Source organism: Thalassophryne amazonica, chromosome 3, assembly GCF_902500255.1.
Source record: "Thalassophryne amazonica chromosome 3, fThaAma1.1, whole genome shotgun sequence".
Classification (NCBI taxonomy): domain Eukaryota; kingdom Metazoa; phylum Chordata; class Actinopteri; order Batrachoidiformes; family Batrachoididae; genus Thalassophryne; species Thalassophryne amazonica.
Window position 1 is genome coordinate 108,761,478 of NC_047105.1, and position 123,795 is coordinate 108,885,272.

The 123,795-nt window shown below is 41.2% G+C and overlaps 2 protein-coding genes and 1 long non-coding RNA gene across 4 annotated transcripts; all 3 read left to right on the forward strand.

The window, feature by feature from the left end:
- Positions 1-2,308: 2,308 nt before the first annotated feature.
- Positions 2,309-35,863, forward strand: cyldb (cylindromatosis (turban tumor syndrome), b). The gene is made up of 14 exons (XM_034167267.1): positions 2,309-2,388; positions 2,540-3,034; positions 6,061-6,190; positions 6,905-7,143; positions 7,238-7,406; positions 26,721-26,853; positions 27,021-27,125; positions 27,423-27,502; positions 31,559-31,625; positions 31,709-31,841; positions 31,950-32,058; positions 32,172-32,290; positions 32,368-32,572; positions 32,752-35,863. The coding sequence occupies exons 2-14, from the start codon at positions 2,606-2,608 to the stop codon at positions 32,937-32,939; spliced, it is 2,106 nt and encodes a 701-aa protein (XP_034023158.1). The 5' UTR covers positions 2,309-2,388; positions 2,540-2,605; the 3' UTR covers positions 32,940-35,863.
- Positions 11,551-26,535, forward strand: LOC117507406. Its single transcript, XR_004559709.1, has 3 exons — positions 11,551-11,563; positions 15,400-15,402; positions 24,770-26,535. It is a non-coding gene; the product is annotated as an uncharacterized LOC117507406 (long non-coding RNA).
- A 23,434-nt stretch (positions 35,864-59,297) lies between the features above and the next one.
- Positions 59,298-118,313, forward strand: top1l (DNA topoisomerase I, like). 2 transcript variants are annotated; one of them, XM_034167269.1, is made up of 22 exons: positions 59,298-59,447; positions 59,850-59,874; positions 71,918-72,014; positions 81,267-81,387; positions 83,339-83,388; positions 83,470-83,559; positions 85,635-85,638; positions 89,713-89,787; positions 89,969-90,051; positions 90,153-90,268; positions 92,135-92,256; positions 92,347-92,469; positions 102,445-102,632; positions 102,715-102,859; positions 105,976-106,119; positions 107,303-107,488; positions 107,571-107,639; positions 107,725-107,839; positions 114,079-114,206; positions 116,621-116,715; positions 116,799-116,948; positions 117,064-118,313. In XM_034167269.1, exons 1-22 carry the CDS (start codon positions 59,415-59,417, stop codon positions 117,164-117,166), a joined length of 2,262 nt encoding a protein of 753 aa, XP_034023160.1. In that variant the 5' UTR covers positions 59,298-59,414; the 3' UTR covers positions 117,167-118,313. The 2 variants fall into 2 exon arrangements, with proteins under 2 accessions (XP_034023160.1, XP_034023161.1); XM_034167270.1 differs by lacking the exon at positions 85,635-85,638 and having other exon boundaries at positions 89,709-89,787.
- The last annotated feature ends 5,482 nt before the right edge of the window (positions 118,314-123,795 follow it).

Consider the following 123,795-nt stretch of genomic DNA (forward strand, 5'->3'; position numbering starts at 1 on the left):
GATGATGATAGTAGAATGAGTGACAGCTGGTGCTGTTGATGAGTGACAGCTGCTCCGACGCCCTCTCGTGCTTGAAGCCCGCACTTCAAGCAGGGCGCCCTCTGGTGGTGGTGGGCCAGCAGTACCTCCTCTTCAGCGGCGCACACAGCAATCCTAGAATTATAGAGAATCGTAGACCTATCACTCTTAGAAACTCTGACTACAAACTTTTAACTTACATTTTTGCCCCTCGGCTGCAGTCAGGGCTTTCAAATATAATTGCAGACACACAATCTGGTTTCTTGAAAGGTAGGTCTATACATAACAATATAAGACTGGTCATGAACTTAATTGAATACCGTGAGTTAATTCAGGATGGTTTTATTTTCTTTCTGGACTTTTTTTAAAGCCTTTGATTCAGTAGAACACCCAGTCTTGCTGCACTTGAACTTTTTGGTTTTGGTCCTAAATTTAAAAATCTAATTTGTGGTCTATATAAAAACATAAATAGCTGTGTTCTCCTCTCTAAGGGTTCCACTCCAAGTTTTAATGTAAATGTTGGTATTCCTCAGGGGTGCCCAGTTTTGCCGTACTTATTCATCTTAGTCGCAGAATTGTTATCCACTCATATTAAAAATTGTAACAATATCCAAAGGCTTAATATCCATGAAACAGAAATTGTAATGAGCCAACTAGCTGACGATACAACCTTATTCTTAAAAGATGAAAAACAAATCCCAATAGCTATCCAGGACATTGAAAAATTCTCCAAAGCTTCAGGTCTACATTTAAATTTTAAAAAATGTGAAATTTTGGCTCTTCACAATACTTCACTAAAAGAAATATGTAATATACCTATTAAGTCAGAGATCAAATACCTAGGTGTTCAACTTAGTAAAGACAAAAACATATGCCAAACAGTTAATATAGAGCGCAAAATAAAAGAATGTAAAACACAACTGACCACATGGCTCCAAAGAGACTTATCAATTTTAGGTTGAATATATTTAACAAAAATGGAATAGATGCATTTATCCTCTTTATTCAAATCCCATTTCTTCTAATTTGACCAAATCAATAAATCAATTGAATTTCAATTTCATATGGCAAAACAAACCACACTATATGAAGAAAAATCATATGGTCAAAGATGCTGATGAAGGTGGTCTAAAAGCAATTGACTTAGAATGTCTGAATGGAACACTAAAAATAAATTGGCTAAAATCTTGGATCAAAAATTATAACTCCCTATGGTACTGTATCGCTAATTTAATTTTTTAAAAATTAGGGGGTCTAAACCTTCTGCTTGTTTGTGACTTTGACATTAATAAGCTTCCTATAACCTTGTCAGAGTTCCACAGACAAATTTTGCTCTACTGGAAAATGCTATATGTCTATAACCTTTCTCCACACCTGATAGTAATTTGGAATAACAGATATATACTGCATCGCAACAAATCCTTACTTTACAAAGACTGGTTTGAAAAAAATATTTGGTCAATTTATCATCTCATGGATGATGAAGGAAACCTCTTAGATTATGAACAAAGCAGATAGACGTTCTTTTTTGTATGAAAAAGTAAGTCTCTGTTATGGTAATTGGACTGTCTCCATGTACATGATCGATGTATTTTACAGTGATGCCTAAGCCTTACACGTCAGGGTTTTGTAGTACAAGACACGAGCCTTTGTTTTTTGTTTTTTTTTTGGGGGGGGGGGGGGGGGGTGCTAACATTTAGGCTGGGACTTCCACCAATACATTGATGATGTATCCACTAAAGTGTTTATCTCAGAAATTAAAAATTTACCTCAGCATTTAACTACAGTAAACATTAAACAAAATGCACTTATGTCTCTACAAGTTCATGCCAGCTCATACATTCAATGTAAATCCCAACACTTAAAAAAATACCCAGTGTAGATCCAGAGAGTCCTGTTCTAAATCAACAGACGTTATCCATCCAATGAGGTAATGTTGAATTATGTTTGGGGAGTACTTTCTGTACCAACCCAAATGTTTGGTGCACAGAAAGACCTCATCAGATCTTGAAATTTGTTCATCTGGAGTGACATTTTCATTCATGTTAGTTGTACTCTGTTGCCAGGTTGATTAATAAGTAATGTTTATTTGTCAAAGGAATAGCACCTGTGGCTTATTAAATTGTTAGTCAGCTGTGTCAGCCCTTCCCTTATTTGTGTTAATTGTTGTCGAGGAATTTTGGATGACAGTTGTGGGGTGGAGAAAGCGTACACTGCCAAGAAGGCATGCCGGTCACAGCCAGGTTAATATTTAACAGCCTCCGCACTTCATACCTTATCAGTAACTCTGTTTATGCTTCTGAGGAACGGCCTTCATGTCGACAACACTGGAATAACCGGTCACAGAGATACTATTCTCTGCAAAATCCTGTAAGTAAACCAGCTTTATTTATAGCCAGCTCTATTAAAGTAAGAAATTCACTAAATCAAAGTCTACCTTCGAATGAAATGTTGTCAGCTTTTGAAGTTGTTACATGAAGTCTTTGAAGAACTGGTTTTCATGCATAATCTCCCTTGACAGGCCCCAAAGCTGATCTACAGACATTCTTCTTGTTGTTATTATTATTATTATCATTGGAAAGTTTCGATGGAGACCAAACCTGTGGAGAAGGATAAGTTTTTCATCGTGATCAGAGGGAAGTCACGGAAAGGCTTCTGCCGTGGATGTATCGGCCGTGTGGAGGCAGAAACAAAGCACGGGGAGCTGATGGGACTGATGTACAATGGAGGCAGCAACCCAAAGAGCGGAGGAGGCCTGGTGAAGAGGGATGACACTTATCCCCTCAACAGACACCAGGCACAGCTTCTCCTCTTCGTACCGTCTGTCGGAAAGCGTCTGGAGCTGCTGTGCAACCCCCAGCTGTTCTCTGCCATTTGCCAGCTGGCACAGGGAGACCTGGTGGTGGTGAAGCATAAGAAGGGACACCTGCCGGGGCTGGTCAAGAACCTGATGCAGATCGGGAAGAAGGAGAACGAGGAGGACCTCCACATGGTTGGCTTTGAGGTGGAATTTGTGGTGGGTGAAAAATTGCACCTGTTATTGTGAAGATTTAAATAAGTGTAGGCTTTCAAAAAAATGTCAAAGGAGACATTTGATATTGTTAGACATGGGTTCTATTTTTTGATGATTTATGGTCACCTTCATACTGGGCCTACCCAATATGCTCAATACACAATTGTGTTGGGCCTTGCGACATGATTTATGTGGCTCATGAAATGAAACTGCTACTTTTTAGCAGCAGCCGCTATGAGGTCCATGTATGAGGACATCCACAACATGTTGTAATGTGATCTCAGGTTATTCAGAGACTTCTGCACTGTGGATTAGTGGTTAGCGCTGTGGCTCCACAGCGACAAGGACCCAGGTTTGCGTCCCACTTGGTCCTTTCTGTGTGGAGTTTGCATGTTCTCCTTGTGTTTGCATGGGCTCTCCTCTGGCTCACTTCCAAAGACATGCAGGTTAGGTGAACTGGTGACTCTAAACGGACCTTAGGTGTAAGTGAGAGTGTGGCTGAATTTGTTTATGTGTTGACCCTGTGACAGACTATGCCACCTCTCACCCAATGACTGCTGGGATACGCTCCAGCACCCCGCGGACCCCTAACTAGAAGAAGATGGATGGATTATTCAATATACAAATAATGAATGTTTATGGGTTCAATTGCACAAATCCATTCAATTGAAAGAATTAAAAACATTCATTATTTGTTTTATATAACGGCTAAAATAGATCCTTGTCATTTCATATTTTATGAATTTATAAACAACAGAAAAGGGACTTACATTTTGGTGTGCGTTGTTGGTGCTTAACAGTCCAACACAAACATAGGAGTCCAAAATTGTTCTCAGTCAACTTGCAAAAAACATGTAGTCTGTGACGCCGTGCACTGACTTCATGTACAGACTGCCGCCTGCTTTCCTCACTCCAGCAAAAAAAAATAATTGCAGCTCTTCATGTCTCCAGACAGCATATTGATGGATTTGTTTTTTTGTGTGTGTTAGAAGAATTAGCACTGTCAAGTCCATGTTTAGCTAAACACTGCTCCTGGTAGTGTGAGCATGCTTGGTGGTAGGGACATGCAATAGCACATTTCATATCGCACCAAAATTACACTCTAAAAAAGAACTATTGCATGGTCAGTGAAACTCAATAGCAAATGGTACGAATAATCCATGTAATGTGACATACAACCCACCAATCAAATGACAAGGATCCACTCAGCCATTATATAAAGGGAGAACAAATACAAGTAAATAGAAAAAGGACAGCGCTTGAATCCTAATTCTGTTTGATTTATTTACCAAACATTGTGGGCAGAGCCCTTCCTCAGCATACAAACCACTTCAGTGTAAATAGTCACAGGTGAGTGGAGCTTTCAATGAAACAAGTCTTGAATTCTCAACCAAATAATGTATGTATCTCTTTAATAAATCTGTGGTACACATTTTAATGACTTTTGAAAATTACTTTTATGGATGTTCATTTGACATTTAGGCTATAAAGTACTGTCTTGTATATTATTCACCCTCACTCCACTAGGGGGTGGGGTGTTGGAGACCGGGGGCAGGGTCAAAGTTGGCTGAGTCACCAAAAACATGAAATCTGCCACAGGTGTCACCGGCTCATTGTGTGTTTGTTAGCTGATTGCACTCATTTATAATTTTAATAGTTTCGAAATGTTTAGGACAGATGAAAGACTTTTTTAACCAGATTGGTTAGTAAAATAGTCACCAAGATGGCCATGACCATTATGAAAGAGTAAAATAGGCTTCAGTGGTTGTGACTGGAGAAACTGTACACGGTGTGACTTTTGCCTGTTGCACCACCATTTACAGTTTCCTGGTGTACTGTGTTTGTTTTTGGCTTATTTGTACTCTTATAAATGCTTCATATCTGTAACAGCTGTATTTGCCCCTGCCATTTGAAAAAGTAAGCATGGGAAGCAAAATAAGACATTTAGGTGACTGCATCCAGCTTTCTCCATGTAATGTGGTGTTACATCAGGAAGGTACAATGCTGGTAAGTGTCAGTAGCATGGCCCAAGCAGAGGGTCACCCCTTTAAGTCTAGTCTGCTTGAGGTTTCTTCCTCAAATCATCAGAGGGAGTTTCCTTATTACTGTCACCTTTGTGCTTGCTCTAGGGGTTGGTAAGGTTTAACCTTGCTTGTGTGAAGCGCCTTGAGGTAGTTTTATTGTGATTTGGTGCTATATAAATGAAATAAATTGAAAATGAAGGGCATCCGGTGTAAAACGTGCTAAATCAACATGCAGATCCACTTTGGATCTGCTGTGGTGACCCCGAGTGAAAACAATGGAGCAGCCGAAGGGACTTACTTGCCTGACTGTGTCCAACTAGTCATATCTTTCTATTGGAGCAGTCCTGACCTTTTATTATGGATCTTTCCTCTGTCAGCTGGTGTGTGTTTCTCACCTGTATTTTGTCCCGCTGCATCTCTCCCATATCCATCGACCCACAAACTTGCCTCACCCTCACTTGCTGTGACAGCGGCTACAGGGATAGCAGCGGGAAGATAAACGTTCCAACAGTCCAAAAAATGAATCCAGTGGCATCAAATTAAACCAGAAATTCTGGGCATCTGTCTGCTGTCATGTGCACACGATACATCAAAAAAGCATAATTAATGGCACAGTTGTTTTCTAATGAGGCTGTTGTGGTCTGTGGCTGTTTAATGACTATGGTTCACTTTAATGCACTGACCGCAAGTTTAGGAGTGATACATTTAGAGACCTTCAAGCCTCAAATTCAAGCACAATAATTGCAATGATTGGCTAATGTGAAGGCTACAAATCACAAGCTTCATCATCTTACCAAAATGTAAACAAGTAAAAACCTTTTTTTTTTTTCCCCATTCTGAAAATACACTTCAAATTAAGTGATGAAGATTTTTTTAAGAGTGTAGTAGTTCCGTTTCTCCTGGCTATGCCCTGGACTCAGAGAGATAGGAACTTTATCTGTGTACTGTATTTTACATCTGAGGTCATAGCTCAGTGTTTTTTTTTTTTTTTTAAATTCCTTTCAGGACAGTGAAAACAATCTGTCACCCAAGAAAGCTGCTCCTCTTCCGCTGGTCAACGCTGCAGACATCATCCAAGTGGTTCCGTCGTACTCTGTTCCCTTTGGACTCCAATGGAGAGACAGCAAATATAGGGGTCAGTAACGTGTGGGGGTCAAGAAGGTTTCATGGATGTTTTGATATCTTTATATCCCACAAAAAATGCAACAAAATACAACTTCTTCATGTATTCAAGTATATTTAGAAGGGCTTTTACTCTAAAATAAACCAACAACAAAGTAGAATGACAGTGCAAGACCAGCTATTTGTGACTCAGTGATACCACAGTATACAGTTCTGTGTGGTTTTAATGTTTAATAAATTCCGTCTAAAACTGAACCACTTCTTGTGTAACTAATGCACAAACCTTCCATATTTAATCCATATTGGCCACAAGCAGTTGGAGTTAAACAGCGTTGACCTTGAGTTTGACCTTTCAAGGTAAACTGGCTACCTACGATAAAAATTACAGACATCTCCATTCTTTGTAGGCGGGGAAACTTGCAAAATCGACAGTGGATCAAATAGTTATTTGCCCCACTGTAGATGTATAGTTGCCATGAGGCGAAACAGATCAGGCTACTGGAAAATCTGGTTATGCTACTCTGGAGTGTGTAACAGTAGATTAATCATAAGGTATCACATTTCGACACATTTTTCACCTTGACTTGTCCTCATATCTGATATGTCATTGTGACATGTTTCCTGGAGGATAATCTGAAGAAGCATGTGACAAAAGCTCAAAACACGTCTTATGACCTCCTAACCGTGAGTCTCCTTCTCAAAACACACCCCTGTTCCCTGTCTGCAGGCCAACATAACACTGTGTCACGCATCAGCTCCATGCCCAACATAGCCTCCTATGCACAACATGCAACAGAAAGTGACCATAATGTTGCTCAGAACCAAGATGCCGGCACATGCCATGTGCCTTTGGAGGTGGGGTCCATAGTGGAGGTGGTGTCCAACACAGGGGTGACAGTGTATGGAGTCATCCGGTGGTTGGGCATCCCTGGAGGAAAGACTGAAGAATGGGCTGGGATTGAATTGGTGAGTGGGTAGCTCTTTTTTTTTTCCAACAGTAAAATTTCTGTCAACTTCAGACACCTGAGATGCCTCACACATATTTTTGTTTCTGTTTCAGGACTATGAAGTGAATGGTTGCTCTGATGGGAAGTACAGAGACCAGCGATATTTCACCTGTACAACTGGCAGGGCTTTGTTTGTTCCTGTTACCAAGTGCAGTCCTGATGGTAGATTTGTCTCATCCTCTACACAAGCACAGAACCTTAAACCCATCGACACACCGCCAGGTTAGAATGGACACGTTAGTCACTTTAATCCTAAATGATGATTGGTCAGAGTTGGCTCATCTAAGGCCCCATGAAAAAAAAAAAAAAACATTAGTTTATCATCCTTGACGTCAGAAAAAAGTGGTGATGGCAGGCATATTTTTTTTTCTTAGAAACAGGCACATACGTCGTTTCAAACCTGAAAAATGACACATACAGCACCTGCATACCAAGTGAGGAACTGAAAATATCAGCCATTTTTAAAATAAATCTTCTTTCCATGTTGAATACAGTCAGTGTACTGCATGCTTGTTGTGTGATAACCATGCATACTGTGTGTGAGTGAGATGAAGCAACTGACTGTGTGGTTATCAGTGACAACAAATGGCAAGTTCTGGGCCCGGCTCAGTAAACTTCACCCATCTTTGGCCAAAGCATACTCAATACCAAGCAGATGTGCCAGTTCTTGCACCAGCTGTACCGCCGTCAATGAAATTCACCAAAAATAAAATAAAAATTAAAAAAAGAAATTGATGCGGGCCAATTTTGGCATGCAGGCGGGATGATAAACTAATGTTCTTTTTTTATGGGGCCTAATCTGTGTTGTATTGATAGTAATGTGGCACAGTGCGATTTTTGATATCAGAACATCTGTTCTCCTTTTCCAAAACAGATTTGATGTTTTTGTTGATGTTCATATTGTTTGCACCATATCTTCTCACAGATCTTTACTGTTAAGTTCCAGTGCCATTGTGGATACTGGGCACAGCTAACCAAAAAGCTTCAATAACTGCTCATCCGCTAAGTGAAAAGTTGACTGTGATAACACTAAATTGATGAGTTGCTTAAAAAAAAGGGTGAAGTGATATTGACAACTTTTGTTCTATGTATTTATGTGGAGTAGATCCATAATCAAACTCATTCAGATATGAGGACAATATGAGCAAGTGTCATACAGGAAACATTCACAGTTAAACATCACTTTAATAATTTAACAACAAGAAATTTGGCTACAATATTTAAAAGAAGCAGTCAGAGCATTTATTGTTTGTTGTCCATCCAAAAAAATAATTTAGGCAGCACAGAGAGAGAGAGAGAGAGAGAGAAGAGAGAGAGAGAGAGAGAGAGAGAGAGAGAGAGAGAGAGAGAACAGAAGGTTCCCAGTTGAAACCCCACCCCTGCCACATTTCTCCATGTAATGTGGAGTTCTGTCAGGAAGGGTATCCAGTGTAAAACTTGTGCCAAATCACCATGCAGATCCACTTTGGATCTGCTGTGGTGACCCCAAGTGAAAACAAAGGAACAGCCGAAGGGACTTGTTTTAGAGAGAGGAAGCAAAAATGAGGATGCTAGTGTAAAGCCCCAGTCATACGGCACAAACGAAGGACACTGAAGCCAAAATGAAACAAGAAATCTGGACTTACGTTGACTTTCGGAGACAGCGTTTAACCGTCGTCCAGCTTCATTCCTGTAGCTGACGCCTCATCAGAATTTTCAAACTGTGGAAAATGTGAACGAATCCCAATGACAACTTCAATTCGTCCGTATTCCGTTTTGCTTTTTGTGTTGACAGTTCCTCATTGTTTGCGTAGTTCCCGTACTGTCAGTGCTCCATCTGATTGTTGTCCAACTTCGTCCAACCTCCCAAATCTGACATCTTGCACAAACGTTGATGATATCTGAACAGATCAGTAACTAAAGCTCTGATGAGCTGAACATGACTCATTCATGTGTGGAACGAAAAGCAACATTTTCATACAGAAACAATAGCAGCAAGAATGTTTTATCAACTACTTTAACTATTTATGCACATTCCAGCCGTCTCTGGCTGGAGCGCGCAAGTAGGAGTGCGCGCATGCACGTTGCAGCCGTGAAGAAAAAAACCTGTTGTCAAGACAACCAGTTTTCACAGGTGCTGTGGAGAGCACAGACTCGCTGCAGACTTGACCACAGGCTGGCACTCAGTCTCATACCCACTGTCAAGTCACGTCATCATGAATGTTTCATTTTGATTTTGTTTAAAGCGTCAAGGTCGATGTTCGCTTTGTTTTTCTTTTGTTAGTTTTGGTTTTGTTTTGTTCGGCCTTTTATGCGCTCTGGACTTGCAGGCTTTTCGGTGTTCGAAAAAGTGCAGGCTCATTCATCCACCTTTTATTGACGATTTGTGACTTTGTGACTTTTTTCCTTTGCTCAGCGATCACTGTGTGCCGTGTGACCGGGCCTTAACAGAAGACCTGCACAGAACTTTACTGCATGTCTTTTCATCACAAATGCAAGCTCAACATTGAATAGTTTTCCATATCTATGCAGAAAAACGTATAGGACATCTGCATTATGATTATTAAACATGACTCACCCTGACAGTTGGAGATGCTAACAGGCTAGCACTGTAGGATGCACAGCTAACCGCTACAACAGGATGGGACTAGAAAGGACAACTTTATTCTGGCTTTCTGGGACCCAAATAATTTGAAAACGTTCCAGTCATTATGGTGTCTTTGTTGGCTGTGTTAACTGGAGTTGACCTTTAAAATTAACATTGTCTTTACATAAAGTTTTAAGTGTTGAAAGACCAGTACTTGATAAAACAGAATTAAAAAAAGTCACTAGCTGATTTTAGGATGTCAGCGAACTTTAGGAACAAAGTGTATGATTTAAATGCTCATCGTAACTCCTTATAACTTCTTAAATATACTTAACCTTGCCTATTTCGCTCTAATTTCTGTAGACAGCAAGAATTCTGAACACGTGTTGCTTCTAAAGCTGTCAGACACTGTGTTTTCATGCATCTGTTCACAGCTTAGTGAATGCAGGCAGAGACGGAACTATTCCCCACACACAAGGAATTATGGGCTCTGAAAGACTTCATATATATAAGGGCGCGGAGCTACTCACTTCAGTTAGCAATGTGACCGCCGGATTTCAGCTGCTGAAAAACAACCTTGTTACATACACTGCATAGCTTCAAATCTTATTACTGTTTCCACCATGTACAGTGTTAATACAACTATGTGGATACCCTCACCAGTGAGGCTAGGAATAGATAGGATTGTATTTTAATAAAATAAATAACATTGTTTAACCAGCCTCACATGATCAAATGGAATGCTGTATTATTTGTTGGCAGGTCTCTTGGAAGATATAATGAATGAAAACAAAAACTCACAATTGAGAGGGGATATTCGGGAAACAGGAGCAGTCAGAGATTTCTGACATCCGACATCCGGATACAAATCACCTCCAAATTTAATGGAGTCTTCCATGCCCTATTATCTATCTTGGTGCAAATTTTGAGAGAATCTGTGAAGTAGTTTTGAAGTAATCCTCCAAGCATATTGTAAAGAGAAATCGTTGATTCAGAATCTGTATTCAGATCCGGATCAACTCCAAAATTAATGGAGGTCTTTTATAGCCTAATATTTATCTGTGTTGAAAATCTTGTCAAAATCCGTGCAGTAGTTTTGACGTAATTCTGCTAACAGTAATCCATCAAAGCCTGGAGTAGTTTTTACGTAATCCTTCAAAGTGCACATAAAGTGACATCTTGATCCAGAATCTGGATTCGGATCCAGATCACCTCCAAAATTTAATGGAATCTTTCATGGCCTAATATGTATCCATGATGAAAATTTGGTGAAAATCCGTGAAGTAGTTTTGACATAATCCTTCAAAGATTATATAAAGTGAAACTTGATCCAGAATCTGGATCCGGATCCAGATCACCTTCAAAATTTAATGGAGTTTTCCATGGCCTAATATCTATCTGTGTTGAAAATTTCGTCAAAATCCATGCAGTAGTTTTGATGTAATCCTGCTAACAGTAATCCATCAAAGCCTATATAAATTGAAACTTGATTCAGAATCCGGATCTAGATTACCTCCAAAATTTAACAGTCTCTTCCATGGCCTAATATCTATCAGTAGTTTTGACGTAATCCTTCAAAGACTATATAAAGTGAAACATGATCCAGAATCCGGATCCAGATCCAGATCACCTTCAAAATTTAATGGAGTTTTCCAGGGCCTAATATCTATCTGTGTTGAAAATTTCGTCAAAATCCGTGCAGTAGTTTTGACGTAATTACAGACAGACAGACAGACAGACAAATAAACGCAGGTGATTTTATTACTTCCTTGGCGGACATAATAAAATGTTATTGTTATCATAAAACAGAAAGGTGTCTGCTTAACCTCAAAATCAATTTATTTTCAATTATATAGCACCAAATCACAACAAAGTTGCCTCAAGGCGCTTCACACAAGTAAGGTCTGACCTGTGTCATTATGCAGCCCCTCATACTCGTAATTTAAACAAAGCAAGATAATAAATCCCAGCCAGATCTGCATTTTCATTCACCCCATGTGGAGCTGTGGACTTCCAGCTGGTTTTGGCTGTGGTCTGTTGCTGTTTTAGGTACAATTACATTAAAATGCAGGGGTACCACTTTCACACATTATGCAAGTTCAGTTATTCAGTTAAATCACCAACCCTGTTTCAATACAATATTATAATGGCAACTGCTCAATTGTAATCACTTTGAAATAAAACCAAATCTGACCAGTGTAGGATAACAAGGTCCATACTGTAATGCATAAAAGTGACTCAACTTCCTCATCTGCTCTGATCACTCACTGCTCATAATGGGAACCACAACATGTTTTTGCCTCAAAAAGAGTAAAGATTTCATTCTTGTTGCTTTGTGTAAATTACTGGAGTAATTGCAATATTTCAACCGAATTGGAATTGCTTACAAATCTGTTGGAATTGAATTGAATTGAGAAAATGTATTTGCACCCGAGGCCAACCTTAGCCTGTTAGAAAATTTTATACAGGGTTTCTCAATTTTGTATTTTTTCCACACAAATTTTGTGAAGAATCCTGCTAAATGACAAAAAAAAAAAAAAAAAAAAAAAAAAAAAAAATCAAATGTGTGCACATACAGCTTGAAATCCAGAGCCACTTGTTAATTTATTTACAGATATTTGACAATATATTACATGCACACAAATTTATATATTTTTCAATACTATCCATGTCAAAAAAAACATTTCTGTTCCCTGCCTTCACCATTTTTTCTAGAATGTTTTATGCAACCAACATATTTTTAAGGCTGGCCTGTCTTGGAACTAACTGGCCTCATCTTGTTTCAAATAATTAATACAACAGATATCTGAAACACAGTTCATTCACAGTTGTTGGCTTCACCACTTGTCTTTCGTTCTTGTCTGTCGTTGTGTTGTTACGGTGGTCGCCCTCCTGATAGAATGTGTCGGTTGGCTTTGAGTAGGATGTTGCTGATTAGGGAAGGGCGGATGGGGGTTACACATGCACACCACGTTCACATCACGCACTACATACCTTCTGTCTTGCAGAATAAATTGCATATATGTGTATTAATGGACAATGGTTCTGGCCAGTGTGCATTTACCATACTATAATACAGACAGGGGAAAAAAAAAAAAAATCCAACTGGTCAAGCACCAGTTGTAAACTTGGTGATAAATAAGCTCTCTGAAATTAGAATATTTATCAATAAATGCCCCCTGTGACATTAGTCCAAATGATGTATAAGCTCCAAAATGCACAAACATTTATGATTTTTAGGGTGCCCATATTTGACTGCTAACCTTTATATACGAGGTCTGTTTAGAAAAGTAACAGAACCTTTTTATTTTTTTCAAAAACTATATGGATTTGATTCATAGTGTTTTATACGTCAGCCAAGCTTGACCGTCGTGCGCATGCGTGAGTGTTTCCATGCCTGTCAGTTGCGTCATTCACCTGTGGGCAGGCTTTGAGTGAGCACTGCTCCACCCCTCTCGTCCGTTTGTTTTCATTGCGAGGAAATGGCGGAATGTTTGGGCTTTTTTCCATCAGAATTTTTTCAGAAACTGTTAGAGACTGGCAGCTGGAAACCATTCGAAAAATGTATCTGGCTTTCGGTGAAAAATTACGGGCTTCACAGAGAATAAGGAGTGTTACTACAGCTTTAAGGACGGCTCCACAATGGCGCACGGTGCGCGCGCTCCGAGCCACCAGCGAGAGCAGAAACCACCACATCATTTCTAAAGGGATGGCTGTGTGGAGCCGGGAAACCGTCGTGTGCATTTCTCTGGTTATCACAAGAGCTGACATCAGCCATTTTCCGCAGATTTCACTTTAACAAGAGATTTTTGTCATGGAAAGCCGCCCGGCGGAGGCTTTGCGCATCACAACCGATTCGCTGATGAAGCGTGACAAAAGGAACACACTCCGTTCGGATGCCAGAGGACAAGTTGGGACATGCCCAGCTCTCCACAATTTCGCTTATACTCACTCAACTGGTAAGTACTGAAAGCCGAGATAGGCAAATAAGTATTTGATCCACTGTCAGTTTTGCAAGTTTTCCCACTTACAGGAATGGAGAGGTCTGTAATTGTTATCGTAGGTTAGACTTAAACTGTGAGAGACAGAATCTAAAAAAAAAAATCAGATTCACATTGTATGATTTTTAAATAATTAATTCCAGTTTATTGCATGAAATAGTATTTGATATAATATAAAAACAGATTTTAATATTTAGTACAGAAACCTTTGTTTGCAGTTCCAGAGGTTAGGCGTTTCCTGCAGTTCTTGACCAAGTTTGCACCTGCAGCAGAGATTTTGGTCCACTCCTCCCAGAAAGCTCTCCAGATCTTTCAGGTTTCGAGTTTCAGCTCCCTCCAAAGATGTTCTGTGAAGTTCCAGGTCTGGAGACTGGCCTTGGCCACTCCAGGACCTTGAAATGCTTCTTGCGGAGCCACTCCTTAGTTGCCCTGGTTACTGTTGTTTGGGTCATTTCATGCTGGAAGACCCAGTCATGACCCATATTCAGTGCTCTTACTGAGGGAAGGAGTGTGTTTGCCAAATCTCGCAATACATGACCCCATCCATCCGCCCTTCATACAGGTCAGAGTCGTCCGGTCCCCGTTGCAGAACAGCACCCCCAGAGTATGATGTTTCCACCCGCCATGCTTCATGGTTGGGACGGTGTTCCTTGAGATTGTTCTCAATGGAGAGAGGGAGTTGATACCAAAAAGCTCTATTTTGGTTTCCTCTGACCACATGACCTTCTGCCCATGCCTCCTCTGGATCATCCAGATGGTCACTGGTCAATGTCAGACAGGCCTGGCTATGTGTTGGCTTGAGCAGGGGGACCTTGCTGCCCTGCAGTACTTTAAACCATGACAACGTAGTGTGTTATTAATTTAATCTTTGTCACTGTGGTTCCACCTCTCTCCAGGTCCTCCTTTGTAGTTCTGGGCTTTCTCAGAATCATCCTTACCTCATGAGGTAAGATCTTGCATGGAGCCCCACAGTTGTTGTCTTCTACCAAGCTGCTTGCCTGTTGTCCCGTAGCTCATCCCAGCCTTGTGCAGGTCTATAATTTTGTCCCTGGTGTCCTTAGACAGCTCTTTGGTCTTGGCCATGGTGGACAGGTTGGAGTGTGATTGACTGAGTGTGTGAACAGGTGTCTTTTATACAGGTAACAAGTTCAAACAGGTGCAGTTAATACAGGTAAAGAGTGCAGAATAAGAGGGCTTCTTAAAGAAAAATTAACAGGTTTGTGAGAGCCAGAAGTCTTGCAGGTTGGTAGGGGATCAAATACTTATTTCATGCAAAAAAAAAAGTCAAATTAATTATTTAAAAATAATACAATGTGATTTTCAGGATATTTTTTAGATTCTGTCTCTCACAGTTGAAGTGTACCTCTCCATTCTTTGTAGGTGGAAAAACTTGCAAAATTGACAGTGGATCAAATACTTATTTGCCTCACTGTATATGTATATAAAACACACACACACTAAACAGATTTAAAGTTAGCAGAACTAAATTTAGTGAAAGCTAATGAGCTCGCTGACATTTTCATACTTGGCTGAAAAACTAAACCACTCATGAAAACGTTAGCTTCGATCATATAGCTCTGCCCCCCAGTTGCTTTACACTTGTGGAAAAAATATTGACACTTACTTCATTCTTTCTGTCATATCAAAGTGAGTTGATTTTAAACATTTTGTGCCCTCTAATATTAAAATTACAGTTTAAAAAAAAAATGTGGAGCCTTTTTAGCTTTGTAATATTTCTCAGAAATTTGCTGTGGGTTCATGCTCGGGTCGTTATGTGTGGGTTCCACTGTTTGAAAATCACAGACTCTCTAGAGAATGGCAGAGATTTTGAGGCCAGATACCAAATTATTTTAAATTTTTGAGGATATGTTTCCTTAATACTACTCACACCTCCTGACCCACAATACTGCACCTGCCAGCTAAAAGTAATATATTTGTGGTCACTTAAGAGCACAGTGGTGGTACCTTAAGAAGTCTAGTTGGGTTAGGTTGAAGGCATATTGCCCTGGATGGGAAGCGGCACAGAACTGGCTCCCACCAACTTCTTGCCCTCCTTTTTGCCAACTTACAGCTCAGTCCAGACTTGAAGTGTCACAGAGAAACTGCTTTTTGGGCATGAAGAAGAAGAAGATCATAGACCTTATATGGGCTCTGAGTCCCTTTGGTGTCCAGATTTCATAGCATGAAGTGGATGAGAGTCTATGACTACCTGTTTACAGCTGGGTGGACTGGGAGAATGCAGATGAAGTGTCTTGTCTTAGGACACAGACATGTAGGTTCACTGGGAATCAAACCCAGGTCTATATATTGGTTGTTCAATTCTGTCCTCCAATTTGACTTTTCATTCCACAATACATTGATCACTGAAAAGAGATAACATAATCCTGGTATCATATCATAAATACGAGGGCTGGTCCGTAAAGTATAGGTCCTTTTTATTTTTTTCAAAAACTATATGGATTTCATTCATATGTTTTTACGTCAGACATGCTTGAACCCTCGTGCGCATGCGTGAGTTTTTCCACGCCTGTCGGTGACGTCATTCGCCTGTGAGCACTCCTTGTGGGAGGAGTCGTCCAGCCCCTCGTCGGAATTCCTTTGTCTGAGAAGTTGCTGAGAGACTGGCGCTTTGTTTGATCAAAATTTTGTCTAAACCTGTGAGACACATCGAAGTGGACACGGTTCGAAAAATTAAGCTGGTTTTCAGTGAAAATTTTAACAGCTGATGAGAGATTTTGAGGTGATACCTTCGCTTTAAGGACTTCCCACGGTGCGAGACGTCGCGCAGCGCTCTCAGGCGCCGTCATCAGCCTGTTTCAAGCTTAAAACCTCCACATTTCAGGCTCTGTTGATCCAGGACGTCGTGAGAGAACAGAGAAGTTTCAGAAGAAGTCGGTTTCAGCATTTTATCCGGATATTCCACTGTTAAAGGAGATTTTTTTAATGAAAGACGTGCAGCCGCCGCGACGCTCCGCCACAGGAAAAACACCTCTGCTGGAAGCCTTAAGGACAAGTTGGAACATCTCCAGCTGATAAACAATTTCTCATATACTCACTTCACTGAAAGCCATCAAAAGCCGCCTGGATTTTAACAAATGGTTATCAACACGGAGGTGTTGTTGTGTGGGCCGCCAGAAGAGGAGGTACTGCTGGCCCACCACCAGAGGGCGCCCTGTCTGGAGTGTGGGCTCCAGGCACCAGAGGGCGCAGCCGCCTCACAGGAGCAGCCAGGGTGACAGCTGTCACGCATCACCTGCAACAGCTTTTACCAATCATCTGATCGGCAGGGGTACATCAGCAGGACGACGTCTCCACCTCTTTGCCGAGATATCGTTCTACCTGGAAGGTAACGTACTCAGCTGACTGTTTGACAGTGATCTTTTGTGACTTTTGTGCGACTCCTTTTCCAACGAGAGGTGGAGGTAGTTTTCCTGCCGTGCGGATTGCTGGGTGCAAACGCGCCCACATTTAATTGTTTTTTGTTCCTCGCCAGCAGTACCAGGTCCGACACGCGGAGGCAGTGGCCACCTGGGAGTTCGGGACTTGGCGGCTCCAGTATTCCCGGGGTCTGGTGGCGGAGGAAATCGTGTGGTTCCGGTTCTGCTTTGGACAGACGTCTCCTATCTTCGAGCCTGCCCACACGACACCTTTTGTGATTTGGCTTTTGTCTATTGTTGTAATCTGTTGTATTTGTTGTGCCCATTCACAACAGTAAAGTGTTGTTATTTGACCTCCTCCAATGTCCGTTCATTTGCGCCCCCTGTTGTGGGTCCGTGTACCTACACTTTCCCAACAGGATATCTCGGCCAACGTCATGGACCCCGAGGGGCGTCAACCGGCTGTTGAACGGCCAATGGAAGAGCAGGGCGCACAGGCGTCTGCAGGAGGAATGGTCAGTGAGTTGCAGTGAATCCTCACCGCTTTTACGGCTCGGCTGGATCTGATGACCGAGCAGAACGTCCTCCTTAACCGCAGGGTGGAGGCTCTCGCCGCGCAGGTGGAGGTGCGCCCTCAGGGCGCTGCTGCTGCTCCCCCTCCTGTCGATCCTGTGCGCAACAGTGACGTTCCACAGGTCGTTCAACGACCCCTCCCACCTTCCCCTGAAGCATACATAAGCCCTCCAGAGCCGTACGGGGGTTGTGTGGAGACATGCGCGGACTTTCTTATGCAGTGTTCGCTCGTCTTCGCACAACGTCCCGTCATGTACGCGACTGATGCTAGTAAGATAGCTTATGTGATTAATCTGCTTCGCGGCAAGGCACGCGCTTGGGCTACAGCGCTCTGGGAGCAAAATTCACGGCTCCTTCTGACATATGATGGGTTTGTGAGGGAGTTCAGAACAGTGTTCGATCACCCAAATAGAGGAGAGACCGCTTCAGCCGTGCTGCTGTCAATGAGACAGGGGCGCCGGAGCGCAGCTGCTTATGCAGTCGACTTCCGCATCGCGGCTGCGAGGTCCGGCTGGAATAACACTGCCCTCCGCGCCGCCTTCGTAAACGGACTGTCGTTGGTCCCGAAGGAGCTCCTGGTGGCCAAGGACGAACCGCGGGATTTAGACGGGCTTATTGATCTCGTTATACGATTAGACAATCGGTTAGAAGAACGCCGTCGGGAACGAGACGAAGGGCGTGGCCGGGCACGCGCCGTCCCTCTCCCTTCCGGTTCCGACCGAGTTCCGCCCTCCCCACGCTCCACGGCCTCTACGCTCCGTGTGGTGACAGCTCCCCCTGTTGACGAAGCTATGGACACGAGCAGGGCCACATTTAGGGCACCAGATAGACAGAGGAGGCTGGCCCGCAGAGCGTGCTTTGTTTGTGGCTCAATAGAGCATCAAGTAAGGGACTGCCCCGAGCGGTTAAAACACCAACGCCCGCCCCTAGACACTGGGTTAGGGGTGGGCCAAAACATTCACGTAGGACACACCCATATTGCCACACGACTCCCAGTGACAATCCTTTATGAGGATTTAACCCTGAAGGCCCCAGCACTGGTGGACACGGGCTCTGAAGGGAATCTGTTAGACAGCAGATGGGCCAGGGAGGTAGGGCTCCCTCTGGTGGTGCTTACCTCGCCTGTGCAGGTGCGGGCACTACATGGCTCCCTACTCCCTCTAATCACACATAAGACACCACCAGTAACTCTGGTGGTGTCAGGAAATCACCGGGAGGAGATCGAGTTTTTTGTGACTCCTGCCACCTCCCGCGTGATTCTAGGGTTCCCCTGGATGTTAAAACACAATCCCCGGATCGATTGGCCGTCCGGGGTAGTGGTTCAGTGGAGCGAGACCTGCCATCAGGTATGTTTAGTTTCCTCGGTTCCTCCCGGTTCCCAGGCTAAGGAGGAGGTCAGAGTCCCGCCCAATCTGGGGACGGTGCCAGTGGAGTACCATGACCTTGTGGATGTGTTCAGTAAGGATCTGGTGCTCACCCTTCCCCCCCACCGTCCGTACGATTGTGCCATTGATTTGGTTCCAGGCGTTGAGTTTCCGTCCAGCAGGCTGTACAACCTCTCACGACCTGAGCGTGAATCAATGGAGACCTACATCCGGGACTCTTTAGCCGCCGGGTTGATCCGGAATTCCACCTCCCCGATGGGTGCAGGTTTCTTTTTTGTGGGTAAAAAAGATGGCGGACTTCGTCCATGCATTGATTATAGGGGACTGAACGAAATCACGGTTCGTAATCGATACCCGTTGCCCTTGTTGGATTCAATGTTCACGCCCCTGCATGGAGCCTAAATATTCACAAAGCTAGATCTTAGAAATGCATATCACCTGGTTCGGATCCGGAAGGGAGACGAGTGGAAGACGGCATTTAACACCCCCTTAGGTCACTTTGAGTACCTGGTCATGCCGTTCGGCCTCACAAACGCCCCCGCGACGTTCCAAGCATTGGTTAATGATGTCTTGCGGGATTTCCTGCACCGATTCGTCTTCGTATATCTAGACGATATACTCATCTTTTCTCCGGATCCTGAGACTCATGTCCGGCATGTACGTCAGGTCCTGCAGCGGTTGTTGGAGAACCGGCTGTTTGTGAAGGGTGAGAAGTGCGAGTTTCACCGCACTTCTTTGTCCTTCCTGGGGTTTATCATCTCCCTCAACTCCGTCGCTCCTGATCCGGCCAAGGTTGCGGCGGTGAGAGACTGGCCCCAACCCACTAGCCGTAGGAAGCTGCAACAGTTCCTCGGCTTTGCAAATTTCTACAGGAGGTTCATTAAGGGCTACAGTCAGGTAGTTAGCCCCCTGACAGCCCTGACCTCACCAAAAGTCCCCTTCACCTGGTCGGATCGTTGCGATGCCGCGTTCAAGGAGTTGAAACGACGCTTCTCGTCTGCACCCGTTCTGGTGCAGCCCGATCCTAGTCGCCAGTTAGTGGTTGAAGTGGACGCCTCGGACTCAGGGATAGGAGCTGTGCTTTCCCAGAGCGGGAAGACCGATAAGGTCCTTCACCCGTGTGCCTATTTTTCCCGCAGGTTGACCCCGGCCGAACGGAACTATGACGTTGGCAATCGAGAACTCCTTGCGGTGAAAGAGGCTCTTGAAGAGTGGAGACATCTGTTGGAGGGAACGTCCGTGCCATTCACGGTTTTCACTGACCACCGGAACCTGGAGTATATCAGGACCGCCAAGCGGCTGAACCCCAGGCAAGCCCGCTGGTCACTGTTCTTCGGCCGTTTTGACTTCCGGATCACCTACCGTCCCGGGACCAAAAACCAGAGATCGGATGCCTTGTCCCGGGTACATGAAGATGAAGTCAAAGCGGAGTTGTCGGATCCACCGGAAACCATCATCCCGGAGTCCACTATCGTGGCCACCCTCACCTGGGACGTAGAGAGAACCGTCCAGGAGGCCCTGGCACGAAGCCCGGACCCCGGAACTGGGCCGAAGAACAAACTATACGTCCCACCAGAAGCTAGGGCTGCAGTCCTGGACTTCTGTCACGGCTCCAAGCTCTCCTGTCATCCAGGGGTGCGAAGAACCGTGGCAGTTGTCCGGCAGCGCTTCTGGTGGGCGTCCCTAGAGGCCGACGTCCGGGATTATATCCAGGCCTGCACCACCTGCGCCAGTGGCAAGGCTGACCATCGCAGGGCATCGGGACTACTCCAGCCGCTGCCTGTGCCTCATCGCCCCTGGTCCCACATCGGCCTGGATTTTGTCACGGGCCTCCCGCCGTCCCAGGGTAACACCACCATCCTCACGATAGTGGACCGATTCTCCAAGGCGGCCCACTTCGTGGCCCTCCCGAAGCTCCCAACAGCCCAGGAGACAGCGGATCTCCTGGTCCACCACGTCGTCCGGCTGCATGGGATTCCAACAGACATCGTCTCCGATCGCGGTCCCCAGTTCTCCTCGCAAGTCTGGAGGAGCTTCTGCCGGGAACTGGGGGCCACGGTGAGTCTCTCGTCCGGGTACCACCCTCAGACCAACGGGCAAGCAGAACGGGTAAACCAGGAGGTGGAACAGGCCTTGCGCTGCGTGACTGTCGCGCACCCGGCGGCCTGGAGTACCCATTTGGCCTGGATCGAGTATGCCCATAACAGCCAGGTGTCTTCAGCCACCGGCCTCTCCCCTTTTGAGGTGTGTCTGGGGTATCAGCCCCCGTTGTTTCCGGTGGTTGAGGGAGAGGTCGGTGTGCCCTCGGTCCAGGCCCACCTACGGAAGTGCCGTCGGGTGTGGCATGCCGCCCGTTCTGCTTTGCTAAAGGCCCGGACGAGGGCAAAAGCCCATGCAGACCGTCGGCGGACCCCGGCCCCTGCGTATCGGCCAGGGCAGGAGGTGTGGTTATCCACAAAGGACATTCCCCTCAAAGTGGACTCCCCCAAGCTACAGGACCGTTACATCGGCCCTTTCAAAATCCGTAAGGTCATCAGTCCAGCCGCAGTGAGGCTTCAGCTTCCAACCTCACTGCGGATCCATCCTGTGTTTCATGTGTCCCGAATCAAACCACATCACACCTCACCCCTCTGTACTCCGGGTCCGGCGCCGCCTCCTGCCCGGATCATTGATGGCAAGCCGGCTTGGACGGTACGCCGGCTCTTGGATGTCCGTAGGATGGGCCAGGGCTTCCAGTATTTGGTGGACTGGGAGGGGTACGGCCCCGAAGAACGCTCCTGGGTGAAGAGGAGCTTCATCCTGGACCCGGCCCTCCTGGCCAATTTCTACCGCCGCCACCCGGACAAGCCTGGAGGCGCCCGTTGAGGGGGGGGGGGTCCTGTTGTGTGGGCCGCCAGAAGAGGAGGTACTGCTGGCCCACCACCAAAGGGCGCCCTGTCTGGAGTGCGGGCTCCAGGCACCAGAGGGCGCAGCCGCCTCACAGGAGCAGCCAGGCTGACAGCTGTCACGCATCACCTGCAACAGCTGTTACCAATCATCTGATCGGCAGGGGTACATCAGCAGGACGACGTCTCCACCTCTTTGCCGAGATATCGTTCTACCTGGAAGGTAACGTACTCAGCTGACTGTTTGACAGTGATCTTTTGTGACTTTTGTGCGACTCCTTTTCCAACGAGAGGTGGAGGTAGTTTTCCTGCTGTGCGGATTGCTGGGTGCAAACGCACCCACATTTAATTGTTTTTTGTTCCTCGCCAGCAGTACCAGGTCCGACACGCGGAGGCAGTGGCCACCTGGGAGTTCGGGACTTGGCGGCTCCAGTATTCCCGGGGTCTGGTGGCGGAGGAAATCGTGTGGTTCCGGTTCTGCTTTGGACTGCCGTCTCCTATCTTCGAGCCTGCCCACACGACACCTTTTGTGATTTGGCTTTTGTCTATTGTTGTAATCTGTTGTATTTGTTGTGCCCATTCACAACAGTAAAGTGTTGTTATTTGACCTCCTCCATTGTCCGTTCATTTGCGCCCCCTGTTGTAGGTCTGTGTACCTACACTTTCCCAACAGGTGTTTTTCCTGTGCCGCCGCACCGCGTCGGCTGCGTCCCGACGCGCGGACCCGTCCGCACGTCTTTCATTAAAAAAATCTCCTTTAACAGTGGAATATCCGGATAAAATGCTGAAACCGACTTCTTCTGAAACTTCTCTGTTCTCTCACGACGTCCTGGATCAATAGAGCCTGAAATGTGGAGGTTTTAAGCTTGAAACAGGCTGATGACGCTGCCTGAGAGCGCTGAGCGACGTCTCGCACCGTGAAAAGTCCTTAAAGCGACAGTATCACCTCAAAATCTCTCATCAGCCGTTAAAATTTTCACTGAAAACCAGCTTAATTTTTCGAACCGTGTCCACTTCGATGTGTCTCACAGGTTTAGAAAAAATTTTGATCAAACAAAGCGCCAGTCTCTCAGCAACTTCTCAGACAAAGGAATTCCGACGAGGGGCTGGACGACTCCTCCCACAAGGAGTGCTCACAGGCGAATGACGTCACCGACAGGCGTGGAAAAACTCACGCATGCGCACGAGGGTTCAAGCATGTCTGACGTAAAAACATATGAATGAAATCCATATAGTTTTTGAAAAAAATAAAAAGGACCTATACTTTACGGACAGCCCTCGTATATTAGAGTTGGTGAAATTAACACAGTAACTGTCAGATGTGAACATTCTAATTTTACCAAAGCACTACCGTTCCCTGCTCAATAGAACTGGAAAAGCAGGACAGTAAAGAATAACAAGTCAGTACGAGTTAAGGCTTTAATTGTGAGAGTTAAAGCAGAGCTGTGAGATTCGTAGGTTAACAGCACATTTGTCCATTAAACTGTGTGCTGACAATCTCAGCGTTATCATTCTACACCAGTTGAACATGTAGCAGATAATACACTGTGATTGTGTTATCACATTAGTTTTCTCAGAATGAAAATGTCAAAATGAAGGCCCATGTCGTATGTCAAATATGTATTTTCATCCCATGATCAAAGCTAACATTTAGTTTCATGATGTATGTTCTCAGATGTCACAATGGAGGGTTCACATTAAATCTGAACTCGACTTTATCTATCTATCTATCTATCTATCTATCTATCTATCTATCTATCTATCTATCTATCTATCTATCTATCTATCTATCTATCTATCTATCTGAGTTTGAGTTTGCAACTAGCAACCACACTGTGACGTCACGGTGCAGCGCTACTCTGATTGGCTGTCACCCTTGCCACTCAAAAACTAAAGTAAACAGATTGAACGCTAACGCCTGTTATATGTCTTTTAAATCACTTCAGAGGTATTATTAGGTTCTAAAAACAGCGTTTTCAGATTTGGAACTGTATATTTCTCACTTGTATTTATTGTACATAATATAAGACAAAGAGGATATATTTACACACAAATGAAACAGTTTTGCAGCTTGCTATCAATCTGTGACGTCACCATGCTAAGGTCCACAAAATAAGTTCAGAGGTGTTATTAGGTTACAAAAATGGTGTTTTCAGTTTTATAAGTACAACCCCAGTTCCAATGAAGTTGGGACATTGTGTAAAATGTAAATAAAAACAGAATGCAATAATTTGCAAATCCTCTTCAACCTATATTCAACTGAATACACCACAAAGACAAGATATTTAATGTTCAAACTGATAAACTTTATTGTTTTTGTGCAAATATTTGCTCATTTAGAAATGGATGCCTGCAATACATTAACACGTTTCAAAAAAGCTGGGACGGTGGTATGTTTACCACTGTGTTACATCACCTTTCCTTCTAACAACACTCAATAAGAACTGAGGACACTAATTGTGAGTGTCATGAGTGGGTATAAAAGGAGCATCCCCAAAAGGCTCAGCTGTTCACAAGCAAAGATGGGGCGAGGATCACCACTTTGTCAACAAATGTGTGAAAATAGTCCAACAGTTTAACAATGTTAATCTGTGAAATGTGTTCTGTTTTTATTTACATTTCACACAACGTCCCAACTTGATTGGAATTGGGGTTGTATTTCTCGCTAGCTTTTCCACAATATATGAGAAGCATGTATATCAACACACAAAACGATGCGGTTTTGGAGACACCAGCCACTGTACAGCTCTACTCTGATTGGCTGTCATGTCTGCCACTCAAAAACAAAAATGGAACAGGTTTTTAACCTCTCAAAATACCTCTTAATATATGTCAACGTTAGCCATCTTTGAACTTGTCCGAGGTCTGTGTTCCAAGAATGTTCCCTGTGAATTTGAAGACTGTGGCAGTAAAACAACTGGACTTATGCTGAACACAGACAGACGGACAGACATACAGACGGACGCCAGGTCTTCACAATAGCCAATGGCCATATGGCCTCCGGTAAAAATGCTGTTAGAGTGAAACAAAGAAGGATCACATTAAGAAGAAGAGGTGAAATTTCAGGTCTAGTTTGTCAGATGTATCAGAGGACACTGGAGCCTAGATTTAATGTTTATGTTTTAAAAAGGTTCTTCTTTGTGCCACTTCAAACAAAGGTTGCCCTGTGTCCAGTTTCTCCAATCATATTGTAATGGCTGTTGCATAACTAGAGACACCTGAGCAGTAAGCAACAGAAGTGAAAAGTTCAAATGTTCTTTATTTACAGCTGGCTAAAGCTGTTACAGCATGTGAAGTACCCACCCATTCACATTAATGTTGGGGTAGAAACAGCTGTTGATGTGGTTTGTAATACAGGAGTGCATTTGGTACATAATTAATGAGTTTAAACAGCAACAATGTCCGTGAGGACAGCAGGAAAAGGAGAATCCAACGACGTTAGCAGACAATCGACACACAGTAATTAAACACACCAAGCAGGAAATCCATTAGACGGCAGGCTAAACTCGGAAGAAACAGGGAGGCAACAGAGATCGGCAACTGGAGATCAAACACTAGAAATAAAAACGAGAAAGCAGGTATAAGAACGAGACAATCTGGCATTGGAGTGAAGGATTTGTGACAATTTTACTGTAACTCAGTTAACTGGGAAATGAGTGTTCATGTGAAACCGGAATCCTGAATGCCCATGACGTGACGCAAACAACATGCACTAGGAGCAGAACTGTCCAAATAAAAGCACAAGGAGAATAGCAACACTAAGGAGCACAAAACACAAGATAGACACTAAAAATATAGCACGCAGGAGATAAAATTAGAAGAAATAGAAACGCAGAAGACCAGAACATGAACCATGACACATATCCACAGAACCTTGTGACTCCTAGGTCTTCATCAACCTCTAGAAGGTTCCCTCTCTCATCTGCATAGTTTACTATGACTCTGTATTTGATACTCTAAATAAAATCACACTACCGTACTGTTTTGATTTATTTCAGTAAACTCCAAGAGATATTCAGTGACTTGGAAATGTTCACGTATTTATCCCCTGACTGCTTGGGGGAGACACCCAGCTGTTAAAGTAATAATTTAGATGTTGCTTCTAAGTATTTGCACAGACTTTTTTGCAATGGTCTTGTGCTTTGTGATCTGTATTTTAGATATTGTCTTTCTAAATTATTTGTTTTCCATTGTTCATGAGAGGAAACAGTCTACTAGTTGACTTAGACATAATGTGATTATTAGGAGGTGATACAGTTTTGGATCACTTGACATTTAAGTGATATTGCACAGAGGTGTACTCACTTCTGTCGTATACTGAGTGCAGCGTATAACTCAACACAAAGGATAAGAACTGGGAAAAAAATCATTTATTTTCAAGATGATTTTTAAAAAGAGGCACTCTTTCCAATTTTCAAAACATCAAACAGAAACAAGCCGAGCAAGTGTGTTTTGGTTTGAAGGCTTGTGAGCGAGCGCCACTCCCTCCTGCAGATCGTGCACAGTCACTTTTCATGTATGTCTAAATTCATGCTTTCAGAACAACACAATGGGGCAGTTATAAAGATGCTCACCTTGAAGGAAGAGGAAGTCACAGTTTGATGAAATAATGGCTTCTAAATGGCTTTGGTTTTTCCTGTTCTAACGTGTGTGTTGGGGGGGGGGTTAAAAGTTAACAGTTTTGCCCTTTTGGACAGAGAAATGTTACAGAGAGATTTAGCATTTAAGTGTTTTGATTGATTTCTTCAGATATTCCATTTGAGGATACAGGGGAGAATGCCCCGCCCATCCCGGAATCAGAAGCCTTGTCTTTGTTGGTGGGAAGAATGAGAGGGATTCAAGGTCACATCAACTCCTGTTATCTTGATGCTACACTGTTCAGGTAAAACCAGTTCACTGCCCCACTGGGTAATTTGCACTCAAATTGCACACTGTTCCCAGTTCAGCTCAGATTTACTGTTATGTCACAGTGATGGTCATTTTTATTGAAGGAGGTCATGTGAACTCTTGGAAAGGTTGAAAAAAGTAAATATAGTTTTCTGTTTTCAGTTTGTTCAGCTCATCCATGACCCTGGATAATGTCTGTCACGCGCATGCTGACGCTGAACAACCCACAACGTGCACTTTGAGAAAAATAGTCAATCATCTACGCAGGTATTAACACTGCTTGACTCAATGTTTTTGTTTTGTTTTGTGTTTTTTTTTACCGCTCGACTTTATATTATCACCTATTTTGCAGAACAAAGACGTGATGAGATTTACACAATGTCATTTTGAAGCACACTTTATTTTCTGTCTTAGTGATATGAATAGAGTAACGGTCTAATTTTCAAAGTGCTCTCAGAAAAAATATGAAAGTGGCGTGACTTTCATATCTATTCGTGAGCGTTTTGGTATGTGCAATGTGTGACTTCTTATGTTTACTTACTGATAGCTGATGGTTCTTTGCAGGCAAGGCTTCGTTCCTGCAGAGAGTGTGATGAACTTTCGCAAACAGCTTGGATGTGACACCTTCAGTACAGAAGAAAAGGGTATGCAACAACTGTCTTGTAAACAATCCTCTCCAGTTTAACATGATAACTCAAAAAATCATACACATTATTATCTTATAACTCACCAAATTAAAAGGACATATAATAAGGACCAACTCATTAAAATCTGGTGATCCTTGATGCGCCAGTTAATCCATAATGCAACTTGGTCTTGCCTATGTAGTATCCAGTAGATATGTCTGCCACCTGTTATTTTGATAGTGTATGCTAAATGTATGACATGAAGTTCAGAGGAGATATACAGTGCATCCGGAAAGGATTCATAGAACTTCACTTTTTCCACATTTTGTTATGTTACAGCCTTATTCCAAAATGGAGTAAATTCATTTTTTTTCCTTCAAAATTCTACTCACAACACCCCATAATGACAACATGAAACAAGATTTTTTTTTAATTTTCACAAATTTATTTAAAAAAAAACAACTAAGAAATCACATGTATGTAAGGATTCACACCCTTTGCTCAATACTTTTTTGATGCATCTTTGGCAGCAATTACAGCCTCAAGTCTTCTTCAATATGATGCCACAAGCTTGGTGCACCTATCTTTGGGCAGTTTTGCCCATTCCGCTTTGCAGCACCTCTCAAGCTCCATCAGGTGGATGGGGAGCGTCAGTGTACAGCCATTTTCAGATCTCTCCCGGCTGGGACACTCAAGGACATTCACAGAGTTGTCCTGAAGAAACTCCTTTGATATCTTGGCTGGGTGCTTAGGGTCATGGTGCTCCTGAAAGATAATCCATCACCCCAGTCTGAGGTCAAGAGCGCTCTGGATCAGGTTTTCATCCAGGATGTCTCTGTACATTACTGCATTCATCTTTCCCTCAATCCTGACTAGTCTCCCAGTTCCTGCTGCTGAAAAACATCCCCACAGCATGACGCTGCCACCACCATGCTTCACTGTAGGGATGGTGCCTGGTTTTCTCCAAACATGACCTGGCATTCACACCAAAGAATTTAATCTTTGTCTCATCAGACCAGAGAATTTAGTTTCTGATGGTCTGAGAGTTCTTCATGTGCCTTTTGGCAAACTCTAGGTGGGCTTCCATGTGACTTTAACTAAGGAGTGGCTTCTGTCTGTCCACTCTACCATACAGGCCTGATTGATGGATTGCTGCAGATATGGTTGTCTTTTTGAAAGGTTCTACTCTCGCCACAGAGGAATGCTGGAGCTCTGACAGAGTGACCATTGGGTTCTTGGTCACCTCCCTGACTAAGACCCTTCACCCCGATCGCTCTTTTTAGACAGGCGTCCAGCTCTAGGAAGAGTGCTGGTGGAGCCAAACCTTTTCCATTTATGTATGATGGAGGCCACTGTGCTCATTGGAACCTTCAAAGCAGCAGAAATGATTCTGTACTCTTACCCAGATTTGCGCCTCAAGAAAATCCTGTCTTGGAGGTTTACAGAAAATTCCTCTGACTTTATGCTTGCTTTGTGCTCTAACGTGCACTGTCAACTGCAGGACCTTATATGTCGACAGGTGTGTGCCTTTCCAAATCAAATCCAGTCAACTGATTTTACCCGAGGTGAACTCCAATTAATCTGTAGAAACATCTCAAGGATGATCAGTGGAAACAGGATGCACCTGAGCTCAATTTTGAGCTTCGTGGCAAAGGATCTGGTTTCAAGAGAAACCACCGTTGTGCAAAAACAAAATGAAAACAAAATAAAAATTTCTTAATTTGTTTTTTATGAATTTGCAAAAAAAAATTAAAAAAATCACATTGTCATTATGGGGTATTGTGTGTAGAACTTTGAGGGAAAAAAATTTATTTCAACCACTTTGGAATAAGGCTGTGACATAAAAAAATGTGGAAAAACTGAAGCGCTGTGAATACTTTCCGGATACACTGTAGTTGTCAGTGAGAGACAGACCGATTCCGTATAGAAATGTACTAAATAACAGAAGTAAACTGTTACTTGTTGATTGTTTCACAGCAGTTGTGTCCTAAAACTCAAACAACAGTCATACTGCCAGATAAACACTGTGAAAATAATTTGGATGAGTTGAAAGAAAGTACAGGTTGCCTCCAATGCAGCTGTAGTCTGCATGTGCCTGGTAACAGCAGCTGGGGGACCCCCTGCTGGTGCCGGTGCAGGGGCCTCAACCCTGGGGGATGACGAGGCAATGCCTGGGTGTGTTGTTGATCTGCAACCTGGTAGACTGTTGTGGGAAGGGCATTGTCCAACTGTCTCTGTGGTTTCACATCCTGTGTGGCTTTGGGAGTTGGCGCCTGTGCCCTATAACCAGTGCTTGTGGATCTGTTTTGCTTTCACCTGCAGGGTGCATGTCCTCTCCTGTAAGGGCAGGGCTGCTCTGTGCTTTTGTGCTTGCCTTAGCTGCAGGCCCTGTGCATGCCCATTGTGCCACACCTGCAGTTTGAAGAATGTGGCACTGGTGCAACTCATAATCATTTCCATTATCACACATCTCATTAGATCTGTTACTCTTTACACATAGATTTACAGCTTTCCTGCACAGATATGCTCATGTATATTCATGCATTTCATGCTTCTGTATATTACTGTCATTGTTGGCCTAATTATTCTTCTATGTATGGCCCCTTAATTCATGGAGGGTGAAAGGGGGGGCAATTGTTGCTGCAATGTTAAAATTGTGTCTATTTTTAATTGTCTAGACAGAATTCATGAAAAGTGGCTTTATAAAAGGTTAACCAGCATTTTTGAGTTAAAGCAGATCAGCATTGTTTTTAACTTGTTCAAATGGTCAAGTTCATGGAAAAATAGGATACCAAGCTAACATGTGTAGTTTTAACTTCTAAATGGACAAGAAACGTACACGGTAGATAAATGAAAAATTTTAAGTAAAGTGTTCAACATTTTAATGTATTTTCCTGAATAACACACACACACACACACACACACACACACACACACACACACACACACACACACACACACACACACACACACACACACATTCACACACACCTTCAACCGCTTAGTCCAATTAAGGGTCACGGGGGGCTGGAGCCCATCCCAGCAGTCATGGAGCGCGAGGCGGGGCACACGCTGGGCAGGACGCCAGTCTGTCGCGGGGCCACATATAGACAAACAAACAGTCACACCCACACACACACCTACAGACAATTTAAAGATTCCAATCTACCTACCTACAATCTTTAGACGTGGGAGGAAACCGGAGCACCTGGGGGAAATCCACGCAAACTTGGGGAGAACATGCAAACTCCACACAGAAAGGCCACAGTCGGGAATTGAACCCATGAAAATTCAGTAAGGCATGTCTTCTATAATACATTACAGTTCTAAGGTAAAACTCTACTAGTGTATACTAAGGTATATCTAAATATCTAAAAAAAAAAAAGGAAGAGTAGAGTAGGGCCACTTAGGTGCCTGGTCTTGAGAACTAGGGATGGTAGGTTTGAAAAGCTTTTTTAACCCATGGGAACTCTCCCTACCCACCTAAGCAGTGAATTTTACCTATGTAGGGATGGATTTATAAGTACTTTTTTTTGAGCTTGTATCCATGTTTCCAAGATTCAGGAGAGTTTATTCCATCCATAAAGAGTGGGTACCAACTTCTACTCAAAAATGCCGCTTCCTGAAAAAATGGTGGAAAGTGGTCTAGTCTATAAGAGTACAAGCCAGCTATGATTCATACTACGGTGAAATATACATACAAGGAGAGGGGGAATAACAGATACATACAGCCATGCAGAAAGGATTGTGAATGAATCGAAGCAAAGCAGACAGGTCTTCTCTGTGTGTGTGTGTGTGTGTGTGTGTGTGTGTGTGTGTGTGTGTGTGTGTGTGTGTGTGTGTGTGTGTGTGTGTGTGTGTGTGTGTGTGTGTGTGTGTGTCCCGCTGACTCTCTGAACATATGTGTGGCTTTGAAGTGACAGGAAGCTTGACATGAGATTGTCACTTGCTTTTATTTCCGAAGCCTAGATCTGGTGGTCAACAAGGTCACTGCTGCTTGTGTTTAAAGGATGAACATAGAAATGTTTGTCACGTGATGTGATAAAGAGTTATGTGTGCTTTGCCTCACTGCAGACCCGGAGGAGTTCATCACGTTGCTCTTTCAGAAGGTCCTCTGCATGGAGCCACTGCTGAAACTCCGGTACACATGGCGAGGACTAAGCACAACCTCTTCTTTTTCATTATGCAAAAGCACAGTTGCTCAAGTTGTGTTTTCCTCCTCAGGTCAAGACGAGAAAGAGCTCATGGCGCCTACACATTCCAGATCTTTCTGGAAAAAGAGCAAGTGGGACAGATGCCCACTGTTCAGCAGCTGATGGACACATCATGTCTGTCATGTGACCTCAAGTTTGAAGAGGTAAGTGCTCATTAAAGCAGAAAGGAACTCGATGATGTGAAGGATATGATGTGAATAAAGGTTCTACTGTCTGTAACCCAAATGTGGCTTTGATTGTGTTTCCCGCAGATCCCGTCCTGTCTAATTGTGCAGATGCCAAGATTCGGAAACAAGTACAAGATGTTTCCTCACATCATTCCCTCCCTGGAGCTGGACATTACAGATCTCCTATACAATTGTGAGGGACTGTTTTTCAGACTGTATCTTCAAATACATTTTAAATCAACGTGGACTAGCATTGTGAACATCCATAAGCATACTTGCTCATGGATTACCTGCTTTATCTAACAGCTCCTCGGGAGTGCTTCATCTGTGGCCGTGTGGGAGAGTACGAATGTCTCCAGTGTCTGCCTGATCGAAAGCTGCAGCCGGGAAGAATCAAACAATATTGTGTAACCTGTAACACGCAGGTAAGACTGGCAGACAAACACTCCAGTTATGCTTTTATTTGAGATAGATCTTTCAACATCCTTCCTCTATTCTGCAGGTGCACAGTCATCCCACCAGGGAGGGTCACGCCCCCAAAGCTCTAGCAGTGCCGACAGACGTACCTGTTGAAACTCCTGTTTCCAGGCACACAGTGGAGTTGTTTGCTGTGCTCTGCATTCACACCAGCCACTATGTGTCCTTTGTAAAATATGGCTCGGATCCCCGCTCGTGGCTGTTCTTTGACAGCATGGCAGACAGATGCGGTGAGATATGTTCAGGAAACTCATTTTCCTCGAATGTTCGTGCAAGCACCAACTTGTTCTCTGAAGCGGTTACTCAAACTGATAACAGTCTTGATTATTTCAGATAAGAGCACTCTGACGCACGACATGAGTATTTATCATGTCTTGAGCTGATGATCTTATGGCTGCTTACTTCTCAGGTGATGACCAAAATGGGTACAACATTCCAGAGATCAGAGCTTGTCCAGAGTTGGGCGACTTCCTGTCTCAGTCAGAGGAGCAGCTGGCCCGGTCTGACCCCGCCCGGGCTCCTGAGCTCGTGAGCAGGCTACTGTGCGACTCCTACATGTGTCTATACCAAAACCCTGTGGAGCCACTTTCAAAGTAAACACATCCAGAGCCTTATAAGTGTGTAACAGCGAGGACAGTACAGTTCATGACCTTATATCTCTGCTGAACTAGCAAGGTTTTATGAGCATTGTTATGTGCACACAGCAGGACTTTACACTGATGCATCATGAAAGACAAAACATCTTTCAAGAGAAACCACTGTTGTGCAAAAACAAAATGAAATGATTGTTCTCATGTGTCTTATACTGTTTATTTATGCAAACATTTGTGATGGTGTGTGTGTGTGTGTGTATGTGTGTGTGTGTGATTTGATGACTTCATGCTTGACTGATTCTTTGCCTGTTATTTGGTAAATTAAAGGTCTGCTCAAGCAGTTTTTTATGTTTGTGTGTGCGTTTAAAGCAGAATAGAAACCCTCTTTGTTACCCTGCATATGATCATGCAAGCAGGTGTGTGTGTGTGTTTGTGTGTGTGTGTTTGTGAAGAAACTAATTTTCACCAGAGTTGGAGGGAATATTAGAATATTACTTGGGTTAGTCATCATGTTTTCATTACACTTCTAAGAACATAATTTAAAATGTGAACTAAAAAAATATATGTTCACATGAGGCGGTTTTTCAGACAATTCCACAAAGCAGTATTTTGTAAAGTTGAAATGGAAGCACATTTGTCACATTTAGGTCAAAAGTCAAAAGACATTCCTCCAAATAGGACACGGTGCTTGTGGACGGATGAATACATGGGGCCATTTAAATTACAGCCATATTTCATCAAAAACAACAAAGGAATGACAGCTTTTATAAAGAACTTAAAAGAGATATGAGGGAGATTGAAATGATGAGCTGCAATATCGTGAGATGAGAAAAGATGAGAAAAACGAGCTTCATTCGCCTAACATTCCACAATGGAAACAAACTATTCATATTTGTGCTTTGTCAACTTCTTAAATATATCACTTTTGTTTTGCATGTAGCTGCAGTGGATACCTGACTAGTCTCCAGCTGATTGACATTTAGAACTGATTGGTGGAAGAAGATGCAAAACATAGCCCAAAAATCATGTTTACCATAAAATCTCTGCTTCAAGTGAGATTTAAACTAAAACTTATATCAGCCAATAAAATATTTGTGGTTGGTTGATTGATATGTGAATTTATGATGAAGTAAGAAAAATAATTTATAACAAGAAGCCATATATAATTTTAAAAAAGATAATTATATAAATGTGGGAGTTGATGGTCTAGTGGTTAAAGAGGTGGACTTAACACCAGAGGGTCCTCAGATCAAATCCCCTTAGTGAGTGAGCAGCAAGTTGCTCCTGGTGTGCAGTCGAGTGCATTTCATGGCAGCTCAGTAACATCGTTGTGTGGGGGAATGTGAGGCATCATTGTAAAGCCATTTGAGCATCAGCATTATACTTCAGATGGAAAAGCACTGTAGTGCATGATGTTAAAAAGACAAAAAAAAATTTTAAAAAGCCTCGCTAATCTCCCCCGCACACAGCGAATGTGCACCTCTGCACGATTGCTTTCAGCTCTGGTCACTGAAGTTGCTCTGCTCCAAAAATAGACAGTCTGCATTAAATTTTAATTAGAGAATTTAACTGGTGCTTGGCATCAAAATAACTAAGCAGCCAAATTCACATTCAAGCAGAAATTATTTCAAGATGCACTAATGAAATAAAAACCAAAGTAGTCTGTATAACTGAAGTAAAAGATACACATATTACCTTCTACCTGTACAAACTACATCTGATTATTCACTTTGTGGATCACAATGTGTCCCAAATTTTGTGAACAATTTACACACACTCCAGCTTCATCTGCTTGAATGTCAGTCGCTTTTTATGAATCAAATGGTATTTTTCTTTTTTAACTAACTGCTGTCAGTGTGTTAGCGTCAGTAACACTCTCTCGAAGGTGAGAACCATCAGCACAGGTGCTCCACACGGCTGTGTTAGCTCACCAGTTCTCTTCACACAGTACACAAACAAATGCTCACACATTCATCCAGGAAAATATGTTTTTATATTTTCAGATGACACAGCCATCCTGAGCCTATTGCACAAAGACACGTGTACATCAGCTTATCGCTCAGAAATCGAGAACTTTGTTCAGTGTTGTGACACCAACCATCTCATCTTAAATGTCTCTAAGGAGATGGTCTTGGCCCCTAGGTCTGTAGGGGACCACAGTCCGGTGGTCATACATAGCACACACATAAGCCAGATTTGCTCATACAAGTACGAGTACTTAGGAATTCATTTTGATAATACTTTTAGCTGGAAGGTCCATGTTGACAGTCTGTGTACTCGAATCCAGCAGAGACCGTACTTTTTACGCAGACTCAGACTTTTTGGTGTGGACCAGAGGATCATGTTTATATTCTACCAAACTGTCCTGGAGAGTCTGATAAGGTTCAGAGTGTCAGTGTGGTATGGTAACCTCACTGTGCAACTAAAAACCAAACTCAAGTCATCTGATCCACACTGCTATGAAGATGATGGGACGGAAGGAGTACCAGGGTCTACAGTCTTTAAATGATCAGTCTGTCCTTAGGCAAGATCACAGGGTACTGACTGACTCGTCTCAGATCCTTTATAAAGAATATGAACTTTTGCCTTCGGGTAGGCGCTATAGAGTTCCAAAATTTAAGATGAACCGTTTTAAAAAGTCATTTGTGCCTACATCTATCAGACTTTTAAATAAGACTGCATAAGGCGGCAGGAACTGTGTGATGGCTCCGTGGTACTTATATGGTTATGGGATGTGTGAAAAATGGGGGGGATTGTCTGTTATATTGTTAGTTTTTTGTGTTTTTATATTCATATTTATGCAGGGTGGATTATATTGGATGTGGTTTTTATTGATTTTATTGTTTTTAATGTGCATTATATGCAGTATATGAGTCCAAGATGAATTTCCCTTTTTTGGGATAATAAAGTATATCGTATTGTATCGTATCATATTGTGTCGTATGTTCAAAACCTTCCCAATTGGTCACAATGTTCTATAACAATTCAGTTTATTTATATAGTGTCAAGTCACAACACAAGTCACCCCTGGCACTTCACAAGAGTAAGGTGTAACCTTACCAACCCCTCTAAGCAAGCACATGGGCGTTTTTTGATTGCTGGAAGGAACCTCAAAGACCACACTCGGAGGGATAGCCATCTGCTTTTGCAATGTTAGAAAAATTTAAATAAACAAAGCATAACAAAGAATTGTCAAACATGCAAGCAAGATGATTGAATTAAACATCCAGAAACTTACATATTCCAGTGATTATAGTGACTCCTATTCCACAGTGAGTGGTAGAGTTCATGGACCCATGAAATAGGATCATCATAGTCACAAAACCCCGGCAACAGTCACAAATCCCCACTACTATCACCACAGATTACACACATTTTCATGATCCAGTTGGGTATCCGATTGTTGTTTTGTGCCAAAAAGTACACAATCAGGCGTCAGAAATCTGCAATGGGACACCGGCATTAGTCTCCAAAGTAAACAGGCATATGAGGATAAAGTGATTCAAACTGGATTAACTTTACACCAGATCAACAGGAAACTGCAAGTTTGTTTTGCTGAAGTGCCTGGACACATCTGGGCATGTTGCAGGGATCATCTTTTCACATGCATAATGGAAATTGGGAGCAGGTGCTGGTTCTGTCTTAACAAGTGTGGTTTGTAACATGAAGCTTGAAATGTCCTTTTTCTTTAAAATTTCTTTCATTTCCAAAGACTTGCCATCACCAAGGCCACTGCTCACTGTTCACCGCTTGCTAAAACTGCACTTGCTCCCTTCTCTCATTAACCAGTAGTGTCAAATGCATACATCACTGTCCCACGGTGGCTCAGTTTTCAGTCCATCGTTATAGGAAAAACAAGTGCTGATACCTAGATCTTTGCGGTATCACAAGTCAGGGTGGAATAAAATTCAAAATTCATGAACATCATAGCAATGTCACAAAGCCAGTTCTTGAAATACGGCAAACGACATAAAAGGAAAAGAAACAAAGTTTTTGCCTCCCTTAAAATGTAATCAACATTTACTGACTAAATTTAACTGAAATTTGGCCTTTGCATTTTCAGTTGTGCAATTACGGTGACCCCACCATATGCAATACAATACAATGGAACTTTTCTTGGCATTATACATATGTACATACAATGAAATTTGCCCTCTGCATTTAACCCATCCTAATTACAGTTAGACACAATCCAACCACTAGGAGCAGTGGGCAGCCACAGTCCGGCGCCTGGACTGTACAGGAACAGGTGCGATCACATAACCTCTACTGGTGTTGGTTGGCAGGTTATGAATGCATTTTGATGAACTGTGAGAGTTTGCAGAGGTCTGAGAGTGGCCACAGCCATCCTGTTTGGTAATGACACGAACTGCAATGCCCCCTTGTGGGTGAAAAAGGGCCTGCTTCAAATAAGATTATCCCTCATGCATGAATGAAAAAACAATAACTATTAATTCTGTTTTTGCTTTTTTACAATCTGTTATACTATATAAATGCTTTCATATTCTAGTTGCTAATGTATGTACCACTAAAATTACACCACTTATACATTTTCCCCCATTATCTTTGAAATGGTAAGTGCTGGTGCCACGGCTAGACTGGTCCCTCAGCAAGAAGATCCATCCCACCATTAAAAAGTACATTAGGCTGTTTCTCCTTGTAACAGTAACTTTCTTTCACCAATAAGTGGTCAGTATCCACATTCTGCTATGACAAGGTCAGCTTCACTGGACTGGTAAAGTAAGGATAATATTAGATAAATGTTTTCCGAAACAGTTGTTCTTTGGTAAACTACAAGGTATAACACGCACTCACGGGGGTCAGACAGAGTGCTACAAAGTCTACATGAAGCTGTAAACCTTGCAACTGGGAAGACCTCGCCAAGGATGCACCATAATAAAACAGGGTGTCATATCCTACAAAACTGGCCCTATAAGCCATGTTACACAAAAAATGGCAAAGCATAAACTGAGAGCCTTTTCCACAGACATATCATCAAGAGCTAACCTGGCCAGAATGCAGTACCCCTGGAATAACTTTGTATCAAACCAGCAGTTACTTACAGATATTATGAGGAATATCACTTTACATTGTGAGGACACATCAGCTTTGACATTTTGGCCATATGGTGCATTTCTCTATACGTGATCCAGCGCACAGATTCCTGAGTGTTGATTACCCCAGTGGCTGGAGAAAGCCAAGGAGACAGGGATGGACCAGTTGTCTTCCTGGGTGGTTGTCATCCAGAACCCAAAATGGTTAAGTGGTGTTATGGATGCTGTGAAGTGTGACAACAGGGCAAGCTTCCAGACTTGACGTGTTCCTTTGCATGGATTGTACTTGTCAACCGGCTACACACCCAGAAACCCAACCATCAGATCATCAGACCATCAGATCATGCACAACTCTGAGATGAGAATGGTCTTTGACATTGAAGGACAAACAACAAACTGAAATTTTGTTTATTATGGCACTTTCAGGGCACAAGATTTTAAAGTGCTATACACAGTAAAAACATCAAAACACAACATATGAACAGATTGGGAGTCAGATCATACAGTAGTGTTCAGAATAATAGTAGTGCTATGTGACTAATTTCAGTTCAATTTCAATTTCAATTTATTTTCATTAATATAGCACCAAATCACAACAGAGTTGCCTCAAAGTGCTTCACACAGGCAAGGTCTAACCTTACCAACCCCCAGAGCAACAGTGGTAAGGAAAAACTCCCTCTGAGGAAGAAACCTCAAACAGACCGGACTCAAAGGGGTGAACCTCTGCTTGGGCCATGCTACAAACATAATTTGCAGAACAATTCTCGGACAAATATACAAGAAATTCTATTGGCGCACAGGACAGGAGGATCACCAACACAAATACAACTCCCATCTCTGGATGGAGCTGCACCTTAAACAGAGAGAAAAAAAACAGAATCAGGCATCAGAAAGACAAAAAATACTGTATAATTTGCCAACATTAAACAACAAGAAAAACAGAGAAATACTAAGGTGATCGCTGGCCACTAGCCCTAAACTTCACTAAAAGACCCAGAATTTAGGTAAAGTTGAGGCCACAGCCCGCTCCAATTACTAATAAATTAATTAAAAGAGGGAAAAGCGTAAAACAAAACTGTACCAGTATGCTAGCCATATGAAAAGGAAAATAAGTGCGTCTTAAGTCTGGACTTGAAAATCTCCACAGAATCTGACTGTTTTATTGACGCAGGGAGACCATTCCACAGAACAGGGGCACAATAAGAGAAAGCTCTGTGACCCGCAGACTTCTTATTCATCTTAGGGACACAAAGTAGTCCTGCACCCTGAGAACGTAAAGCCCAGGCCGGTACGTAAGGTTTAATTAGGTCAGCTAGGTAGGGAGGTGCCAGTCCATGAATAATTTCATAGGTTAGTAGCAGAACCTTAAAATCTGATCTCACTGGGACAGGAAGCCAGTGAAGGGATGCCAAAATGGGTGTAATGTGGTTGTACTTTCTGCTTCATGTCAAAAGTCTGGCTGCAGCATTTTGAACCAATTGGAGAGCCCTAATGCTGGACTGCGGTAAACCAGAAAACAGAACATTGTAGTAGTTCAGTCTAGAAGAGATAAACGCATGGATCAGGTTCTCAGCATCAGCCATAGACAGGATGGGACGAATCTTCGCTATATTTCGCAGGTGGAAGAAAGCAGTCCTAGTAATATTTCTAATGTGGAGGCCAAAGGACAACGAAGGATCAAAACAAGGTTCCTCACTTTGTCAGTGTGATGTATGACACACGAGCCGAGGCTGAGCGTTAACTGGTCAAATTGATGCCGATGTCTCACTGGACCAAGAACCATCATTTCAGTCTTATCAGAGTTTAAAAGTAGGAAGACTAAAAAGATTAATCCAGGTTTTGAGTATATTTCTTATTGTTACATGGGAAACAAGGTACCAGTAGATTCAGTAGATTCTCACAAATCCAACAAGACCAAGCATTCATGATATACACACTCTTAAGGCTATGAAATTGGGTTATTAGTAAAAAAAAAAAAAAAGTAGAAAAGGGGGTGTTCACAATAATAGTAGTGTGGCATTCAGTCAGTGAGTTCGTCAGTTTTGTGGAACAAACAGGTGTGAATCAGGTGTCCCCTATTTAAAGATGAAGCCAGCACCTGTTGAACATGCTTTTCTCTTTGAAAGCCTGAGGAAAATGGGACGTTCAAGACATTGTTCAGATGAACAGCGTAGTTTGATTAAAAAGTTGATTGGAGAGGAGAGAACTTATACGCAGGTGCAAAAAAATTATAGGCTGTTCATCTACAAAGATCTCCAATGCTTTAAAATGGATAAAGGAATAACCAGAATGGCAAAGGCTCACCCATTGATCAGCTCCAGGATGATCAAAGACAGTCTGGAGTTACCTGTAAGTGCTGTGACAGTTAGAAGACGCCTGTGTGAAGCTAATTTATTTGCAAGAATCCCCCGCAAAGTCATCTGTTAAATAAAAGACATGTGCAGAAGAGGTTACAATTTGCCAAAGAACACATCAACTGGCCTAAAGCGAAATGGAGGAATATTTTGTGGACTGATGAGAGTAAAATTGTTCTTTTTGGGTCCAAGGGCCGCAGACAGTTTGTGAGACGACCCCCAAACTCTGAATTTAAGCCACAGTTCACATTGAAGACAGTGAAGCATGGTGGTGCAAGCATCATGATATGGGCATGTTTCTCCTACTATGGTGTTGAGCCTATATATTGCATACCAGGTATCATGGATCAGTTTGGATATGTCAAAAAACTTGAAGAGATCATGTTGCCATATGCTGAAGAGGACATGCCCTTGAAATGGGTGTTTCAACAAGACAATGACCCCAAGCACACTAATAAACGAGCAAAATCTTGGTCCCAAACCAACAAAATTAATGCCTCGCAGATGTGAATAAATCATGAAAAACTAAATACTAAATACTAGTTTAGTGATGCACAGGATTGCTAAAAAAGCAGTTTGAACATAACAGTTTTGAGTTTGTAGCATCAACAGCAGATGCTATTATTATTGTGAACACCCCTTTTTGTACTTTTTTTTTTTTTTTACTAATAGCCCAATTTCATAGCCTTAAGAGTGTGCATATCATGAATGTTTGGTCTTGTTGGATTTGTGAGAATCTACTGAATCGACTGGTACCTTGTTTCCCATGTGACAATAAGAAATATACTCAAAACCTGGATTAACCTTTTTAGTCACATAGCACTACTATTATTCTGAACACTACTGTATATACCAAACAAACCAACAACATTTAGTTGAAATAAAAGTCACATGTTCATCATAAGTAATAGAAATGTTCTCAATCTCAATCAGCTCTCAATCATCTGAAGACATCTCATAGTCTGAGAAGTGATAAACCATCAGTGCGCGCGCGCGTGTGTAGCAGCCGGTCTGCTCTGTGTCAACCTGATCCCATCAGATCTCAGAAGCTAAGCAGTGCTGGATTTGGTTAGTACTTGGATGGGAGACCTCTTTGGAACACCAGCGGCTGTGTCTGTTTCTCCAGGTAACACTGGAGGTGCGTCAGGAAGGGCATCCGGCATAAAATGTGTGCCAAATACAAGTGCGGATCTGGCTGTATCAGCTGTGGCGATCCCTAACAAAAAACGGGAGCAGCCAAAAGAACAACTATATATATATATATATATATATATATATATATATATATATATATATATATATATAACATATGCAGTTACTAAAGAGCTGAAATTGATTTTTAACACCATTGCTTTTGAAAGCATCAAAAGCGGTAAAAGACCTAAAGAATAAGCACAAATGTTTGACTATGCTGCCCCCTGCACAAAGCAGCACAGACAAATCCTGAAAGCATCCAAGAAATCAACTATTTACTAATCATAATTTACTTTTTGTTTTTTTTTTCCTCAACATCCTGCCCCTGCTGGAAGCACTTGTTTAACACAGCCACACAGAAGTGCATCAAGACCCAGCATAAAAACCAAGTTTTTTTTCAATTTCAACACTCCGGTCAGGCGGAGGTCTTGAAAAATAAAGTCATACTAACTTATGTTTTTTTTAAATACTGATAGAATAACTCCATTAATGTCAATTCTGTCATTTGTACAAAGTTAAAATATAACATATATCTTTTAATGTTGAATAAGGCACTAATTCTGAGGTTTTGTAACAAACACAGACCGCAAAGCATTCTGGGTAAAAGTGCTAAACAGTGATTGGTTCAGTAATCCCTTATGTAAACCAACACGTTAATGTGACGTGTGTCGTGTGTTGGTTTAAAGATAAATGTGCTTTTGTAAAATATTCCATTTTTATTTGTAAAAACAGGCATTTTTACGGAGCCCTGGAAGTGTCATCGCAATTGCATGTTTTAAAACTTTTATGATGTTGTAAAATGTGCACTCAATATTAGTAAGTACCCAGACGTTTAATACTGCCATGAACACTCCTGGCCAGTAGATGGCAGTAGCGGCCTTGAAAAAAAATGTCAAACAAAATTCCAGATAATCCTTGTCTGCTACATTTAAGATGCGTGGAATTTAACAAACGCAAATACACTAAGGTCTATAAACCCAGAGAATATATTCACGAGAGTTTTAGGCACTAGAGTTTAATGCTGTTATCTGTGGACACTGAAAAGAGTGTCTGAAATGCATTTGTCCTGTCATGAACATCTGAGATTACCTTATGCTACCCATAATGCATTGTTGCCTGGCACAGCATGTGCTCACAAGGAAAACATATATCTGATATTTTCACTTTATAAACTTCAGACATGACAATAATTTTAAATAACTTGTCTAAAATGAGTGGTTAAAATTTGAACCATAAGTTAAACATGTATGCCTCTGGATGACTTGGTGACATTGCGATTGTATTAGTGTGGTGTTAAAGCAAATAATTTTGTTTCGTTTCGTTACCTTACCAGTTCTCCTTTGCTTCCAGACAATACAGTGGTTTCTGTTTGCAGAGGATAGAACAACATGCCTATTAGGAAACTTTTAACAGATAGATCTCAATAGCTTTAACAGTTTTAAAAATGTTTTTTATTGTTCAGCTTAGTTTAGTAAGTTATCGTAATTAATACGATGATGGTTTTTAAATTTATCTAAAAAGATAATCTAATAATGAAAACATTATCTTTGATAATTATCTATTATCGGATTATCGGAAGTGTGCCCACCACTGTTTATTTGTATGTTACTGCTGCAAATACGTATTTGAACAACTGTGAAAATCAGTGTTAATATTTGGTACAGTAGCCTTTGTTTGCAATTACAGAGGTCAAACGTTTCCTGTAGTTCTTGACCAAGTTTTCACACACTGCAGCAGGGATTTTGGTCCACTCCTCCATACAGATCTTCTCCAAATCTTCCAGGTTTGGAGTTTCAGCTCCCTCCAAAGATTTTCTATTGAGTTCAGGTCTGGAGACTGGCCAGGCCACTCCAGGACCTTGAAATGCTTCTTACGGAGCCCCTCCTTAGTTGCCCTGGCTGTGTGTTTGGGGTCATTGTCATGCTGGAAGACCCAGCCATGACCCATCTTCAATGCTCTTACTGAGGGAAGGAGGTTGTTTGCCAAAATCTCGCAGTACATGACCCCATCCATCCTCCCTTCAATATGGTGCAGTCGTCTTGTCCCCTTTGCAGAAGTGCACCCCCAGAGTATGATGTTTCCACCCCCATGCTTCATGGTTGGGATGGTTTTCTTGGGGTTGGTCTCATCCTCTAAACATGGTAAGTGGAGTTGATTCCAAAAAGCTCTATTCTGGTCTCATCTGACCACATGACCTTCTAACATGCCTCCTCTGGATCATCCAGATGGTCACTGGTGAACTTCAAACAGGCCTGGACATGTGCTGGCTTGAGCAGGGGGACCTTGCTGCCCTGCAGGATTTTAAACCATGACCGCATCATGTGTTACTAATGTAATCTTTGTGACTGTGGTCCCAGCTCTCTTCAGTTCATTGACCAGGTCCTCCTGTGTAGTTCTGAGCTTTCTTACCCCACAAAGTGAGATCTTGCATGGAATCCCAGACCGAGGGAGATTGACAGTCATCTTGTGCTTCTTCCACTTTCTAATAAATAATCATAACAGTTGTTGTCTTCTACCAAGCTGCTTGCCTGTTGTCCTGTAGTCCATCCCAGCCTTGTGCAGGTCTACAGTTTTGCCCTGGTGTCCTTAGACAGCTCTTTAGTCTTGGCTATGGTGGACAGGTTGGAGTGTGATTGATTGAGTGTGTGAACAGGTGTCTTTTATACAGGTAAGAAGTTCAAACAGGTGCAATTAATACAGGTAAAGAGTGCAGGATAAGAGGGCTTCTTAAAGAAAAATTAACAGGTCTGTGTGAACCAGAATTCTTGCTGGTTGGTAGGTGTTGAAATACTTATTTGCAGCAGTAACATACAAATAAATTATTTAAAAAAAAAAATCATACATTGTGATGTCCGGATTTTTTTTTTTTTAGATTATGTCTCTCACAGTGGACATGCACCTAAGATGAAAATTTCAGACCCCTCCATGATTTCCTCACTGTATATATTATATATATATATATGCATACATACACATACTCATAATAGCTAATGGCAAGTACAAACAGTATAAATTAATCAATGACCAGACAAACAATAGTGCACAATCCCCAAAAACAATAACAAAATAAATAAAGTAATTATATTGTTCTTATAGAGCAGTGGTCTCCAAACTATTCCAGAAAGGGCCGAGAGGGTGCAGGTTTTCTTTGCAGCCACTGACTTCAGCAGGTGGTTTCACTGATGAACTCATCCCACCTGTTCAAAGTGATGTTAATCAGTGAAATCACCTGCTGAAGTCAGTGGCTGCAAAGAAAACCTGCACCCTCTCGGCCCTTTCTGGAATAGTTTGGAGATCACTGTTATAGAGCCTTTTAAAGCCAACTAAGGTACCAGATGATTTGATGTTATCAGGACAGGACAGTTATTCCAAATGTTGACACTTTTAACAGAAATGCAGTGATTTTTTTTACAGTAGTTTGAATCTTCAACTGCAATACTAACATTCCTCTCAAATTGTAACTGGTGTCCCAGGGGCGTGCTGGGAACATTTTTCAGTCCGGGATGGCATATCCAACCGGCCCAAAAACCGCCAGCGCACAGCGATAATAAGAGTTCTGCTGTGGCATTTCAATCCAGCACTTAATCGTGCGTCCTGCGTCGTGCAGTCTACATGGAGTAACGAGCTGCGTGTAACATCTCACGACCACCTCCCGATGGGGAATCATATGGTCGGATGAATATCAACCCTGTTCGATATTTTGGTCGGCCGTCATGACTCGTGAGGGTTCCGCGCTGCTGAAGCAGTGCTACAAGCGTCTACGTGCTGATTACATCGCGCACTGTGCGTGTGCAAACACCGGAGAGAGCAAACAGTGATCTCATGTAAAGTCTTGTGTTTTTTTTTTTATTGCGTTCCCTCGCAATAACCTAATATCATATTAAAGTTCATGCCTATCAGCGCGCACAGTGAGTGGAATCAGGTGGGGGGGAGACTGAACATATATGCACGCGCGCGTGCACACACACACACACACAGCAGACAACAACAGGATTCACGACAGATGAGGGAATAAGTTGCTACACCTTGCGCAGCTGTATGACTCCGTATGAAATATAGTTTATTTATACAACAGTGTAAGTAGCAACACCTGTTATGAATGTTTATGTTTTCTTTTTTGTTCGATTTAGCAAGGAGGTGGCAAAGGCTAAATCCATGTACAGTTCACGTCTGCAGCAAAGGTTCTCTGCCAACGACTCGGCCTCTGTGTGGAGGGGGTTGAAAGAGATCACCAACTACAAGCCCAAAGCACCTCGTTCTATTGACGACCTCAAGCTGGCCAACGACCTGAACGTCTTCTATTCACGCTTTGAAGACAAGGACTCACACCTCCCCACCCCCCACACAACTGGATATTCAAACCTCCCCCCTCTCACTGCTGCCCTCCCCACTCCCCCCTGTTGCCCTCTCGGTCCAAGAGGAGGACGTGAGGAGACATTTCAAAAGGCTGAATCCACGTAAGGCCCTGGGCCCAGACTGTGTCTCTCCTGCCACCCTGAGACACTGCGCTGATGAGCTGGCCCCAGTCTTCATGGGGATCTTCAACACCTCCCTGGAGTCATGCCATGTTCCAGTCTGTTTCAAGTCCTCAATCATAGTTCCAGTCCCCAAGAAACCACACGTCATTGGACTTAATGACTACAGGCCTGTGGCTCTCACGTCTGTAGTCATGAAGACCTTCGAACGCCTGGTTTTATCCCACCTGAAGTCCATCACCGACCCCCTCCTGGACCCCCTGCAGTTTGCCTACAGAGCCAACAGGTCTGTAGATGACGCCATAAACCTGGCCCTGCACTCCATCCTGCAGCACCTGGACTCCCCAGGAACCTACGCTAGGATCCTGTTTGTGGACTTCAGTTCTGCATTCAACACCATCCTTCCAGCTTTGCTCCAGGACAAGCTTTCTCTGCTCCACGTGCCCAACTCCACCTGCAGGTGGATCACAGACTTCCTGATGGACCGGAGTCAGCGTGTGAGGCTGGGAAAAAATGTCTCGAACACTGGGGCTCTCAGCACAGGATCTCCACAGGGCTGTGTCCTTTCCTCTCTGCTCTTCTCCCTCTACACTAATTGCTGCACCTCCAGCCACGACTCTGTAAAGCTCATCAAGTTTGCGGACGACACCACCCTCATCGGACTCATTTCGGATGGGGATGAGTCTGCCTACAGGAGGGAGGTGGACCGGCTGGTGACCTGGTGCAGCAGCAACAACTTGGAGCTCAACGCCCAGAAAACAGTGGAGATGATCGTGGACTTCAGGAAAGCCACAGCCCCCCCGCCCTCCCTCGCCCTCACCAACAGCCCCATCACCACTGTGGTCTGTCACCGCTTCCTCGGCACCACCATCACCCAGGACCTCAAATGGGAGTCAACCATCAGCTCCCTCATCAAGAAGGCCCAGCAGAGGATGTACTTCCTGCGGCAGCTGAAGAAGGCCAAGCTGCCTGTCCAGCTGATGGTGCAGTTCTATACGGCCATCATCAAGTCCATCCTCTGCTCCTCCATCACGGTGTGGTACGCCGGGGCCACAGCCAGGGACAGACACAGACTGCAGCGCATTGTGGCCTCTGCTGAGAAGTTCATCAGCTGTAGCCTTCCATCTCTCCACGACCTGCACATCTCCAGGACTCTGGGCCGAGCAGGTCGGATCACAGCTGACCCTTCTCACCCTGCACACAGTCTGTTCAAACCACTCCCCTCGGGCAGGAGGCTACGGTCCATCCGGACCAGAACCTCCCGCCATAAGAACAGTTTCTTCCCCTCTGCCGTTAGACTCATGAACACCTCATAACTCAGTGACCTTAAGCTTAACTCTGTCACTTTATCATTTTATCACGGGTCACTTTAGACAATGTACTTTGGTTTTTAATTGCACTCCTCCCACTTCACTGTTTTTTCTGTTTCTCTGTTTTTCTGTTGCACACAGCCTTTCATATTTCTTTTTTTTAACTTATATTTTATCTTATTTTGACACATATGTTACATTTTATCTTAGCATTTTATCTCTTCTTAATGTTGCACCATTGTACCGAAGCAAATTCCTAGTCTGTGAATCCTGTTCACTGGCAATGGCAAGAAACTTCTTCTGATTCTGATTCTGATTCTGATGAATCACGTTGGTGTCAGCTGTGTGTGTGTGCGCGCATATGCGCTCAGTCTCCACCCACCTGATTTCACTCACTGGGCCTCATGTATCAACGTTGCGTACGGCGATATTTGAGTGTATATGGGGTGTACGCCAAAACGGCTGCGCTACTTGGCATTTATCAATGTGGTCGTTGGCGTACGCTGCGCTGAAAATATACACCAGGTCGAGAGGTGGCGTAAATTATACACCAAAATGAACCAGCGCTGGAATCCACATAAAAATGAAGATGATCAACATGATAAACAGTGCCATTATACAAATCAATGCATATGTTACACAAATAACACTTTCCTGATTATACTACATAATTATCAATACAAATCCCGCCTTTGCGGGATTGTTATGGAGCACGATCCGTGGTCACAGCACTGACTGCAAAGAAAGCGCTGCTCGCCTTTTTCTCCAGACTTCGAGCCTGGAGCCAGAGCAGCACTGAGCTTAACTTCATGTGGTGTGATCGTTGTAGACTATGAAATTGATAATAACAACTGTAGTTTCGTCATTCCCTTAATTCGCCCGTGCTGCAACCAGGTTTTCTCGTCTCCATTCGGTTGTCACAATAAAATAAATACAGAAATACATTTAAAAAATAAAGAAATCTGACAGATTAGGCGTGTCTTATTAATTGAGCGAGCAAATATCCACATGTCAAGAATTATTGACATGTGAAAAGAGAATACAGTGGTCCCTCGCTATAACGCCGTTCACCTGTCGTGGCCTCGGAGTCTCGCGGAGTATTTAGTCCAATTTTGCATGCCATTTTTTTTTTTACAGTGTTCTGTGTTCTGCGTATCTGTTTATAAGAATCTTGTTTCCCAGAAGAGAAAAGAGCGGCAACAACTACTCATAACTGTGTTTGTCAACACGGAAACAGACACCTGCTGCAGCGAGATGTGAGTGGAAAAAGGCGCAGCGTCAGGACACAGAGGCCCAATCTGTGACATACTGGTGAGTCACTATTAATAATTTCTTATGTGTCCGACCTCGTTCGTTGATCGTTAAAATTAATTTGTTAGTTCTAAATGCCATCATAATTATTTATAGGAAAACGTTCTATTTTTATTTCTCAAACAAATGTTTGGGCCTGAAAACAGTTTGGTATTATTTTCCTACTAAGGTTTGAACTTTGAGAGTGTTTACACACGAGAGAAAAGTGAGAAAATGTTCATGCTTGATTGAGAAAGTGTATAAACTGTGTAGTGAGGGGTTTTACAGTTTTGAAACGTCTATAATAATTGTAAAAAATAACGCTGACTACGTCGCGGTTTCGCGTATTACGGGCTATTTTTTTAGAACGTAACTCCAGCAATTAATGAGGGACCACTGTAACACTTTATTGATTATATACTACAAAACAATTGATACGACAGCTGCTTTTGACGCTCTATTGGCACGCGTCGTGATTGGTGAAGTTCTTTTTCATTGCCGTCTTCCATGTCGTAAAATGAGGGTGTGTCTGAAGCAGAGTCTGAATATTTATGGGCGTGTTTATTATAATTACGATCGTTTCCACCCGCCGCATTTATCAAGATCACATCAGGCGTACGCCAGAAATGGGCAGGTGCACACTGCTTGATACATGTCACGGCGACTTTGGTGTATTTCAAGTTTACGCCGTAAATTTACGCCACAAGTGCGCAACATTGATACATGAGGCCCAGTGTGAGAACATGAATCGTGCGCTCTGAACTTTTAAACCCTGCGGTTTTGTCGCACAGTTTGAGCTGGAGCCGAGTACAACGATTGAAAATATCGTACAGTGTCTGCCCAGCCAAGTCAGTGTCTTTCTTTTTCTTAATCTAGCTTTTTCAGCTCCACCTGGCTTTTTTCTGTCCATCTTTTCACTCCCGGGCCACTCCTCCTGTACTTGCTAGTAGCGCAAGTCCCATCTGAGCGCACAGGGCCTGATTGGACTGAACTGACTGTAATGAATGCATAGGAGTGTTAAACGTGTAATGGGATGTCCCTACCTCGGGCTTTGGAAAAGATAACGTTGCAAAAGAAGCAGTCTTAAGTTATTTTCTTGTGAATTTTCATGATTGTAAGACATTTATAACACTTAATGTCTTCTCTTTAAGATACAGCAGCCCAAGTGTCTTGCTGTGTAGCCTAACAGTGGTGGTCATACGAGGTCTATTAGAAAAGTATCCAACCTTATTATTTTTTTCAAAAACCATATGGATTTGAATCACGTGTGATTACATCAGACATGCTTGTACCCTCGTGGGCATGCAAGAGTTTTTTCACGCCTGTCGGTTACGTCATTTGCCTGTGGGCAGTCTTTGAGTGAGGAGTAGCCCACCCTCTCGTCGTTTTTTCATTGTTTAGGAATGGCTCAGAGACTGCTGCTTTGTTTGATCAAAATTTTTTCAAAACTGTAAGGCACAACTGAGTGGACACCATTCGATAAATTCAGCTGGTTTTCGGTAAAAATTTTAACGGCTGATGAGAGATTTTGGTCTGGTAGTGTCGCCGTAAGGACGGCCCACGGCGCCTGACGGCGATCTGCGCTTCGAGGCGGCAGCGTCTCACCGTTTCAAGTTGAAAACTTCCACATTTCAGGCTCTGTTGACCCAGTAAGTCGTCAGAGAACAGAGAACTTTCAGAAGAAGTCGGCATGAGGAGTTTATTCGTACATTCCATTGTTAACGGACATTTTGTAATGAAAGAACGTGCGGGCAGAGTCGCATGTCGGGCCGGACCCGACCGCGGGGGGTCGCGATAGGAAAAACACCTCCGTTGGAAACCTTAACGGGCAAGTTGGAACATGCCCAAGCTGTTAAACAATTTCTCAGTTACTCACTTGTTGAAAGCCATCAAAAGCCGCCTGAATTTTACAAATGGTTTTCAACACTGAGGTGTTTTTCCTGTCACGGCGCACACAGATTTGCCGAGTCGTCACGGAAACGACTCGGCGAATTTGCGTGCACGTCTTTCATTAAAAAATGTCCTTAAACAGTGGAATGTCCACATAAAGTCCTCATGCCGGCCTCTTCTGAATGTTCTCTGTTCTCTCATGACGTCCTGGGTGAATTAAGCCTTAAATTAGGATGTTTCAGGTTGAAACAGGCCGACGACGGCGCCTGGAAGCGCTGCACGACATCCTGCTCTGTGGGAAGTCCTTACAGCGACAGAAACACCCCATAATCTCTCATCAGCCGTTAAACTTTTCACCGAAAACCAGCTAAAATTCTCGAATAGTGTCCACTTGGATATTCCTCACTGGTCCAGAAAAAATGTTGATAAAGCAACGCGCGCCGTCTCGAGCAGCGTGTGAAACAAAGGAATTCAGCCGAGAGGACGGGACCACATCTCACTCAAGGCCTGCCCACAGGGAAATGACGTCACCGACACGCGTGAAAAAACTCACGCATGCGCACGAGGGTTCAAGCATGATTGGTGTAATCGCACGTCATTCAAATCCATATAGTTAAAAAAAAAATAAAAGGGTTGGTTTATTATCTAATAGACCTCGTATATGTATGTATATATTAACACCCCCTCACAACGGCTCCAGGTTGGACCAGCCCACCGGGAAAACTCCCGACTCTCCCGATTACCCAGCACACGTTAGGGTCTCCCTCATTTTAAACAGATCCTGGACATGTTGAGGAAAAAAAATTGTTTTTGACTTTATACAGTTGTATGCAAACGTTTGGGCACTCCTGATCATTTTCATGATTTTCCTTTATAAATCAATGGTTGTCTGGATTAGAAATTTCAGTTAAATACAGTATATCATATAGCAGATGAACACACTGATATTTGAGAAGTGAAATGAAGTTTATAGTATTTACAGAAAGTGTGCAATAATTATTTAAACAAATTGGGCAAGTGCATAAATTTGGGCACCCAAATTGTATTGATTTGAATACATTTAGCACTAATTGTTGGAACACAAATTTGGTTTGGTAAGCTCATTGACCCTTGATCTCCTTACACAGGTGAATCCAATCATAAGAAAGGGTATTTAAGGTGGCCATTTGCAAATGTTTCTCCTCTTTGCATTTCTTTTAATGAATGGCAACGTGGGAGCCTCTAAACAACTCTCAAATGACCTGAAAACAAAGATTATTCAACATCATGGTTTAGGGAAAGGATATAAAAAGCTATCTGAGAGATTTCAGCTGTCAGTTTCCACTGTGAAGAACATAGTGAGGAAAATGGAAGACCACAGGCACAGTACTAGTTAAGGCCCGAAGTGGCAGGCCAAAAAAAAAAATCTCAGATAAGCTGAAGCGAAGGATGGTGAGAACAGTCATAGTCAACCCACAGACCTGATCCAAAGACCTACAACATGATCTTGCTGCAGATAATGTCTCTGTGCATCGTTCAACTATACAGCGTACTTTGCACAAACAGATGCTGTATGATGCTGTAAGGCAGAGGAAGCCTGTTCTGCGTACACGCCACAAACAGAGTTGCTTGAGGTATGCTAAAGCACATTTAGACAAACCAGCTTCATTTTGGAATAAGGTGCTGTGGACTGATGAAACTAAAACTGAGTTATTTGGACATAACAAGGGGCGGTATGCATGGCTGAAAAAGAACACAGCATTCCAAGAAAAACACTTACTACCTACAGTAAAATTTGGAGGTGGTTCCATCATGCTGTGGGGCTGTATGGCTAGTGCAGGTACTGGGAATCTTGTTAAAGTTGAGGGTCACATGGTTTCCAGTCAATACCAGCAGATTCTTGAGAACAATGTTCATGAATCAGTGACAAAGTTGAAGTTGCACCGGGGCTGGATCTTTCAACAAGACAACGACCCTAAACACTGCTCAAAATCTACTAAGGCATTCATGCAGAGGAACAAGTACAACGTTCTGGAATGGTCATCTCAGTCCCCAGACCTGAATATTATTGAAAATCTGTGGTGTGATATTAAGCAGGCTGTCCATGCTCGGAAACCAACAAACCTGACTGAACTGGAGATGTTTTGTAAATAAGAATGGTTCAAAATACCTTCAACCAGAATCCAGATGCTCATTGGAAGCTATAGGAAGTGTTTAGAGGCTGTTATTTCTGCAAAAGGAGGATCTGCTAAATATTGATGTATTTTTTCTGTTGGGGTGCCCAAACTTATGCAAATGCCTAATTTTGTTTAAAGAATTATTGCACACTTTCTGTAAATCCTATAAACTTCTTTTCACTTCTCAAGTATCACTGTGTTTGTCTGCTACCTGAAATTGCTGATCCAAACAACCAATGATTTATAAAGGAAAATCATGGAAATCATCAGGGATGCTCAAACTTTTGCATACAACTGTACATGATTTGAATTGTGGTGTTCTCTAGGGGTCAGTATTGGGTCCAATTCTGTTTAGTCATTATATAAATGATATATTTGATGTATCTCAATCATTCAAACTAATGCTGATGACACTAACATTTTCTACAGTAGCGATTACAGTGTGTTAATGAATATTGTGAATGTGGAACTGAACAAATTAAAAAAATGGTTGGATATGAACAGATTACGATTAAATTTTAATAAAACAAAAGTAATGACTTTTGGTGACTGCAAAAGCATTCCAGATTTTCAGATTATCATTGATGGTGTACCAGTTGAAAATGTATCTGAGAATCAATTTGTAGGTATTATTATGGATAGTAAATTATCCTTGAAAGCCCACATCAGGCATATAAAAACTAAAATAGCTAAGAGCCTCTCAATTATAAATAAAGTTAAAACAATATCTTGATTATAATGCACTTCATATTTTATATTGTTCATTGATTCTCCCCTATTTCACATATTGTGTTGAAGTATGGGGAAATAACTTTAAATGTTCAACAAACCCATTATTATTATTACTGCAAAAAAGGGTGGTGTGGATCATTAAAGTTGGCTTCTTAAATCATACAATCTTTTCATTCAGTCCAAATTATTAAAATTTCATGACCTGGTAAAATATTATTCAGTAATTATGTTATTCAAAGCATTTAATAATCAACTACCTAAAACATGCAAACATTTTTTACTCATAAAGAGAACATTTATGATTTGAGAGGGTATGGAAATTTTATATTAACTAATGTTCGAACTATTTGTAAAACTTTGTGTGTGACAGTATGTAGGGTTAAAATGTGGAATGCTCTGGATTTACAGCAGACGCTATGCCAAAATATTCATAAATTTAAGTTCTTATATAAAGATACTGTTTGGTTTGAATATAGAGAGAGTAGAGTTTAGATGTATTGTTGTATTGCATCTTTCGGTATTAGCTTTGTGTTTGGTACTTGATGATTCCTTACCATTTTGGTATGTGTTACGTTTCACCATTGTGTGGCCATTTCTATATGTGTTAGTGATGTATATTTTGAATGAGAATGGAATTGTTCCTTGATTTTGCTTTTTGTTTTGCCTTTCAAGTGTACTGATAAGGAAGTTGAAATAAGAATTTCAGTTATGTTAAAACGGAAAATAGGGGTGGGATTTAATAAGTTTTCTTCTTCCCACTCATTTTCGAGCTAAAAGAGTGTATTGACTGTACATACATATTGGATACATGTATTTCTTTTCCTCTTGTGATTATTTCCTCAGAATGAATAAATAAATGAATGAATGAAATGAATGAATTGTTGTGTAATCAACCAAGTCCCAGAATTTTAAAATATGAATAAAAAACTGACAAATAATGGGTTTGTTGGCTCGCGGTAGGGAAAAAGAAGGTAAATGGCCAAAATTGAAGGTCAAACAAAATCACTGAATAGCCTTAAAAATGGCAGTTTTCCACAATAACTTTGAAACTAAGAGAGCCAGAAGAATGATTTCAAGTGCATATGAATCGGCAAACACAATACCATCTGCTGATCTATAAGCCTGCTTTGGTCAGTTTGTCTGATGTTTGATATGTGTTCATACGCGTCTCTGTTTTCCAGCTCTCTGTTTCCATATTTCTGCACGTGCATTCTCATCACCTGATAAAGATGTTGACTTAAAATGCTCACAGACTTTCTTAGTATTTAGATTTGAAATATTCTAACTGTCCCTGACTACCCAAAAATAAAACAATAAACAATACTTTAAATAAACAAATAAAATCCAAATGCAATATTTTTGGTTGAATTATATCAAAGTATCATGTGCATTTGAATTTCATAAATAATACAAAATCTTATTAAATATAGTATTTTGGATGTTCATTTAGTTGTCCCATAGTCAAACAGTTTCAGAATAAGCATTAAAAACACAACACATAATTAAGAGGACCATTAGGGACATTGTGGAACTAAAGTTGATGAATAAAATTTCACAATATCAAATGTGCTTTTTGGTAAATTACTATTTTTATCCATGACACCACCTTTTGGTGTTTTTATCACACACAGGTGGATCTGACATGCTGCCTTTCAGCTCCTTTGAGGTCGACCTGTTTACTGACACGGCTATCTGCTGGATGACACCACTTTTTGAAATGACAGCCCACATCAGCCCAAAGTCCTGAAGACGGACTAATAACCATCTGTACTGGATCATCACTCTCATTCTCAATAAAAACACAGCTTTGGGCCCCTTCACACATAGTACGAATGTGGTCAAATTGTGCATGAATTGCGCATGAAGTAGTTACGCATCGCGCAGCTGCTCAATTTCAATTTATTTTCATTTATATAGCGCCAAATTACAACAAAGTTGCCTCATGGCGCTTCACACAAGTAAGGTCTAACCTTACCAACCCCCTGCACTGTGTTCCCGCTGTGATGGTGTCGTGCATACTCGTGCACAACACCATCGCAGCGGCATTGTTCACCCCTGCCCGTTGGCTCGATGTTTTTTCATGATTCGCACATACGAGCTGTTCCGCCATGATTTGCCCTGATTTCTATTTATTCGTACTGAAAGTTCGAGCTGAAAAGTTACAGTATTTAGCAACAAATGGGTTATTTCCCTGTTTTAAATTTTTATTTTATTTTATTTTTTACAAAGAAATAGAACTTTCTTACAAATACCTAAATATAAACAGAGTACTGAACAGTTCAAATTCAAAACACAAAACAAAACAATGAAAACAAGTGTTTACAGTACTGTACTTTTTATGGTACAGTAAAATCAGAATGATATTGCACTTGACAGTACCATCCACTGTGTGATGTCTGAGGTTTGGGTGGACCCTTTGTCCACACTCTAAAAAATGAACTGCGGTCTCAATGAAAAAACATGATGTAACAATTTGTATAGATTTTCTTAAGTTATTTTTACTGTAACTTCACTACGTAAAGTTATTTCAACTTACGTAACTAGAGAAGTCTTGTGGCATTATGAAATAACTACTGTAAATTTAAGTAACAAAAGAAAAAATATATGCAAATTGCAACATCAATTTTTCTCACTGAGACAGCACCTTTTTTAGAGTGCAGCTTCCCTCAGTGTGAGACCGTGGTTCATCACATGGTCCACCAAGGTTGCTTTAATTTAATCTGAAACATTCCTCCTTCTTTGTCTTTGTCCTTGTCCATGTGTCTCTGTTTTCCTGGTCCTCTGCCTCCATGATTGCAGATTTGACTAAATGTTTTACCTGAGCTCTATTTGTAGTGCCAAATGTCACACTGATTGGTGATGAGTTTTCTGTGTGAGTGTTTTCAGATGTGTGCAGAAGTTTTTCCAATGGCCAGATGTGTTTTGCATTTTTATTAAAAGTGTGTTCCCAATGATAACAAGGCATTTTATCTTTGAATTCAGTGTCTAATGTAGGAAACTGTGTGTAATGTTCTGCAACAACTGTGTTGAAGAACTGCGAGCAAAGTGCAAAGCAGAAAATGTGTTTAAGGTATTGTCACATTGTGTTTTAGCTATAGTTACAAGAAGCTTTGGATTTGAAGTTTTAGTCTAAGCATTCATTTTGTGGGTGTAACCAGGTGACAACATCTGTAATATACATGTACAGACCCTGTGCTGAGGGTAGTCTCTAAATATTAAATTCATAATTGAACTGAATTTGGACCGTGTTCAGCGTGTCTTTTGCTTTTCAGAGACATGGGTGTTACAAAGTTTCTAAATGTTGTAAAACAGTATTTCAAGATTGCCATCATGAATGTGCAGGACTGATTAAAGGTTTTTGTATCTTCCCTAGCCACAGGATCTACACAAAGTCTTTAACTCTAGTTTTACGCTCCCATTCTGCTGTGTACACTTATCCTGTGTGTCGGCAAAACGGTACGCGCGGTGTGTTCCCTGGCGTGTTCACTGGCGTGTTCACTGGTGTGTTCACTGGCATGTCTCTGTGGGCCTGCCTGCTTTGTTCACATTCAATCTGTTTATGAAGTGAGCCTACCCTAAACAAAATTACATGTGGCGATGGGTATTTTTTTTCACTTGTGTGTGTGTGTGTGTGTGTGTGTGGACTAGATAACTCAAAAATGGCTGGATGTATTTCCTTTAAACCTGGTGGGAATATTACTTGGATAGATATCTAGAGGTGATTAAATTGTGAAGTAATTTGGGGAAAGGTCAAAGGTCAAGATCAAGGAAAACTTGGTCTGAAAAAGACCTTTTCTTTTAAAGCTTAACAAACAGGAAGCTTAAATGGATCAAACTTGGTGAGAATGTTGCTTGGATAAACATCTAGAGGCGATTAGATTGTTGAGTAGTTCAGGCAAAGATCAAGAGCAAGGAAAATGGTAAAAAAAACAAAAACAAAAAAAATCCAGCTTTTGGTTTAGTATTTTGCACCAGCCAAGAAGCCTAAATGGGTGATCTAAAGCATTACTGATGAACAAAATACTTGTGGTTCATTGGTATGGATGACGTCACATCAAATCAAATAAAATCAAATCATATTAAATCACTTTGTTTCAAAATGAGCCAGCTGAGGTGGTTTGACATCTTGTGAGGATGTCCCCTGGTCGTCTCACTGGTGAGATTGTTATATTATACATGTTGTACATTATACATTTATGTTGTGGCGTGTAGAGCCTGCAGGGTATGCATCATTCCTCTGATGACTTTCATTTGGACTTTTTTTTTTGGCCATGTCGTAGGTATCATGTTTCTTCTCATGGTTGCTAACTTAGTGGGGGCCACATCCAGCAGGTGGCAGACATGTATATGGGATATTACACAGGAAAAACAATGTGGCTTTTATTGATTAGTGTGACCTTGTGTGTGACCAACCAGGTCATGTGACCTTGTTGGTCACATGACCTTTTTATCTTGGGCAACTTTGAGAGGTAATAACCTTAACTCAAACAGTTTGGAACCAATATGGATTAGGCATGACAAAAAGGTTGTGTGTTCGACAAGGATATAGTTGTTGAGTTTGGGACAGTCACAGAACTACATGGATGTAAAGACCCCCAGAACCTTATGGCCCGGTCTCACTGGGGAGAGGATTAATTGCGCATGAATTGAGTATACAAAGTACGGGCGTTCGTTGTCGTCCTCAACAAAAATGGCCAAAAATGACAAATGTCCCAGTATGAATTACGGATATATTAATAATGTATAGCGAATATATGATGAACAATCACGGTTGTATAATGCATGTAGTGAGGAAACGGATCAGACGCATTGCGATAATCACAGCAGTATTACGGAGGTATTATGATGCATCGCGCACAAAGTTAAATCTGTTATAAACACAGGAATAAATACTGTAACAGCTGCTGAAAAGAAGGAAAAAACACGCAACTGTTTTATCAAGCCTTGACAATGTAAACAAGTCAAATAATTACCTTTTTAGACAGCTCAAAATGCTTTCTGCAGCGGTGTGCGTGAACGGCTCCAGCTTCGTGGCCAATCTGTATGCAGTTGCTACAACTTATTTTAGTCCGTGATGTGGACATGGTGGGCATGCAAAATATCCGTTTTACACACTGTCCCAGTCTGCTGCCAAGCCGCAAATCCCTGTCAGTTGCGGATATCAGAAGATGACGGCGAATATACAGTACATAGATTATGTATTGAGTATGTATGGAGTATTAAGGCGGATGTCATCCGCAGCCAAAATTTTGTGCAGCTCAGAAATCCTGGTAACGGAAAAATGTGCCTCTGCGGATAATTGCAGACGTGTGCGTGTGTCGGCCGACTCATACAAGCATGTTTCACACATATTGCAGATGTTATGCGAATATGAGCCAATTTTGTGCGCAATCCATACGCAAATCCTCCTAAACGTCAGTGGGACAGGGCCCTTATGTTAGCGTAACAAGAGCAGGCAAAGGTGTTGCACTCTCTGAGTGCCCCTTCTTGCTTTGTTTGATGAAGTTACTGTCAAGTCATTCTCAAGTCATCAATCTTCAAGTCCCAAATCAAGTTTCAAGTCATAATGTCCACCAATTGTTTGCAAGCTGACTTGAGACTTGACTTGGGACTTGCAGATTGATGACTTGAGAATGACTTGACAGTAATTTCGTCCCACCTCTGTAGTAGTTCATCAAGAATTCCTGCTCTTGGTTCCATCGTTGAATGTACACTGAATGTGTTAAACAGCAAAATTATGGACTGATACCAACACTGAGTTGAAACACTCACTTTTCAAAATAACATGTAAATAAAAAGAGCCAGAAAGCCCGTGATCTTTCTTCTCACTTAAAAGATTAGTTGTCACATTTGTTCAGTTGCAAACACGCCGTTCTGCGCCTTTAAATTTTGGCGCATGCGCATTAGGGTGCAGTCGGTACTTCGCTCTTGCACAATTGGCTCTTTGCTTCATTTTGTCATCTCTTCGCCGGTGTAACACGGCTCACATTTTTAGCTTTTTATCAGTCATACGGTGTTTAGGAAATGAGTGGTGACCATTCCCACAACGACAGCCAGGTAATATTAAATGTCACGTCAGCATGTTGGTAAAGTAGCACATTTTCTGTCGACTCTCATTTTCTTTGATTTGACAGGGTAACGCGGCTAACGCACAGTGCAAGTCTGTTCGTTTAGATTTTAAAGTTCGTCTTGACACGTTTCGCCATATTTTCTTACTGAATGTTAAACAAACGTGCTACCTAGTTAGCTTTGTTCTTGATTTGGCGAAGACGAAGTAACATAACGCTACAGCCTCGTAGGTGTTAGCTGTAGCGGCTAGCCGGTTAGCGCAGGAGGGTAGCTTAGCTAGCCGGTTTGCTAACAAACTCAATCTGCCGTCCAGCAAGTTCAAAGTTAGTTAGCCGGCTAGTTAGCCGCTCCGAAATGTAACATGGTTCTGTTCTTTTTGTATGTTTTCAGGTTGATTCTGGCTCTCGGGTGAACGGTAAGTTTATGACATCCAACCGTCGTGCTGTAAGGATTTTTGTCAAATTCTTACTTGTCGTTAATGGTCAAATGTAACGTTAATGTAGTTCTCGGCGAAAGTCAGAAATGGCGTCCAGAGACTAAGTCCTCTGTCTCGCTCACAGGCGCCTATTGTTCAAAAGAGAGGCCTTCATAAAGGCTTTCGTGAACTTATTTTCATAATTAGACTCGCTATTTGCATACACCTGGAGATGCTTTATCAGTTTACCAGATCAGGTTTTGTTGTGGACTTTCTTTTAGTGCCGTATTTCTCACCTGAAAGTGAGGGTTTGGGGGTTGAGGACTTAGTCTCTGCGCCATTTTCTTTTTCGCTGTAACGGCCTGAGTGAGCCCAGGATGTGGAGTGCAGATGGCTGTGTGTGTGCAGCTGGGATATGCAGAGATGGTGCTTCACCAGTAAACTACAGTGTCATCACACGCATATATATATATATATATATATATATATATATATATATATATATATATAAGCTTTTATTTTGTAGTTTTAATTTTTAATATCTTGTTCTGCATGGCTAACATGGATACTTCATTGGGAAAAGTGGACCTATATTTTATTATTTTTTAGTATTCAAGCAAATTCCTTTTTAAAATGTATATTGTATTGTAGTTTAATGGTGTGTACAAAGTGTTTTAACTTAAGTTTTGAATTATGATTTTTCAGTTTAAGGTAAAAGATGGTCAAAGCCATAGTTCATTAATTCTTTTTCAGAATTGGAATCTAATTTATTGCCAAGTAAGTTTTCGCATACAAGGAATTTGATCTGGTTTTGTTGGTGCATAAACAAGAGTCAGTCTAATAGGCCAAACTGTGAATATAATGTAGTGGAATGGGACTGTGAAAAAAGCATGTGACTGGTGTGCAGATGTACACTAACTTTGATTGCAGGGATGACCAATCTGTACTTCGTGGAAGTTGGGGGTGGAGAGGCAGGGTATAAATGGGGATTTCTGGCAGCAGATGGAAAGAAGCTGTTTGTGTCTTGAGGTTTTAGCCCTGATGGACCTCAGCTGTCTGCCAGAGGGGATGGTGGCAAAAAGTTTGTACTGGGTGAGAGGGATCGGCCACAGGATTGATCAGGAGTGACTACTTTCACCATCTTTGTTAGCCAATGAGAATACAGTAGTTAATTCATACATAGTGTAGCTGTGTTAGGGTTTATGGTTGGGTTTTAAGATAAGTGTCTTTATAAATATTTATGATGACATCATGTTATATGACCCATTGCAGGGTATGAGATGCTGTGATGTAATTGGCTGTCATACTTCTCAGCCAGTGACCCTGGGTTTGAATCCTGAAAAAGATTGTCCTCCTTTTCTCTCCCCCCACTTCAAGTATTAATTGACTGCAATAAACTTAGAAAGATAATTAAAAATATATATATATTTTGGAACCATATTTAGCAGCATTCTGCACTGTGTAAGCCGGATCATGTCAGATCTCAGAAGCCAAGTAGAGTAGGTCACGGTTAATTGGTACTTGGATGGGAGACCTCTTTGGAAGTCCAGGGGCTGTGTGTGTTTCTTCAAGTAGAACTGGAGTTGTCAGGAAGGGTATTCTGTGTAAAACTTGTGCCAAATCCCAATGCGGCTCTATCCTGGATCCACTGTGGCATCTCTGTTCAAACGGCAGGGTCTGAAAGGCCAACATAATCATTTTGGAATATTTATGGAATCAATTTTTCTGGTTTTCCAGAATGATAATGCAAATAATTTTACAGGTGAAATGTGTTCACTGAGGCTGAGATAGCTTATATATATATTTTTTTTTTCTCTTCATGAAATCATGCTGACTTTTTTTAACATAAGTTAATTTGTTACATGAATCATGGCACATAGGTATTAACATGTCAATACAATTTTTTCTGAGTGATGCACTTATTAAAAATAATGCATTTCAGCCACTGTTCTCTTCACTGTATTAATGGAACATATTTTACATAATGCAGAGTAGGTGTGTGTGGTGCACTACTGTCACGGTCATCGCTGATATCACTCAATAACATCAGCACCGTGAGAGATGAGCTCAACGAGAAGTCCTGCAAGGCCAGAAATATTTTCTTACTGTGCCAGCAAAAAGTAGGGAATGGCTTGAATATCCCACATTTTGGTGCTTCTGCAGCTCAGATCAGCACTGCAACAATGAAGCTGTAATGATCAAAGCACCAGGGTGTGGAGCATTTGCCTCATAGATGATCCTGTATCCAGTTAACTGGACAGGGAGCCATATTATTACAGATATTTGGAATAAAATTATTTCAAAGGAGATGATCTGTCAATGCTGGCAGTAGCTGATATTATATATAATAGCTAAATAGATCCTTGCCATTTCATTTATTTGTCACATGATATTGATCATTTGTCATTGTGTTCCATTTACTGTGTAGTTTTTGTTTAGTTGTTGTTTTGTTCATTTAGCATGCCAATTTGGTTCCATGCATTTGTACCATTGCATGCCTGCACGAGCGGCGAGACCGCTTGGCTTAAAAACTAACAGTGGGGTTTGTTTTGGTGACAGATGACTATCTACATTGAGCGATCTATGTTGTAAGACTATAAATGTCTCTGATTTGTGAAGCTTTTAATCCAGATTTTAGCTTTGATGGAGCAGATTTGAAAATGAAAACATCCAGGTTAAACTCTCACAAATAAGGTAATTACTAAAGGCAGTAAAATGCAACTGACACACACAATGCAAAATTCATAAACTCATACAAATTTACAAAATAATAAATAGCTGTTCTTTGGAAACAGTGTGTTGTAGTACTAAGCCTGTATAGTGCAAAACAGGAATGCGTAATCTTATCGGTCTGCTCTTTTTAAGTTTTCTTTTTGTATCCATTGAAGTGTGGCAGATACAGTGCATTGAAAGTATTCACAGCACTTCACTTTTTCCACATTTCATGTGACAGTTTTATTCCAAAATTGAGTAAATTCATTTTCCCCCCTCAAAATTCTACTCGCAACACTCCATAATGGCATGAAATTTTTTTTTTCTATTATTTTTGGCCCACAGGGCCAGTAGAATTTAGAAGTTAATGTCTCACAGTGTGGGAGCACTGGCCCGTGAGAGCTCATGATATTCCACTCTGAAATCCTGCAAATAAAACTGCCTATATAATATAAACAATACGGAAAAAAAAAATAGAATTTATCAGAGGGCATTCTCAAGTGTACAAAAAAAAAATGTGACTCCCATAAAATTTAGAGGGCATTTTTTAAGCAACCCTCAGAGTTGGCTAACTCACAGTCAGAAATGTAAAATACAGATGTAGGTCCATATCAAAACTAAAAAGTATGCCTTGTCTGGATTGGAGTTATAGATCTAAAAATTGAAAAAAATATGCTTGGCTCCTTTGCTAATGTTGTTACCGTGGTGTTTCCACAAAGGCAAGCTGGTTAGACTTTTAAACTAGCTTCAAAACAGCCAGGGTCTACCAGCACCAAACATATACTTTACTTACTTGTCAGCATACGACGGCTAGGCCCTGCAGATTTGGCAGAAAACCTCATTCTTCTCTTGGTCATGACCAAGTCACGGCCATTTCTGTGGCCAGGTCGGGACAAAACCTCTCTTCCTCTTGTTTCTTTCATATAGCCTGTCTCTCTCCCTTAACTCATCATCACTAAGCTTCCTCTTCTGGCCAATTCCTTTAGCAAAACTCTTTCCTGGTTGTTGTCCGGGTTTGGGTGGATGTAGTTTAAACATATTTCAATTCGAATTTCAAAGCATTCTGCTTGCGTCTTGTTTGTCTTCGTTTCTTGCAGCTTCCCGCGCCTTTAAAGATGTTAACGCACATTGCCAAAGTTCGGTGACGGAAACGGCCAAGCGCACGCTCCACGCATCGACAACATACATTTCAGTATGCGCGAGATTCTGCAGGAGCATGGAGCGTGGTTAGGGATGGGTATTGATAAGATTTTATCTATCGATTCGCTTCCCTTATTGATAACGCTTGTGAATTTTCTGTGTACTAAATGTAGGCTTTAAAGGTTTTCTATGCCAACAATATTTTATTGAGTCTTAAAGTAAATAAATATGAAATTGGTCACTGGATCCTTAAACTCTGGACCTAAATAAACTCTACATGGTGGCTCCTTGATCTCTGAATATAAATAGAAATAAACAAAATCTGTAGTTTTTGTCAAAAGCATTTTCTTTCAGACATTATTGGCATGAATGTCTTTCCATACATCTGAGCTGAGCTCTTGCAGCTCGCTGTGCTGCACCTCAGCATCAGTTTAATTCATAAAGAATGCAGGACGTCTTGTTTTGGGAAGAAAAAAAATGTTTTAGCCGATTGTAGCTTATTTTCTGAATTACAGCGTTTGGAAAGAGGTGTCATTTTATTTAAAGCGGCAATTCGTTTTGAAGTTATTAATTCAGACCGGGCTGTCCCGGCAGAGATCCGCGCAGCGTTTGGAGCTGTGCCAACGGAACGGAGGACGATTTTCGTTTCTTGACTGCCACAAGACAAGATTCCACTTAGCGACTTTAATCTGCACAAAAGTGACTCAGTCACGATTGACATATTTTAATGGCTTTGAGAGGAGTTAAGAAGCGGACTTGATGTTTCTGGAGAGTTATTATTACTATTATTGCTGTTGTTGTTGCTATTATTATTATTATTATGTAAATTTAAAAATTATTACAATTGCAGGGCTTGACAATAAGGCAATTTATGCACTGGCCCACAGGGCCAGTAGAATCTGAAAGTTACTGGCCCAGATGAAAATATCACTGGCCCATACTTTCACGCCTGTGCCGAACCGGGGGGTAACTGATAAGAATTTTTTAAATCAACACTGACATTAGAATTGGGTTTCCTTAATGTAAAAACACTTGAAAACAAACACAAAATTCTTATACTACATGATAAAAACCTTAAAGTGAGTAAACTTTGAAAAAAATGTCGGTAGGTAACTGATAGGAATTTTTTCAACACTCAGACATTAATACAAAAATAAATTTATTTCTTGATAATTTACAAAATTAATATGTTAAATTTCATAAACCATGTTCCCTTGCTAATGTTGTCACCGTGGGGTTTCCACAAGGGCATACTGATTAGACTTTTAAACTGGCGTATGAAATCATACCACATTGTCTACCAGGACATGGTATATTTATACTTACTTGTTAGCATATTCTGGCATGGCCCTACAACTTCCACAGAAGACAACCTCACTCTCCTCATCACGCTCCAGCTATGGCCGTCTTTTCTTCCAGGAAGTTTGCCAAGTTTTCCTCACCCTTTTCTTCTCATATTCAGCATCAGCAGCCTTCCTCTTCTGTGCTTGTTTTGAGGGTGATAGCTGTTCTTTCCTTTGCTTTCCTGGTTTCTGCCCAGGGGCAGGAGGTTTCAAGAAATTCATAATATTCACTGCGCTCGATCTTGCTTAAGCGAAAATGACGCATCGATGTTGAAGCGAAATTTGCGCCACATCAGAAGATGCGCCTGCAGACGAAGTTTGTCTGCACTTCGGCAATGTTCCAAACATTGCGAAGTGGTGCAACATGTCCTGTCTCTGGTAGCAGCCTGTGAGCAGGACGTATGTCTCTTTTGTCCTTTATTTCACAACTATGACAAGAGTTTTTGGAGGAGCAGCAGCCCCACAGCAGCGGGAGCGGAGTTTCTTTTTCTTTTTTTTTTCTTTTTTTTTTTTTATTGTTTACATGTGCGCGCGTGAACGGGACAGTTGGTCCTCAAGTTGGGTCCTGCAGAGGCAGAAGGACCGCTGAAAGCAGCCATCATCCAGACGCAGCTCCTGCAGCAAATAATGATACTGCCTGAATTGGGAACGTCTCATGACGTTTGTCAGCTTTCCACAACAACTCGCTCCGTGTGATCAAGGTCCGTCATGTTAACTTGACTGACAACCGGAGCCGGCGAGCTGAATGGAAGCTCCTCCTATTTGATGACGCACCGGGGCGAATTTTTGCAGCAAAAGCAGAGCGACACACCGGGTGAAGGAGGCGCGTCCGTTGCCACGCGACCCCCGCGAATTTGTAGCATCTGATCGCGCCCGGTGTGAACGCAGCATTAGACTAATAAATCTGCCCAAAGCGATTTTAATTCTTACTGGCCCATACGGGCCATTGAAATATGAACTTCACTGGCCCGTGGTGGCCCGGAACATGTAAAAAAGGCCGCCGGGCTATCGGACCAGTGCTATTGTCGAGCCCAGAATTGTTAATACATTTGACTTGTTTTATGACAACAAGCACTGAGCCATTAATTATTATACAGAAAACAAATGCACACAAACGTGCTGAAATGCCAACAGCTAATCCTAACTTTAACATTGAAAACGCCATTGACATGCTAACGCGTGAGCATCGGTCCCGTTTTTAAATTATAAAATACATCTATCAACTGTTTCAGAAGACCGTAACAGGTCGGTTTAACATAAAAGGGTATGTATTACTCACAGGCATATGCTCTTTAAGGTTTTAGCTGAGACAAATTAAGATAAAGTCCAATGTCCCAGCGGATTGAACCATTGGCTCACCCTTCAAAGTGCAGTAGCTCTGCAAAAGCAGTTGATTACAGACCCGCTGCAGGGTCTTCAATCAATGTAGAAAATGATCATTTTCCCGACAAAGACCCTCAAAAACAACGGCTACTCAAGGACCGATAAGGGAATCATTAAGCAAAGAGACTATTGATATCGGTGGATCAAATCACTTCTTAACAATATCCAACCCGAGATGTGGTTCGTGGTGCGAAACCAAAACAAACACGGTGGACTCGGTGAAGTTTGATGACACGGAGATGTGAAGAAATTCAACTTTGCCGCCGCAAAATATGGTAAAATAAATAGAATTTTGCGTATTTTTGTAGTGGTCCGAGCGGGCCATCATTTGATAAATTGTACTGGCCCGTAGTGGGCCAAATTGGCGCTGGGCCAGCGGGCAAATGGCTATGTCGAGCCCTGACATTTCTTAAAAATTTAAAAAAAAAAATTGCATGCATGTAAGTATTCACATCCTTTGCTTAATACTCTGTTGATGTGCCTTTGGTAGCAGTTACAGCTTCAAGTCTTACTGAATGATGCCATAAGCTTGGCGCACCTATCTTTGGGCAGTTTTGCCCATTCCTCTTTGCAGCGCCTCTCAAGCTCCATCAGGTTGGTTGGGGAGCGTCGGTGCACAGCCATTGACTATGTTTACATGCAGCCCATAACCCTTTCATAATGGGAATATTAGCAATAACCCGGTTGCGCACAGCCATGTAAACACCCGCAAAAACCCAAATATGCTCATATTCCGGTTTTTAAAAACCCGAATAAGACCCCTGGGTTACTCCTTTTCTAACCCGAATATCGGGTCATATAAATGCGCATCGGGATATCTCCATAGAAAGGAACATTATTTTGGTTTCTGCGCATGTCCTATCCGCAAGGAATCTTGGTCTTTTGAGTATGGCAACTACATGTATGCGGCGCATGCAGCCCACCGGACACCAGAGAAGCAGAGATAAACAGTGCATTGTGTTCTGCATCCTTATCCGGTGGGTTGGTCGCGGCACTGGTCAGCATAATCACCGCGACTGCTCTCACCGCCTCCGATGCGCTTACCGTGTCTGCGGGCTCGGTAAACGCCACAGCGGGCCACTCATACCGCTCCCCTCTCTGCTGTGTGGATCTGTGCCAAATCTGGCAACAGGTCCAGAGACTACGCACGCTGTTTTGATGCGGAGGGAGCCCGCAGGAGAGAAAAGTGAGAAAAATGTTAATGCCTGTTTGAGAAAATTGTGTAGTGATGGGGTTTTACACGAAGCAGGATTTGCACGAACACCAGACCAAATCAAGCACTGGTGGAAGACGTGCGTCGCTGTTTAGATGGGGATATTCCAAATGATACCAGTGACCATGTATACAGGAGTAACTCTGTCTGCTTAAGCATGTAAACGAGTTATTCCTAATGATTCAGAAACCGGAATATTGACCTTAACCCGAATATTAACAGAATGTAAATGCAGTCACTTTAACATCTCTCCAGAGATGTTAATTGGGTTCAGGTCTGGGCTCTGGCTGGGCCACTCAAGGACAAGAGTTGTCCTGAAGCCAGTCCTTTGATGTCTTGGCTGTGTCGTTAGGGTCATTGTCCTGCTGAAAGATCAACTGTCGCCCCCAGTCCGAGGTCAAGAGCGCTCTGGAGCAGGTTTTCATCCATAGCTGTGCATTGCTGCATTCATTTTTTCCCCTCAATCCTGACTAGTCTCCCAGTTCCTATTGTTGAAAAAACATCCCCACAGCATGATGCTGCCACCACCATGCTTCACTGTAGGGATGTTGCCTGGTTTCTTCCAAACATGACACCTGGCATTCACGCCATAGAGTTAAATCTTTGTCTCATCAGACCAGAGAATTTTGTTTCTCATAGTCTGAGAGTCCTTCAGGTGCCTTTTGGCAAACTCCAGGCTGCCATGTGCCTTTTATTAAGGAGTGGCTTCCGTCTGGCCAGTCTACCCTACAGGCCTGATTGGTGGATTGCTACAGAGATGGTTGTCCTTCTGGAAGTTTCTCCTGTCTCTACAGAGGAATGCTGGAGCTCTGACAGAGTGACAACCGGGCTCTTGTCACCTCCCTGACTAAGGCCCTTCTCCCCTGTTTGCTCAGTTTAGACAGGCGGCCAGCTCTAGGAAGAGTCCTGGTGGATTCGAACTTCTTCCATTTACAGGTGATGGCGGTCACTGTGCTCATTGGGACCTTCAAAGTATCAGAAATATTTCTGTACCCGACAGTGGTAAGGAAAAACTCACTCTGATGTTGAAGAAGAAACCTCAAGCAGATCAGACGCAGCGGGGTGATCCACTGCTTAGGCCACAAACGTTTACAGAGCTGAAGGAACCGAAAACAGGAATTAAAAAACATCTGCTGAATCAGAAATCAGAACCATTTATAGACCAATAAAGAGGAAGGTCTGTCTTCCACTTATCAGTCGGGAACCAAGTGCCAAAAAGCATTGAGAGATTGTGCACAGCAAAGATAACCAATGTTCTGTGGAAATGATCTGAAAAAGAATTCAGAAACCAAAAAAAGTTGAGGGGAAAAAAGAAACCTGACGCCACAAAAAAAAACTTTGATTCAAGTGCATGAACTAAATACGTGGTCCTGAGGTTTCATCACATCTGATTTAGGTTATGAAAAGCCACTTCTAACACAGTGATATGAAAGTCTTATGGACATTCCTGAAAATCCAGATTTTTACTTGCGTGGTGAACGTTTCTGGGTTATTTTTCATAGCATATATCAGAATCCATTAATGTGCCATGCCCAAACAGTAAGTGGCGGTAATGCACAGTATTGGTTTGCACACCGCCAATAAACTTGAAAGAAGAAAGTTATTTTTTGTTTTCTTTGTGTGCGTCTTTCATGAGGTTTGTAAAATTGTTTGGAAACATCTCTGAGACGCCACAGTGGATATTAAATCTCATGTTTTCACATCCTGATTGGAGACTGAAAGATGTAATATGGTGCCTCTCGACCACACGGCAGCGAATGAGACACCGTTACCAATTTAACCGTGAGCTCTGTGTTGTGTTGAGACAGAGAAATGGCTGAAACGCTGTTCTGCTGCAGGAGACTAAAGTTCATCAGCAATAAATACACTCAACAAAACTATAAACGCAACACTTTTGGTTTTGCTCCCATTTTGTATGAGATGAACTCAAGATCTAAAACTTTTTCCACATACACAATATCACCATTTCCCTCAGATATTGTTCACAAACCAGTCTAAATCTGTGATAGTGAGCACTTCTCCTTTGCTGAGATAATCCATCCCACCTCACAGGTGTGCCATACCAAGATGCTGATTAGACACCATGATTAGTGCACAGATGTGCCTTAGACTGCCCACAATAAAAGGCCACTCTGAAAGGTGCAGTTTTGTTTTATTGGGGGGGGGATACCAGTCAGTATCTGATGTGACCACCATTTGCCTCATGCAGTGCAACACATCTCCTTCGCATAGAGTTGATCAGGTTGTCAATTGTGGCCTGTGGAATGTTGGTCCACTCCTCTTCAATGGCTGTGCGAAGTTGCTGGATATTGGCAGGAACTGGCACACGCTGTCGTATACGCCGGTCCAGAGCATCCCAAACATGCTCAATGGGTGACATGTCCGGTGAGTATGCCGGCCATGCAAGAACTGGGACATTTTCAGCTTCCAAGAATTGTGTACATATCCTTGCAACATGGGGCCGTGCATTATCCTGCTGCAACATGAGGTGATGTTCTTGGATGTATGGCACAACAATGGGCCTCAGGATCTCGTCACGGTATCTCTGTGCATTCAAAATGCCATCAATAAAATGCACCTGTGTTCTTCGTCCATAACAGACGCCTTCCCATACCATAACCCCACCGCCACCATGGGCCACTCGATCCACAACATTGACATCAGAAAACCGCTCACCCACACGACGCCACACACGCTGTCTGCCATCTGCCCTGGACAGTGTGAACCGGGATTCATCCGTGAAGAGAACACCTCTCCAACATGCCAAACGCCAGCGAATGTGAGCATTTGCCCACTCAAGTCGGTTATGACGACGAACTGGAGTCAGGTCGAGACCCCGATGAGGACGACGAGCATGCAGATGAGCTTCCCTGAGACGGTTTCTGACAGTTTGTGCAGAAATTCTTTGGTTATGCAAACTGATTGTTTCAGTAGCTGTCCGAGTGGCTGGTCTCAGACGATCTTGGAGGTGAACATGCTGGATGTGGAGGTCCTGGGCTGGTGTGGTTTCACGTGGTCTGCGGTTGTGAGGCTGGTTGGATGTACTGCCAAATTCTCTGAAACGCCTTTGGAGATGGCTTATGGTAGAGAAATGAACATTCAGTACACGAGCAACAGCTCTGGTTGACATTCCTGCTGTCAGCATGCCAATTGCACGCTCCCTCAAATCTTGTGACATCTGTGGCATTGTGCTGTGATAAAACTGCACCTTTCAGAGTGGCCTTTTATTGTGGGCAGTCTAAGGCACACCTGTGCACTAATCAGCATCTTGATATGGCACACCTGTGAGGTGGGATGGATTATCTCAGCAAAGGAGAAGTGCTCACTATCACAGATTTAGACTGGTTTGTGAACAATATTTGAGGGAAATGGTGATATTGTGTATGTGGAAAAAGTTTTAGATCTTTGAGTTCATCTCATACAAAATGGGAGCAAAACCAAAAGTGTTGCGTTTATATTTTTGTTGAGTGTATTTAACATATTCATAGACATTTGTGTGTTGTTTTACACAACACTTAAGTTGCGAGTATCCCAGAAATGCTGACGTCAACACTAGTTGGGAAAAATCCATTTTATTGTTTGCCATTTCTTGGAGTGAACAAGAATGTAATTTACACCCAAATCGGTGTTCCTTAGAACTGAGTTAAATTGGTGACTTAATGAACAGTAGCTGCAGCTTTACTTATATTTTATTTTAAGACACTTTTCATACAGCTTATACTGTGATGATACAAGGGAGGGCCTTCAGCACTTGCCAAAAACTTTAAAGTTTTTTTCTTTTTTTTCTTTTTTTTTCTCCCCTTGGCCTACTTTCATCACTGTAACAAGACTTTGATCTTGAAACTCTTTTCAAAGGTAAAAATTTGTGGAATTGGAACTGTCTTGACGGAGGTTTGTGCTCTGCGAGTGAGTTTTAGTTTAAAGTTTTCCACTTTGACAGTTGTCTTCTTGATTCTTCAATTGGTGTGTCTAAAGTTTTTCTCTTGTGCTACAATCTTTTTGAATCATGTGACTAATTGTCACAACGGTGTGAATTCCCCTGTGCCCCAAAGTCCAGATGCTATGTTTGGAGTCTACAAATAATTAGGGCTGTACCCCCCCAAATATTAACTATACCTTAAATTTTCATGACCAACTGGTACATGTAGCCACAGATATGAACAAGGAGTGGGAATGCTGCTGCTGATGAGGCATGCCCCCCTTTGCAACCAATGTGTTCACTTGTTGAAGGTGTTAACTGTTGTCTTCTCAGACTCTCACAAGCATAAAGACAAGTATAGAGACAAGGAGCACAAACACAAGGACCACAAGAAGGAGAAGGAACGGGAGAAAACAAAACATGCCACCGGGTATGATGTGTGCCTCTATTCTCTAGATGAAATTATTGCTTCAGCCCATTTAAAAATGAATAAATCTGATGGTGTCTGTTCAGAGTGGATAAGATTGCTTATATTGTTATAACTGCATTCTAACTTGTTGCCCGTGGGTATCCATGGTTTCTAGATCGGGTAGTGTTTATAAAATAGGTAGCTGAGATTTTAAGGGTGGTGATAAATTGTGCAAAGTTTCTATAATGAGTTGGAATGGCGTGCAAGTCCAAAATGTTTTTAGAACCTTCCACCGCAACAGTTTATAGAACAACTCAGCCCTTTTATTTCCTGTTAATTACGTATTTTTAAATCTTAATTTTCGATCTTAAGATATTTATAAATTGCTGAGGTTCTTGTTATCATATAAACACTTATGATTATTATCAGTGTTATTTTTATTTTATTACTTTTATTTGGTTATTTGACTTTTAAACGGACCACAATAGAAATGTGTTCACTTTCTTGTCATCCATGTATTTGTAACATATGTACTTTGAGCTTAAAATCATGCACACAAACTTTTAATATATAGATGATTTACTGCCCCCTACTGGAATGGCATGAGTCCAGAATGTAATTATCAACATCTATTGTTTAGTGTTATCTAATATTCATAGTTTCTCCAAAAATATTAGTCCTATCAACTTTCCGTTTTTGCAGCATTCATCCAGAATACGTAGGCATACCAAATGGCAAATGTCAGCTCTCCTCGGTTTCTCCATGTTTGAAGCCATGCACATCTTGCATCTTGTCGAAGATGCAAGCCTAGATTTGATGTTTTTGTGAAAGAATTAAACTTATTTTTGTCAGTTGCTGAAGTTTCATCTCTTGAACACTAGATGCTACACCGCTCTAAATACATGAAACATTTTCAGGATAATCACGGAGCGCTTTTCCTCAAACTTAACACGAAACCACCTAAAAATTTTTTTATAAAAATACAATGATGTTTAAAGTTTGTCTGGGTAAATTGTTCTTTGGCTGATTTATTTGGCACACAAATCAACAATAACAAAAACTCATAACAACTCAACAACGCACCCGTGTGACCGAAAGGCTGAGGGCAGAAGCAAAGCTTATACAACCCCTGGCAAAAATTATGGAATCACCGGCCTCGGAGGATGTTCATTCAGTTGTTTAATTTTGTAGAAAAAAGCAGATTACAGACATGACGCAAAACTAAAGTCATTTCAAATGGCAACTTTCTGGCTTTAAGAAACACTAAGAAATCAGGAAAAAAAAAATTGTGACCGTCAGTAACGGTTACTTTTTTAGACCAAGCAGAGGGAAAAAAAATATGGAATCACTCAATTCTGAGGAATAAATTATGGAATCATGAAAAACAAAAGAACGCTCCAACACATCACTAGTATTTTGTTGCACCACCTCTGGCTTTTATAACAGCTTGCAGTCTGAGGCATGGACTTAATGAGTGACAAACAGTACTCTTCATCAATCTGACTCCAACTTTCTCTGATTGCTGTTGCCAGATCAGCTTTGTAGGTTGGAGCCTTGTCATGGACCATTTTCTTCAACTTCCACCAAAGATTTTCAATTGGATTAAGATCCGGACTATTTGCAGGCCATGACATTGACCCTATGTGTCTTTTTGCAAGGAATGTTTTCACAGTTTTTGCTCTATGCCAAGATGCATTATCATCTTGAAAAATGATTTCATCATCCCCAAACATCCTTTCAATTGATGGGATAAGAAAAGTGTCCAAATATCAACGTAAACTTGTGCATTTATTGATGATGTAATGACAGCCATCTCCCCAGTGCCTTTACCTGACATGCAGCCCCATATCATCAATGACTGTGGAAATTTACATGTTCTCTTCAGCTAGTCATCTTTATAAATCTCATTGGAACGGCACCAAACAAAAGTTCCAGCATCATCACCTTGCCCAATGCAGATTCGAGATTCATCACTGAATATGACTTTCATCCACAGTCCATGACTGCTTTTCCTTAGGCCATTGTAACCTTGTTTTTTTCTGTTTAGGTGTTAATGATGGCTTTTGTTTAGCTTTTCTGTATGTAAATCCCATTTCCTTTAGGCGGTTTCTTACAGTTCGGTCACAGACGTTGACTCCAGTTTCCTCCCATTCGTTCCTCATTTGTTTTGTTGTGCATTTTCGATTTTTGAGACATATTGCTTTAAGTTTTCTGTCTTGACGCTTTGATGTCTTCCTTGGTCTACCAGTATGTTTGCCTTTAACAACCTTCCCATGTTTGTATTTGGTCCAGAATTTAGACACAGCTGACTGAACAACCAACATCTTTTGCAACATTGCGTGATGATTTACCCTCTTTTAAGAGTTTGATAATCCTCTCCTTTGTTTCAATTGACACCTCTCGTGTTGGAGCCATGATTCATGTCAGTCCACTTGGTGCAACAGCTCTCCAAGGTGTGATCAGATCTGATTTGATGCAGGTGTTAGTTTTGGGGATGAAAATTTACAGGGTGATTCCATAATTTATTCCTCAGAATTGAGTGATTCCATATTTTTTTCCCTCTGCTTGGTCTAAAAAAGTAACAGTTACTGACTGCCACAATTTTTTTTCTTGATTTCTTATAGTGTTTCTTAAAGCCAGAAAGTTGCCATTTGAAATGACTTTAGTTTTGTGTCATGTCTGTGATCTGCTTTTTTTCTACAAAATTAAACAATGAACGTCCTCCGAGGCCGCTGATTCCATAATTTTTGCCAGGGGTTGTAAATACCCAACGATTATACTATAAAAATAAGAAATGCGCGTGCGCACACACACACACACACATACACATATATATATATATATATATATATATATATATATATATATATATATATATATATATATATATATATATATATATATATACATACACACACACAAATATGACAAACTCAAATTTACAAAGCACAACCAGAGAAACAATGGCGCACAACACACAAGCCTGAAAGCAATAACAAAAATCAATAAACCTAAGTCTTAAAACTATAACGAGCAATTTTATTATTCTTGTAAAGGCTTTTAAAGCTAACTAAAGTACAAAGTAATCTAATATTGTCAGAGCAGTTTATTCCAGATGTTAACACCTTTAACAGAACCACAGACCTTTTGCAGTAGTTTGGATCCTTAATTTCTCAAACAATATTTCTGTCAAATCATAACTAGAGTCCTTTAGTTTAAACAGATGCTGGACATGTCGTGGCAAAAGTTTAATTTTAACTTCATACATACATGTTTTGTGATGCCATCAACCAAGTCCAGAATTTTTAAATATGTAAACAGACAAATAATGGATTTGTTGGATCACAATATGACTTGTTACAGATAATTCTTACAGCTTTCTTTTACAACAAAAATATTGGATTAGTATTAGTTTTATATGTATTTTCCCCAAACATTAAAACTATGGGTCATATATGGAAAGAGCAATGAATGATATAAAATAGTTGAATGTTGGGAGATGCAGTCTTGTGCTTTATGCAAAATTGCAATGGCTTTTGACACTTTAGATTTAACAAAATTGTTTTCCAGCTCAATTCATCATCAATAATGCCAAGAAATTTAGTATCTGTTACAATTTCAGTATCATTTCATGATAAATTTGTTGGAGAAATTCCTGGACTTGTTTCAGAATGATAGTTTATTTTACCAAAGTGGAGTGATAATTTGTTTGCATCAGACATTTGTTTAATTTTCGTAGTTCCTTCTTCATCAAGTCCAAGGTCTGTCCCAAATGATCCCCACTACAAAACGCTGTCATATCAGCAAATAAAATACAACTGATGGACTTGGAAACTAAACATAAGTCATTAATATATAAAACAAACAGCGGCCCCACCAGTATAGACACACTAATGCCTATTGTTGAAATGGCTAGCTATCTAATCATGTGCCAATCCCCTGACACCATACCTCTAGTTTATCCAATCGCAAAGTATGTTGTATAGTATCAAATGCTTTCTGTAAATAAAATAAAATAAAAACCCTACAGTATATTGTTTATTTTCGATTGCATTAGTAATCTGTTCAACAAAATCAGTTACAGCCAGTGAAGTAGTGCAATATTTTATTTTTTTTTAATCTGAAGCCATATTTCTGCTCACTAAGTATATGATATTTAGTTACAAATTCATTTAACCTTTTCAAAATTTTTAAGAATTGTGGTAAGAGAGTATCACTTTAGCTAATTTCATTCTTGAAAGGAAATTTCTCGGTCAATAGTGACAAATTAAAAAAAATTTACATGAAAGCTTTAACAAATACAGGGGGGTAAAAAAGTATTTACTCCCTAAGTCTAAGTCTCCTACTTAGAAAGATGAGAGAGGTCTGTAATTTTCATCATAGGTACACTTCAACTATGAGAGACAAAATGAGGAAAAAAAAATCCAGGAAATCACATTGTAGGATTTTTTTAAAAAAATTATTTGTAAATTATGGTGGAAAATAAGTATTTGATCAATAACAAAAGTTCAACTCAATACTTTGTAACATAACCTTTCAATCACAGAAGTCAAACGTTTCCTATAAGTCTTCTCCAGGTTTGCACACACTGTAGCTGGTATTTTGGCCCATTCCTCCATGCAGATCTCCTATAGAGCAGTGTTGTTTTGGGGCTGTTGCTGGGCAACATGGACTTTCAACTCCCTCCACAAATTTTCTATGGGGTTGAGGTCTGGAGACTGGCTAGGCCACTCCAGGACCTTGAAATGCTTTTTACGGAGCCACTCCTTCATTGCGTGAGTGGTGTGTTTGGGATCATTGTCATGCTGGAAGACCCAGCCACGTTGCATCTTCAATGCTCTCACTGAAGGAAGGAGGTTTTGGCTTAAAATCTCACAATACATTGCCCCGTTCATTCTTCCCTTAACACGGATCAGTCGTCCTGTCCCCTTTGCAGTAAAACAGCCCAAAAGCATGATGTTTCCACCCTCATGCTTCACAGTAGATATTGTGTGTTCTTGGGATGCAACTCGGCAGTCTTCCTCCAAACATGAGTTGAGTTTTTACCAAAAAGTTCTATTTTGGTTTCATCTGACCACATGATATTCTCCCAATCCTTCTGGATCATCCATATGCTCTCTGGCAAACGTCAGACAGGCCTGGACATGTATTGGCTTAAGCAGGGGGACACGCCTGGCACTGCAGGATTTGAGTCTCTTGCTGAGTAGTGTGTAGCCTTTGTTACTTTGGTCCCTGCTGTCTGCAAGTCCTTCATTTGGTCCCTCCGTGTAGTTCTGGGATTTATGCTCATCGTTCTCATGATCATTTTGACCCCACGGGATGTGATGTCTTGTATGTCTTCCATTTTCTTACAGTTGCTCCCACAGTTGATTTATTCACACCAACCTGCTTGCCTGTTGTCAATTCACTCTTCCCAGCCTGGTGCAGGTCTACAAAGTTCTTTGTTCAAAGTTCTAAGTTTGTTCAAAGTTCTACAAGTTTTTTTTTTCTCATTTTTTTTCTCACAGTTGAAGTGTACCTACAGTGAGGAAAATAAGTATTTGAACACCCTGCAATTTTGCAAGTTAGAAATCATGGAGGGGTCCGAAATTTTCATCTTAGGTGCATGGCCACTGTGAGCGACATAATCTAAAAAACAATTCCGGAAGTCACATTGTATGATGATTTTTTTTTTTTTTTTTTTTTTTTTATAATTCATTTGTATGTTACTGCTGCAAATAAGTATTTGAACACCGACCAACCAGCAAGAATTCTGGCTCACACAGACCTGTTAATTTTTCTTTAAGAAGCCCTCTTATTCTGCACTCTTTACCTGTATTAATTGCACCTGTTTGAACTTGTTACCTGTATAAAAGACACCTGTTCACACACTCAGTCACACTCCAACCTGTCTACCATAGCCAAGACCAAAGAACTGTCTAAGGACTCCACGGACAAAACTGTTGGGATGCACTACAGGACAACAGGCAAGCAGCTTGGTAGAAGACAACAATTATGATTATTTATTAGAAAGTGGAAGAAACACAAGTTGACTGTCGATCTCCCTCGTTCTGGGATTCTATGCAAGATCTCACTTTGTGGGGTAAGGATGATTCTGAGAGAGGTCAGAACTACACAGGAGGACCCGGTTAATGACTTGAAGAGAGCTGGGACCACAGTCACAAAGATTACATTAGTAACACATGATGCTGTCATGGTTTAAAAACCTGCAGGGCAGCAAGGTCCCCCTGCTCAAGCCAGCACATGTCCAGGGCTGTTTGAAGTTCACCAGTGACCATCTGGATGATCCAGAGGAGGCATGGGAGAAGGTCATGTGGTCAGATGAGACCAGAATAGAGCTTTTTGGAATCAACTCCACTTACCATGTTTAGAGGATGAGAACAACCACAAGAAAACCATCCCAACTGTGAAGCATGGGGTGGAAATATCATAGTCTGGGGGTGCTCTTCTGCAAAGGGGACAGGACGACTGCACCGTATTGAAGGGAGGATGGATGGGGTGATGTATTGTGAGATTTTGGCAAACAACCTTCTTCCCTCAGTAAGAGCATTGAATTTGGGTCATGGCTGGGTCTTCCAGCATGAGAATGAGCCCAAACACACAGCCAGGGCAACTAAGGAGGGGCTCCGTAAGAAGCATTTCAAGGTCGTGGAGTGGCCTGGCCAGTCTCCAGGCATGAACCCAATAGAAAATCTTTGGAGGGAGCTGAAACGCCAAACCTGAAAGATTTGGCGAAGATCTGTATGGAGGAGTGGACCAAAATCCCTGCTGCAGTGTGTGAAAACTTGGTCAAGAACTACAGGAAACGTTTGACCTCTGTAATTGCAAACAAAGGCTACTGTATCAAATATTAACGTTGATTTTCACAGATGTTCAAATACTTATTTGCAGCAGTGATATACAAATAAATTATTAAAAAATCATACATTGTGATTTCCGGATTTTTTTTTGTTTTGTTTTTTTAGATTGTCTCTCACAGTGGACATGCACCTAAGAGGAAAATTTCAGACCCCTCCATGATTTCTAAGTGGGAGAACTTGCAAAATCACAGGGTGGTCAAATACTTATTTTCCTCACTGTATGTTGAAAATTACAAACCTCTCATCTTTCTAAGTCGGAGAACTTGCACAATCAGGGACTGACTACTTTTTTGCCCCACTGTATAATCAATAATATTTTTAATAAACAAATCAATGATTACACTATGTAACAAATTTTTATTTTTGTTTTGTTCCTGGGTACACAGTGTATTTTCCTAACCTGTTATGCCTTAAATAAATAGAAAATAGCTGTTGTTCCACAGAAACTTTGCTTCTGTGATCAGGACAATATTTTGAAATTTGTCTGTTTTCAAGAATATTCTCGGTTCGCCTTCGCTACTACTGAGTAGTCTTCTAGAATATTCTTTAACTGCTAGAACTGTCCAGAATTTTCTAGAAGTTTCCAGAATTATCTAGAAATTTCAAGAAACTTTTAGAACCTTCTAGAACTTAAAAAAATAAAATAAAATCAAAGTTTGTGCTGAATGTAGTCATTTTTCCATAGACTTTAGACATAAGCAGTTGAAATATGACACTTAAAAGCCAGGAACAAAAATTGTTACATAGTGTTAGTTTAGTCAGTTTATTCCCCCCGTGGCGAGGTTTACAGAACTATGGCTGGGATTAGAGAACTGTTATTTTGTATTTATTTGTTTCTTTAATGAACATTGAAATCTGACTTTTATTAATTTTTACTCTGATCCAAAGAGCACATTTTAGAAGATCTAGTTGAATTGCTAAATTTTTACCTACATTAACAAACTAATCATTAAAAAGATCTGCTATAGCTTTATTTTCCTTAACTGTATCAGTATTTGTGTTAAAAAAAAAAAAAAAGAGGGGGGGGCAGGATATCTTTAACAACTTTTTTCTTCTTCATTTGAAAGCTTCCAAGCATTCTTAATGTTTTTATTTTTTCACAATAAATTGCTGTAACACTGCACTACAATAATACTTTCTGCTTCGGTTAAAAAAAAATCCTTGCATTATTTAATGTGGCGCTTTCTGAAATGTCGGAGCTGTTTGCCTCCGCCTGGAATGTCCACTGAAATAAACAACGGCTTTGCAAATATTGTACGTTGCTGTCTTGGCTTTACGGTGTTCAGCAGCAGAACTGCTAAGTGTGGAACACGCTCGGGCGTCTCACATGAACACTCTCCTCTCAGTGAGACACGCCTCAGGTCAGAACCCCCCTGGCACTCTGAGCAGTGGTTCATAGGATGGAAAAGCTGTACATGCTTTTTCATGATTAGTTGGTCGGGTGCAAATCTCTACCATAGGCCAAATTTAAACTGTGGTAAACCGGATACAACGCACACCCCTATATCATATACACATTATTATTATTACTATTATCAGTACTTTTTATTTATTACTTGTATTTTGCCATTTGATTTTTTTTTAATGGACCACAATGGAAATTAGTGTTTTCACTGTCTTGTCGTCATGTATATTTTTTTTTATGTATTTACAATTATATTATGTACTTTGACTTAACTAAATAAAATCATGCACTCACGCTTTTAATATAAAGATGATTTACTGCCCCCCTGCTGGAATGACGCGCGAGTCCATAATGTAGTTAGCAACGCTGGCTAATATCCATAGCTTTTTCCAAAAATATTAGTCCTACCATCATTTTGTTTTGGCGACATTCATTTTTAATCCAAAATACATAAGCATATCAAACGCAAATGTCAGCTCTCCCCAGTTTGTCTCTGATTGAAGTTACATGCAGGCACACTCGGAGTGCTCCTCCCCCCCTCGCATTCTGTCGCAAGCAGATGAGATTTATTATTCATAGGTACTTCTAATTATAGACAGACTGTAGTGGAAGACATCAAATCCAATACTCCTCACTTATGGTACCAGCAACATGATGGCACTTAACTAAACTAAAACAATTGAACTACACAAACCCAAATCAACAACACTAACATTGAGTCACAATAACATTTAAAACCCTAGGTGCCCATGGTGCATTGCAGCACAACATCCATTGTTGACTGGCTAGCTAAAATTGCTAATTTCTTCAAAAATATTTGTCCTATCAACTTTCCATTTTGCAGTGTTCATCCTTGACCCAAAATACATAAGTATACCAAACTAGAAATGCCTGGTTTCTGCTTGATTGAAGCCATACACAAGCACACAGAGGGCACTTGGCTATTGTATTTGTACATTGAATAGTGGCAATCCAACTCTCCTGAAATATTTTGTTTATCCTTTTCAGTGACCACAGAAACACCTCTGACAAAAAACAGAGGGATAGAGAGAAGGAAAAGATGAAGCACAAAGATGGGAGCACAAACAAATACAAGGATAAGCACAAGGAAAAGAGGAAGGATGACAAGGTGAATTGTTTCAAAGAATGTACATGATACTCACTCTGGTTGGGCCACTTCCCCCCCCTCCTTCATTTCTATGTACCTACGGTGCATCCAGAAAGTATGCACAGCGCTTTACTTCTCCACATTTGGTATGTTACAGCCTTATTCCAAAATGGAATAAATAATTTATTTTTCCCTCAAAATTCTATTCAAAACACCCCATATGAAAATAAACACTAAGAAATCACGTGTACAGAAATTTTCACACCCTCAATACTTTGTTGATGCACCTTTGGCAGCAATTACAGCCTCAGGTTTCCTGGAATATGCTGCCACAAGCTTGGTGCACCCATCTTTAGACAGGTTTGTCCATTCCTCTTTGCAACACCCCTTAAGCTCCATCAGGTTGGATGGGGAGCGCTGGTGCACAGACATTTTCAGATCTCTCCAGAGATGTTAATCGGATTCAGGTCTGGACTCAAGGATATAATATATCTTGGCTGTGTGATGAACTGTCACCCCAATCTGAGATCAAGAGTGCTTTGGAGCAGGTTTTCATATAGGATTTCTCTGTACATTACTGCATTCATCTTTCCCTCAATCCTGACTAGTCTCCCAGTTCCTGCTGCTGAAAAACATCCCCACAGCATCATGCTGCCACCACCATGCTTCACTGTAGGAACGGTGCCTGGTTTCCTCCAAACATGACGCCTGGCATTCACATCAGAGTTCAATCTTTGTCTCTTCAGACCAGAGAATTTTATCGTGGTCTGAGAGTCCTTCAGGTGCGTTTAGGCAAACTCCAGGTGGGCTGCCATGTGCCTTTTACTAAGGAGTGACTTCTGTCTGGCCACTCCACCATACAGGCCCAATTGGTGGATTGCTGCAGAGATGGTTGTCCTGGAAGGTTCTCTTCTCTCCACAGAGGAATGCTGGAGCTGTGACAGAGTGACTGTCGGGTTCTTGCCACGTCCCTGACTCAGGCCCTTCTCCCCCAATTGCACAGTTTAGACGGTGGATCTGAAGTTCTTCCATTTAAGGGTGATGAGGCTAGGGCTGAAACAATTACTCGAATAATTCGATTACAAAAAAATGATCGAGGCAAATTCTGTGCCTCGAAGCTTCGTTTAAAAGTTGTAGTACATATGCCAAGCCTGTGTGTGGCGCTGTAATGTCCCCAGAAAAACGACAGAAGACTAGAGCATGCGTTCAGTCCGTGTAAAAGCTAATAATCGATAGCTGCAGCCCTAGATGAGGCCACTTTGCTCATTGAGACCTTCAAAGAAGCAGAAATGTTTCTGTACCCTTCCCCAGATTTGTGCCTCGAGACAATCTTGTCTGAGGTCTGCAGGCAACTCCTTTGACTTCATGATAGTTTGTGCTCTGACATGCACTGTCATCTGTGGAACCTTGTATGTAGACACACGTGTGCCATTCTAATTCATGTCCAATCATCTGAATTTACCACGGGTGGACTCCAATTAAGAAACATCTCAAGGATGATCAGTGGAAACAGGATGCACTTGAGTTCAATTTTGAGCTTCATGGCAAAGGCTGTGAATACTTTGAATACTTGTTTACATGTAATGTCTTAGTGTGTGTGTGTATATCTATGTATGTAAAATATACTGCAAAAATCTCAACTTTTTCACATTGTCATTATGGGGTGTGTCTATATTGAAAATAAGGCTGTAACACAAAATGTGGAAAAGTAAAGCAGTAAATACATTGTATGCAGTGCATACAATGCATTGTTTAGAAAATTCTGGTTTTATGTTTGTTCAGTCATGTTTTGGTGCTCATGTTCTCCTGTCATTGAGGTGTGTGGGTGGATTGTGCAGGTGAGTTATGATTTTTGCAGTTGGAAGTGAAATGGACCCTGCACTTGATGGGATAAATGCCATTAAAATAACCTGTACATGTAGTGAATTGTCATCGTTATAATCTAGTATTTTTCATTCTGGAAATTTTATAGATAAAGTCCCTAGATAAAGTAAAGAAGGAACAAGAGAACGGTTTTGCCAGGTAATTGTAGCAAGTTGTTTTAAATGAGTATTAGATTATCAGTTGATGCACTTTCAAGCTCATCCTTGTTTTCTTTTTTAGCCCTCCACGTCTCAAGTCTGAGCCAGAAGATGAATTTTACTACTCTCCTAAACATGAGAAGTCACTCAAAAGAGAACGTGATGATGATGAGTGAGTCTGAATATTCATAATGGTCATTGTGTGATTCCCAAACCTGGTCTTCGGGACCCCTCTAACTTGAATATTTTCATGTCTCCCTGTTCTGCAACAAGCTGCTTTGGTCTGTTTGCTCTTGTTTAGCTGAGCACACCTGAATGACAAAATGAGGTTGTGGTAGAGAGAAATGGGCAGGTTCAGGGGCTCGAGGACCAGGGATGGGACTGTTGGTGTACCCTTCTCCTGCATAGGGCAAAGGTGCATTTCCACGGTAGTGATAACCGGGGCTAGAAGCCATAACCATTTTAACCACTCGGATCTCAGTAGTGTAGTAGTCCTGCTCCTAGAGTCCTGTTAGGTCTGTGTGCTACAGGTCAAAAATCAAATGGTATCCTTTGAAACAGATGATCACCTGCTGAATGATGTCCCTTAATGTGCTGCTTAGGGTTTTAATCTTGCAAATATGAAAGTCTTCTGTATGCACATTTAGTACACGAGTCTGACTGTGAAACCATTGCCCCTCTCCATCTGCTTAATAAAGAGCGACTGTAGTACTCACAGCACTGTACATTCTAGGTGGTGGGTATTAGAGTGACTTTCCACAAATTCTTCCAACAATGTTCAAAAGTGATCTATTCAACACTGAATTGTTGAATAGATCACTGTGCCAAGGAGGGAATCTCTTTAGGGTCAGTGACCCTGTGGCCTTGTTTAGAGAAGTGTTTCATAAATGTTAAAAAATTCATATATTTGCAGTTTAGTTGAATAATAATTTGAATTTTGTCTCATTTGTTTTTGTCTATAAGCACATGCAATATCAATATCAGTGCTTAGATGACAGTAGCTTCTGGGAAAGGTGCAAGTTGCAATAAACTGTGATGCCAAGCGCTAAGGATACACGCTATCCAGTCACAGCAGATGAAACTTTTTTTACTACCGACAGGAAAGTCTCCATTTAGCACAAACATTTTTCTACAATATTATGCCTGGTAAAATTTGACAACAGATATAGAAGTATTTGTTTTATTTAGAAATCTTTTTCTTGGGTCTACAGCTTTTCAGATAAAGATTTGCAATCATTTGCTTTGAATAAAATGTGAAGAATTAGCAATCACAAGAAACTGACTTATAAATTATTAAATATACAGAATGTACAGAAACTTTTTCAGTGATTTTAGATCAAACTTGGGAATTTAAGCACACTGTGCTGTTGAAATAATTTATTCATACACAAACACACTGCCAGGAATCCGATCATCACCAAACTTTGTTGTTTGAGAGAACATTTGACTGTTACACCCTAATTTTTTCAAGGCTTTCTGCCTTGTTTTTGTGGATCATTTATAAGAAAAGGTGGTGTGTGAACAAACCATTCTGTGTTTTGTAAGCAGCTTATATCCTCCTCAACAGCATTGTTGTCATCCCCTGACAGCTGCGCTTCATCCTCGTCTTCTATGGCGTACGGCTTGAAAATATATGGTTGGATCCCCTCATTTTTTTTCACTGTCGCTTCGTTCATCAGAAACTTTATCTTTTTCAAAAACAATCGGGAGGAGCTCGGAGTCGAGCCACTGCTCCTCCACGTCGAAAGGAGTCAGTTGAGGTGGCTCGGGCATCTTTTCCGGATGCCCCCTGGACGCCTCGTTGGAGAGGTGTTCCGGGCACGTCCCACTGGGAGGAGGCCCCGGGGAAGACCCAGGACACGCTGGAGGGACTACATCTCTCGGCTGGCTTGGGAACACCTTGGGGTTCCCCCGGAGGAGCTGGAGGAGGTGTGTGTGGATCGGGAGGTCTGGGCGGCTTTGCTTGAGCTGCTGCCCCCGCGACCCGACTCCGGATAAAGCGGAAGAAGATGGATGGATGGATGGATGGATCTATGTCACTTAAATCTTCGCTATAATCGCTCACTATGCCTTTGCTGTCCATGTCTGCTGTATTGGTAAACAGCACTTCAAAGTCAAAGTCGGCTTTGTCAATTCTTCACATGTACTAGACATACAAGGAATTGAAATTTTGTTTCTCACCTTCCCTCTGATGACAGGACAAGACATTTCGACAACAAGGACAAGTATTTAGCATTTACAGTGTAGTGTCTGAGGTAATGCTAAAAGTGGAAAGTGCAGTAGTGCAAACTGTTCAGTATTTGTAACAGCAGCAGATTTTTAAGACACTGTGCGTGGTGTGGTGGTGATAAAGTGAATCAGTGCATATATATATATATATATATATATATATATATATATATATATATATATATATATATATATTATACATTAGCTTCTTGAAAGCCTGGGGGGAGAGTTCAATAATCTCACAGCCTGGTGGATGAAGCTCTTTGAGTCTGGTGGTGCGGGACCAGAGGCTCCTGTACCTCTTCCCGGAGGGCAGAGTGCTAAATAGGTAGTGTGCGGGATGGGTTGCATCGCCCACAATTGTGGTTGCTTTGCGGGTGAGGTGGGTGACGTATATGTCTTGGAGAGGGGAGTGAATGCAGCTGCATTCACTATGCGCTGCAGGGCTTTCCTGTTGTAGTTAGTGAGCTTCCGCCCCACACAGTGATGCAGCTGGAAAGGATGCTCTCAGTGGTGCCATGGTAGAAAGTGCTCATGATGGTTGGTGGAGCACTTGCCCGCTTGAGTTTGCGCAGGAACTAGAGATGCCGCTGGGCCTTCTTTGCCAGTGATGCAGTGTTGGTGGTTCAGGACAGGTCCTCTCAGATGTGCACCCCCAGGAATTTGATGCTGCTCACTCTCTCCACACTCATTCCACAGCAGCATCCTCGATGGTCAGCGACAGGTGTTGGGTGTGACCTTTCCGGAAGTCAACAACAATCTCCTTGGTCTTGCTGACATTCAGCAGGAGGTTGTTGTTTCTGCACCACGTGGTCAGAAGGTTGACCTCTTCCCTGTAGTGAGTCTCATCGCCCTTGGTGATGAACCCCACCAGAGTTGTCATCCACAAACTTCACTATGTGGTTTGTGCTGTGGTTTGTGCTGTGGGTTGTTGTGCAGTCATGTGTCAGTAATGTGACACATTTACTCACATGACATCACACCTGTCGCAGTGAAAAAGTAGGTCAAGTCCATCCATCCATCCATTTTCTTCTGCTTTATCCGGAGTCGGGTTGCGGGAGCAGTAGCTCAAGCAAAGCCGCCCAGACCTCCTGATCCACACACACCTCCCCCAGCTCCTCCGGGGGAACCCCAAGGCGTTCCCAAGCCAGCCAAGAGATGTAGTCCCTCCAGCGTGTCCTGGGTCTTCCCCGGGGCCTCTTCCCAATGGGACGTGCCCAGAACACCTCTCCAGCGAGGCGTCATGGGGGCATCCGGAAAAGATGCCCGAGCCACCTCAACTGATTACTTTCGACGTGGAGGAGCAGCGGCTCGACTCCGAGCTCCTCACCCTATCTCTAAGGGAGCGCCCAGCCACCTTGCGGAGGAAACTCATCTCGGCCGCTTGTACTCATGATCTCGTTATTTCGGTCATGAGCCAAATCTCATGACCATAGGTGAGGATCGGAACGTAGATCGATCGGTAAATCGAGAGCTTTGCCCCCCTACTCAGCTCTCCTCTCTTCACCACGACGGTCCGATACAGCGACCGCATCACTGCAGATGCTGCACCGATCCATCTATCGATCTCACGCTCCATCCGTCCCTCACTCGTGAACAAGACCCTGAGATACTTAAACTCCTCCACTTGAGGCAAGGACACTCCACCAACGTGAAGAGGGCAAAGCACCTTTTTACGGTCGAGAACCATGGCCTCGGATTTGGAGGTGCTCATTTTTGTCCCGGACGCTTCACACTCGGCTGCAAACTGCCCCAGTGCACGCCGAAGGTCCTGATTTGACAAAGCCAACAGAACCACATCGTCCGCAAACGGCAGAGACGAGATTCTGTGGTTCCCAAACCAGACCCCCTCTACACCCTGGCTGCGCCTAGAAATTCTATCCATAAAAATAATGAACAGAACCGGTCAAGTCGGAGGCGGTAAATACAACTTCTCAGATGGGTAACGAAGCGTCTAAATCCTTGTTCAGTGTAATTTTATGGTAAACAAAAAACAAAGACAACATGTGGAAAAAGCGTTTTTTTTTTTTTTTTTTAATTCAAGAATATGTAAAAACATCATGGCGTGGCAGAGACCCTTTAAGTTACCGTGTTTGTGAAGTGTTGTGTGTTGCCCAAAAAAGCAAATTAAAAAATTAAAAAGCGAAACACTCGGTGCGAGTCTGAGCAAAACAGAAGAAAGAGTGGACTTCTGCTGAGAGAAAGCAGCTGGCTTCGACTGTGGGTGCCCAGCTGCCAGGTCAATAGTCACTCCCCACGTTGAGCAGACTGTGTGTGTTTTTAAAAACAAACACACTGCTTTGCTTTAAATGCATAGTCGGCCTATTTCAGATCATCAGTGTGGACTCTCTTTCTCTGAAAAGGATTTATTTTACTCTGTCATGTTGGAAAGCTGTAGCTTTTAGTGCTAAATTGATTAGCTGTTACACAGCCTGTACACATGCTCTAGTCTTGTTTTTTTTTTTCCTGGGGACATTACAGCGCCACACACAGGCCTAGCATATGTACTACAGCGTTAAACGGAGCTTCGAGGCACAGAATCTGCCTCGAGCATTTTTTTTATAATTGAATTATTCGAGTTACTCGACTAATCGTTTCAGCTCTAGTTTTGTGTGTGTGTGTAAAAAAGAAGAAAAAAAAAAAAAAACTCTTCAGGCTCAGTCATAAAGAAGTTCTTTGGCCCATTAATGCTCAGTTGCATGTATTGTCCTCTCTTATTTTAACAAACTCATTTGTAGAAGAATGGAATTAGATATGTTTACAGTGTCAGGTTCAAACAATAAATACACAATTCAAGTTATTACAGTATAAATGGTTGAGAATGTACATTACCCCTGAGGTGCTACATCGTATTTACCCTAACACACCTGATACATGTCAAATGTGGTTCTCATAAAGGTAGTTTATATCGTGTTTTGGAAGGAGATTACTATAGTCCTATCGAAAGTCGCAAATGAGCCTCTTCCTCTCTGTCCTAAACTTTGAATATTTGGACTTTTTCCAGAAAACTGTGCACTTAGGAAGTTTCAGAAAATTATGGTCATACTGTGCCTTCTTGAAGCCAAATATACGTAAAATTGCACGGTCATGGAAATCAGTTCGTAGACCAAGTACGCAAAGTTGGATTGAGGGGCTACTGCAAAGTATTGCTATGGAAAAACTGACTTGCATAGTTAAGGGGAAATATAATACTTTTGTGAAGATTTGGGGATCATTTATGGAATTTCTGGAGGGCGATGATTTTACTGTAGCCCTGTAGCCTGCTGTTTCTGTGCATACACATATGCCTGTCTGCCGCTTCTCTTCCTCCCCCCCTTTAAATTTTTTTTTTTTAAGTTTTCTCTCATAAGCATCTGCTAAAACAATTAAACCATGTCACTTATGTTTTTTTTTTCCCCCCCAGTTTGGAATATTGTGTTCTTTAGAGTATTAATGGATGTGCCTTTTTGTTTTATTGTATGTGTTGTTTCTGTATTTTTTTTTTTTTTTTTTGTAGTGAGTGGAAAATGTTAATAAAGATATTTGTCAAAAACAAACGCATCTGAAATTGAAATCAGGAATAATGGCTAAAACTTTATTGGTAATGATTAGGCTAACTATGCTGACTGAATTAATGTCATGATTCTGTGTTCACTAACCTTAACATTCAAGGAGAATTCTGAAACCCTTGTTAAAAATGCATTTATTATTCTCATTACTAAAGTGATGTGCTCATTATTTATGCAATACTACTACAGTCCTGCAAAGCTCTTCATTAGTGATTTAAAAATAAAAAATAAAATTAACCCCCCCCCCCAACAAAAAAAAAACCTCATATCAAACCAGTGCTTCATGGTGTTTTGTTTGGAGGATACAGTCATATTGGGATGAGTTATGCATTATGCTGCAGTGGCACAGAATTAAAGTGTGGCCGCCCCTGCTATGCTGTAACACTTCAGGGGAATCCCAGAGGAGGCGTGCATGGAAGAGGTGCAACACTTTTCTGTACAGAGAGAAAGTTGGTCCGACACAGACTCTTCACACGTGCTTATGTGAAGTGTTCCACATTACAAAAAAAATAACCGGGGTATCCCCCCCCCAATCTTTCCCTAGCTCGGAGTTCAAGCCTAAGAAAATAAAGACTGAAAATGAAAAGAAGACCAAAAAAAGGAAAAAAGATGATGACGATGAGGTAAGTAAATGCTGTGTATAGAATTAGCTTTTTCTTAAGTTTTCAACACTATTGAGCCTTTTGCAAAACTCAGAACACACCTGAAGAACTCTGGGTGTTTGACTGTTAGCTCCTGGTGTAATGCTGCACATTTTGTCATGTTGGAAGTGAATTTTATTTTTCATTTACTTATTTATTGAAGGTCATTAAGCCCAAAAAAACAAAAAGCAAAAAAGTTACTGATGGAAAAAAGAAAGTAAAAAAAGAAGAAGAAAAATGGAAATGGTGAGTGACTCATTATTGCATCTATCCTAATTATCGGGGTGGTGGTGGTTGGTGTATAAAACCTAATGGCTACCAAATCTACTGCATTTGGTTACTTCCAGGTGGGAAGAGGAGAGGTACACAGATGGTGTCAAATGGAAGTTTCTGGAACATAAAGGACCAGTGTTTGCACCACCCTATGAGCCCCTTCCTAGCAATGTCAAGTTCTACTATGATGGTGAGAACTGTATTTATATGGCACTTTTAAGTCAACAGTTGCAAACAAAATGGACTAAAAAGACAAAATAAGAGCAAAACGTATTTTATAATCACCAAAAATACACACACACGTAAAATTTTAACTGTCAAACAGTCAAGACCACAATTGAATTATGCAAGTGGAAAAAGTTGAGTTTTTAGCTCTTATTTAAAAGTGGTTCCATAGTGTAATGGAGGTGATGATGCACAGCAGCAATCCAGGTTCACTAACCTGACTGAATTTGACATTTTAATTTGTTTTCATTTATATAGCACCAAATCACAACAAAGTTGCCTCAAGGCACTTCACAAGTAAAGTCCGACCTTACCAACCCCCAGAGCAAGCACACAGGCGATAGTGGTAAGGCAAAAACTCCCTCCGATGATTTGATGAAGAAACCTCAAGCAGACCAGACTCAAGGGGGTGACCCTCTGCTTGGGCCATGCCACGACACAATTTACAGAAAAATTTACAAAACAAAAATACAGGAAATGTTGCTGGTGGACAGGAGGGTACAGTAAACAGACACCACACCCATCTCTGGATGGAGCTGCACCTTAAACTGAGAGAGAGAAAAGAAAACGAAAACAGAATCAGGCATCAGAAAGATGGCAAATACAGTATAATTTGTCAGCGTTAAGCAACAAGAAAAACAAAGGAAATACTAAGGTGATCACTGGCCACCAGCCCCAAGCTTCACTAAAAGACCCAGAATTTAGATAAAGTTGAGGCCATGGCCTACTCTGTTTCCTGATAAAATGAATTAAGACTAAAAAGCGTAGTAACATACTATACCAGTATGCTAGCCATACAAAATGGAAAATAAATGCATCTTAAATCTGGACTTGAAAGTCTGTACAGAATCTAAATAGACGTCAAAATAGTAGCTTGATGAGCAACTGGTGACCTCTTCTTAACCTTATAAACAGTACAGCTTGCTTTAAGAGATGACAGGCACTTGATTGTACATATTGTTCCATTAAATTCCATAAGATGGGGGTGCACAACCCTTAAGGGTTCTATAACTCGCCAACGGAACTATCAAATCCACTGTCTGCTTCACAGGAAGCTGATGAAAGAGACCACTCATACGCTTACGCAGTAAATCAGAAAACACATTTATCAATTCTTGAGGAGACAAAATCATGAACCAGTATTTCAGCATCAACCACAGACTCTTGTGTCAAATCATTGCAGTGTTACAGAAATGAAAATCGACAATATTCTCTACCTTGCTGATATGCAGGTTAAAATACAATGATGGCTCAAAAACCACACAGTTCTTTCACTACAATAAATTAGTCACACAGGGACAGTGTTTACTCATAGATGCCTCCGTCTTGCTGAGCCAGTAACAAACATCTGAATCTAATGGCATGGTGGCTTAGTGGATAACACTGCCTCACAGCAAGAAGGTTGTGGGATTGCTTCCCGCCCCCTCTGTGTGGAGTTTGCATGTTCTCCTTGTGTCTGCGTGTGTTTCCTCCGAGCACTCCGATTTCCTCCATAATCAAAATCATGCTTATTTAGTTTGGGTCTTCTCCTTTCTCTGCCCCTGAGCATGGCAGGGTCTCTACATGTGGAGTGGCTGCCCACTGCTCTTAGTGGTTGGATTGTCTAACTGCAGTTAGGATGGGTTAAATGCAGAGGGCAAATTTTGTTGTTTATATGTATGTACAATGACAATAAAAGTACTTACATACTTTAAAGTAAGTTGCTTACTTTCTAAGTTAAAAAGCAGAAAATTGGATAGATTTCCCCTCATGCACAGCAGAACCTTTTCAGATAAAATGAAGCTGTACTGTTTTGAGACTGTAGCTCTAGTTTTTTTTTTTTATGTTAAAGGTAAGCACATGAAGCTAAGCCCAGAAGCTCAGGAGGTGGCTACATTCTTTGCCAAAATGCTGGACCATGAATACACCACAAAGGATATTTTCCGAAAAAACTTTTTTAAAGATTGGAGGAAGGTAGGAAGCAGTAACACTATGGGTTTCATCTTACCAAGGTCCAATTTACAATATTGTTGTGGTCATTGATGATGCTTGTTGATGGCGCAGGAAATGACTGCAGAGGAAAAGGCAAAGATCACAGACTTGAAGAAGTGTGACTTCACTGAGATGAGCCAGTACTTCAAAGCACAGTCTGAAGCCAGAAAAGCCATGTCAAAGGAACAAAAACAGGTGGGCTGAAGACCCCCCCCCCCCTCTCTAAAACACACAAATGCTAACTTGTGATTGGGGTGGGAGGGAAACCAGGTAGAGTCAGGCTTCTCTTTCTTACAGGATGAGCAATATTTCTTGAAAATATGGATAAACTGTTGCTCTGCATCTGGAAAGATGCATATCGTAAGGCTGAGTTTTATCTTCAAAGCTATATATATATATATATATATATATATATATATATATATATATATATATATATACATACACACACACACACACACACACAGAGTAAAACTCGCCTAAACAGTCATCGTATAAACTGGATATTCGCACTCACCGGACAAAGCAGTCCCAATGTTTTTGTATGGTTTTCCATGTAACAAATGGCATATATACTGGATTTTGTATAACAGATTTTTTTCACACCAGTATTACTTTGTACACTTGCGTGACCGGTTTCAAAGTATATGGCATTTGTTTTTAAGTGATAACTGTTAATTTTAATGTACAGTGGTCCCTCGTTTATCGTGGGAGTTACGTTCTAAAAATAACCCACGATAAGCGAAATCCGCAAAGTAGTCAGCGCTATTTTTTGCAATTATTATAGATGTTTTAAGGCTGTAAAACCCCTCACTACACACTTTATACACTTTTTTCAAACAGGCATTAACATTTTTCTCACTTTTCTCTCATGTAAACACTTTTTTTTTTTTTTTTTTTTTTTTTCTGTGCGAGAAGATTATAAACAGACACATGCAGAACTCAGTGTGCGTTCTCTCACTGCCTCCGGAGGTACGGATGCGCGACCCGCAAAGAATCCAAGTCCTCTCTCAGTGGCCACAGAGCTCTGCGTCTGCGGTCAACATCCGGATGAAAACAGTGAGCGTAGTCTCTGTATCTGTTGCCAGATTTGGCGCAGCTCCGCACAGCAGACAGGAGTGCCATGACCGGCCCGCCTGATAAGGACGCTGTCGGGTTTAGAATACTGTACCTTTGATAAGAGGAAGAGACAACCAGGCAATAAAACAAGTGAGAGATAGAATTCAATTTAAGCTCGCGAGGAGTGCAGTCAGGCTGTACACCAAAGCTACACTAAAGTCTGGCCTGCGCTCCCGCTCTTTTTATTTAGGACTTCCCTACATACATGGGCGGTACAGCTCCTGAGGGGAAGAGTGATAGCGCGTGAGCTGTTGCCGCAGAACTGCTGATTGCACAATACATTCAGGATGTTCAGAACCTTTTTAATCTTGGGCTCGGTTAAGATGTGTTTAAGACATCTAACGATTAATCACACTTCTTCTGACAAAAGGACTGATGTATCACAATTACACTGTGGTTGGAACATTCAATTCTCTATTCTTTATCTTACTGCTCAGCTTCGGCTGCGTCCTGCATGAGTCATCTTCACATGTCCTAAAAAGAGCTTAGCGTGCACACAGATACCACAACTTGCAGAAACACGTCATGTCACATATCTTAAGTAACCTTCACCCATCACATCAGTACAATACACTTTATCAGAGCAGAGAGAACTACATTCTACCAGAGCAGAGAACACAAAACATGCATGATAAAACAAAACAGTGTATCTACAGAATAACTCCAACATTTCCCCCCTGTTTATCATGCATTCCAATGGTATTACATCTTCACCTAAAAGTAAACAATTGTTACTAAGCAACCACTTCTTATTCAGATTTTTAGCTGCAGGGTCATTAAACAATGGTAAGAATACATTTACACTCGGGAGGTCTTATCGTTGGTGTTGAGGTCATCGTCAGGTTCACCATAATCACCTGGATCAGGGAACAGATCTGGAAGATAGTGGTCGTAGTCGTCTTCTTCATCAGTTTCATCATCGTCATTGCCTGGATGGTTACCCAGAAGGGGGTATGCCTGAGCTGAATCCTGTCTGGCTGGTGAGATAGCAGTGGTTATCATTCTATTGACTAGACCACGTAGACAAGGAATACAACAGCATCCACACAAGGTCAGAATTGCAGCAAAAACTGCTATAGATATAAGCGCAGAGGAGACCAAAGTGCGATACTTCCCAAACACATCCAGCCACGAGTCCCAGAATTCGGCATTAACGCCGCTGTGATCCTTCATCTTCTTGTTCAGTGTCCGCAGGCCCTCAATGGCCTGGGTCAGGCTTCCATCGGCTGCTGTGTTGTTCGGTATGAATGTGCAACACTGTTCTCCAAACATTGCACAGACTCCTCCTTTCTCAGTGAGTAGCATGTCCAGGGCTATGCGGTTCTGGAAGGCCATCAGTGAGGTGGCTGCCAGTTGGGAATGTACCGCTTTAAAACCTTCCTCTGTCCAATTTCCCAATTTCTGCACGTTGTAGTGGATGTAGTTTATTCTGTCTACGTTCTTATTAATTGAGCACCACCAACAGATGGAGGATTCAAATCCAGCTGCTATCTGATCAGCCAGTTTGTACTCATCAGGCACTCCTCTGGGGACTCCTATTGCGTCAATATATGTTGGATCTCCCACTCCTTTCCAATCTCTTTTTACTCTATGCCAATTTTCAGGCACCACAGACTTTAGGTGCGTCAGCAAGTCCTTGGCTAAAATGGGAATGGCTTTTACTAGGAGGAGTAGGGACACTAAAGCACAGTAGCCTGACACATTCCTAGGCAATCTGTCAAAAATTCTATTATCTCCACACCACCACCACACGTCACTTCGGCTGACTGGTACAAATGAACCGTTTATCTGTATTATTCGACTACACCACTTAGTCTCGTTCAGATTTCCCAGTGGTTTCCCTGTTCCGGGCAGTTTGATACAGGAGAAATTTCCCAAAGCTACCTTTTCTGAGAATATTGGTTTGTTTTTTACCGCAGCCGCAACGGGGTAAATGTGGTCCCATACTGAACAATTGTGGTTTCGGTGTATTGTTGTATTTTTCATTACCACCAATAGGCAGTCGTCCGATATCGCTGCTGGAATCACCTGTAAAATTGGTCGGGGCCCCATACATACTACGCAATCCTGTTTTGTGGATTTTACTGCTTGCTCCGCCATCAGGAGCCAATTGTTATTTTGTCCGCTAATTCCCGTAGTTACCAAAAACCAATCATCTGCTTGACAGAGGCCCTTTATGCAAGCGGGCCTGCTTGGCTCTTACAGACCCCGGTCCGGGGAGAAGGTCACCCAGTATTGTTTGATTCGTGGTGTCTCTTGAGGCATTTGTATTTGGTGTCTTTGGGCATAGCACAATCTTCCAGCAAGGATCATACCCCGCTTTGTATGCACACAGTGCAAACGTGTGACATATCCGTTCGATTGGTCTGCTTATCGGGAATTTTAACGAGTTTATTGTGAATGTCACTGTTTTGGTTCGGCCGCTGACTGTTAGGTTTGATATATTTTTCCAACTATACGCTTCGTCTGTCCACCCATAGGAATTTTATGGCCAGGCGGACGGGTAGCCATTCGTCAGAAAGGTATTTCCCCACCAATGACTGGCACGGGGAAAACCCGTAGTCATGTAGAAATCATAAGCAAACCATTGTCCAGGATCACCAATCCAGCTATCTTGTCTGAGGGCCAAAAAGGGTATCTGTACAACATAATAGATCCTGGGCGTGGTGTAACAGGCATAAAACCATTGGTAGGATGTTTCCTGGTCTTCACAAGGATTTAGTCTGCATAGTATCTGCCTCCCATGATAGTAGCAGGTTACTCCCTTTGAGGTAACCACATATCGTTTAACGCGGCGGATTGAATTTCCACTTGTAGTTTCGTCTGTTCTGGTTGTGATGTTCTCTACTTCCCCAAAGTCAATTCCCTTTTTCATTAATGGTGTCCACACGTGCATTCCCCATATAGTGACTGTTATGGCTCCTAACACTAATGCCCAGCAGCACAATGCTGTTTTCATCCATAATGGTGTATGGCGCGACATAGTCAGGATCTCCCTAAAGTCAGTGTCCTAAGTTTCTGGTCAGTGGCTTGTAATTTCTTCTGCTGATTTTCGTGTCTGCCCTGGATCTTAACACCAGAGCCACACACTATTATCAGACTTGCTCACTTTCCGTACTTACACTGGGTTTACAGAGATCACTTTCTTACAATGTGTTTGTCTACCCATGCTCGGATATCTGATCTGGAGTTGGCATGGAGTGCATTTTTCAATTGTTGTTCATACACGCTATCATTTTTCAGTGGTAGAAGACCACTGTGCACTTTAAAAACTTTTTCCATTCGATGTCGATAGTCTTCGAATGGTTCATCATCTTTCTGTTTTGTGCGATTTATTTCTGTGTAATTTGACTTTTGCTGGTATTTCTGCTTAATTCTCAGCAGTAGTGCGGCCAATCGATCTTCCAATTCCTGACTATCATGGGCTAATGGAGTGTGGTCTGCCTCTGCAGGATCCCAATCTCCTTTTACATCAGCCCAATCCTTTGTCACAGTTGCCATTATGACTTGTTGAACTTCATCCCCTCTAAGATTGTAGGATTTAACCAAAGCGGTTATGTCAATAATGTACTGGGCTACATCTTCTCGTGGGGGAGTTACACCTTCCACAGCTGCCTTAACGTCTGCTTGTGTCCAAGTTCGGTACACAAGAATAGTTCTTGGTCCTGACGTATGTGGATTTGCCACATGAATCATTGGATAGACTCCTGATCCACCTGGTTCCTGATCAGCCGGTGGGGCTGATGGTCCAGGTTGATTTTCTTCATCTTTTAGTGTTTTGGATCGTGTTTTCATGACGTGTTGTGTAGGGTCTACATATGATGGGGGTTGTCCCTGCGGTAAATCTGGATAGAGTTTATTCTCCTTTATTTCAGCTTCTGGCTGACTGTGTTTTGTAGTATCCAATTTTACTACCATTTCTACTTTTGGAGCCGCAGGCCCTGTCTCATTATCTTCTTGTCTGTGAAACATCACGTTCCCCTGCTCCTTATCATTTACTGTTTCTTTCTGTCTTTCCTTTGCTTCTCTAAGGCCCTTCTTTCGTTTCTCAACTTCTCTTTCCCATGCTACAATTTCACCTTGACATTCTTTTTCTCACTTGTTCCACACTTTTTCTCAATACTGTTCTTTAGTTAATGACTCTTTCTGCAGGCGTCCATCAAATCCATGATCTTTTATCCACTTATCTAAGTGTTTTGTTGAATTTGGATCAATTTTATTCATGTATATCCACTCTTTTGTTTTTAGATCGTCCCGGGACTTAGGTCTCTCATTTTTACTGTTAGATTTTCCCATTTTGTGTTTTCAGAACGTTTTAGACCAGTGATGGTTTTGCCCCTACAGGGTCCTAATCCACTGGTGGTGTTACAATCACAGGGTAGTAATCAACTATTCTGAGAAGTGCGTTCCCTTTCGCCACCCCGGAGGGCACGGGAAGGCCTTGCCTTTGCTTCTTCTCAAAACTTACTACTTACTTTCCTGTGAGATTTTCATAGAGGGGAGTCGAAGTGACTCCACACTCTCTGTCACTTTTATTACACTCACACAGTTATTTTATTTACACAAATACATAGAAACACTTTTAATAACCGTACGCGTATTCTTAGGTCAGGGGAGCTCGCCCTCCCGTGGAATTTAACTAATGTCCTGCATTAGGGGACTCCACCATCCCTGCGAGGTTTAACTGCCTTTTCACTGTGCACTTATTTCCCTGTTTAACTGTGACTTTCTGTCACTATTTCAACATTTCTATTTTACGCAGCCTACTGCCACCATTCACAACAACAATTTTATCAGAATCAAATTCTATACTCACACTCCGTCTGTCTCTTTCCCTCTCGGTGATCCCGTCAACCTTTCAGATCCCAGCCAACGGATTGAGCCAGTCCCGTCAAAGGGTCTGAGTTACCTTGGCCAAGGATTTCTCTGGTGTCGATCACGCTCGCTGGATCCGTCAGGTCTGTTGGGATCCCGGACGAGCCCCCAGTCTTTGTCGGGTTTAGAATACTGTACCTTTGATAAGAGGAAGAGACAACCAGGCAATAAAACAAGTGAGAGATAGAATTCAATTTAAGCTTGCGAGGAGTGCAGTCAGGCTGTACACCAAAGCTGCACTAAAGTCTGGCCTGCGCTCCCGCTCTTTTTATTTAGGACTTCCCTACATACATGGGCGGTACAGCTCCTGAGGAGAAGAGTGATAGCGCATGAGCTGTTGCCGCAGAACTGCTGATTGCACAATACATTCAGGATGTTCAGAACCTTTTTAATCTTGGGCTCGGTTAAGATGTGTTTAAGACATCTAACGATTAATCACACTACTTCTGACAAAAGGACTGATGTATCACAATCACACTGTGGTTGGAACATTCAATTCTCTATTCTTTATCTTACTGCTCAGCTTCGGCTGCGTCCTGCATGAGTCATCTTCACATGTCCTAAAAAGAGCTTAGCGTGCACACAGATACCACAACTTGCAGAAACACGTCATGTCACATATCTTAAGTAACCTTCACCCATCACATCAGTACAATACACTTTATCAGAGCAGAGAGAACTACATTCTACCAGAGCAGAGAACACAAAACATGCATGATAAAACAAAACAGTGTATCTACAGAATAACTCCAACAGACGCATAACACAATGCGCTGTTAAAAAAAAAGCATGCAAAATTGCACAAAAAAAAAAACTGCGAGGCCGCGAAAGGTGAACCGCGTTATATCGAGGGACCACTGTAGTCATGGACATGGTGAAAGGAGCAACCATGAAGTTACTGATTCCGGAAGGTGGAAAATTTGAATACCTTTACAACTTAACTGTCAGCGAGCTGGTAATGGCGTCAGTGAGCGGCAGAATTTGGAGGAACGATATTTAATCAGTTAAGTCCCACAACGGCACATGGAAGATATTATTATATTGAAGATATTGTTATATTGTTGTAGTTATTTTTCCTTTACATGAGAGACCGCAACTTCAGTTTATGAGCTGGTGAAGCGGGAGAGCCGTCTTGGGCTGCCCTATGAAAAAGTGTGACAATGGCACATTTTTGCATATTTACGCCTTTTTGTAAATTCTGCCAAAGTGTTTTGTGTGAGATATAATTTAGTCTGTTTTGAAAGCGCACTTTAGATGTTGTTAAAAAAAAATGTACAACAGTTATATGCTAATACAGTGCTGCCATAAATGGGTGTGAATTGCTTCTAAAGTAGTTAAAAAAAAAAAAAAGCTTGCTTTGTAATTGTGCCAAGCCAAACAAAATATTCAAAACCTGCAGTGATTTGGATGCCATGAACATTGACAGAAAAGCAGGCAGTAGCTGTGGCGTGGATGTTGTGACTTTAATTTGAGCTACTCTGTGCTTCCTTCTTCAGTAAGTTATTGTTTAAAGGGCAAGTGGTGGTTAGCAAGTGTTCATGATTGTAAGTCTATCCATGCACATGGCAATAATTACTGGTCCCTGATGCGTTTTATTGCTAATCATTAGTGAGGGAAAAACTGAAGCAATTGTGTTGAAATGGTTCAGTGTTTAGCAGCATTTGATAGTTAAATGTGGCAACATCTGCTCGGTTCTATGTGCATTGTAACATTTTTGACTGTTTTCGTTTAAAGACATTAATAGAATACTTGTGTTATAATGTAATGGAGACATAAACTGAGAAATGGTTGTGCAACTAGAGACTTATGAAAATAGTTGTACAAAATGAAGGGGATTTGGGTGCTTCAAAGGTTTTTATTTAAACACAAGATTATTTCCATGGTGTTAAGTTTGAGTCTGTTCTTCTCTCCAGTTTTGGACTAGGCTCTCACACGTCACAGAAGTTGCTGGCATATGAAGATAGATTTTTGTGCAGCTTGTAAAGACTTGGATAAACAGCTGCCTCCATCCTCCCAATCTCTCCTTACAAATTCCCTACAAAAAATGGTTCTGGGTAGCATTTGCATGGCTAAAACCCTTCAACCACGACCTTCTTGGCCCCGACCATTTTAAGCATTTTTCTTTACTTCTCACATGCCTGATGATGAACAAATGAAAATTCCGGTGTGAAAAGTTGGACGATTCTCATTTCTTGCCCGCAACAATAGACCAGAGTCCCGGTTAGTGACTTTAATCAGCAGAAAGGGAGTCATCATGATTGATATCATAAATGGCTTTGATGGTTGACGAATATGCATCACAAAGTGATAACAGAGGTACAAGAGCATTGCAGTGTAAAGGCATGCGCATGACTGAGCCAATCTCCGGCTGCCAGTTGGTATAAACTAACCTAGATAACCCACATAGGAAGCAAACACACACACATGAATAGATGTCAAAACAAGCCAAGCTCTGCATTGCCATTTGTTGTTAAACATTTACCTGAATATATATAGGTTATCCAGGTACAATCAACTTAGAGAAATGAGTTTTCCTGCTACACACCCTCAAACAATGTAATGGCCCAATTTGCAGTTTTTTTTTTTTTCTTTCTTTCTCTCAGGCAGCAGTGTAACGGGCCGTTATTCTGTTATAACGGTGGCGCGAACTATGGTATGTGATCCTCCACCAGTTTTTTGAAGCACTTCAGATGTGGTAACCGCGGAGGCGCTAGAGTTAAGCTAAAAGCTAACACATACAGAGATCCACTACCATTGATTCGGCTTGCTAGCATACGCTCCCTAGAGAACAAACCGGATCACCTGATACTGGAATTAACGGTGAGAAAGGAGATCGGAGACTGTTGCGTGCTGATTTTTATTGAGACGCGGCGTAGCAGACTCCACCATAGACACAGAGGGGCTAACCTCATTCTGGGCAGATAGGAGCAGCGCACTTGGCAGTAAATCTCAGGGCAGATACACGCCACCAGTTGTTCTATTTCATTCCTCCTGAAAGCTAGAGGGCAGTGCTTAGTACCTGGATTATTCCACACGCGCAAGCGCAGAGGTAGACTCTTATACCAACAAAGTCACGTTAGTGGGCGTTACCTGGGTGACGTCAACAAACAGTATATGAGAGCAGGTCACCTGGCATTCATTCCTTTTTCCATCTCTCAGGTGGAGAGCAGAAGGTTGAAATTCTTTCATATCACTTCCAGTTTTAATATCAGTTCCTTCTTGTAGCTCCAGCGAGTTATACAAAAATTCAGTTACAAACGTTATCATGTCGGCTTTCTCAGCCCCTTCTGGTAATGCTTTGGCCAGCATTAGCTGTGTCTTTTCACATTGTTTTCTGGGTCCAACTCATAACCGTTGTTACCTTGTCTTGTAATCTTGTGTTCATTTATGTTTGTTACTTTTAATCAGCTATTTTAATGGGTCAGTCAGGGCTGAGAATTTAGCTGCCCATCTCGGCCATGACATAGGCAGAAGGCTCAGTCCAGTCCTAAAATTTTTTTAAGGAAAAATTAACTATTATTACTAAAAATATTAAGCTTGACAGTTGTTCTGCATGATGACAGCAGCTTCTCATTGATGCGTACAGAGAACAAGATCTGAACCCAGTGACATCTTTAATAGGCTTTGAGAGATGACCTGAATCATACGTTTATAAACTACAGCAGCACTTTTGCTATGCACTATAACTGAAAGTTTGAAACACAATGGATGTTAAAAAAATGGCTGTGACTGGCATTTCTTTTCATCTTTGATTCTTCCAAAGGTAGCCTTTAGTGGTAGCAGAGCTGTGACAAAACAAAACGGTGGCAAAACAAGTCGCTCACTGCTGCATTCACCTCTTATAAACAGAAAGACCTGTAGGCGAGCTCAGGGCCTGTACAGTGTTGAGACAGCCCATTGCTTTTATTTTTCAAAACAAAAAAGGCAGTATCTGAATAGCTACAGAAAGCTTATCTTCACAACAAAATGAGCCAAATTGACATCTTGTGACTCCGGAATGTCAAAATGGAAACGCACAAGATGGTCTAAGGGATAAACTATAGCTTCCTGATGATGTCAGTTTTATGAGGCTGCCAAAAGTATTTGGATAGGAATTGCCATATCAGGGCATCTTGGTTTAGAAGTAAAATGTTCATGAGAATCAGTGTCTCTTCACTGTTTCATTGTGATTTGTAGAAAATAAAGGAGGAGAATGAACGCATCCTGCAGGAGTATGGCTACTGCATGATGGATAACCACAAGGAAAGAATTGCTAACTTTCGCATTGAGCCTCCAGGTCTCTTCAGGGGTCGTGGCGACCATCCCAAGATGGGTATGCTAAAACGCAGACTCAGGCCTGAAGACATCATTATCAACTGCAGCAAGTGAGTGAAGGTTTGCTGTTCATTGTTAATAGACTAAAATGTTAACCACAAAAAGACTAAGTGGTTTTAATATTACTAAAAGGGACTCAAAGACTCCTGTGCCTCCTCCTGGTACCAAGTGGAAGGAGGTTCGGCATGACAACAAGGTGACTTGGCTTGTGTCCTGGACGGAGAACATTCAAGGCTCTATCAAATACATTATGCTCAACCCCAGCTCTAGGATCAAGGTAGGCTGATGGGAGCTGCTATGCTTGAAACTGGATTTACCCTGTGTCCCTCAAAAGCACGCTGATGTGTGCTAGAACCTTGTAATATTTGTTGAGTAGGACGAGGAACGTCTTGAGGAACTTTGAATAATTGTAGTAATAAAACGTATTGAAGAAACAATTATAAATTGGAATACTGAATTCACTGACAGCATTTGCTTATGTTCTTTTTTTTTTTTTTTTTAGAAGATGGCGGAAAACAAATGGGATCAGAATACCTGTATAAACTGCTCCTCATACTTGTAACTGTTCAGTCATTTGTCCTTTCTTGAGTTTAATACACAAAATCCTAATTAAACTATTGATGTTTCCTTCACATGGTATGTTGCTGCCTTAACTATATTTATAGGGCTGCTAAATGGAAAAATCTTGCTGTGTTAGCTTCAGTTTGTAGCTCTTTGTAAAAGGCACCGTGTGGAGAACCCGAGCAGGATAATTCTTTGCAAATCCAGATATCACAGTTTGCACCGAGATTATTGAGCTGCCACAGTGATTGACACAGAGGACCAATGTAGCTTTCTCTGGTGCTGAATAAGACCTGTAGTGTTAAGAGTCAATTTTGGTGACTGGTCACTCTGTCTGACTTTTGAGTTCCATGCTTGCTCAGGTGAGTGCTACTGTATTCTGAAGGGGATGTACAAATAGTGTTGTTGCTGGTTTATTTATTATTTTGGATATGATAAAAAAACATATATATATAAAATTTTGCAAGTTCTCCCACTTAGAAATCATGGAGGGGTCTGAAATTTTCATCTTGGGTGCATGTCCACTGTGAGACATAATCTAAAAAAAAAAAAAAAAAGTCCGGAAATCACAGTTTTTTTGTTTTTTTTTTTAATAATTTATTTGTATGTTACTGCTGCAAATAAGTATTTCAACACCTGTGAAAATCAGTGTTAATATTTGGTACAGTAGCCTTTGTTTGCAATTACAGAGGTCAAATGTTTCCTGTAGTTTTTCATCAGGTTTGCACACACTGCAGCAGGGATTTTGGTCCACTCCTCTATACAGATCTTCTCCAGATCTTTCAGGTTTGGAGTTTTAGCTCCCTTCAAAGATTTTCTATTGAGTTCAGGTCTGGAGACTGGCCAGGCCACTCCAGGACCTTGAAATGCTTCTTACGGAGCCCCTCCTTAGTTGCCCTCGCTGTGTATTTGGGGTCATTGTCATGCTGGAAGACCCAGCCATGACCCATCTTCAATGCTCTTACTTGGGGAAGGAGGTTGTTTGCCAAAATCTCGCAATACATGACCCCATCCATCCTTCCTTCAATACGATGCAGTCGTCCTGTCCCCTTTGCAGAAGAGCACCCCCAGAGTATGATGTTTCCACCCCCATGCTTCACGGTTGGGATTGTTTTTTGGGGGTTCTCATCCTCTAAACATGGTAAGTGGAGTTGATTCCAAAAAGCTCTATTCTGGTCTCATCTGACCACATGACCTTCTCCCATGCCTCCTCTGTATCATCCAGATGGTCACTGGTGAACTTCAAATGGGCCTAGACATGTGCTGGCTTGAGCAGGGGGACCTTGCTGCCCTGCAGGATTTTAAACCATGACAGCATCATGTGTTACTAATGTAATCTTTGTGACTGTGGTCCCAGCTCTCTTCAGGTCATTGACCAGGTCCTCCTGTGTAGTTCTGAGCTTTCTCAGAATCATCCTTACCCCACAAAGTGAGATCTTGCATAGAATCCCAGGCCGAGGGAGATCAACAGTCATCTTGTTTCTTCCACTTTCTAATAAATAATCATAACAATTATTGTCTTCTACCAAGCTGCTTGCCTGTTGTCCTGTAGTCCATCCCAGCCTTGTGCAGGTCTACAGTTTTGTCCCTGGAGTACTTAGACAGCTCTTTGGTCTTGGCTATGGTGGACAGGTTGGAGTGTGATTGATTGAGTGTGTGAACAGGTGTCTTTTATACAGGTAACAAGTTCAAACTGGTGCAATTAATACAGGTAAAGAGTGCAGAATAAGAGGGCTTCTTAAAGAAAAATTAACAGGTCTGTGTGAGCCAGAATTCTTGCTGGTTGGTAGGTGTTGAAATACTTATTTGCAGCAGTAACATACAAATAAATTATTTAAAAAAAATCATAGGTTGTGATTTACGGATATTTTTTTTTTAAGCTTATGTCTCTCACAGTGGACATGCACCTAAGATGAAAATTTCAGACCCCTCCATGATTTCTAAGTGGGAGAACTTGCAAAATCGCAGGGTGTTCAAATGCTTATTTTCCTCACTGTATATATTTGAAATTTTGCATTGATAAACTTTTTCACATTGTCATTATGGGGTATTGTGTAAAGAATTTTGAGTACAAAAAATTAACATCTATTTTGGAATAAGTGCTGTGAATACTTTCTGGATGCACCGTATATCTTGGAATAAAACAAGTTGCCTATATTCACTGGCTGTTTACTTCAGTTTGTTTATGTTCTCCAGTTATTTAAAAAGGCTCCTAAAAATATCATTTTTACTCTGGAATTTGGTCTCAGATGTGCCCAGATTTGCTCCTAGAGCCTCCTATATTGTAAGACTTGGTGGCATCATGGCCCTTCGGGCCATTTCTGCTTTTTCCATCATGACCTGTTGGCACCTCTGCATTTTTAAAAGGTTAGCACAACTACCTGTTGGTTAGAAAGCCTAATGCAAAAGTTAAATCATAAATGCAGTTGTTGGAGAATTGTTTGAAGAAGACTAAATACTTCCCAACTTAAATAAATTCATTGTCTTTCAAACACCATCGTGTTTGTTCTTGAATTCACTAAAGGCCAGTGACCATGCAAAACAGGAATAATTACAGCACAGTATTCTTAGTAATAACAGCAATAACAAGTATTATTGTAATTGATAAATGAAGTACAATGACATTCATTCTTATTTTTGTCCTGAAAAGGCAGCAGACGCTATTAAGAGAAATTGATAATTTTTTGAAACCCCCTTCTACACAATTTTGGGCTTCTCCATTACCGCAAGAAAGTGTGTGAAACTATTACTTTTGATTCTGTCTTCTACTTCATTAACGAAACTCCGAGTATGTACAAAATGATGATTCAACATTGTGTAATGTGCCTGCAGGGAGAGAAGGACTGGCAGAAGTATGAAACTGCCCGTAGACTGAAAAAGTGTGTGGACCGTATCAGGAACCAGTACCGTGAGGACTGGAAGTCCAAGGAGATGAGGATCAGACAGCGGGCTGTGGCTTTGTACTTCATTGACAAGGTGAGGAAGCATGAAGTTGACTGGTGTTGTCTGGGATATATAGCTTTTGGGAGCTGAATGAGATGTAATTGCATTTTAGGAGGTAGTAATTCTCCCTACCGCATATAAATACTTATGTGCCACCATAGGGGGTGTACTTTTTTTGCTGGAATCCATTCAACACTATCTTTATTTAAAAAAAAAATTTAAAAAAATCTACCAGATTATAAATCATTTCTTCAAACTCTTCATCTTGTTCAGGCCCTGATATAGCTGCTGTCTATCGGAGGAGCAGCCTGAGCATTGATCAGCATCAGGTGAAATCAGGCTAAATTCCTCATGTTTATGGCTTTGTCAGGACATATGGCACTAAAGATACTCCATTATCTTCATAATTCTTTACTTTAAAATAGTCAGCTCCTTTTGGTATTTCATTTACCAGAGATTCACACTAATTCTTCCATTTGTCCGTACAGTTGAGTTAGGAAGCATACATGTCACTAATACGAACAGCCTGTAGCTGTTTCTAGTCCCGTATCCATGTCACAGCTCTCCCATAGAGATCGTGACCACAGCTGTCTGTTGTATTCACCTGCCGTTACTTACTGAGTCCTCATGGTTAAACTTCTCTAAAATTTGATAAACTTGTTTGTTTGTTTTTTCCTTCATGAGACTTGCCACCTCCTGACTTAGGGGTCTTTCCAGCAGTGGAAAACTGACAGCAAGACTTTTTTTTTTTTTATGTATTTATTTATTTTTTTAATGTCTTACCCAGTAGGGGAACTGTCATATTTCTGACATTTTCATGCTCCTCCATGACTACAGACATGGAGATAACGCATGTGAAAATAATTGTAAACAAGTACTAATAAAATTGTTTTCACCTGTTTGTGAACAGCCTGTAGCCCACAATTTTTCATATATCGCTACTACATTTTTACAGAGTATTCATGTTGTGTTGGGCAAGAACTGATTCATTCTTCAAGGTCAAAGTCATGGAAAAATCTTGGCAAATAGGCAAAATCCCTATCCTTTAACATTGAACAAATTTTCAAAAATTCAAACAGTCAAAAAAGATGGAGGATGGTGTCCCTTACAGAATTTTCCTATATGCAGTAGGGAGAATTGGCTAGTTGGTGTTAGTGGGTGCAGTGATGGTAATGTCAGAACTGGCAGTGATCTATCTTGCTGTCTGGTGCTCCAGTTGGCTTTGAGAGCAGGTAATGAGAAAGAGGAAGGAGAGACTGCGGACACAGTGGGCTGCTGCTCTTTGAGAGTGGAACACATCAAACTCTATCCAGAGAGTGAGGGTCAGGAGTACGTGGTGGAGTTTGATTTCCTGGGTAAAGACTCAATCCGCTATTACAACAAAGTCCCTGTGGAGAAAAGGGTGAGAAGACCTGTTTGACTGTAGACACAGGTTTGTAAGTGTGGAAGCACTGTCACAGCATCACTGTTCTTCACCTTTGTAGGTGTTCAAGAACCTACAGTTGTTCATGGAGAACAAGGAGTCTGAAGACGACCTGTTTGATCGCCTCAATGTAAAGAAAAAAAACTTCATTAAATGTTCATTTTTGGACTGCCACTATTACTTATCTAGTAGCTGCTTTTCCTTTGTCCTTCCAGACCTCCATTCTCAATAAGCACCTACAGGAGCTGATGGACGGTTTGACAGCCAAAGTTTTCCGTACCTACAACGCCTCGATCACCCTGCAGCAGCAGCTGAAGGAGCTCACAAATGGCAAGTCTCAATCTGTATGAGCTTTTCTAGTTAATTTCAACAGCTGTTTGTGTTGTTGCTGAAACAGAGTAATGTGTGACAGAATATCTTATTTGTAAGGTATTTTTGACTTTATGGGCTTTTCTCGATGTGCATATGTCTCCTGTATTTACCTGTGCATATGGAAATCTAGTGGGTGAGAGGCCACATCGCTTCCAAATGTATAAAAAAAAACAAAACTAATAAATAACCTAATAAATAATACTAGAAAACACAAATGCAAAAACAATCTACATCAATTTTGTATTCCACAACAGATGCCTGTATAAAGAACTCACTAATTCACATACCTACCTCATGTACAACTTCAATCTGTCTGTTTCTCCTTTGCACACATTTTTACTGCACATCTTATAGTATTTGCATATTGTTACTGTGAATTATTTAGTGTATAGTCATACATGCTCATACAGAGAGTACAGTTCAAACTGGAGTCAAATTCTTTGTGTTCTTGTAGATACTTGGCGAATAAAGGCTATTCTGATTCTGAAAATGTTGAGCAGATTGAGAATAACACTTGCAAACATAGAATACAAATTTAGTCAACAGCAGATGCAACAGTTTAATTTGAAAACTGTAACTTCAGACAATGCATGCAAAAGGACACACAACTGGCCACAACTAGGGATGGGTGTCAAAACCCGGTTTAGAATCTATAAGAAATGATTCAATCCACCGGCATCAACAGCCTTTTTGCTTAACAGTTCCCTTATCAGAGATGGCTCAGACCACTTGCCATGACGAAAACAGGTTTGTTTTTCTCGCGCACGCTCTGCTTAGGAAATAAGATTAGCTGCACAATCAATGGGTCAGAGTCCGACGATTTACCCACACTACTTTTATACATTTTTTTAAATTAATTTTTTATTATTTTTTGTGGTTTCTTGAGGCATTTTGTGAATGCACTCTGGCCTCAAAACATGCTCCTGTAGTATAAATCAAAAGCACCCTCTCGCCTTCTGTGGCATTTAATGGCAGCTGGCATCCTTATTGTTGCATTGCTGCCACCTTCTGCATCAGTCTGTTATAGCAGTACTAAATCCTCTCGAGTCCAGTGTCTTTCAAGCATTTTAAAAGCCAACACTTCCCCCTCTCACTTTAATCTTTATTTAACTAGGTTTGTCCCATTGAGATCAAGATCTCTTTTACAAGGGAGACCTGGACAATTATAAAAGCTTCAGTTCATCTAACTTACTGATCTGTGTTTAAAGTACTTCCAACAGAAACTTCTTTCAGACTTATTTGTCTAAATTCTTAGAGAAGCTCTTGCCTTTCTCTGGAATATTTATTACAATACATGAGGACATCCCTAATCATGAAAACAATGTCCTAAATGGGGTCTTGCAAACTCCTGGATAAACCTGTCCCAGAGATCAAGGATCCAGTAGTAGCGAAATCCACTGGTCCAAGGACACAGACCAGAACCTTTTGACCTATGTCTAGTTGATATTTTCCCCTGTTAGACCGATGTCTACAACCCCTGGCAAAAATTATGGAATCACTGGCCTCGGAGGATGTTCATTCAGTTGTTTAATTTTGTAGAAAAAAAGCAGATCACAGACATGACACAAAACTAAAGTCATTTCAAATGCCAACTTTCTGGCTTTAAGAAACACTATAAGAAATCAAGAAAAAAAATTGTGGCAGTCAGTAACTGTTACTTTTTTAGACCAAGCAGAGGGAAAAAAAATATGGACTCATTCAATTCTGAGGAATAAATTATGGAATCACCCTGTAAATTTTCATCCCCAAAACTAACACCTGCATCAAATCAGATCTGCTCGTTAGTCTGCATCTAAAAAGGAGTGATCACACCTTGGAGAGCTGTTGCACCAAGTGGACTGACATGAATCATGGCTCCAACACGAGAGATGTCAATTGAAACAAAGGATAGGATTATCAAACTCTTAAGAGAGTAAATCATCACGCAGTGTTGCAAAAGATGTTGGTTGTTCAGTCAGCTGTGTCTAAACTCTGGACCAAATACAAACATGGGAAGGTTGTTAAAGGCAAACATACTGGTAGACCAAGGAAGACATCAAAGCGTCAAGACAGAAAACTTAAAGCAATATGTCTCAAAAATCGAAAATGCACAACAAAACAAATGAGGAACGAATGGGAGGAAACTGGAGTCAACGTCTGTGACCGAATTGTAAGAAACCGCCTAAAGGAAATGGGATTTACATACAGAAAAGCTAAACGAAAGCTATCATTAACACCTAAACAGAAAAAAACAAGGTTACAATGGGCTAAGGAAAAGCAATTGTGGACTGTGGATGACTGGATGAAAGTCATATTCAGTGATGAATCTCGAATCTGCATTGGGCAAGGTGATGATGCTGGAACTTTTGTTTGGTGCTGTTCCAATGGGATTTATAAAGATGACTGCCTGAAGAGAACATGTAAATTTCCACAGTCATTGATGATATGGGGCTGCATGTCAGGTAAAGGCACTGGGGAGATGGCTGTCATTACATCATCAATAAATGCACAAGTTTACGTTGATATTTTGGACACTTATCCCATCAATTGAAAGGATGTTTGGGGATGATATAATTTTTCAAGATTATAATGCATCTTGCCATAGAACAAAAACTGTGAAAACATTCCTTACAAAAAGACACATAGGGTCAATGTCATGGCCTGCAAATAGTCCGGATCTTAATCCAACTGAAAATCTTTGGAAGTTGAAGAAAATGGTCCATGACAAGGTTCCAACCTGCAAAGCTGATCTGGCAACAGCAATCAGAGAAAGTTGGAGCCAGATTGAAGAGTACTGTTTGTCACTCATTAAGTCCATGCCTCAGAGGACTGCAAGCTGTTATAGAAGCCAGAGGTGGTGCAACAAAATACTAGTGATGTATGACGTCAGCGTTCTTTTGTTTTTCATGATTCCTTAATTTTTTACTCAGAATTGAGTGATTCCATATTTTTTTCCCTCTGCTTGGTCTAAAAAAGTAACCGTTACTGACTGCCACAATTTTTTTTCCTGATTTCTTAGTGTTAAAGCCAGAAAGTTGCCATTTGAAATGACTTTAGTTTTGTGTCATGTCTGTGATCTGCTTTTTTTTTTCCTACAAAATTAAACAACTGAATGAATATCCTCCGAGGCCGGTGATTCCATAACTTTTGCCAGGGGTTGTAGTTAAAAATCTTGTCGGTCTAGTAATTAAAAGTGTTCAAGTCCAGTGATTATTTTATTTTTTCAATCTTGCGCCTTAAATAACCGATCCATTCTGAGATTACAACAGTTTTTGGCAGCGAGCCATCCAGCCTTCATTTGGACGGTCAATTTTCAAAAAAGACGGCTGAAAAAAGCAGTGGACGGCTTGCTCAAAGGTTTCTAAAATGCAATATTTTCCGAACGAGCTGTCTGTGTGCACACATATGGACAGAGTGCGAGGGGGAGGGAGCTGAACGGAGCAGTGTCTCAGTGAGAGGCTACATTCTGCTCGTTGACGTTCAGAAGCATAGATCACATTAAGCAGATGAGAACTCTGAACTTTAATAAGCTTTTTTTTATGGTATTTATTTTAGTTTGTGAGTTAATGTAGGTGTTTTATGTTCAAGTACAAAATGTGACTGAGGAGAAAAACAGGATGAATTCCATCATCACACTAAAATGTACTACAGTCAGAATAAAAATACAAGCTGCTAATTAATTTTTTCAAAGTTCTTTGGCTGCAGCTATATGTTTTATTTATTTCAAAGTAAGTTACCTCTTATTCTTTAAAAAAAAAAAAAAAACACAGGCGGTCAAATCGGCCTGCATTTTTCAATTCAATTTATATCAAATTTTGCCTGTACATGCCCAGGTATTTTTTTTCCTTTATAAGAGTTTGGTGTTTACATTTGTTTTACAAAGTTTTTAAAACAATAAAATGTTAATACTTTTCTTTTGTAGCAGTTCTGTAATTTCAGAAATGCAACTGAAAACCACAAATCAGAAAAATTTGGGACCACATGTAAAATGAAGATAAAAATAAAAATGTTGCACTATTCCCAGTTTCTCCACTCACACCCACAGAAGCCAAAAGTTCTTCCAGAGTTGTCTTGGTGGCTTCCCTCACTTGTCTCCTTCGAGCATGGACATTTAGTTTTGAGAACTGTCTACCTGACACAGATTTACCATAAAGTACCACAGTGTTTATATTTTTGAATGATTGATGTAAATGAAGTCTAAGAAATATTCAGTGAGTTGGAAATATTCATGTATTCATCCCCTGACTTTTCTCAAGAAAACTGGCTGCAAAAATAATTAATTAATTCTTAGATTTAGAATAAACTATCCTTCCCAAACCTTTTTTTTTTCTTGGAAAATGCTGCAGACCTTAAATGTAGGAATGGACGTTTATTAACAAAAAAATTAAGCTGACCTCACAAAACATGAAATATGTTGGTTTCATACAGTCTGCAGTAAATGAAAGGCAAAGAAAATGTCATGGTCATTATGCCACCACCAAAATTTTCATATCCAAACCTTTCTGACTTGGGGTTGCAAAAAACAAAACAGAACAGTTAAACATAGTTGAACTGTATATAGAAAAAAACATTATCAGCTGTGTTATCTTTATTCATGTTAAAGGTCAAATATGTTTTGTGGCTCTAGAAGAATTTTATTTGTGGAAGACAAGACAAAATGGCTTTTTTGACAGTAAAGGTTGCAGACCCCTGACTCAATTCATAAAATTTTGATCATGCTGGTCTGAGAAGCAATAGGTTTAATTGTTGCCCCCAAACAATTGTTGCCCCCAAAAAAGATATTTTAGAGATTACACAGCAAGAATAGACAAGTGGATTAAGTAACAAGAGTGAAGGCTGTTTGGGTTGCATAAGACAAGCACAAGGCCAGAATTACAGAAAGGTGAAGTATAAGGTGGACAGTACATTGACATGAAAGCAGAGGATCATGTAAGAAAATGTTTATAACTTGATATACATTCATTTTGTACACAGAAATCTCACAGCAGGTATTGATAAGAGAATCGATAAAGAATCTGACCAATAAGCAGAATTGATAATGACGTCAGTAACATGTTATCAATACCCTTCCTGAGCCACAACAGTTTACATCACAAGTACTAACAGCACAAAAAGAGCTTTCTACTTGCAGGACTTACTGCTGGACTGTTCCATTTGTGCTATTACTCAGTAAAATACTGGCTTGATTATCAGTCCAACATCCCATATAGCTAACTTAATTATTATATGGTATGTGATTTTGCCAACTCCTGATTGGCCCATTCGCCACTTTCTGAGCTGTACCACATGCCGAGTTGACCGCTGGTGGAGCCGAGTACACCTCGCGTGCAGCGTAGCGCTAGCCAGCCAGAGATACCTTCTATCGATAACGACCAATCAGATAACGTGATACAACGCCTACTTTGGCCCGCTTTGAGTTGCGTTGTGCGTCATCATGACGACGCTGTGTACACAGTGCAGTAAAAACTAAGGGCACAGGAAAAAATGCTGCAGCTGCTACAGCAGCTCCTCGGTCTTCTCTCACAAATGTGTTTAAATACAGTCCATAAAAGTCCTGCTCACAGACTGATTGATTGCCAGGGACAGGACATGTCCACATCAAATATAACTCCAGACATCTCCACATTTACTCACAGACAGTTCACATTTACTCACAGGATGGGGTTCACCTCAGCCAATGCCTCGGTGAACCCCATCCTCTCCAGGTCCGCATAATCACGGGTACACCTCATCAGAAGTCTATAATTGTATAGAGTCAACTCAACAACAGCCTATTTACTCGGCTCTGCTGAGTAGGTCTGTGCTCTGGCTGTAAGATAATAAAGTACTGTGACACCTGGAGTGAAAGTCTTAATGGGCAGTAACCTCTTATGCTAGTGCTTTGTGTTGTTAACCTCACTTTGTGTCGTGGATATATACCATACCATACCCTTTATTTATATAGCACATTTCACAAACAGTTTCCAAAGTGCTGTACACAAAAAAAATATTTGCAACGCATCTATTTCTATGTGCTTTAGTCTGAATTTACAGCAAATAAAATTGTTGCATGTGTTGTAGGCTAAATTTGGTACCCTGTTGACAAACCTTTTCTCAGTTTGAAAGTCATTTTTTGATACAAGTAGATGCTTCTTCAACTTTTCTGGTGCCATAATTTGAAAGTGTTGTCGCCTCTCTGTCTCCATGTTAAACTCATTCTGCTCACTGTTGTGGTGCAGTGGATGAGAATGTTCCAGCCAAGATCCTGTCTTACAACAGAGCCAACAGGGCTGTGGCTATCCTGTGTAACCATCAGAGGGCTCCACCTAAGACATTTGAGAAATCTATGCAGAACCTGCAGACAAAGGTGAGGGGGCATGGCTTTATTTTTCTATACATTTTACTAGATTTGTAAACCTGAAGGTGTAAAATTATAGGTTTTGGGGATTTGACATGGTCACTAATTTCAAATAACATTATTTCCAAAGTCACATTTATGTCAGATTCTTGCACTTTGTTTTCAAGGGCATAGTCTTGAACAACGGTAACAAATTTCTTAACACGATTAAGAATCTTAAATATTTTAACACATGGGATGCATGCAAAGTTTTAACATGGATGGAAAATCTCCGCTTGCCATTCGCCTGGGTCATTTTTGAGATCAGTGCAAATCCGATGAGGAATAAAATGAGGAGATGTATGTATTGTAACAGCCTTAGCCTGTCACCTTAACACAGATTAGAGAGATTAGATAAAACTTTATTGATCCTTTGGGAAGACTCCTTCAGGGAAATTGAGGTTTCAGCAGCATTTAGCAGCACACAGGGTAAGAAGCACACAGACTACCAAAAGTGAAAGTAAAGTTTGCAAATATAAATACCAGATATATAGGTTTACTGGTTACTACGGTTCCCCTCCTTCCCGTTGAGGTTAGCCTTGTGGATAATGTATGCATAAAGCCTGCCCTGTGTTATGGGAAATGAAGTGTTCTTAAGCTCCTCCTCTGCGTGTGGGTTGGTGGTTGGGTTTTGTTTTAATATGAACGGGGCCGGCGCGAGTGATTTAGTGTCATGACTGAAGCCCAAGTCCAGCCTGACGCGGCCAGTTTATGAGTTTGTCTATTTGACTCAGAAGTTGTAGCGAACTACCAGGCTGGTGCTGTGAAATGTTTGTTGCTGAAAGTGAGAAATAAAGGCCAAGTTTGAGTAAAAAGCTGCAATGTGCATGCCTATCTGTCTGTACTCCACACATCAGAGTTATCAGGCCAATAAAACCAGTTACCAGCTACAACAAGCCACAGCTGGATAATAGTATTCAGCATATAAACCAGAGGTCTCTCTAACACAGTTAACATCCAGAGTCTGGAAGGAGGTAACAATATGTATAATGTGTTGTGAATCTGACGTGCGACATTCTGTATTGTAGACTGTTTGCATTACAGGGAGGTGATGGTGTAGTGGTTAAGGCATTGGGCTTGAGACCAGAAGATCCTTGGTTCAAATCCCAACCTGACTGGAAAATCACTAAGGGCCCTTGGGCAAGGTCCTTAATCACCTAGTTGCTCCCGGTGTGTAGTGAGCACCTTGTGTGGCAGCACCCTGACATTGGGGTGAATGTGAGGGATTATTTGTAAAGTGCTTTGAGCGTCTGATACAGATGGAAAAACGCTATATAAATGCAGTCCATTTACCATTACTTTCAGGTCATTACCAGACTCTGATGTCACGAAATTGGGGTCCATCACACGGTTTTTGAACCATGTATTAACGGTGTTGTTGCAAGCACCTTTGCGCCGCGGGCTGTTATTGACCCATCTGTTTTTCATGCCAAATAGCAATATTGTAAAATGGCAAACAGGATTTTTGTCCATAAAGACGACGTGCGACTTAGAGAAATCGACTCTACAATAAAGATGGCAGGTGAAGGTGGGATTGGCTTGATTGTGTTGTGCAAACCCAGCTCGCCGGAAGCAAGGAGGCTGTTGATTGTGTCCTCGGAGAATGTTTTCAGAAGATCGATGTCTGGAAAACTGTTGTACATTTTCTGCCAGGATTCCGTTAGTTACCATAATTTCCAGACTATAGAGCGCACCTGAATATTAGCCGCACCCACCAATTTTAAAAAGGAAAATTGTACATAAGCTGCGTGTTTCCACGTTGTAACATGAGATATTTACACAGATTTTTTTTTTTAAACTTATGTACCCAAATGGGCGCGCGCACACACACACTGCATTTCAGACATTCTACAATTCAAAACGTTTTTGGGGGCATTCCTCCAGAGCCCCCCTTAATAATTTTTGGATTTCAGCTTCTTCTTTTTTTCTCCACAACTTTCATCCCTGACTTTAATTACACCATTGAAAAATTAAAACATTAAAATTGTATTTCAACAGCTAACTGTTTTCACTGTTTGGAAGTGTGCAGTGTTATTGTCACAGTCTGTGTTGGACCCTTTCAGGTCAGGGTTAGGTACAAATTAAACTTGCTTATTTACATTATGTGCAGAATGATGTAATTTAAATGGAATAAAAGCTCCTCCTCGCACTCCTCAAAATTAGATGCAGGTGAAATTTTATGTTAAGCGTATGGGAGGAGACGTTCCCAGGTGCTTCGATACAGCTTAAATTAAGCCGTTTGCTCAAGTTCCTTTTGAAAGTAGAGTTTAACTCTGTTTCTCTACTCTTGGACCACTTCCCTGAAAAATGAAGAACTGATGTTGATATTCATCAGATGTGCTTTTCCCCAGAGAGAATAATCGCTCTTTAAATTCTCTCCCCAGATCAACGCTAAAAGAGATCAGCTCTCTGATGCCAGGCGAGAACTGAAGAGTGCCAAGGCTGACGCTAAAGTACGGAAAGATGAAAAATCCAAGAAGTAAGTGTGGACTGTTTCAGGTGGAAGTCCTCCACATCAGTGCTGCGCACATTGTCTATCTCCGTCGTTTGTCCTGTCTGCAGGGCTGTGGAGATGAAGAAGAAGGCGGTTCAGAGGGTAGAGGAACAGCTGATGAAGCTGGAGGTGCAGGCCACTGACCGGGAAGAGAACAAGCAGATTGCTCTCGGCACCTCCAAGCTCAATTATCTGGACCCACGCATTTCTGTGGCTTGGTAAATCATAATTAAAACACTGGGATAATGTTTAAAAATGTATGCATCTTTTGCCTTGTTTTTGATTGGGACATTCTTTTAAAATCAAAACTTTTTGTATTCTTTTGTCTTCTAGGTGTAAGAAATGGGGAATTCCTGTTGAGAAAATCTACAACAAAACCCAGCGTGAAAAGTTTGCCTGGGCCATTGACATGGCAGATGATGACTTCGAGTTTTAAGTTCAAGAGCCTGTTTTTAACTATAATACACTCATTTTTAATTTTTAAATTGGATACTTTTTTGTTTTTTAGCTTAACTGAATTTTACTCTATGGCCAGACCTGACAGTGGATTTCAGGAAGTTTGAGCAGGAGAGAAAAAAACAAGGAAATGGAAGCTGGAGCTGTTACAAAGTGGCAGGAGAGTATTGTAGGCCGTCCAAACTTCTGATCTGAGATCAGGCACCATGGCAGTACTAGACCCACAACTGAGCATCAGGGCAATGGGGGATTTGTGAACCTGACGATGCCTGACCTTTGAACTCTGTGGTCCTATAGCTACTGTAATCAGAAAAATGCTTTTATCTTTTGTTCGCTCTGTATTTTAGCTCTCCCATGTATTAATGAATCCTATATTTTGATACAGTTGAATCAATGAATTCCTTAAATACACCCACACGCCTTTCAAACAAATGTGAGCTCAGCTCTCTGTGTGTGTGTGTGTGTGTGTGTGTGTGTGTGTGTGTGTGTGTGTGAGAGAGAGAGAGAGAATATTTTAAACTGGATTGTGTTGACCTGTGTAGCGTGGAAGATGTCGGGGCGAGCATGTGGGAATACACTGCAACAATGTCAATATTTACTTAAGCAAGCAGAATGTGAATATTTTGTTTTACAACCTCTGTCAGGGACTTTTTTTTTCCAGTGTAAATGTGAGCCAATCATTTTTATCCTGTGCTTTGCAAACACCCTCTGCTGTCTTTGCATCGCCCTTTTCTACATCTGATTTTAACTTAACAGTTGTTCCAAGAAAGAAGAAAAAAATCCCTCTCATACCTGGTACTTGAAGAAAATGTTAAGATGTATTTAAGTAAAAAAAAAAAAAGTTTTCATCCCACAAGGGTATTTTCGAGGGATTTAAACTTTGCCAAAAAAAAAAAAAAAAAATTGCAATTGGCTACCTGTTACAATTTAGGCATTTTTAATTGTGTAAAGATTGGGCGTAATGTAACATTTAATGTGAATTATCAATTCATTTTATTCCACTCTGAAAGGAAAGATGTAAGTAGCTGTAAAGTCATCTTATTCCTGTTTTATCCTTTTGTCATAGCATTGGTCATTCTGAATTTTATGCTCGTAGGTTGAAAAATGAATAAATCCCTACAAATACATTGACTGTTTTGTATGCTGTGGTGGAGTAACACTTGTGATCTCTGCATCACTAAGATCTTAAGAAGGCCCAATCCCATTTTGATTGAAGTGGGGGTATATCTTTTTTTGATTAGGATCGGTCAAGGTCAGAAATGTCAAATTTCTACTCGGTATGATGGAAAACTGGCAAGTTTTGTTGAAGTGAGTTCAGATATTTTCAGTAATTCCTCAGCCTCTCCTGTTGCTGTGCAGTTTGAGCACCTTTTGATGTAGGTTAAAGAATATGATTCTAAAAAACTGGAATCTTGTCAGACTCAATTTTTGTACTTGCTCAGCATGAAATGTCTGCACTGGGTGCAGAATTAGGAATTCTATTCTTGAGAGGTTTTTTTTTTTTTGAACAAACAGTGTTCTATTATTACAAATTGTTAAACATGAATGTCTTAACAGGAAAAGTGAGTTGGCTTAAATTCTCAGAATGTGCATAATTATGCAGCTAATGGAGAAACAAATTTTCCTGTTGCAGCTGGTTTTTAATTTATTAAAGTAACAAAACAAACACTTGACACTTCAAATATATGTTCAATGACCAATATACTGTAGCCACGTTTCTTTTCAGTAACTTGCCATCAGTCTTCCATCCTTGGTAGTATTTGACATGATCAGCTTTTAGTGCAGCAGCAAACAGCCACATAAATGTTGTTCGGAGGCGTATCCTTTTCCTTCACTGTAAATCTCACTTAAGGATACAAGTTCTCAGTAGGGTCTAAAACAACCAAGGAAGGGGCCCATGTCATTCTGTCATCTTTGCGGACTTTGCTGGCGAGGGGAGCAGTAGTGTACTTTAGTGCCTGTAATAGAGCATTGTCCTGCAAAAAAAAAAAAATATATATATATATATACACACACAACCCCTGGCAATAATTATGGAATCACCAGCCTCGGAGGATGTTCATTCAGTTGTTTAATTTTGTAGAAAAAAAAAGATCACAGACATGACACAAAACTAAAGTAATTTCAAATGGCAACTTTCTGGCTTTAAGAAACACTAAGAAATCAGGAAAAATAATTGTGGCAGTAAGTTATTTTTTTTAGACCAAGCAGAGGGGGAAAAAAAAAATATGGACTCAATTCTGAGGAATAAATTATGGAATCACCCTGTAAATTTTCATCCCCAAAACTAACACCTGCATCAAATCAGAGCTGCTCGTTAGTCTGCATCTAAAAAGGAGTGATCACACCTTGGAGAGCTGTTGCACCAAGTGGACTGGCATGAATCATGGCTCCAACACGAGAGATGTCAATTGAAACAAAGGAGAGGATTATCAAACTCTAAAAAGAGGGTAAATCATCACGCAATGTTGCAAAAGATGTTGGTTGTTCACAGTCTGCTGTGTCTAAACTCTGGACCAAATACAAACATGGGAAGGTTGTTAAAGGCAAACATACTGGTAGACCAAGGAAGACATCAAAGCGTCACGACAGAAAACTTAAAGCAATATGTCTCAAAAATTGAAAATGCAAAACAAAACGAACAAATGGGAGGAAACTGGAGTCAACGTTTGTGACCGAACTGTAAGAAACCGCCTAAAAGAAATGGGATTTACATACAGAAAAGCTCAACAAAAGCCATCATTAACACCTAAACAGAAAAAAAAAAAGGTTACAATGGGCTAAGGAAAAGCAATCGTGGACTGTGGATGACTGGATGAAAGTCATATTCAGTGATGAATCTTGAATCTGCATTGGGCAAGGTGATGATGCTGGAACTTTTGTTTGGTGCTGTTCCAATGAGATTTATAAAGATGACTGCCTGAAGAGAACATTTAAATTTCCATAGTCATTGATGATATGGGGCTGCATGTCAGGTAAAGGCACTGGGGAGATGGCTGTCATTACATCAATAAATGCACAAGTTTATGTTGATATTTTGGACACTTTTCTTATCCCATCAATTGAAAGGATGTTTGGGGATGATGAAATCATTTTTCAAGATGATAATGCATCTTGCCATAGAGCAAAAACTGAAAACATTCCTTGCAAAAAGACACATAGGGTCAATGTCATGGCCTGCAAATAGTCCGGATCTTAATCCAATTGAAAATCTTTGGTGGAAGTTGAAGAAAATGGTCCATGACAAGGCTCCAACCTGCAAAGCTGATCTGGCAACAGCAATCAGAGAAAGTTGGAGCCAGACTGATGAAGATTACTGTTTGTCACTCATTAAGTCCATGCCTCAGAGACTGCAAGCTGTTACAAAAGCCAGAGGTGGTGCAACAAAATACTAGTGATGTGTTGGAGCGTTCTTTTGTTTTTCATGATTCCATAATTTTTTCCTCAGAATTGAGTGATTCCATATTTTTTTCCCTCTGCTTGGTCTAAAAAAGTAACCGTTACTGACTGCCACAATTTTTTTCCTGATTTCTTATAGTGTTTCTTAAAGCCAGAAAGTTGCCATTTGAAATGACTTTAGCTTTGTGTCATGTCTGTGATCTGCTTTTTTTCTACAAAATTAAACAACTGAATGAACATCCTCCGAGGCCGGTGATTCCATAATTTTTGCCAGGGGTTGTATAATTGTGGCCTTTTTGAGAGGTCCAGGCTTCTTCCTGCACTACTGTTTGAAGAAAGTATTTTCTAAAAAAAATGCAGTAGATTTGGAAGTTGATTTTAACTCCATCTTTAACCGAAAAAGGTCCAAGTAGCTCAACCTGAACAGCAGTTTGTACCAGTACCCCCTCCTCCACCTCGCTGGGGTTTGGATGATGTGTTGCTGGGTGTCCATGAGCGATTCAGCCACGGAACCATCCAGCTGGTCCTTCAGTTTATTTATATAGTGCCAAATCAGAACAAGGCTGCTTCAAGGTGCTTCAAATGGGTAAGTTCTAACTTGACCAACCACCCCCTGAACAAGCACAGAGGGTAAAACTCAAAGCGGACCAGACAGAAGTGTGACCAAATGCTTGGGCTGTTCTAACGAGGAATGGGTATTAAGATTTTATCTATCAATGGTATTATCAATTCTCCTTATCGATACCTCTTGTGTATTTTCTATGTACTAAAAGTAGGTTTTACAGGTTTTCTATGTCAACAACATTTTATTGAGTCTTAAAGTAAACAAATATGAAATTGGTCACTGGATCCTTGATCTCTGAACATAAATAAAAATCTGTAGTTTTTGTCAAAGCATTTCCTTTCAGACATTTTGGCATGAATGTCTCTCCATATCTGAGCTGACCTCAGCCGGCTGCTGCACGTCAGCACAGGACGTCTCATTTTGGGAAATAAAAACGTTTTGATCGATTGTAGTTTATTTGTATTACAACATTTGGGAAGATGTGTCAGTTGATTCAAACAGCGTTTAATTCCATCTAGACTCTATCATTCTAACTTGACTCAGCAGAGAGCCGCGCAGCGTTTGGAGCTGTGTGAACAGAACGGAGGATGATTCTCGTTTCTTTCTCGCAACAAGACAGGAGTCCCAGTTAACGACTTTAATCCTCACAAAAGTGATTCACGATTGACATATTCAGGGATGAAAGTGGTGAAAAACAAAAAAAGCTGTAACCCAAAATCACCCCCCCAACACCACCCACACAAAAATGAATTCTAGAAGCTCTGAAATGCAATCTGGGACTATTCCAGACAATAAACTACAGTGACACCCTGCTCAGAGTGCCGCTCTCATTGGACCGACATCTCTGCTATTTTAGCATTGTGGGATAGCTCGCGCCCACAGATTGAGCTCGCTGGACTATTTGTGAAACTGCTCAGCGTGGCGCCCTCATTGCACCAACACAGAGAATCTATCTTCCCAGATAGATCTCTTTCATTGCAGCTTCTTGTTCTGACTTTAACACAAAGTTACACCCAAGTCTTTCATCGCCAACTGTAAATGGTAATCAAACATTCCAATTGTATGTTTCTGAACTGCCGCATCAAACTCCATTGTGTCAATGTTTACAATGCTCATAACCTTTTTAAGTTTCTTAAATATTTATTATGGCCACTCTTAAAACTTCAGTTCTCTTTATAATTTTATTACTGGTAAATTTTAGAATTGATTTAGATGAGCTATACTCATTATCTGAGGAATTATCACAATTATCTGGGAACTACTTTTTGCACAGGAATTCATCAAGCACATCAGCCACAGGCGCGTACTAACACAGAATACCCAGAAACTGGAAAGTTGTTCGGCCATAACGAGAGCGTTCTTTTTTAGCTTGTCATAAGCTAAGCTAGTGGCGCTCTGAGAGTGTGCTGCAATGAGAGCAGCATCCATTTTGGTGAGAAAAAACAAAAACACAACTTTCCTTATTCAAATTCATTCCAGTAGTATTCTGCTCTTATTAGGATGCAGCAGTTTTTTTTTAGCTTGGCAGATCGTTCTGGAGGAAATCACTAGAAATTAACAAATTGAAAATATGGTTTGACGAAAACAAGTTGTCATTAAACTTAAATAAAACAGGGATGAAGTGGAGGTGTAAGAGTCAGGTGTTCACAGGAAACAGTTATTTATTTCTATATTAATGTTCATTGTTAGTTGGTTTTATATATTCCGTTGTGTTTTTAATCAGGTTCTTTTTGTCTCTTTCTCAAATTGTATAGTAGCATTATTGGTTATTATTACTATTATTGTTGTTGCTATTATTGTTATTAATATATACACAAAAATATATTAAAACATTACAATTTGTAATACATTTGTCTCTTTTACGACAACAAACGCTGAGCCATTAATTATACAGAAAACAAATGCACACAAACGTGCCGAGATGCGAACAGCTTAGTGCTAACTTTAACACTGAGAATGCCATAGACATGCTAATGCGTTAGCATCAGTCCCATTTTTAAGTTATAAAATACATCTATCAACTGTTTCAGAAGACCATAACTGGTCAGTTTAACATAAAAAAGGTATTACTCACAGACATATGCTCTTTGGAGTTTTAGCGGGGAAAAATTAGGATAAAGCGAAATAAAACAAACACGAAGCAGCAGGTCGTATTAATGCTTCATTACTTCAAGCTTCAGGCGTTAAGGGGTTAAAGTGGTCACTGGCAGCTAGTCCTGTGCTTCACTCACCCAGAATTTAGATGTAGTGAGACTGAGACATGTTCATGAAATTGGGCTATTAGTAAAAACAAAGTAGAAAAGGTGGTGTCACAATAATAGTAGCATCTGCTGTTGACACTACAAACTCAAAACTATTATGTTCAAACTGCTTTTTTAGCAATCCTGTGAATCACTAAATTAGTATTTAGTTGTATAACCACAGTTTTTCATGATTTCTTCACATCTGCGAGGCATTAATTTTGTTGGTTTGGAACCAAGATTTTGCTTGTTTACTAGTGTGCTTGGGGTCATTGTCTTGTTGAAACTCCCATTTCAAGGTCATGTCCTCTTCAGCATAAGGCAACATGACCTCTTCCAAGTATTTTGACATATCCAAACTGATCCATGATACCTGGTATGCGATATATAGGCCCAACACCATAG

What these genes read in the sequence shown, in the direction of transcription:
- cyldb (XM_034167267.1), top strand. Translation starts at nt 2,606, where the DNA reads ATGGAGACCAAACCTGTGGAGAAGGATAAGTTTTTCATCGTGATCAGA. An exon ending in GCTTTGAGGTGGAATTTGTG is followed by an intron (nt 3,035 to 6,060) that starts GTGGGTGAAAAA and finishes AATTCCTTTCAG; the next exon opens with GACAGTGAAAACAATCTGTC. An exon ending in GAGAGACAGCAAATATAGGG is followed by an intron (nt 6,191 to 6,904) that starts GTCAGTAACGTG and finishes CCCTGTCTGCAG; the next exon opens with GCCAACATAACACTGTGTCA.
- top1l (XM_034167269.1), top strand. Translation starts at nt 59,415, where the DNA reads ATGAGTGGTGACCATTCCCACAACGACAGCCAG. An exon ending in AAAAGAGGAAGGATGACAAG is followed by an intron (nt 81,388 to 83,338) that starts GTGAATTGTTTC and finishes GAAATTTTATAG; the next exon opens with ATAAAGTCCCTAGATAAAGT. An exon ending in AAAGATGAAAAATCCAAGAA is followed by an intron (nt 116,716 to 116,798) that starts GTAAGTGTGGAC and finishes TCCTGTCTGCAG; the next exon opens with GGCTGTGGAGATGAAGAAGA.